Source organism: Mytilus edulis, chromosome 1, assembly GCF_963676685.1.
Source record: "Mytilus edulis chromosome 1, xbMytEdul2.2, whole genome shotgun sequence".
NCBI classification, from domain to species: domain Eukaryota; kingdom Metazoa; phylum Mollusca; class Bivalvia; order Mytilida; family Mytilidae; genus Mytilus; species Mytilus edulis.
Window position 1 is genome coordinate 2,081,846 of NC_092344.1, and position 144,179 is coordinate 2,226,024.

General features: G+C 32.7%; 9 protein-coding genes across 12 annotated transcripts in view; 3 read left to right on the forward strand and 6 right to left on the reverse strand.

The window, feature by feature from the left end:
• Nucleotides 1–4,266: 4,266 nt before the first annotated feature.
• LOC139519036 (uncharacterized) lies at nt 4,267–13,201 on the reverse strand. The gene is made up of 5 exons (XM_071310800.1): nt 12,961–13,201; nt 9,874–11,045; nt 6,803–6,899; nt 6,350–6,464; nt 4,267–5,053 (listed from the first exon to the last, which is right to left on the reverse strand). The coding sequence occupies exons 1-5, from the start codon at nt 12,963–12,965 to the stop codon at nt 4,841–4,843; spliced, it is 1,602 nt and encodes a 533-aa protein (XP_071166901.1). The 5' UTR covers nt 12,966–13,201; the 3' UTR covers nt 4,267–4,840.
• A 12,413-nt stretch (nt 13,202–25,614) lies between these two features.
• Nucleotides 25,615–27,951, reverse strand: LOC139521372 (orexin receptor type 2-like). Its single transcript, XM_071314852.1, has 2 exons — nt 27,840–27,951; nt 25,615–27,068 (listed from the first exon to the last, which is right to left on the reverse strand). Exon 2 carries the CDS (start codon nt 27,058–27,060, stop codon nt 25,798–25,800), a length of 1,263 nt encoding a protein of 420 aa, XP_071170953.1. The 5' UTR covers nt 27,061–27,068; nt 27,840–27,951; the 3' UTR covers nt 25,615–25,797.
• A 15,458-nt stretch (nt 27,952–43,409) lies between these two features.
• LOC139521533 (growth hormone secretagogue receptor type 1-like) lies at nt 43,410–45,280 on the reverse strand. The gene is made up of 2 exons (XM_071315012.1): nt 45,126–45,280; nt 43,410–44,766 (listed from the first exon to the last, which is right to left on the reverse strand). Exons 1-2 carry the CDS (start codon nt 45,135–45,137, stop codon nt 43,486–43,488), a joined length of 1,293 nt encoding a protein of 430 aa, XP_071171113.1. The 5' UTR covers nt 45,138–45,280; the 3' UTR covers nt 43,410–43,485.
• Nucleotides 45,281–54,932: 9,652 nt separating this feature from the next.
• On the reverse strand, nt 54,933–58,827 carry LOC139521541 (nociceptin receptor-like). The gene is made up of 2 exons (XM_071315018.1): nt 58,618–58,827; nt 54,933–56,349 (listed from the first exon to the last, which is right to left on the reverse strand). The coding sequence occupies exons 1-2, from the start codon at nt 58,621–58,623 to the stop codon at nt 55,003–55,005; spliced, it is 1,353 nt and encodes a 450-aa protein (XP_071171119.1). The 5' UTR covers nt 58,624–58,827; the 3' UTR covers nt 54,933–55,002.
• Nucleotides 58,828–74,638: 15,811 nt separating this feature from the next.
• LOC139521381 (mitochondrial intermembrane space import and assembly protein 40-B-like) lies at nt 74,639–79,942 on the reverse strand. 2 transcript variants are annotated; one of them, XM_071314861.1, is made up of 3 exons: nt 79,872–79,942; nt 78,357–78,446; nt 74,639–74,968 (listed from the first exon to the last, which is right to left on the reverse strand). In XM_071314861.1, the coding sequence occupies exons 1-3, from the start codon at nt 79,891–79,893 to the stop codon at nt 74,694–74,696; spliced, it is 387 nt and encodes a 128-aa protein (XP_071170962.1). In that variant the 5' UTR covers nt 79,894–79,942; the 3' UTR covers nt 74,639–74,693. The 2 variants fall into 2 exon arrangements, with proteins under 2 accessions (XP_071170962.1, XP_071170967.1); XM_071314866.1 differs by lacking the exon at nt 79,872–79,942 and adding an exon at nt 79,257–79,287.
• A 14,309-nt stretch (nt 79,943–94,251) lies between these two features.
• On the forward strand, nt 94,252–96,573 carry LOC139521394 (orexin receptor type 2-like). The gene has a single exon (XM_071314875.1). It carries the CDS (start codon nt 94,430–94,432, stop codon nt 95,579–95,581), a length of 1,152 nt encoding a protein of 383 aa, XP_071170976.1. The 5' UTR covers nt 94,252–94,429; the 3' UTR covers nt 95,582–96,573.
• A 1,492-nt stretch (nt 96,574–98,065) lies between these two features.
• On the forward strand, nt 98,066–100,368 carry LOC139521404 (orexin receptor type 2-like). Its single transcript, XM_071314883.1, has one exon. The coding sequence runs from the start codon at nt 98,278–98,280 to the stop codon at nt 99,427–99,429; it is 1,152 nt and encodes a 383-aa protein (XP_071170984.1). The 5' UTR covers nt 98,066–98,277; the 3' UTR covers nt 99,430–100,368.
• An 11,233-nt stretch (nt 100,369–111,601) lies between these two features.
• The window catches only part of LOC139521557 (neuropeptide S receptor-like), a 38,114-nt gene continuing 5,536 nt past the window's right edge, over nt 111,602–144,179 (forward strand). Inside the window, exon 1 of one of the 2 annotated variants that reach the window (XM_071315042.1) lies at nt 111,602–111,734. The gene's annotated coding sequence lies outside the window, so the exon portion shown is untranslated. Of the gene's footprint in view, nt 111,735–135,899; nt 136,127–144,179 lie in introns of those variants that run through there. The other variant, XM_071315035.1, reaches the window with a different exon arrangement.
• LOC139521571 (uncharacterized) overlaps nt 142,214–144,179 on the reverse strand; it is a 4,769-nt gene continuing 2,803 nt past the window's right edge. For both annotated transcript variants that reach the window (XM_071315056.1, XM_071315050.1), the window contains exon 3: nt 142,214–142,507. In XM_071315056.1, coding sequence (XP_071171157.1) covers nt 142,431–142,507 — 77 coding nt within the window. In that variant the 3' untranslated portion in view covers nt 142,214–142,430. The remainder of the gene's footprint in view (nt 142,508–144,179) is intronic.

Sequence of the window (144,179 nt, forward strand, 5' to 3'; positions counted from 1 at the left end):
AACGTTGAAAGTCCAATTTTCAATACAAACATTACTGCCGGATGTACGCTGGTTAAAAATTGCAATTTTGGCAATTTTGGCTTTGAGCGACTAATTTTTGTACATGTTCAACTACTTTGACTATAAGTTAACAAATAAAAAATTACAATAAAAAACAGAAAAAGGATAGCCGATGTCATCTCAAATACCAAAGTATGAAAGTGATTTGTGACGGTTTTTGTCAACGAACTGTACAGCGATTATTTAAAAACGCACAACAAACTTGACACATTTGGAGGAACGAACAATTATACAGTTAGAGAAAACTTATTTAGTATGATATTGCGTTTTTTCTAAGTTCTAGGGAACATTTGAAGGCACGTAGTAATTCAACGTATAGTTTTTTATTATTGCTTAAGGTAATGATACGCAAAGGTGTACCCACGAAAGGATATTCAGCATTGTTTATCGCATAAAACGTATGAAATTGCACCATGTCCGTGCGTTTTGCATCTAGCAGTTTTATCAGACAGATAATTTATGTAGCAATTTTTTTAACCAAAATCAGTCAATATGCAGTACAGAGACACACACACACAGTTTTCCGTACATACAAATTTTCGCTAGTAGCTTGCAAAATAAATGTCAGTTTAAATTTAACAAAACTAAACATTTAGAAGAAAAATGTTAAGGAATCTCTGATTCCGTACCCAGGTTTCGGCTATTTTGCTGGGGTTTTGTTATTATTATTCTGTGTATAAAACACACACTAATTGAATTTTCTGACCATAACTTTAGAAATTAAAACTGTATTTTTTGTGTAAGCGTATGATCATAAAGGGTGTAAACAGAATAGCCAAAAATGCTTTGAGCTCAGATTTGCGTTTGAGAGTTGAAATCTTAATTTCATCACTTTGGACAATTCCACTATATACACTGAAAATTCAAATCGAGCTGTAATATTCTAAACATGTCGGAGCAGAGCTGTTACTATAAATTTGGCTAGCCGCTTCCTTGTTGACTGATAATCATTCTACGGAAGTATCATAATTTATGATACAAGTACTATTTTGGTATTTTTGTCGGTTAAAACACTAAGTGTATTAAAGTTGTTTAATTTGAGAAGAATTTTCAAAAATTGAAATAGAAAATAAATGAAACTGATTTCTTGTAAAATCAATCTCTTAAAGTGTTACTATTTTTCAATTAATATGATAATTTCATTTGCTTAAAAAGGAACTGATGATTAATGAATTCGCTGTAAAAAATAAAAATCCACAGACATACACCTTTTTGTCAATTTGTTATTAATGTAGTTTTAATGTGATCCTGAGTCCGTCATTCGTTGATTTCAAAATAATTTGTCATTAAAATTTTTGATTAATTAATACTACTACGCGAATGGAATAATTTTGTCGTTTGACGTTCAAATTATTATCAAATTTATCATCGAACAATACATAATGACATATAATAGAACAATAACATAATGCCGGGATCTTTAAAAGTACAGCGAAACAATGAACCACAAAAAGTCGCATATATACTAAACACACCAGCAAAAATGAAAGACAATACAAACACATTAATTTTGTATAAGTACCAAGCCACATCAAATGGATATCACATAAAACAGACCATGCTATGCGATATGGGCTTTGCTCATTGTTGAAGGCCGTACGTTGACCTATAGTTGTTAATTTCTGTGTCATTTTGGTCTCTTGTGAAGAGTTGTTTTATTGGCAATCATACCACATCTTCTTTTTTATATATATACAAACAGTAAAAGTAATATTAACAATTGAACAACTTTTAAGACAAATAAAAGAACAATATAACACGTAATTAGATTATAAACAACGTCAGTACGCAGAATCTATACACCAAGACCATCATGTATTATTTGTGAAGTTGATACGCAGTTGATATTTATCAGCAAGGTCTTGGTACCTTCCGATGAACTTTTTTTAGAAAAGGACGAGAAGTTTGGATATGTATATCCCATATACAGGTGAAGTTGGTATATTGCTACTAAGGTCACTGTAGGGGGAAAGCGGTCGTCCGTAAATTCTGTTACGGACCGCCCAATATGGTAGATGGCAGTATCGATCAGATTTTATATTTCTCAATTCCCTTGATCGGAAGAAGAGAAAATTGGTAATTGTCTATGAGATATATAGAACAACACAAATATCAAGTGTTCTGGAGATAAAATAACGATAATGAACATAATGATCACTTGTTCCTCTGTGAAGCATGGTTTACCCTTTTGTTCACTCTTAATAAAATATGCCTTATGATATCCGAAAGTAATAAATTTATAGCGTATGTAACCATTTTTATGTTGAAAGGCATTGTGGATTATTTCTTTCAGGCGATTTTTCTATTCCTGAAGACCCTCTTTCACTGCGGACAGAATTTTAGTCAATCTAATGGACAATTCTCTAGTGGAACATGCAGATGAGCCGACAATGTACCGTTATTTGTACGGAATTTTGTGAAGTTTAGGTATTCAGTACAAACAAGGTAAGTCCTCCGATTTGTTGTTGAATGTAATGTTCATTGAAGCCATGAAGGACTTGTTATTTGCTAAAATCTCACCTTTGTCAAATGATATGTCTTTGTATGTGTGTTCGCAAAACAATATCTTAAAAGCAGATTAACAAGCGTTTTGTTGTTTGATTTGGGTTTTCGATTTAACGGGTGCATTAAATGAAGAAATGAATAGGAATTGCTCTAGAGAAGACCTGTATTCAAAATATGATTTAGGGAGACCCAGATACAGTGAAATATGCTTTGCTCATTGTCGAAGGCTGTACGGTGACTTATATGGCATTTTATTTCAGGTGGGGACTCAGAGTTGTCTCATTGGCAATCATATCACATCCTCGTATGCTTGTATCATTTTGAGTGGGGTCAAGAAATGTTTATATGCCTGGTGAGGTGTCTCATTTGTAATCTTACCACATCTTCTAATTTTAATGTTCAGCGACACATTAAAATAAAAAGACCAAATGAACCAGGGCGTCATGTAAGCACAACATAATTATTCGGCCTTCATTTTTTATGTTGGTTTTTTTTTCAATTGCTGCGTCGTTAGTTTTCTAGGTTTGGTTTTGTATAGTGTTGTTTGTCTTCTCCTTTTTTCTTCCCTCTCTTTATGCCCTGTCGTTGTCAGTTTCTTTTTGACTTATGATCAGTTTGATTGGATATCCATAATAAGCTTGTTGTATCTTATGCCTCTCTTTAATCGTTGTATAGTTTCATATAAATATTTTTGAATGATTCATTTTCGTCCGAACGTGAAATTTCAATTCATGTTCGGCGGTATTTCAGAAGAGGTAGTGATGTTCATCACACAAGAGCCATTTTCCTGCTTTTCATATCAAATTTCTGAAATTACTTCAGATGTTGATCCTTTGAGTGAAACAAATACTTTTTTTAAACATTTTTAATTTAACTGAACTGATCAGAAAAGTCAGTATTTTATTTATTTTATTTTTATTTTAAACATATTAATTTATAGTGTATTAGGAAATAAGTTTTGCAACTTATATTAATCCCTTTCCACTTTGCGGGTGCGAATGCTGCCTTGTAGCGGCATTACCCTGCTCATTTTCGAAATCTACAAGGGTGTCTTTTACGTGCAAGAGATATGGCTCTCTCTTAACATGGGTCAGCCATTTATCGTCCCATTCCGACGGACTATCATAGTTTCCTCAAGACCATACTCGCAAGGAAGAGACTGACCGGGAATCGAACAAGGAACCTTTGTGTTAGACGTCCGATACACTAACCACTACACCAATGTCAGTAGACGCTGCTGAAACATCAACAATCAATATGTCTAGAACAAAAAAATAACAATAACAACGCTTTAAATCAAAATTGAATTACTAATACTGATTTTGCTCTCAAACTACTGACGCTAGAGTAATATAACTATAAGTGTTTTCATTGTTTTCATAAATGATTGTTTATTGATACAAACAATTTGTCGTTTAAACAATAAATAAAACGACATTCGCTTGAAGTAGAACTCGATTGATGAACAGGAAAAAGGATAAGTTAATTTATCAATGCTATACACCCATATTTGACTTTTCAAATATCGACAATTCTAGGGAAGGTCAAGTATCGGAAACTAAATTAACATCAATAGAGTACAATATTTCCTGGATTTCATCGTACAACTTCTTCTTCTGTATATGTTATCTGTGTCTCTAACCCGGTTACGTTAAATGATATTAAACACAAATTACAGCTAGAATTATGATAAAACACACATTTTTTTATGTTTATATCAAAAGTCTTTTACATAAATTACATATCATGATCAGTCAAATTGAATTTATCTAACGAAAAAGACCACTACAAAGTGATTTGGCATAAATAAGCTCCCATATATACATTAGCAGTTCTACATATTTACAATTCATTAAGAAAGTTACATATTTTTAGAACTATTTTTCATTAGGGAGCTACAATGTACCATTTGATTTTAAGGGGATAAGGGAAGTCTAGGATGAAATTTCGGGAAAAAAGGCAGGAAAGGATGACATTTATATAAAATATGTCAGAATAATCTTATAAAAAAATCAAGACCGATTAGAGTAGAAAATAATATGAAGGATACAGATTACAACTAAACAAAATGTAGAAAAACATTTTTCATCCTATCTCTCTCCTCCCTTGCTCGAGACTAAAAATTATAACAATTTGGCACTCTCTCACTAAACGAGACTTTACATATATACAGGCATTCGCTCATCATTTCTGAAATCACACTATAGAATAAATCAAGGAACAACGTCCCATAAGGTCAATAAGCCTAAAATACAGAAACACTTGTAAATCTCAATCATTTAGTACTTGTATTGTTAGGCCGCACATCATTTTTGTGTGGCATCCATTTGTCTGCCGGTGGTTTGGCTGCTTTTTGTTTCGCTTCAATAAATTTCGCGTATCCTGGCGGTTGGTAAGCAGTAGAAAGTTTCTTCTCAGGAACAATACTAGTATTTGTCAATCGTGAATTCTTATTGGATTTAAGATTTCCATGTACAGTTTTTGTTGTCTGAAAAAAAAATCATCAATAGAGTCTCACGTATCACTTAATGTGATGCAAAGCTTTTTTTTCTTTTTTTTTGTCAAGAACATTGATTTTGAAAGTTATCACTTATATGTAAATAGCTTACTTGCCATTTTTTATGATGTTTTTATACTAAATCCGTCGGATGTGTACTGATTAATATTTAAGTTTTGTACAACTTCATTACTTCATTAGTTGTAATCATCTTTGAACTAGCTTACAGGGGATGCGAGGACTCTCAAATCGGTACTGTATGAGGTTTTGATTGTCTTTTTTTAATTGTTTTCATTTTCTCCATGTTAATATAATGAGTTTGGTACTTTCAAATGGATGTTTTACGGTTTGTTATACTGTTTTGCTGTTACTCCACTGTCTAGCTATATATAGGGTTCAGGGGCGGATGCAGGAATTTTCGAAAGGGGGGGGGGTGCTAACCCAGGGCACCCAGGGCAAAGGGGGGGGGGGGTGCAAAACATATGTCCCGATACAAATGCATTGATCGGCAAAAAAAAGGGGGGGTGCGCACCCTCGGAACCCCCCCCCTGGATCCGCCACTGGGGTTATGAGAAAGTTAAACGATCATCAACGCGTTTAGCCCGGCTACACTCGTTATGGACCTGTAATTTAGTGGTTGTCGTTGATTACTGTGTGTCGTGCTTATTAATTAAGCAGAACTCAGATGGTCGATTTGAATTGTTTCACATTTTCTCATGCCGAGCCTTTTTAAACCCAGGAAACGATTTCGGTCTCGGAAAAAAAGTTAATGTTCTTTGGCATTTCAGATGTATAGTTCGTGCTGTAATTACGATTCGTTTGTTATGATTGATTGTTGGTTGTTCAACGTCCAGTGGCAAATATTGAATTCATGTTGCGGAAAGAAAAAAATTAACAATACATGTAATGTTAAATTCCAGTAATAGGGGCGAGAAGGATGAAGGACGGGACATTTTGGCCACCACTGGAAAATGAGGTGTATTGGATAGGGATAGAAAATTGGCAATGCAACAGACGAGAGAAGTTGCATGGGTTCTTACCATGCCTAGAGTGTAGCACTCTCTTACTACACGTGGATTTGCATTAAACGTCCCAATTCTAAGTGGATATTGTTACGAGTTTATACATTCCGCACAATCAAGCACTTTTGCAAGGTCTTTATGCCAAACGATAGAAATAATGACAATTTTTCTATTCCCAGTCACCATTGGGCTTGGTACTATGTGGATGCAAATTGCGTCCAATAGATAAATTCACAAGTCTAGTATTGTTTTAATGAATTGTTACCTTGTTCTTCGCGGTCGCCATATTGTTTGTCCTATTCGAGGGGTCATTATGTATTCGGTTGTCACGTCGACTCCAAAAGCTACCTTTATCTCCATAAGATCTCATATGCCAACACCTGAATTCAATATGTGAAAAAAAAATAAGAAAATAATGTTGACATCTGTATTTGAGGATTGAGCAATTTTTAGGTGATGTTTGTTTTTAAGACTCTCATACACCACCTATCAAACGAATTACTGTATATATATAGTCAACATTTGATAATGGCAAATTACAAAATTACAGAAATTATCAATTTTATCTAACTTGTACTCTAGTATAGGGATGTATAAATTCACAGTGTTCTACATATTAAAGTACACAAAACATTTGTAAATGATCTTCTTTGACATGTTGAAAGATCGGAATGATATTTGAATCTGTAAACCTAATGACAGAATTTGATATAATTACCCCAGACATTTGAGACAACATGCTAACATACAGCACAAAAATAACAAGGCCGCACACACGCCAACTGCTCCAAGAATAATCAACAACCATAAAGGAACTGAAAGATAAATAAATACTTTATATCATGAACAATTAACTTCAACAAAGCATATTTTAATCTAAGAACAAATTAATACCTCTTAAACAAACAATATACCAGTTACTTATAGCATGGTATTGGTTGCAAAAACTTTTCATTTAAACGCAATATGTTTTATTCAACTGGTATATTTCTTCATTTAAACGAGCTTAATAATAATAAATCTTAGTATAACGATTAACTAATTCGTTGTAACGAGGAATTGAATTATATAACTCCACCCTGACATTGATCGGCTTCTTTAAAATCTATCATACATATAAAAAATGAAGAAAATTATTGAGAAGACGATGATTTCGATAGCCAGACAAATGCTATTAGGAGGAAGATGTTATCGGTAGACAGAATAAGTCTGTAAAGAGACTATGTTATCGATAGCCTGGAGAAGTCTATAAAGAGACGATGTTATCGATAGCCAGGAGAAGTCTATTAAGAGGAAGATGTTATCGATAGCCAGGAGAAGTCTATTAAGAGGAAGATGTTATCGATAGCCAGAAGAATTCTATAAAGAGACGATGTTATCGATAGCCAGGAGAAGTCTATTAAGAGGAAGATGTTATCGATTTACCGATAGCCAGAAGTCTATTAAGAGGAAGATGTTATCGATAGCCAGGAGAAGTCTATTAAGAAGAGGATGTTATCGATAGCCAGGAGAAGTCTATTAAGAGGAAGATGTTATCGATAGCCAGGAGAAGTCTATTAAGAGGAAGATGTTATCGATAGCCAGGAGAAGTCTATTAAGAGGAAGATGTTATCGATAGCCAGAAGAAGTCTATTAAGAGGAAGATGTTATCGATAGCCAGGAGAAGTCTATTCAGAGGAAGATGTTATCGATAGCCAGGAGAAGTCTATTAAGAGAAAGATGTTATCGATAGCAAGGAGAATTCTATAAAGAGACGATGTTATCGATAACCAGGAGAAGTCTATTAAGAGGAAGATGTTATCGATAGCCAGAAGAAGTCTATTAAGAGGAAGATGTTATCGATAGCCAGGAGAAGTCTATTAAGAGGAAGATGTTATCGATAGCCAGAAGAAGTCTATTAAGAGGAAGATGTTATCGATAGCCAGGAGAAGTCTATTCAGAGGAAGATGTTATCGATAGCCAGGAGAAGTCTATTAAGAGAAAGATGTTATCGATAGCAAGGAGACTTCTATAAAGAGACGATGTTATCGATAACCAGGAGAAGTCTATTAAAAGGAAGATGTTATCGATAGCCAGGAGAAGTCTATTAAGAGGAAGATGTTATCGATAGCCAGGAGAATTCTATAAAGAGGCGATGTTATCGATAGCCAGGAGAATTCTATAAAGAGACGATGTTATCGATAGCCAGGATAATTCTATAAAGAGACGATGTTATCGATAAACAGATGAAGTCTATAAAAAGGAAGATGTTATCGATAGCCAGTAGAAGTCTATTAAGAGGAAGATGTTATCGATAGCCAGAAGAAGTCTATTAAGAGGAAGATGTTCTTGGTAGACAAAATAAGTCTATTAAGATGTAGATGTTATCGAAAGCCAGGAGAAGTTTATTAAGGGGGAGATGTAATCGATATCCAGGAGAAGTCTATTAAGAGGACGATCGTATCGATATCCAGAAGAAGTCTATAAAGATACGATGTTATCGATAGCCAGGAGAATTCTATAAAGAGACGATGTTATCGATAACCAGGAGAAGTCTATTAAAAGGAAAATGTTATCGATAGCCAGGAAAAATCTATTAAGAGGAAGATTTTATCGATAGTCAAAAATCTATTAAGAGGAAGATGTTATCGATAGTCAGGAGAAGTCTATTAAGAGGAAGATGTAATCGATAGCCAGGAAAAGTCTATTAAGAGGAAGATGTTATCGATTTATCGATAGCCAGAAGTCTATTAAGAAGATGTTATCGAAAGCCAGAAGAATTCTATAAAGAGGAAAATGATATCGATAGCCAGTAGAAGTCTATTAAGAGGAAGATGTTATCGATAGCCAGGACAAGTCTATGAAGAAGAAGATGTTATCGATAGCCAGGAGAAGTCTATTAAGAGGAAGATGTTATCGATAGCAAGAAGAATTATATAAAGAGTCGATGTTATCGATAACCAGGAGAGGTCTATTAAAAGGAAGATGTTATCGATAGCCAGGAGAAGTCTATTAAAAGGAAAATGTTTTCGTTAACCAGGAGAAGTCTATTAAAAGGAAGATGTTATCGATAGCCAGGAGAAGTCTATTAAGAGGAAGATGTTATCGATAGCCAGGAGAATTCTATAAAGAGGCGATGTTATCGATAGCCAGGAGAATTCTATACAGAGACGATGTTATCGATAGCCAGGATAATTCTATAAAGAGACGATTTTATCGATAACCAGATGAAGTCTATTAAAAGGAAGATGTTATCGATAGCCAGTAGAAGTCTATTAAGAGGAAGATGTTATCGATAGCCAGAAGAAGTCTTTTAAGAGGAAGATGTTATCGATAGCCAGTAGAAGTCTATTAAGAGGAAGATGTTATCGATGGCCAGAAGAAGTCTTTTAAGAGGAAGATGTTATCGATAGCCAGAAGTCTATTAAGAAGGAGATGTTATCGAAAGCCAGAAGAATTCTATAAAGAGGAAAATGATATCGATAGCCAGGAGAAGTATATTAAGAGGAAGATGTTATCGATAGCCAGGAGAAGTCTATTAAGAGGAAGATGTTATCGATTGCCCAGAAGAAGTCTATTAAGAGGAAGATGTTATCGATAGACAGATTAAGTCTATTAAGAGGAAGATGTTATCAATAGCCAGAACAATTCTATAAAGAGGCGATGTTATCGATAGCCAGACAAAGTCTATTGTGGACAATGTTATCGATAGAGAAGAAGAGGTCTATAAGCCGGACGGTGATATCGATAAACAGAAGAAGTCTATCAAGAGGAAGATGTTATCGATAGCTAGAAGAATGCATCACTTACCAGACTGAATATGGTTGTTAATTTCCGGTTTGTTGTCAATTGTTATAGGTTTGATGGCAATCCCTATAGGTGTGGTAATAATTATTTTAGGTGTGGTAACAGTTCCTATAGGTTGTATGTTTTGCAATTTGCAGATTGGTAAGTTGCCTCTCCAATCCCCATTGAAACATACAAGGTTATTAAAACGTCCCGCCAAAATATATCCCGTGTAACACTTGTATATCGCTTGATTACGGTTAATTGCAACATTTGCTGCATTAACATAGGGCGCGGCACCGCATGCATTACTGATTTTGCCGAACAGAAGTGTCGTCAAAATTGTGGAAGTCTCGCTTAATGAATACGGCAGGGATTCTGTTGTTGAATCTTGACTACCTGTATCAGGCAGAAAGTCGGTTGTTGAATCCTGACTACCTGTATCAGGTAGAGAGTCGGATGTTGAATCCTGACTACCTGTATCAGGTAGAGAGTCGGTTGTTGAATCCTGACTACCTGTATCAGGCAGAAAGTCGGTTGTTGAATCCTGACTACCTGTATCAGGTATAGAGTCGGATGTTGAATCCTGACTACCTGTATCAGGTATAGAGTCGGTTGTTGAATCCTGACTATCTGTATCAGGTAGAGAGTCGGTTGTTGAATCCTGACTACCTGTTTCAAGTAGAAAGTCGGTTGTTGAATCCTGACTACCTGTATCAGGCAGAAAGTAGGTTGTTGAATCCTGACTACCTGTATCAGGTAGAGAGTCGGTTGTTGAATCCTGACTACCTGTATCCGGCAGAGAGTCGGTTGTTGAATCCTGACTACCTGTATCAGATAGAGAGATGGTTGTTGAATCCTGACTACCTGTATCAGGCTGATAGTTTGATGTGGAATTCTGACTACTTGTATAAGGCAGAAAGTTTGCTTTGGAATTCTGACTTCCTGTATTAGGCAGATAGTCTGTTGTGGAATTCTGACTACCTGTATAAGGCACGGAGTTTGTTGTGGAATTTTGTTTACCTGTGTAAGGTGTTAATTCTGTTGTGGAACTATGTCTACCTGTGTAAGGTGTAAATTCTGTTGTGGAATTCTGACTACCTGTATATGGCTGATAGTTTGATGTTGAATTCTGGCTACCTGAATAAGGCAGATAGATTGTTGTGAAATTGATCAACATTAGCAACGTCGTCATTCTGTTTTAGAAAGAAATAGAGTTCCAGTTAATATACCAATTATGTTTTAGTTTATATAGAAAACACAGTCATCTGATTATGTTTCAAAAGAAGTTTGTGAATTCAATAATAATATTTGGCTCGAGAACACAGTTATTTCGAAGGGCATTTCCAATAGACAATGAATTCAAATTAACAAAATCGCACCTGCTCTATCTCAAAAGAGTTTTATAGTGTAGTGTACTACTATTGGGACAAATAATATTAAATTATAGAAATTTTTATCAGCTCTAACTCAAAATATTAACAATTCTGTGTTAAAGGGGTGTAAAATTCAGTTTGGCAACTTCTGATATACTAATTGTTGACCTTTTTTAACTGCACCAAATCACTACTTAACATAAAGATTTAGCACCCAAATATTTTCAACATGTAATTCCATCCCCTTACTTTATATTGCATGCATTAAGCATTTAGAAATAAATTGGGAAAGTGAATCAAAACAAATGTAATACACTGTTCAACTAGGGAATATATTCGTGTCAACGAAAACCAAAGAACGATAACTGTGTCCTTGAACTACAAATAAACGTCCGACGGTAAAGTAATGACTGAAGTTTGTTTAAACGAAAGAAAGAGTTACCACAGAGGAAAAAACTAACCGAAAGTCACTAATGGGTCTTCAACACAGCGACACAATCCAACAGTACAGTGATTTTGAACGTCATACTAAACATTCAAATGAACTAAAAATCATACAAGACTTACAAAGACCGGTAAAAGCTCCTGACTTGGGACAGACGCAAAAATGCAGCGGGGTTAAACATGTTTTGTGAGATATCAACCCCCCCCTATACTTCTTGCAAATGTAAAAAAAGACAACCACAAACAGCAAAACGTACAGTAAAACTCAGTTGAAAAGGAGTCCGAGTATGATGTCAGAATACGTAACAAAAGAAAGTAGCAAAATGACAATAATACAATAATAACAAAGGACAACTAGCAGAAACTGTAACTAATATGCCAGTTTCAGACCTCAATTAAGCTATTAAACAAGGAAGCTATTAAACCAAGAGTTCCAAATGGTAAAGTTGAAATCATCCCTTCGTTAATTTTACGGACGCCATCACGAGTTGGTTGACCGTTATGGCCACGAGCATCACTGAAGAGACATGTATTGTCGAAATGCGCATAGGGTGCAAGAACATTCAATTTGGTACCGTTAATTTTATTATGGAATAACCGTTTCACAAATGATATCGGATGTGTTCTTTACGTCGTAACTACAATCCCCTTCCCTTTCATGAATGTAACCTACCGAATTAGACTATTTACCGGATTTGTTATCACATAAGCAACACGACGGGTGCCTCGTGTGGAGCAGGATATGCTTACCCTTCCGGAGCACCTGAGATCGCCCCTAGTTTTTTGTGGGTTCGTGTTGCTTATTCTTTAGTTTTGTATGTTGTGTCATGAGTACTATTGTTTGTCTGTTTGTCTTTTTTCATTTTTAGCCATGGCGTTGTCAGTTTATTTGCGATTTATGAGTTTGACTGTCATTCTGGTATCTTTCGTCGCTCTTTTTAGCTGATTGAAAGGTCATATGATCATATGAAGATCAAGCACGGTCTCTCCCTATATTAATAGGGGTCTAGTGAACATGTACTTACATACAGTGTTTAACAACATTACAACACATCATTTGACGGTTAATTAACTTTTTTATAACACCATATATATAATTGTACTTCAATTAAACAACAGCCCAACAACACAAGTTGTTTGTACCGTGAGTTAGTCGTTGTAATTTTGTCTTTTTATTGCTGTTTTTTCGGAGAAGTCTGGCGGTTGATATGGTGTGTTGTACTGTACCGCGTCTTATACGGTTCCTGGTAATACCCTTTTTATGTATAAATATAAGACATTGTATACTTACTTCATTGTCTTCTGTTTCTAGTATATTTATAAAGTTGTATATCCTTATGACTGTAATGCTATAGTTTAAAAGTAAATATCAAAAAAAAGATGTGGTATGATTGCCAATGAGACAACTCTCCTGTTCTCTTATAAAATGGCAATTTGAATGTCAGATACGATAAGTGTTAGTCATGTTTGCAGATAATTGGTTAGTTGTTTCACATTAACTTTGTGCATTTTGAACTATTGGCTATCAAAACATGTTCTCTAAGACTCGGGAACTATAATATAAACTATTATTATGTTTTTGTTGATCGAATGATATTGATACAAAACAATAGAAGTTTTGAGTACGTGATGTTGTTTGGTTTTATCTAGAAAATATATATATATTGATTAGAATTATGAAACAAACCTCGTGTTTGGAATGAGTGTTGTTACTATTCATGTAATGTGAGGCCTACTTACTGTGAGAAAGTTATTAAAAGGATTAACTGAAATAATATAAAATACATGTAGGTCATGAATTAAAAGTAGTTCCAAATACAATAATAATTCCAACTGAAATAAAACAAGAAAAGAATTGACGATGATATTTTATAAAGAAGTTTCGATCGCATCATTTTGCAGCAGGTTAATATGAAAGAATGAATGGAAATGACATCAAACAGAATAATGGTGACCATCTAAACTGGTTAGCCGAAACAAATTTTTTTCTGTAACTCAAAACACGGGACCTGAAATACGTTGAATGCATATAGTACAAGAGGATTTTGTGTCAAATCGCTCGCTTGAAATATCTCCATTTGGAAATCATGCGACTCTCAATCTCTTTAGGGTTTTATTCTTTTATGTTTTTTTGTGTTTGTTCATTCATTAGACGTATAATGAACTTAACAGTTCGACACGGTCTGTTATGGCTTCCTAAATGGTATGTACGGGCTTTGCTCAGCATTAAATGCCCTAAAATTATCCGTTTTTCTTCACAAGAAGGAATGAAAGGAAGGCAGTTCATATATATGTATTATCGAACATAAATTGAAATATAAAAGGCAACAGATACACTTACTTCTGTTGTATCTTAACTTTTAACTTAACTTATCAAAACTTACACAGATAGATTTTTTTTTCAGTTTTTTTTCGATTTTCAAATTGTGAACTTTCAATTTCTATGTACATTACAGGGACAGTACTGCGGAGCATATTAATTATTATATGATATCATTAACTAAGATTTCTTTTGGTAAAGTTAAAAGCATCCCTCAGAAAGTTTCATGGCCTTCGTCATGAGTTGGTTGACAGTTATTAAATGTTCGTGTCACAAATAACCACAGGTATGTTATAATTCTCGGAGTAATTTTTCATTCCTTTTACCCCTTGCATGGCTTCACTGAATGAGATTTATCACCGAAGTTGTATTCCCCATGAACGACACGGCAGGTTTAACATGTGAAGAAGGAACAGTTTACACGTTGTCAGCTACTAGTATTTATACTCATTTTAACTCTTACCAATGCGTGCCCTTCTTTGTGTACACTTTCGAAAGCCATCTCGAAAGGGGTAGGACCGGGTTGATCTTTTTTGGGGTTCATAAACGAATTTGTGCAATAGTAATTTTTAAATCATTTTAAATATGCAAACATACTTTTCAAGCGAAATTATCAATCATTTCTTTCCCCGGATTATCTATCTTTATTTCATTAAAATCCTGAACTTGACAATGCAGCTATGTTACAGTATCATTCACAAAAGATTTTAATCAGGTCATGACTTTACTTTTTTTTTATCTAAATATATCAATACACTATAACTATATCAAATATAAAATTATTTTATTAATATAAAAGATATTATAATATGAGAAAACTGTTTGACCGTTTGCAGGCCAGGAGATGAATTCGTGACTCTTAGTAGGCTAAAGAATTAAAAGTTTGTACAAACATATTCTTTTCTTTAATCTAAATTCAATTTTAACTTTATGACGGTATCATAAAATAGCTTAATTTGAATAGTTTATATGAAAAGTAACGAGAGAATGTTTTTGATGAAAATATATAAAAGTAATCGGACATTAGCGATGAAATACAACACCAAGAACATATGCTGCCCGTGAATGTCAGTGATAACAATATAAAATTGAGAATAGAAACGGGGAATATGCCTAAGAGACAACAATCCGACCAAAAACAGAAAACAACCGAAGGTCATCGAATGGTCTTCAATACAGCGAGAAAATCCCGCACCCGGAGGTGTTGTGCTTCTTCTGTTCGTAAACAAAAATATGTACTAGTTTACTGATAATGAAAGTTTATGACAATAAATACTAGTGGGCAGGATTTTTTTTTTCGCTTTCCGATTTTTTCAAAAATCCGTTGATATTAGTTTTATTTGAAATCAATTATTAGTTCGTTTTTCTGTGGTGTATTTTAAATACAAATATACCATATAAAAAAGAAGATGTGGTATGATTGCCAATGAGACAACTATCCACAAAAGACCAAAATGACACAGACATTAACAACTATAGGTCACCGTACGGCCTTCAACAATGAGCAAAGCCCATACCGCATAGTCAGCCATAAAAGGCCCTGATAAGACAATGTAAAACAATTCAAACGAGAAAACTAACGGCCTTATATATGTAAAAAAATAAATGAACGAAAAACAAATATGTAACACATAAACAAACGACAACCACTGAATTACAGGCTCCTGACTTGGGACAGGCACATACATAAATAATGTATAATGTGGCGGGGTTAAACATGTTAGCGGGATCCCAATCCTCCCCCTAACCTGGGACAGTGGTATAACAGTATTTGTATACTTGAAATTAGTTGTATTTACTATTTACTATCAAAAAACAAAAATAACAGGTTTAAGAAAAGAAAAGGGGAAGTCAGCTAAAACAAAAGGTCCTGTGCACAAGTACCCATGTTTGTTATCTACTAATAGCACACGGGTCTGTTGTCATACGATGAACATGTTCATGTTTACTATGAATAAATCAATTCAGAGTTAAGTGTGTCTTTGTACGATGGTTCGGACAGGTAATTCGCGATAAATATTTACGTTGAAAATCTATTTTCTTATTTTGACCATTCGAGGGTAATTCTTATTGCTTGCAGTACAATTTCCTCACCCATCCATATGAATCTTTTTGTATTATATTTTTAAGGTTCCTAAACCACCCACCGATGTGAAACCTTTTGTATTATTCTTTTTATTTATTGTACAGCATTTAAAATGTTGTCTACATCTCATAAAAGAGGGACGAAAAATACTAGAGGGACAGTCAAACTCATAAATCGAAAATAAACTGACAACGCCATGGCTAAAAATGAAAAAGACAAATAGACAAACAATAGTACACACGACACAACATAGAAACTAAAGACTAAAAAAACAAGAACCCCACCAAAAACTAGGGGTGATCTCAGGTGCTCCGGAAGGGTAAGCAGATCCCGCTCCACATGTGGCACCCGTCGTGTTGCTCATGTTATAACATTCAAACAGTAAATAGTTTAATTCGATAGGTCACATTCATGAAAGAGAAAGGGATTGTAGTTACGACGTAACAAACATATCCGATATCATCTGGGAAATGGTTACTCCATAACGGTCAACCAACTCGTGAAGGCGTCCGTAAAATTTACTAAGGGATGATTTCAATTTTCCCATTTGGAAATCTTTGTTTAATAGCTTCCTTGTAAACAGCAACCCTCTATCAAGAAAATCATGATAGGAAATACAAGCACGGGAATATCGTATCAATTGGGAGATATATACCTAGTATGCAGGTGCTGCTGGAATGTTGCTACTTAGAAATGGAAAGTTCACAATTGGAAAGCTGAAATCATCTTATTTTGTTTTGAACCGATGCTCATTGTCAGTTTCTAGATGTAAGTCAAGATATGAGGCCGACTTAAAATGACAATAGTTTGATATTGTCTTTTTGTTTAAGAGAGAAGTGCACAATTTTTTTTTTCTTTTTTTTTTCTTTGTATATATGTGTGTAATACATAAATGATTAGGGAGCATCCGAGTGTGTTTGCAAAGTGATTTAAAAACAGTTGTTTTTTGTTAGAATACTACAAAACGGTGAGCACTGCACTCGTCTGGCGACCTGTTTCCCATAGATATGCGTTTTAAGTTTTTAGGCCACAAATAGAACATAATGTATTTTAAATACAATTAATAATATAAAAAAGAAGATGTGGTATTATTGCCAATGAGACAACTATCCACAAAAGACCAAAATGACACAGACATTAACAACTATAGTTCACCGTACGGCCTACAACAACAACAGCAAAGCCCATACCGCATAGTCAGCTATAAAAGGCCCCGATAAGAAAATGTAAAACAATTCAAACGAGAAAACTAACGGCCTTATTTATGTAAAAAAAGGAACGAAAAACAAATATGTAGCACATAAACAAACGACAACCACTGAATTACAGGCTCCTGACTTAGGACAGGCACATACATAAATAATATGGCGGGGTTAAACATGTTAGCGGGATCCCAACCCTCCCCTAACCTGGGACAGTCAGGGCCGTAACTAGGGTTTGAATTCAGGGGAGGCAGGGGTTTGGGGGCCACCAAGTGTGGGCCCCCAGAGAGGGGGGTTGGGGCTAAGCCCCCGCCGATGTTTTTCTCACAGTAAAATGGCTAAAAATGACCCGTTTTCCTTCGATGTACTTACTTTAAGAAACATCAGTATTGCTTGAACCTGGGAGCAATTTTTATGCAAAAACAAACTGAGATTGCTGTTCGGGGTGAGCCAAGGCTCCGCCTTGAAGGCCGTACTTTGACCTATAATTATTAACATTAAATACATTGTGACCGCGGATTTTGTTCTCAATAGGGCTAAAAATCACCCGTTTTCCTTCGATTTCCTTACTTTAAGAAACATCAGTATTTCTGGAATTTTATACAAACAATTATTAACTGTATTTAAAGATATTTTTGTTAGAAATCAAACTGGTCAGTTAAAAAAACATATAAAGCAAGATCATAGAAAGCAAGATATTTTTTGTCGAGGACCTTGAATTTCAATATTTTTGAAAGCTGAAGATACATGTATATAACTACAACCAGAGACTTTCTAAACTAGTATATACTTAGTTTAGAAAGTCTCTGCTTCAACGAATGGGAGTGTTTAACTACTAAGGCATTGACCATAATGTTCTCGTACGATCGGCCGGGAGACGTTAAAAAATGACCCAACAGCTGATTCAGCCGGTAACGAATTTCCGATATCATAAAAGATTCACAATACAAAGGGAATTTCCTCTGCTTAATGGAGCCCCTAAATAAATGTAAATAGTTAAGTTTTATTCAAAATTGTCTAAAAGAAAAATTTCATATGTATTCTCGTACGAATACTGAATAACAGACGGACGGCCACACGACAAAAAAAAATTACTCAAACGGTTCACTTTCGGTAAAAAAATCCGGAAGTTGACAGATATATCACGTATCATGATAACACTGTTAAAACTGTAAACTTGTGTTGTTTATAATATAAATACAAGTTTTTCGTGTACATATTGTCAATATTTCATTTTATTACTTAAAAAAAAATGGGTGTAGAAAATTCAGGGGAGGCAGTTGCCTCCCCTGCCTCATAATTAGTTACGGCCCTGACAGTGGTATAACAGCACAACATAAGAACGAACTATAAAAATCAATTGAAAATGGCTTAACTCATCAGATGGACAAATATACAAGTGGACGTGGAATAAGTTTTCTAATTGATGATTAACTCCGATATCATCCATACGAAAAATATAAATCATAATAACACCTCTCACATAGCTTCGGATTCTATAAAATAATACGATAATATTATGTTTTAACGTCCAGTAGGTGATCTTGTGATCACAGATTCCGCAATGTTGAAAAATAAATGATTTTAAAATTTTGAAATTGAAGGTTTTCAACAATGAGAATAAACTGATCGACTCTTCTTGTCACCTTCTTATTTTCATATAAATCGTATTTCCTTAAGACACTTGTCAAAAACAAGAAGATCAAAGAAGCAAGGTCATTTAATTTCACTTTCAGATATATTGATGATGTTCTTTCAATTAACAATCCAAACTTTTCTGATTAGAGGTTCCATTAATATATCACAAAAACTAGAAATTAAAAAAAAAAACAGACACGGCTTCCTACGCCTTATTTTTAGGCTTATGCCTCGAATTTTGGAAAAAAATACACGGTCATGTCAGTAGGGAGTTCAGTATTTTTGTGATTTTAATTTTTTATTAAGTAGCTGCATGTGTTGCCTTTTATCTATTTAATAAATTTAAAAAAGAACTAAAAAAATATCAAAGTAGTTTGATTGGCTGATTGTTAATATCTTCATGTCAATAACCTATACAATCATGTTCTTGCCGTATAACATAACTGACCTAGCTTTAGACAGGAATATTGTCACTTCTTGATTTACTTGCCAGAAAAAGGTTTGATACATTTTCCGACTCTTACTTTTAACTTCCTGGATCTTCTATTCAACATTTTTTTTTACATTAATCGGAAATGGGTTACTATAAATAACAATAAAAGGAGAATGACATATACTATAGAAAACACCTACTTTATGACGGGAACACACATCTCACATGATATAGGGAAATGAATTCCTTAAACAAACGTCAAGTACCGGAAAGACTTCATATAAGTTGTTACTAAAATAAGCTTATGATTAGAAGGCATATTTTATTAGCCTTAAAATGCCATTTATAAAATAAAAAATAGCTTAGTGAAACTCATCAGTAAAAAAATTGAAATCAATTGATTGATATTAAAACTAAATCTAAGATCAGATTTTATTCATCTAATAATTTCCGTTAGTGAATGTAATTCTTTCTCAACTGAAATAGTGAGATTGATATCGAAAGACGATACCATGATATGTTTTAATTTCGAATCTTTATGCAGATGATATCCTACCAATTCATTTGCAAATTTCATTATAGTATAAAGTAAATCAACAGTTGCTTAAATCCCGTATTATTTGGACTCTCGGTGTTTGAGAGTGGTTTCATTAGCAATCATATTATATCTACCTATTTATATAGTCTTATACTAGTATATTTATATATAATTGGATTATATAAGAAAGGACTATAATATTTTTTTCTGTCAATTCGAAACAACATTAAAAAAAACGAAAAAATCATTAAAACGAGATTTGGGTATTTGAGGTATGCATATGTATCTTTGAAATATGACCAATATATCTAACCGTTGTTGATCTATACAAGTGAAGGAATACACCCCACTGCTCAGGGATTTATTTAGTACATTACATGTACAACTAATATTTATGTTGTCCTTGATTAAGTACATGTATGGGTCAAGGAAGCTTATGCAAACTCGTGATTGTGACTTGTGCCCTTTGTAAGAACAACTATGTCATTTCCTTCTTAAGGTCTTCAAATTTATTTTAATTCACTTTAAAGGATGTACTGACTATTATCTGTTATGTAGAAACAGGATTTACTTAAAAGATTGTCAAAAACAAACGTTTGTTTACATTTTAAATTTGAATATTTACCAAAAATGTTTATTTTGTAATCTTAGACTGTTTGGTCAATTTAGTTGTATGCAAAGAAAATGTTTTGTTTTTTAAGGTGAAAAATTAGAACGTTTCATAAATAAGGTTGTTTGATAATTTTAAGTCCATTTTCTAAAACTCGGCTAGAAGTATCTGTCGTATATATATAGTTGTCACTTAATGTAAGTATTTTTGTGACTGTGCTTAAACCTTTGGATCCTTTACGATAGACATTACGCTAATCTGCAATCAATTTAATTATCATGCCTAATATATCATGTACATATATTGTGTTACAGTTGTAGATTCTAACGACGAAGAAATGTAACAACACTAGGCCACCGAAAGCTGTATTATTAGTTCAGTCTAGGTTGCCAAATTGCCTAGAGCGATGGACACAGTGCAGTCCTTTGTTGTCTCCTTTTAGCATGAATTCGAATCCCGATGAGGGAAGAAATACATTTGCTTCTGCATTGTTGTGCTGATATTTAGAGTAGTTATTATATAAAACATGTGTCCATTCCTCAAGACCACTCGACAACCTGGACTGAACTAATAAATCAGCTTTCGGTGGCCTAGTGTTTCTATTCCTGGCAGTAGAATCTAGAGTTGTAACTCAGATATATCAGACACGAAGATGGAATTCATTCCAAATTAGCTCAATGTATATCGTAAAAAATCACAAAAATACTTAGGGACCATGCAATATTATCAGGCAGGTGGGACCAGTGCAAATTCTGGTTACAACAACAAAAAACGTCAATGTCCTATACTGATTTGGGCTACAAAAACTCAATGTCCTATGACTAGAATGCTGAAAATAAGTATGTGTCCTTTATATATATATATATTTTATACTACACTACAAACTGCTCAGAGTCTGAAAATGACCATATTTTTACTGGTCGAGCACAGATTTGATAGAAATGACTCAACGTAATCTCAACAGCACTCTTTGGTCTCATTTTTACTTTAAATAATACGTGATTGAGGACATAATCTTGGTATAATCTGAATATGGTCTCAACAAATTGGTAGCTTGGTTCATTTCTGTCAATTTTAAGGATTTAATTAAAAGATGAAAAAGCTAGAATTTTCAGTTCAGACTAACTTCAGACATTACTTTCATAAAATTCTATAAATTTTCAAATCAACTTAGATTTTCATATTACTCTATAGACATCTCAATTGTATGTTGACCTTACAGAATACCAGGTTGTTTAGTTATTTGATGTATTGCTGTCAAATTTATGGATTTAATTTTAAATAGGTAAAAAAAAAAGTAAAATTTTCAGTTTAGGGTTAATTCAGATAATCACCTTTAATTTATTTTATAACTTTTTTCAAATTAACTTGGATTTTCATATAACTCTACAGCTATCTCATTTATATATTGATCTTACAGAATTCAAGGTTGTTTAGTAGTTTTGTGTATTGCTGTCATTTTTATGAATTTGATAATAGTTTAAAATTCAGATAATCACCTTTAATTTTTTATAACATTTTCATTTCAACTTTGATTTTCATATAACTCTACAGCTATCTCAATTTTATATTAATCTTACAGAATGCCAGGTAATTTGGTAGTTATAGGTTCATTTCTGTCAAATTCTGAGATTTAATAAGAAGGTAAAAAAAAACTGCATCAAAGTGAAAAACATGTCTGCCATTAGCTTTAAAAAGACCATTATTTCTTTCTTGAAAGTAGAATAGATAAAGTAGCATTGTATAATTGAAATATAAAGATGCTCTGTTATCAAGTCAATAATTGGTAATTCACCATATGATAATAGGTTTACTAGTCTAAGAGTTCGTGTCAATAAGTTTATTAGTCTAAGAGTTTGTGTCCATTAATTTAAATTATTTCCTTTATTTTAAATTGATAGAGTGTTTGAAAATTGTATACAAATTGGATATTTATAGTTTATAAATGTGTTTGATTGAATAATTTTGATAAATTTTCATGGTCAAAAAATGGTGAAAAAGTGGTGACCATATGCCTAAAGTGGATAAAAATGTGTTTGTCCTACTATGATTTGCACCGATCCTACCTGCTTGGTAAATATTGCATGGTCCCTTAATTCCAAGGAAAATTCAAAAAGGAAAATCAAATGGTAAATGAAAGGATCGTAAGATACAGTCACAGAATATATGAAAAATTAAGTGATATAGACCCCAGAATAATTGGACCACTTTGAGAATTTAAACATCTGATTAGAACAAATGTAATGGAAATTGACCCTTCCTCCTTTTTTTTTTCTTTTTTTTATTAAAAATCTTAATTTCCGCAAACGACATTCACAAAATAAACTTGATGTCACTGTAACCACAGCACGTGACTGCACGTCATTGTGTAGTGTATGATTAATGTCAGCATTCAGTCTAAATAATACGTCATCAAGTAAGATTGTGTAAGACATTATATTCTACTCACCTGGCCGAACGTGGCATCCGTCGTCCGTCGTCTTCCAACTTTTACAGAAAAATCCTCTCCTCTCAAACGACTTGGCCAAACAGTGGCGGATCCAGAACTTTTCCTAAGGGGGAGCGCTGACTGACCAAAAAGGGGGGGGGCGCTCCAGTCATGCTTCAATGATTCCCTATATAATCAACCAAATTTTTCCCACGAAAGGGGGGGCCGGGCCCCCAAACTGGATCCGCCTATGCCAGTAATATAGTGGATGCGCTTGAGATACGTTTTTATACCACAAATCTTTGCAACTCCCTTTGATATTCGAATTAGGTTTTCTGAATTTTTCTGAATTTTAATAATGTTTTCAATTACCAATAACAACAGTTTAATTTATGAAGCTGCATTTACATATTAAAATGAATATAAGCTAAGAAGAAGGCAAGAAATTAAAATGCGGCTCATTTTTTGCAAGTATCAATAAAAGCGGAATTTTAAGATTATGGCTCGTCATTAGCAGTCAGTTAGGCTCAAAATTTGTCCAAAAACCCAACAATCGAAATCGCTTAACGATATAGGAAGATATGGTATGGGTCCAATGAGACAACTCTCCATCAAAGTCACAATTTATAAAAATAAACCATTATAAGTCAAGGTCTTCAATTATGACTAAATGTCAATAATTTGCCTTCAATTGAATCTGTATTAATGTGATCTAACACTCCTTAGCTAGAAATTGATAATGCATTCACTAGGTGTTTCCGGCGAGTACAAGGAAGAGATTGAAAGTAAGACCAGGGTGAATTCGAACTATTTAGTTGACTGATTAGATCTACTAAAATCATTTTAATAAATGTTACAAATGGTTATTAACATATCTTTTTAACCTTTAACATGAAATCAAACAGATCCTGGTTTGATTCCCGTTCCGGGATGAAAATTTCAGGGAATCAATTTTCGGCGCTCCTTTGACACCATTGCAATTTGCTTTATGGTCTTGAGGAAACGATGATAGTCCGTCGGGAGGGGCCGATAAATGGCTGACCCGTGTTAAGAGAGAGCCATATCTCTTGCACGTTAAAGATAATATTAAGATTAATATAAGTTGCAAAACTTGTTTCCCAATCCACTATAAATAAATATGTTTAAACTAAAACGGTTAATTAAATGGCGTTAAGACTGGATTACACACCAAATGCAGGTGCTAATTCATCGAGACCATTATTTGTTAATTGTTTATTTTAGATCTTTAACTGTTGAATCGGTGTAAATTGAATCGTCAATGTATAAAACGTCTCTTTTCATCCTTCTGCCAATTTTACGTCATTCTTGGGTGCATTTTTTGTCTTATTCTTCAATTGAATTATGGAATTGTTCATTCATTCCTAAGGGTTTGTTATTTAACCTTAAGTAGACATTTATTTAGAATCTGATGTTCAGTAGTCGGCGTTTGTTGATATGTTTCATAAGTGTTTCTCTGATTTAGCACATCTGATATTAAATTTTTGCACTAATGTAGCAAACATAATGTTTAGAATTTGATTTGATTTAGCACATGTGATATTTATATTTTTGTTCTGAATTTTTAAGCCGATGTTGAGATTTCGGTTGTGACCGCTATAGTCGTACTTTGTACCCGCTAGTGAAGCGTTTAGACAATTTAACAGAATAGCAGGCGTGGTCAAAACAAGTTCATATAAACAGAAAAAAAAACTGTCGGAAATCTCTGTATGCAAGGGGTAAATCATGGGTTTAGTAAGTCGTTCTATCTAATTTCAAACAGAGCTTGTGTATACATGTTATAATGATTTCCTTGATAGAGGGTTACTGTTTTCGCAAACGCTATTCGACTAAGGGTTTCTAATGGTGGATTGAAGTCATGATCCATCTGAATATTTTAAAAATGAAAACATCACTTTTTAAATGTCATACGTCCTAAGCAATTTTCTAAGTAAACCTTCACACGGAACGCTCAAACCGAATAAACGAAAGCTAAAAATGTATATGAACCTAAAAAGTTGTAGAGCTAGGAGACCACAAAAGGACTTACAAAATAGCAAATTACCCGGTGTCATCATGATTTCATTGATTGTTATTAAAAATCTGCGTCAAGGTGAATGAATACTGATATGTTCAACTATTGTAGCCACTATCATGTCCTCTTTTATACGGTTTCGGTACTTATACATCCTCGGATTTCAAATGTGCAAGGCTTTGAGCGTTCCTGATGAAAGTAAATCCAGAAAAGCGCTTCAGACTCATTGAAATTATTTAAGGTGTTGTTTTCAATTTTTCATAAGGTTGTATCATATCAAAATGCGATATATCATCAAAGACATAAAAAATTTATAAAAGGGTCAAAAATTGTAAAGCTTGCATGGAATTTCCGGAACTAAAGTAGTTTTTAGGTTAATACACTTCGCTGATTGAAAAACAAAAACAATTTAGCAAATCTATAGTTGTGTTCATATTGAAGTTTCTTAGAGAAACACGTCTTACGATAATAGATAGCCAAGTTATATGATCTGTCATTTGCAAATACACAAGTTAGTACTTATAAAACAAACTGAACCACAAAAGGCTCTTCATACAATAAAGAATTCTTTTTTAAACATTTATTGAAAACTTAATGTGTACTTTCACTATAGAAAACATATGGTTTATAAGAACATGCTTTAACAATAATACATATATTGAATATTGAATATGCACTTTATGTTTAAAATATTCCGTATATACATGTATTACATTATATGACAAGTTAAGTTAAGATAAAGCCGACTTTACTGAAACTTCGTAATTGTATATGATATCATGATAAAGTCCGAGATCTTCCGGAGAACAACCTTTATTTGTCAATGTCAATGCATTGTTTTTTAATATGTATACGATCTAGAATAATCATGTGACGAAATGTCATCTTTATTTTTCATTACGTTCTTACAACACATAGCTATGGAAATAAACACTTTCGAGCACTGCTTCCTAAATCGTGAGTTCAAAAAGCTGTAAATAATAGGATTAATTGCATTGTTAATAAAATAGAATCTTGAAAATAGTTTGACAATCATTTCCTCGATCGGTGATAAATCCTCATAAAAATTAGTCATCACACTCCTTGTGATCATTATGATTAGTCCTGGTAAGTACGTTACAACAAACGCTACCGTGACGGTGAAAAATATAATAGTTGTCCTACTCAGTTTGATTGTTTTCGGTTGCGATAGAACTTTTGGGGAACTTGGAGGAGACTTTTCAGTATCAGGGCAAATGTCATCTGTTATCTTTTTTGGTGATTTTGGCGACATTGGCGTCTTGTCCTTACTTTCACTACTTATACTTCTTGCGAACATAGTGTTTCTAGTGCGTGCAATTTTGACAGCATTTTTTATTCTGGTTGACCCATAAACCGTTCCTACCCCGCAGTCACGACGTTGTCGAATTTCAATCCAAATTTTAATGTAAAATCCTGCCAACAATGAAAAAGTTATAACGAATACCACAGTAAGCATATTATAATATACTTTCGGAAATGCCGTTCCTCGGTACTTTTCGTCTATTGAACAGTCATAACCAAATGTACCGTTTATTGGCGTTGGTTGTTTTGTTACCCCAAATAAAAACAATGCAGGCGATGCAAGAATAAAAGCAGCAATACAAGCAACCATACACATCGTTTTAATCTTTGATGTCATCAAAACCCGTAATGGTCTGCAAATTTTAAAGTATCTGTCAAACGCAATTTCGATAAGAATTATCGCTGATCCATAAATGATGGCGGCCTCTGTGTACTTTACTAATTTACACCCAATTTTATCATTGAAAGTATAGGAATGAATAAGATCATAAACACCAGCAGGCATTGATATGAGACATCCCAGTAAATCAAAGATGGCCATAGCACTGATGAAAAAGTTGGCCGATCTTCGCTTAAATCCCCAGTTATACACATATATTACCATGATATTTCCAAACGTTCCTATGACCATGATCAAAGCGACGAAAATTATAACTGGAATGTATAGAAATGCCTTCTCGTTATTGAGACATTCTAAACATTTCTGTGTATGGTCCGAAAACGATCCATTAAACCTAGAAACGTTAAATGTGCAGCAATTTAATACCTTGATTGTATGCATGTTGAAATCTGAAAAATAAAGAATTTTGAATGTCAAGCTCTTTATATTGGAAACGAATCGTGACAACGTAATATAAAATCAATTACTTAAATTGGTATCATTTATAAAGAATGATATAAAATATTGTAATAATTCACTAATGGACGTATGGTTTTCAGGTGAAATGAATATCAAACGGATTGAGAGCTTGTTTAAATCATTGGTAAAATTAAACAGATTGGCTATGATATATGACAATGACACTTTACTAATTGGTGCGTCCGAAACGCTTTTCTTGATTAACCTTCACCAGGAAATCGTAAGCCCACCACGATCAAAGCCCCGGATGAGAACTACAATAAATAATATTTATAGTTGATCTACTCTTTGATAAAAACTACGCAGTTTTGAAAAAATGTTTTTAATAGAATTGAGAAGCGTAAGGCGTACGAATTATGTTCAATTTATGAAGAAAAGGTTAAAAGACCGATCGAGGAGGTACTAGGAAAGACTTATATAAATTTTTGATTGGTGATTGTTATATGGTATTCCACATCTTTGGCAATGAGTTAGTTGATAATTTCATAAAACAGTACTTGCTAAATTTTCCGTCAGTTTGGTATCTTGTAATAAAGTGTCTCATTGGCAATCATACGATATCTTTTTATATTGTTTTTAGCCTGTGATGCTGAACGGTTCGTATCAACTAAAGAGTTTACAAGCGAAACAGAAAATTATTTAAAAAAAATAGTCAAGGTATTTCTTTGTAAAATCATTATAGTAAAACTTGTGAAACCTACCTTAAAGAGTCCGACCCCTTTACCAGGATCTTTAGTGTTGTAGTATTTTTTCAAACATTAATACTATATTATCAATTATAACAGTCATCTTAAGCTACTTAATGTAAACAAGTATTTCCTTTCCGGTTTAAGGATACATGGGATACATGTAGATCTGACCACAGCAGTATAGACATAATTAATATACATACTTCGTACACATATACTTATACGTTAAGAAGTCATTGGTGTCAAATTGGTTAACTGCGGTTTCTCTCATTTTGACCTAGAATTTGAGAATGTTAAGTAGTTCCCACTGTGTTAAGAGTAGTATGTGTATTTCCATGTCTTACTGTATCCAAATAACCTGTATGTACCCATTGCCATTATTTCATACATGGGAATGAATGTTATATTTTGTATTAAAAAGGGTAAACTCTGTCACGAAGCTGAGTGTATGTGAACTGAAATGATTAAGAAATAAATACAAAATAACAAAAATTGCTTTAAAGACAATGCATACAGTCTTTACTTTATTTACTTCTATCTCAAGGCTCTCTACTTTAGCCTTTAACCTTTAAAAAATCGCATATATATTGATAATTCTAAGGCATAAATATTCGTTTTTTGAAACAAAACAAAGGCAAAAAGTGGCAGTTTATTTAGTTAATGATAGGAAAACACCGCTTCTTACTGAACAGACACTGAAAAGTCAAATAAAAAAATACCGAACTCCGAAGAAAATTCAAAATTGAAAGTCCCTAATCAAATGGCAAAAATGAAAGCTCAAATTCATCAAACAAATGGATACACCTGTCATATTCCTGACTTGGAACAACTTTTTCTGATATAGAATATGGTGCACTTAACCTGGTTTTATAGTTGGCTAAACCTCTCAACTTGTATGTCAGGCGCATAAAATTCCCTTTTATTGACAACGAAATGAGAAAAAAATAAACAGACATGTTAGGTAAAAATGTCAAAAATAGGGGTACAGCAGTCAACGTTCTGTTTTTATTTAATCATCATATAAACAAACAAATATGTAACAAATAACCACAAAAAGGCATATAGACAAAACACACAAGTAAAAACGGAAGACAAGAATACAAACATCTACCTTAGCACAATAAGTACTATAACACAATGACGGGATGTATAAGTACAGAGCCACTAAAAACAGACTAAACAGTAAAAGTAATTTTCATATAGACAAAACAAAAGATTATTATAACATGTTATTAAGATGATAAACAACGTCAGTACCCATAATCTAGTATTCAAGACCAGCATGTACGATTTGTGAAGTTGATACGTAATTTTATCAACAAGGTATTGGTACCTTTCGATGAACTTTTTTTAAGAAAAAAAGACGAAAAGTTCTTTGACATACGATTTTAATTTTAGTAAATTTCCCACACCAAAGTAGCAATATATATCAACTTCACTTGCATATATGAGATATATTTCAAAACTGATTCGTGTTCAAGAGCTTGCAGCAGCTACTCATATTTTGAAATGAGATGACTGTGTATGTCAAATTCGAAGTATAAGTCTAAAAATGAGGCAGAAGAAGCTGTGTCTGTTGTTTCTTTATTTTCTAGTTCTGAGGGATATATTTAGGGAATCCAATCAGAAAAGTTCGGATTGTTAATGGAAAGAACATCATCAATATATCTGAATGCAATATTAAATGATCTGGCTTCTTGGATCTTCTTTTGTTTAACAAGTGTATGAAGGAGCCCCGACTCATATGAAAATAAGAACGGGTCGACAAGAAGAGATGCACAGTTTGTTCCCGCAGGCATGCCGACAGTTTGTTGAAAAATGCTACCTCCCAATTCAACAAATATATTGTTAATTATAAACTTAGCATACTGATCACTTGTTCCTCTGTGTAGCATAAACAGTAAAATCATAAAAATACTGAAAATTCAAAACGGTAAGTCCCAAATAAAATAGCATGTTTTACTCCTTTGTTCACGATTAACATAATACGCCGTAAAGTAATAAATTTATAGCGTATAATATGCTACCATTTTTATGTAACTGACTGAAGTCTCCAACAATACCATTCAGAATGGGGGAGGAAATTTGTAATCAGGGATTCCTCTACATAGACGCTTGCAGTTTCTTACATGTAATTTTTTTTAAATGAATTATATTTTATCTGAGAGTTATTATTTAACCTCATTACTGTGGGTTTTTTTTTAAATATATTTATATCAAAGAAATGGTTGATTAGTGAAAACTGACAAAATATTAAAATGGTCTCTATTTTTTCTCTCAATATTGACACATTATCCACCTTCTTAGATTAACTGGCCCAAAGGTCCCAGTAAAACTTTCTCAATACGAGACGAATTCCTCGACTGCATTACATGTTGTCTACTCATTCCGTAATAATGATTCCCTTTCAAATTTTAACCTCTTTTACCTATCTATTTGTATACTTATCTGTGGTGACGTTTTGAATTTCAAAGAGCGTAATCTATGTATAACTGGTGATTTTTTAGTGAAGGATTTTCGTACAAAAAATTACCTGAAACCATTACTAAATTGTTCCTTGCATACAAAGCTTTGGTTTGGACGTTAAGTTGTACCTTAAGAAAACTTATTTTAAACGGAATAGCACATCCTTATCTTTACGGTCATGTTGTTTAGATATAATTTGGGTACACTTATCAAAATTTTGATTGTTCTCAAATGTAACCAATTCAACACTGTAATAGATCTTTGAATATTGTTTTATTGGTATAAATATAGATTTTGTTATCAGTAAATTCAATAATGTCAACAGTAGTATACCGGTGTTCAAAAGTGTTAAAACAATATTAAATATTATAGTTGTACACATAAGAACATTCGCGGTACTTAAATCGATACCGTATTTTGGCATTACAGCAAGGTCACGTTTTTTTTCTGTGGGTGTTAATTCGGCTTATGAGTATGAATGATCCTTTGGTATTGCTGTCGCCTCTCTTTAAATTCCAAAGATCTTTGAGAGTACATACAATTAACTCTCTTTCATCTTGTAATAGTATTAAAACATTTGACTTTTCTACTCTTTACACAAGTATTCCACATTCCAAACTAAAAGACAAATTGAAAGAGTTGGTATTGCTTTGTTTCATAAAAAAGAATGGCCAACGAAGATACAAGTATCTTGTCTTTGGGAGGGATAAATCCTACTTTGTAAAGGATCACTCTGAATCAAACAAAAACTTCTCTGAAACTGACATTATCAAGATGCTTGATTTATTTGTTATTTATTATTTATGAGGCTGACTTCATGCGGGAACTTCTTAGGAAGAAAGATAAGAAGTTAGCGATATCCTTTAACTCTACTTTCCGCTATATAGATGATGTTCTTTCACTAGATAATTGTGACTATGTGGAACGCATCTATGTCATCGAACTATAGATAAAGGATACTACAGATACAGATAAGTCGGCCTCACATCTTGACTTACATCTAGAAATTGACAATGAGGGTCGGTTGAAAACAAAACTTTACGACAAAAGAGATGATTTCAGCTTTCCAATTGCGAACTTTCCATTTCTCAAAAGCAACATTCCAGCAGCACCTGCATACGGGGTATATATCTCCAAATTGAAACGATATTCCCGTGCTTGCACAAATGATATCGGATATGTTCCTTACGTCGTAACAACAATCCCTTCCCTTTCATGAATGTGACCTACCGAATTAGACTATTTACCGGATTTGTTATCACATAAGCAACACGACGGTTGCCACATGTGGAGCAGGATCTGCTTACCCTTCCGGAGCACCTGAGATCACCCCTAGTTTTTGGTGGGGTTCTTGTTGCTTATTCTTTAGTTTTCTACGTTGTGTCATGAATACTGTTGTCTGTCTGTTTGTCTTTTTCAGTTTTAGCCATGGCGTTGTCAGTTTATTTTCGATTTATGAGTTTGACTGTCCCTTTGGTATCTTTCGTCCCTCTTTTACACTAAATGTATTGGATTTTAGATGTGTACTGATTGATTGTTTTAATCTTAGATACATGTTTTTTTTAATTAGTTGTGATTGGTTTTGAACTAGCTGCTAGTAACTGCTATTACACTCAGATATGTACTTTATGTCTTTTTGTTGTAAGGGATGTATAAATATCCTCCCACGTCCGGTCTGTGTTTTTGGATCCTCAATACTCTTCAACTTTGTACTTGTTTGGCTTTATAAATATTTTGATATGAGCGTCACTGATGAGTTTTATGTAGACGAAACGCGCGTCTGGCGTACTAAACTATAATCCTGGTACATTTAATAAATAGTTAAACCACTGGGTCGATGCCACTGCTGGTGGACGTTTCGTCCCCGAGGGTATCACCAGCCCAGTAGTCAACATTTCGGTGTTGACATGAATATCAATCATGTGGTCATTTTTATAAATTGCCTGTTTACAAAACTTTAAATTTTTCGAAAAACTAAGGATTTTCTTATTCCAGGCATAGATTACCTTAGCCGTATATGGCACAACTTTTTGGAATTTTGGATCCTCAATGCTCTTCAACTTTGTACTTGTCTGGCTTTATAAATATTTTGATATGAGCGTCACTGATGAGTTTTATGTAGACGAAGCGCGCGTCTGGCGTACTAAATTGTAATCCTGGTACCTTTGATAACTATTTACACCACTGGGTCGATGCCACTGCTGGTGGACGTTTCGTCCCCGAGGGTATCACCAGCCCAGTAGTCAACATTTCGGTGTTGACATGAATATCAATCATGTGGTCATTTTTATAAATTGCCTGTTTACAAAACTTAAAATTTTTGTTATAGTTTTTATAGTTTATTCTTATGATGTTCTGTTACACCACGGTCACAGATAATAAAATTGAGAAAGGAAATGGGGAATGTGTCAAAGTGACAACAACCCGACCATAGAGCAGACAACAGCCGAAGGCCACCAATGGGTCTTCAATGTAGCGGGAAACTCCCGCACCCGTAGGCATCCTTCAGCTTGCCCCTTGAAAATATGTATACTAGAACAGTGATAATGGACGTCATACTAAACTCCGAATTATACACAAGAAACTAAATTTAAAAATCATACAAGACTAACAAAGGCCACAGGCTCATGACTTGGGATAGACGCAAAATTGCGACGGGGTAACACATGTTTATAATATCTCAACCCTCCCTCTATACCTCTAGCTAGCCAATGTAGAAAAGTAAACGCATAACAATAGGCACATTAAAATTCAGTTCAAGAGAAGTCCGAGTCCGATGTCAGAAGATGTAACAAAAGAAAATAAATAAACATTTATAACACCCCACAGTCTGTATGTTCCCGTCCAATGACATGCTCCTGAGGTTCAGTAGTTGTCGTTGAATCATATGTTTCATATTTGTATTTCGTAAATTGTTAGGACGTTAGTCTTCTCAGTTGATTTGTTTAATAGTTTTCCTGTCGGGGCCTTTCAAAGCAGAAAATACGGTGTAGGGGTTTTTTTCATTGTTAAAGGTCGTATGGTTGTCTATAATTCTACAATATTTTTTGTCAAAACAACAACGAGGCTTTGTCACAACCACATGAACACCCACGCTGTACCTCAGTTTATGAATAAAGTTGGCAGTAATGCCAGATGTGGATGTTTTGCCAAGTTTGAGTGTTACTGTACATGTATAAACATCCACAGTATTTCCCATTTAATGTCACGTCGAGCCTTTAGTACGTAAAACAATAATTAAAAACACGTCAAAGTTGAAAATTGTTTAGATTGGTCACTCAATAGTTGCTTTATTTACAGCTTATGAAATTTTCATGAACACAGAACCCGTCAAGGGTACCTTTATCCGATGATGGTGATAACAGTTGTAGTATGATTGCCAATTAGACAATTCTCCACCTGCACTAAATGACATTGAAGTTAACACGTATTTGTCAACATTACTATTATCATGCTTTTTAACTTCTCGGTACCAAACATAAATACCTTCTTTTTGTTAAATGTAGATCATCTTCTTTTAATCTATTCGTTTCGTTATTTATCGAAATTTATTTATGCTATAAAATGAATCAAACATAGCAAGATCAGACTTTTGTAAAGGACTGCTATTGAAACTTGAGAAAGACAGATTTTAAAAAAAATATTAAGAAAGTTTTTAGAATTGTATAAAACAATATGTGATTCATGACATTTTTGCCGTATATTTTACACCCTACTTCATTTTTTTGTTTACAGAGCTGTCGGAAAGGAAGCCATTAGGAATTGAGAACGAGGCATTGTCAAAACCACACGAACACCCACGCTTTACTTCAGTTCATAAATAAAGTTGGCAGTAATACCAAGTTAGGGTGTTTAACATTGCAGTTATGCCAAGTTTAGGTGTTATAAACATCCATCATATTTCCTCTTAAATGTCATGTCGATCCTATTGTTACAGTAAGTATCAGTTAAACTGACATATAAATTGTAAATAACATGAAATGATTTAACTTTTTTTCAATATGATTTTGACAAATTCAGTCGGTTTTCTCATTTGAAATGTTTCAAAGAAGGCAACAGTAGTATACTGCTCTTCAAAATTCATAAAATCGATTGAGAAAAAAAAAATCCGGGTTACAAACTGAAATTGAGTGTAACGCACCAAATATAAGAGAACTACGACACAATAGAAACACAACATTAAAATGTAACACACACAGAATCGAACTATAATATAACAAGGGCCATTTTCCTGACTTGGTACAGTACATTTTAAGAAAAAAGCATTTATCATTTCGGGGCCGTTTTTTGGTTTGCTTAGTTGTATGTGTCTTATTTACTCATTATTTGAAGCTGTATTGTACCCTTTAAATGCTGAATTCTGCCTCATTTTGATTTCTGATTCAGAGTTGTAAAATTGGCAATCATACCAGATCTTCTATTTTTATACCTTCGACTTCGTTTTGTGTATTGCTACCTACATAATTACATGAAAACGAACTGGTATGAACCTTCACAATTGGCTCTACAGCGTGAAAGCAGAAATTCGGTAATGTATCCGTGTCATTTGGGTCAGTGTCTTTTGTACATAATGTGCTTTTTTATAGAACATTTGAGCTTTTTAAATATGGACATTTACAGTTTTTGTATAGAACGTTTTTCCGTTTACAACACTTTCTTTATAGTTAAAAGTTAAATAGTCATCATATAGCACATAGGTCAGTTTTCATTAAATATCTGAACCCAAAAGAATAAACAATTTTACACTTGTAATCTATCCTGACTGCCTGACTGGTATTATGCCCTCATTTCAATTACAATGCTATAAAAAAGATGTGGTATGATTGCCAATGAATCGACTTTCCACAAGAGACTAAAAAATTATCAACTATAGGTAACCGTAAGGCCTTCAAAAATGAGCAAAGCCCATACCGCATAGTCGGCTATAAAAGGCCCCGAAATGTAAAACAATTCAAACGAGAAAACTAACGGCCTTATTTAAATTTTAAAAAATGAACGAAAAACAAATATGTAACACATAAACAAACGACAACCACTGAATTACAGGCTCCTGACTTGGGACAGGCACATACATACATAATGTGGCGGGGTTAAACATGCTAGCAGCAGGATCCCAACCCTCCCCTAACCTGGGACTGTGGTATAGCAGTACAACATAAGAACGAACAAAAAAATGAGTTGAAAAAGGCTTAACTCATCAGATGGACAAAAATACAAGTGGACTTGGCCGAGTACTTGTACATCCCAACAACAAAAAGACAATAGGAACAAATCTGAGAGTACTCGCAGTTAAGTGACAGTTCATAGCCACTAACAACTAATAAAAAAAATCATGCATCTAAGACTAAATTATCAATCTGTACACATCCAACATCCATTGGATTTAGTGTAAAGACCATAAACAGTCAGAAAAACATGACCTTATTCAATGCCAAGATACAGGTATCGACATATTGTAGATCAATGAATGTGTATCTGTATATAACATACTAGTAATATTTAATTTGCTTTTAATTAACTGATAACAAAATCGAATATTTATACCAATAAAAACAATATTTAATGATCTTATTACAGTGTTGAATTGGTAACCTTCTAGAATAAGTTTATTTAAAGGACCGATAAGTTTACCAGGATCATTTCTAAATCTCCGGGCACGGTTAACAACATCTCCATAGAAATAAGGATGTGCTATCCCGTTTGAATTAAGTTTTGGTACAACCAAACTTCAAAACCAAATCTTTATATTTATGGAAAAATTAAGTAAAAGTTTCAAGTAAATTATGGAATGATATAAAATTGAGAATGGAAATGGGGAATGTGTCAAAGAGACAACAACCCGACCATAGAAAAACACAACAGCAGAAGGTCACCAACAGGTCTTCAATGTAGCGAGAAATTCCCGCACCCGGAGGCGTCCTTCAACTGGCCCCTAAACAAATATATACTAGTTCAGTGATAATGAACGCCATACTAATTTCCAATTTGTACACAAGAAACTAAAATTAAAATAATACAAGACTAACAAAGACCAGAGGCTCCTGACTTGGGACAGGCGCAAAAATGCGGCGGGGTTAAACATGTTTGTGAGATCTCAACCCTCCCCCTATACCTCTAGCCAATGTAGAAAAGTAAACGCATAACAATACGCACATTAAAATTCAGTTCAAGAGAAGTCCGAGTCTGATGTCAGAAGATGTAACCAAAGAAAAAAAATGACAATAATACATAAATAACAACAGACTACTAGCAGTTAACTGACATGCCAGCTCCAGACTTCAATTAAACTGACTGAAAGATTATGATTTCATCATATGAACATCAGGCACAATCCTTCCCGTTTAATGATTTAACAGTAATACATAAATTAGGGTATTTTGTTTATTTATTTGAGTCAGAATTTGCCGCGCAAACGTTTTATTCCGGTTTTTTTTTCGATGCTGGTAATCAATTTTTTTTTCTTCAACATTTAACACTATAATGTATGGGGAAACTCTTGATTCAGAATATTTTTTATCATCTGTAGGACCAGAATTGTTTTCTTTATCCAATTGGGGTTCGGAATATTTCCATCCTCCCTATTTAGAGTCAAATGGTCGTTCCCTTTACTGCTAGAAAAGTTGTCCGAAAATGTTTCATTCGATTCTACGAAATGAACATTTAAATGACATAGAGTTTACAAATGTGAACAAATCTTATGTACAGGTAATTAAACAAGGTGTATAGATGTGAACAAAGTTAATGTGAAACCAATTTCCAGTTCATTAAACTAATTGCAAACAAGTTTACTGTACATGGAATTTGGTGTGAACACGGCCTGAGTATTGTATGAACCTGCGTGACCTCAGAATGTGTATTGCAATGGCATTCCAATGACGTATTGCAAATTAACGATTACTTTTACACGTTTTGCTTGTTTTCAAACATTTCTTTAGAGCAATAAGAATCACACCATTTTTCTGACATCATACACACATGAATAGCAGTCTTTTCTACGATGACAACTATCGATTTCAAAACTTGGATGTGTATGATTGTGAAACAAACACAACTATGTCAATTTCAGCATGCATGTTTAGTGAATGTCGAGTCTGAAGCGTAGGACAACTCGAACACTCCTGTTTCAAATTGGACAGTGTTTTGTTATTTGTTTTTACTTTTGAAATTAGTTGTTATTTTAAAATAGATAAGTATTCACATTGACCGATGTATTATGCTTGACCATTCGAGATTCTTTTTTGCGAACCCTTATTTAGCTGAATGTGTGATTACTGTATAGTATTACTACACGGGCATCGGGATTTCAAATCGTAAATAAATGCAAAACATGTGTTTTTGTGTCTTTCAAAACACAAATAATTTAGGGAATTAATTGCAGGATAAAGACAATAGCTGTTTAGTGTCTTTTAATATCAGCTTCATTTGTACTCGGCTCGAAACCGGTGTAATAGCTCGCTAAAAGCTCGCATACACCTTGTTTCCTAACCTCGTACAAATACAGCTGATATTTAAAGACACTCAACAGTTATTGTCTATTTATATAAATCAACCGTCGTTGCACGGGACTCGTACCGTTGCCTGGTCTGATTGCATTGATATCTGCATCGTTAGCGAGAGCCTTATCCCCACTGCTACCGGGGTTAACATTATCAATTGGCAAATCAAGCAATTTAAACTGTTCTTTGAAAATGATTGAAATATATGTGTAACCGGAGGCAATCATGTTTGTTGGTTTCAATCTGTGTTTCGATATATGAACTAGCTTTTATGGTTGGTACGTTAATGTCGACGGATTCTTTGAACGACGATGCCTAAGTAATGCCCATATATTTGAAATAAATTCAATATACCAATATAGTAGTACAGATTCGAAGTCAAACCAAGAGATACCAAGACCCCATAACAACAACTACTTCCGGGTTCTAGGACCTGAGTCTCTGTTTCTTAAATCAGTGAGACGATAAAGTTTTCATATTCTAATTTACACTAAAACATATATATTTGCGCAAGTATATCTACACAAAACAACATACAATATTCACAATAAATTATTCCCTTGAATAAATTCCCATAAGTTATATTTGCAAAATTATAATCTTAACCCTTATTTAATTGTAAAGTTACATCCTATTCCTATCTGTATATTAAATCCTACATATTAAATGAACAGGTTTTATTTCCGAGGTGTGGCGAAGCCAAAAAAAGGTAAAAATTAAGTAAGTGGGACAAAATTCTCTCCCTTACATTTAAATGCACCTACCTTAATTGTTAGTCTCTTTTACAGACTGTGGCTCTCTAAATGATTAAGCCATTTGAATGGGTAAAACGTTTGTATATATAGTGCCAGAGCACCTAAATTTAGTAACATAATAGTATCCAATAGGATTTAAGTTTAGAAATCAAACCAATTAAATTTACCTTTACTTATTTGTTATTAAAATGTAAAATGTCGTACTCCTAAAAGTCGAATCAAGCTTAGCCTATGTAAAATTCCGAGATACGACATTCGGAACCGCTCTTAATTTGCAATTTATCTGCAAATAATATTCTATGGCACAATATTCATCCATGTCTTGCAAGTGTTGGTACCTCTGCACAAGATATTAGCCGCCTACAACCAAAATTAAAGCTATTAACAGGAACTATTACCTGCAAAGCAATAAGGCTGCATTTAACCAAAACTCAATAGATCCAACTTGTCTTCTTTGCAATGAAAATCCAGAAACTGTTGAACATTTTATTCTAGATTGTTAACCTCTGAATAACACTCGTATACCGTACTTGCATGAATTAGACTGCTTTCTTCGTAGCATTAAAAACTGTGATAAATGCTTTAACCTAACCAGCTTAGTAATAAATAAACAGCTTATTTTAGACCCAAGTAGATTATTATGCGCATGTGGTTGTAGATGCAAATGTATGGACAACTGCTTCAAAGTAGAGTATATAAATAGAAAACTGTGCTATGCTTTACGTACCAAAAGAAATGAATTTTTGAAAGCTCTACCGTCAAACAAACGAAAGGGCCATTGAATGTAGCCAACATTCATCCCACGGGCGTAGATTTTTGCTTTTTTTGAATACCGAAGACCCCTGTAAATATAGTGCTGTAAATATATATTGTGAACTTTTAATCCAATTCTGAAAAGAAGTGCTCCTTTGAAGGAGGGAATTCCTTACACAGATACAGATACAGATACAGAATAGCAGCCATTTACACACGAGAAGAATTTCTAAATAATTTCATGAAAATGCAGTAAATTATGGCTAATAAGTTATTTAAAAAGTATAACAAAGTGACAAGCAATGTCCGGGTAAATTAATGTTCATAAAAGTGAAACGGGAAATTGACAGGACACAGAGTAAGTTACCTCGGTCTATTTTGAAAAATATTTGGTTTGAAATTCCCGGCAAATACATCGAGATAATTATAAAAAATATATGCGTCTCCGCTACATATGAAATAAGTCATTAAAAATCTTGATAAAACTAAAGGGGGGTCTCAACACTTGCAGGTGCGTGTAGCTCACAGCTTAAGGATATGAGGAAAAGTAAATGTGTTTTATAAATCACAAGTCTACTACCAATAATTATGCACACTTTTTAGAATTTCGTAAAATTTTCGTTTGTGTACCTTTTCTCATGGACTGGCTCATATCAGACTAATACCCTTAATATTGTATAACGTTAGGCATAATATATTAATACGAAAGACACAAAAATATTGAAATGATAAACACAATATAATTAAATGATAAGCACAATATAATTAAATGATAACCAAAATATATATTGAATAATTGATGTTTTGTTTTTAATACTGACTTTTTTAGCAATAATATCAAGTGAGCCCTTTTTGATATTTACTGTATCTGTATTAATGATATCCAGCGAGCCCACAAGGGCGGGTTGATGAAGTTAGTATTAAAATATTAACATGATTAAATGGCATAATTAAATGATAAGCACAATATAATTAAATGATAAGCAAAATATATATTGAATAATTGATGTTTTGTTTTTAATACTGACTTTATCAGCAATAATATCAAGCAAGCCCTTTTTGATATTTACTGTATCAGTATTAATAATATCAAGCGAGCCCACAAGGGCGGGTTGATGAAGTTAGTATTAAAATATTAACATGATTAAATGGCATAATAATTATTTTTTTTATCGTATTGTTTTAGCAATTGTTTTTATGTTGAGATATGAATTAAACTGAAACTGTCATCAAAACTATTTTTACGCGTACAATCTTTTTGATAAATGTCAATTTTATGCACAATATTTTAAAAATAAACATTTTATTTACAAACTAGATTTGGATGGCATCGACTATTACACATTTGTCCTGTTTTTTACATGTATATCTATTAAATTCATATTTGTTTTTACCACAGTATCAACATTTAAAAAACCTTGTCCTCCATATCCAATCATATTTTACGGCACGTCTCAGAGAAATAGAGTTTTCAGCACAAACATCTGAAGGTACCAATGAAGGGAAATCAGCAACCTCAAACTGATTTCTTGTATTAAGGATCCGAGCAGAGGTCCATTGCTATATGGCAAGGATCTCCCTTTCCTGGAACCACTTGTGGAATTGGTTTGAGATATATGTTGCTTTTCCTCTGCAATTTGCATTAACTGTGCCGAGCTTATTTGTTAGTAGCATAATGAGGTCCAACACTTGGATAAAATATAAAGGAAAAAACTCATCACTTAAGAATCAAATAGTAGATCAGGAATGAAAACTGCATGTTTACTTAAACTTTCAAGGAATAAGAAAGAAATGATAATTTGTCTATGCTAATTTGTTTCATCATCTTTGGAGCTTTTAATTATTGATAATCACTGAAATCATATTAGGGAATTTGTAGAATACTAATTAAAATTATCAGTGATTATGTGAAATCACTGGTAATTTTAAGGGAATCTGTATAATCACTAATGATTTAAGTGATTCTACATAATCCCTGAAAAATCAGGGATTCTACATAATCACTGATTATACAAATTCACTGTAACATATATAAGGCGCAAATGTTCATAGTGTTTGGAGAGCAACTATCCTATCGTGTTACAGGCGAAAATAGCGCAAACGTCCTGTTCCAAGACGAAATTCTATCGTAATCCGGATTGTTATTAAATCATGTATACATTTATAAAACAAATTTCAAAATCTGAAATATGTTTTGATTAATTGATTGCTGAAATGATACATGTACCATAAACTTGTACCATTACTCTTCTAATGATATAATGAAATACATCAATTATTGTTCAGATTACACATAAAAGTGTCATTAAAACATTCTTTAAATTGCAACTGTTAATAATTTCACCCAGAGCAGTTTATTGTTCACGATTATTATTTAAAAATTGTAAGAATTTTGTGTTTCGTTTGTATAACCAGATGCTATGACCGTAATATGAACTAAATGACCTTTAAGTGTTTGACCATCATTTATTATTCGTTTAATAGCTTTGCGATTAGTATGTCCATTAATAAGATGACTTAAATCAAAAGTATTTAGCGAGAATATATAAAACTCCCACAGTTTCACACCAATAGATGACAATATGTCCATCCCACGACCTGCCCTCTCTTTAGAATTAAAAAGGTTTAAAACACGTAAATTGCTCAATTATTTTGATGTATATTGTATTTCTCTTTGAACAATGGTCGGATGTTTGCCTTTCAGCAAATTGTTTTTGTGGTCTATTTGACACACATGTTAAATAAGTGTAAATCATAGGTAAACAATTCATTTCGTAAACGAACGAACAATGGTCTTGACTAGATTGAGAATTGATATAAACGGTTGTTTTATTTCAGTGCAAATATTATATAGTTAATCCTCAAAATGTAATGAGACCTGAGATTTCAGTTTTGGATATAGGAAGGTTTAAGATGCTACATTTTTACAAATATTGACCCTGAATCCAACGTTTTACTAACTCTGGGGTCTATTTGGTACTTAAGCAAAACACATTTCTACATTTGTTTAAAATGTTGTTATAATTTCATCTATAGTATAAGGTGTTTTTCTCTTACTCTGTGGGTGTTCACCTATATATGCAAACATTTTTAAAAAAAATGCAAAACTTTTATCAAAACTGTCATCCATAGCGATGTGTTTTCCTGCAATTAGTAATTTTATTTATGTGAACAAATAGTTTTACATCTTTAAAGTATACCCTATAGGGCTGTTGCTAAACTGCTGTATTCCGTTCTATTTTCCGTTTCCATCGTTTAGCAACACCCATCTTATAGGTACTTCAATATTCAAATAGTGCTAACTTTTACTCATTTTCTAAAATGAGTTACGCCAGTTGTCAATCAACAAAAGTGACGTAATGCAAAATAAGTATTACAAGTATCCCGAACTCCGACGGAAATTCATAAAAATGACATACTCAAACGCTATTAATGTATAAATAAAGGCAACAGTAGTATACCGCTGTTCAAAACTCATAAATCCATGGACAAAAAACAAAATCGGGGTAACAAACCAAAACCGAGCGAAACGCATTAAATATAAGAGGAGAACAACGACACAACACCGAAACGCAACACACACAGAAACAGACCAATCATCAGACAAAACACCACGAGAATATAAAACATGTGCAACACAACCACCATGAACTATATACTTTACTGTGACGAAATAATATATGCATTATTCTTTCAGTAATAAACAGGAAATACACGCATACCAGTATTCAAAAGCAACTTATTGGTTGCTGTAGATCGGTAATAACGCGTAAAATATAACCGTCATAAACACTAAGAACAACCAAAGTTGATGTAGAATACACTGAAAAATCACCGAGCTTCCAATTGACAGAAAAAAAGAAGCAGAATATAGGGGAAACACAGTTACTTTCCAGGCCCGTAGCCAGGAATTTTCAAAGGGGAGGGGGTGTGTAGTTGGACTCGCGAACTCAACTTTAACAGTCACATTCAAACAGAACGTTGACTTTACCAGTGCTTAGTTGTTTTTAAGGGGGTGGTACGAACCCTCCAAATCCCCTTGCTACGGGTATGCTTTCGAAGTCTCAGTGATACTCTCGAAATTCAGATATGAAATATAAAAAAAGCAAAACTTTTAATAAGATTTTTTTTTATGGTAGCAGTATATAAAGAATAGTGTGATATGTATAAAGTTTGATCAAATTATTGTCAATGTTTAAGATGTTCTAATTCATATGCATGATCAAATTCACTTTTGTATGATTTCTTCCAACATAAACCAATGCTCTTGGTTAATTTTGAAACCTCGACACGGAAGTGTTTGTTTAGGAAACTGTAAATTATTGGATTGACGGCGTTGTTCAAGTAGTTGCATCTTGAAAATAATTTGAGAAGCACTTGAACGAACCCAGACGAGTCTTTTTCTATCTTTTTGTATACAGTTCTACAAATCATCACACCAACGGAGGGCAAATAGCTCAATATAAACGCAATGGTGACGGCGATGAAAATCTTTGTCGTCCGAGAAGCTTTAATATGAGACAATTTTTCTGATAAGTTCGACACTTTTGATTTTGTCGATAAGTTTGAAAATGTTCTGCGGAATTGTTTCTGGTTATGTCCTACCGATGAGTGGTCATCGCTACTTTCACTCGATAACGTTCTTTGTCGGCCATTTTGTCCACTTGTAACGTTTAATCTTGGAATCTCCCCTATAATCATATCTTTTCTTCTTTTAATTGCTAACCATATCAAAAAGTACAATACCGACAATGTGACTAATGTGATTATAAACACTAACCCTAACATCAGGTAATAAATCATTTGGAAGGTGGAGTCTTTGTATTTTTGATCAACGGAGCAATCAAATCCGCATAGATTCCCGGAAATTCGTTCTCTTTTTGTTCCGAATAGAACAACCGCGGGACTACTCAAAATTAGCGCCAAAATACCAGCTGATATAGACATACATTTTGTTCTATTTCGATTACCAAAACGTAAAGGCTTGCATATTTTAAAGTAGCGATCAAAGGCAATCTGTATTAAAATCACAGCAGATGCATATGTAGTAGCGTTTTCAACTGCTCGGAATATTTTACACGCAATGTTTGAATAGAATGAGTAATGATAGAGTAAATCATATATGTCAATTGGCATTACTACGACACTCGTAATAAAATCAAACAATGCCATGGCAATGATAAAATTGTTCGCTGACCTCTTTTTTGATCGAAAACAGTAAATATACAGAACCAGCGCGTTTCCGAAACACCCAACGATCATCAGTAAAAATTGGAAGATGATAACTGGAAGATACAGAACAGCCTTTCTACGACTCAGTAATAATAACTTTGGGTATATCCAGTCCTCGGTAGAACAATTTGCTGAAATCGGAACAGTCGCTAAAGATGTATTCTCCATGTATCTGTGATAGGAACTGAGTATGTTATGTTCTCTGTCTTCAAACATTGCAGAGGGGACAGTCGGTATCTGTAAAAGAAAAAAATAGTTGTTTACAATAAAGATTTTTAATCAATTGCATGCTATAATGTTTTTCCCATTTTTCTTTTTGTGTGTGTGTTATTTTGTGTGTGTAAAAGTTACAACTTATCTTCATTTGGAATCCTATGTTCTATAATTATTGCCTTCCTTATTTTTCGAGAACAATAAGGTTTCCATAGAAAAATGAGAAAGAAATAATATTCTAGTATTTTGTATATCCGACAACATGGTTTGACATCTTGGTTTTGCGTCTCCCGCAATTATGCTTTACTACTAAACTTTAAACAACTAAAAAGTAAATACAATTAGGTATCCCGCCATTTTAATCGTAGTATTGTTCACCATACCTCAAGTGTCATTCGTCCTATGCTGTCGGAACAGATGATATAAGATGAGAAAGAGGCTAATCACAAATATATGGACACACAAACTTTACTACTGTTGATTAATTTATTTAGTTGGCAGGTAAACTAAGTTTGAACGTTAATGTTGGCAGTAATGCAAAGTTTGGGTGTTATAAACATCCTGCTTCCTCCATATTTCCTCTAAAATGTCAAATGTCATGTCAATCTTAATGTACGTAAAAAGTTAACTAGACATTTTCTCTTTTAAATTATACTATTGTTCAGTTTTGTGGGCGAATTCAGGTATGTGGAGGGTCTAGCAACTATTATGAATAGCATTATGATACTTAAGGGAAAAGGTGTTCACTCCATGTTTTTTGCGATTAAAAATAGCATTATTTTTTTCTTCTTTTTCAAAACCTCACTACAATTTTGTTTTTGTTGCACTTCAGTGTTTCTGTTCGTCCGTTGTATTCCTTTTGCATTGAATATGTTACCCTCGGATTTGGATTGTGGCCCAGATTGGATTATTTCCAACGATTTATAAATTTTGAACAGCGGTATACTATTGTTGCCTTTATTAAGTCTTCGGTATGGATTCTACATGCAAGTCCTGCAAAGCGATTTCTAGCAAATGAATAGCAAACATGCAATAATTTGTTGATTTTGTAGATAATGTCACTGATTCTATTTTCATATCACAGTTTACAAATCAGTGTCTTTTTTATATTTTTTTCGCTGCGATTTTTCTCCCTAACTAAAATTTACCTCGCAAATCTTTTCATCTTTTGTGATGTTTGTATCTATCCATTAAACAGCATTGATCAATCAATACATGTTGTCTGTACCCTTTATTGACCTAATCGCTATTTGGGGATCTGAAACACACGACCCGATAATTTGCAACACTTACACTATTGACTTTAGTTAGCAATTCCATTGTGGAATCATACAGACATTTTCACTTATGACCTCAAATATTTAAGGGAATATCTGTGATGTTCATTAATGGTGTACGGTGTGTTATTATACTTTCTGTGGCAACCACTAATACAACAATTAAGATATTACTGTGCGTTTTTCTTTCCTCCGAGGATAATATCCCCCCGATCCCTTGTAAGATATCGCAACTAATTGGAAATATCTTAGTAGACAAAAAACCTGCTTTCAAATAGGCTGTTTTTCGAGCACATTTGCATGTAAAAATGATAACTAGCCAGTGACGTGTTTATATCTAGAAGATATTGATTACAGGTAGATTATTAGAAATTTGTTAGAACTTTTGTTTTTCATATTTATGTACTCGTTCTTATGATCGTATTGTGAACTAAATTACCATTAAGTGTTTGACCATCGTTCATTCTTGGTTTTATAGTTTTACGATGAGTATTTCCATTAATAAGATGACTTAAATCAGAACTATTTAGCGAGACGATATAAAACACCCACATTTTACACCTATGTCCTCCCCATGACCTGTCATTCTTAAAAACAAAATACTTAAAAGCTCAATTATTTATATATTTAATTTTAATTACTATTTTTTTAAATGGTTTTGGTGTTAGCCTTTCCGCTATAGGCAAAAGGTATGGTTTATTTAAAATTGACACACAGTTCAAATTGTTATGTAATTGTAAATTGCAAATAACAAATTTCATTCCGTCAAATCAATAGTATTTACTTGATCGACAATTAAAGTCATGTTATCCTTCAAATCCTAGAATAAAAAGGAATAAAAATCGACAAAATCTACAAAAAAAGGTAAACGTAGTAACCAAATCCTTTTTTAGGTCATGAATAAAGGCAACAGTAGTACACCGCTGTTAGAAATTCATCAATCGATTGAGAAAAAAAAACCCGGGCCACAAACCAAAACCGAGGGAAACACATCAAATATAAGAGGAGAACCACGACACAACAGAAACACAACACTAAAATGTAACACACACAGAAACGAACTATAATTTAAAATGGCCATTTTCCTGACTTTGTACATAAAATATATGTACCTCAGTGTTTCTGTTGTTGTGTTGATTTCCTCTTAGTGTTGATGCGTTTCCTTTGGAAAAGACTGACGACTCACACGCATGACTCGTTTGAGGGATCTTTGTTTTGACTTTAAAATTCTTTCAACATAATCTTACTTAATTAAGGTAGCTCGGGCCTATTCGAAGTTTCTATCAGAAGTGCCGTATTTTTTGTTATTTTATTCTTTAAAGAAAATTAATCAAATCGGTCGAAAAAAAATAGGGGGTCACGGACCATTTAAGATCAAAATTTTACTTTTAAACAGGTATGTAAATGGGACCATTTTTCAATGAAATGATAGGGAAAATACAGGTGTTGACATATTTTTATCGGAATATCAAAAAAACGTTCTATGACAATTTGTCCAAAACTGTTATATGAAAAGCTGGAATTTAGCTTCAAAGAATGAGCCAATAAAAAACATAGGTCACCGATAAGGAAAAAAAAATATTTTGCCTTAAAATCCAATTTTTGGCGGGAAAATGGTGAAAATGGGTGAAATGTCATTTTGATCCTTTAACAAATACGGATAATAACGAAAATATTCTATAAGTCACATAACTACAATGATTTAACATTTCTAATCAATCAAAATATTTAAAAAAAAATATATCGAATTTACTGCAAATACTTTTGTAATTCATGCGTGAAATTATGCGCAGTCGAATAGTCCCGAGCCACCTTAAGACTGTTTGAACAGCGGTATACTACTGTTGCCTTTATTTAGGACCATTATACTGCATGCAACGACATATGTCAAACTTGAAATTTCATGCGAGATAGGCAGTTCAAAATATAAGTAAACCAGGGTGAAGGAGACAACTCAACTAAATTTGCTACATAAAGACATCAGAATCAAACAATTTTCCCCTTAAGAATCATGCTTAATTAATCCCATCTCATTCCTCCTCTTCCACCTTCAAAACTCAATAATGCAAAAAAAATTACTTCTTTGTAATATATAATCTTAGATGTGTCATGTGTACTATTGTTTGTCTGTTTGTCCTTTTCATTTTTAGCCATGGCGTTGTAAGCTTATTTTCGAAACACCTATGCAGATTTGAAGTCTCGCCACTATAAAAAAAAAAGTACATTTGTTTCCCTCAATTGTTAATTTTTAATCTTTCAATAAACGCACAAACATTTTATCACAATTTGTTTACTTCTAACAAATTTGTGTGGTTTGTACATTTACAAAAATCATTCTTGAATATTCCTGCGTAAAAAAATGTATTATCGTGATTAACATAAACAACATATCAGGCGTAGTGTATTCAAGCTATTTTTCTTTATTTTTAGATATAAAATGCGCGTTTCATTTTCGATATACTTGAATTTAAAAACTATATTTGGAAAAGAATGCCGTTTACTGGATAAAACATAGAATATTAGTGCTAATACATGCTCCCTTTACATTTACCTTCTTCGAAATGTTAGAATTGGTTAATCGATACGATATGTCGGTGTTTCAATTAACTAACGACATTTTTCGTAGTCTTATATCATATAAAAGCAACAGAACTATACGGCTGTTCAATAGTCATAATTCGATTAAGTATCAACAAACCCGGGTAACACACTAAAACTAAGGGAAACACAAAGATACAGGTAGAGTCGTCTAATCTGCAATCTTACCGGTTGTTTGAGCATGTATAGCTGAGATTATTATCCTGTCGATGTACCCAATCGTGCTCCTTTTGGAGTTCTAGTGATTTCCTCAGATTTTGTTTGTTACTTTAATTTGTCTGATTATAATCGTTATACAGGATTACCTGAAACATGTACTTTTTGTTTGTATTTTAGACTGTTTAATTTGTTTTATCCCTATCGTTATCACTTTACCATGGACTTTGAACAACCAATTGCTGTCTTCTGCCTCTTTCATTAACATCAATTAACTACTGACGCTTTAATTTGACTCGTTCGGGTTTTTTCTCTGGGTTTTTCTATTGTTTGCCTTGACACGTGTTTTGCTGGTTTTGTTATGCCCCGTTTGTGCCTTATTTAATGGATTTCTATATGAATGATTGCCCTGACACCTGTCTCGTAGCCTTTGTTATGCTTGCTTGTGTCTTGTTTTCTAGATATCTGTTGTTATGTTTGCCCTGACACCTGTCTTGTTGTTCATGTTTTCCCTGTTCTAGTGTTTTTCTATGGATTTATTTTTGCCCTAACACCTGTTTCGATGCCTTTTTGGTGTTGTTTTGTTTTTTTACCCTGACACCTGTTTCGTTGCCTTTTTGGAGATGTTTCTAAATATAGATTTTTATGTTTGCCCTTAGTCTTGTATAGTTGTCTATGTTTTGCCTTGTTTGTGCCTTGTTTGTGCTTTGTTCGCCGTCTTCCTATTGTTAATGTTTAACACAACACCGTTTGAACCTTGTTTTTTTATATATAAATTTTACCTTTCTAGCACAGATAGTTTTGTACCTTTTGTCTATTAAAAGTAAATAGCCATCACGATTTATCTTTTAGATTGAATTTATCATTGTTTGAACAGGATATAAAAACAAACGGGTTTCCTTAAAACAATCAGTATTGCGTTTCCTGTGTTTGGACATGTTTCCTACATAAAAAAAAAACCCAACTGAAATGACGTTTCCTTGGTCGGTTTTCCTCGTGTTTGCGACCTATGATGATGACAATTGGAATAATTATGATGCATCAAAAGGGGCATGTTTCCGTATGCTGTAATAACTATGTTCATAAATAAGAATACAAAATTTACACACAAAAAACAGCCAATCAGTCAACCCCATCGCACACTTAAAACTGTGAAATAATGTTATATTAAAAATTAATTAGGATAACAAATGATTGAAGTAAAAGTTATAGAATACACATTGACATCTTAAATCCTAAAATCTTTTTCAAGATGCAAACCTATATAGAAGAATGAGATCACTGCAGCCAGCTTTTATTCCCTAGTTATCAGAAGCAGGTATAGATATAGGAAGATGTGGTGTGAGTCCCAATGAGACAACTCTCCATCCAAATAACAATTTTTAAAAAAAATTATGTACGGGCATGCATATACATGCGGACACTTCATTTAAATTTTGATATCTATAAAAGAAAAATAGAACTTCCACTGAATAAAACCATCTCATTTCGCGTTTTTCTCATTTTATCAGTTATATGCATTTAGTTTTAGATGTATGATTGTTTTTCATCAGTTGTTATTGGCATTGAACAGATGGCAGTAACGCTGATATCTGATAGCTTGATAGTTTCCCCAATATAATTGAAAATGAAACATCAGAAATACCGAATCAACAAATCAGTACAGAGGGCTTAATCAAACTACTTGAAGGAGTGAACCCAAACAAAGCAAATGGTCCAGACAACATATCATGTAGAATATTGAGAGTGTGCAGAGTCAATATCACCATATTTACAGCTGTTATTTACCAAAAAATTGTAATATCATAGTGTATTACAGGACTGACTAGTTGCAAATGTCACCGCATTTTTCAAGAAAGGGGAAACGAGTCAACCAGTCAACAATCGCCCAGTATCCTTGATGTCAGTTCCATGTAAATAGAAAAATCACAAAAATACTGAACTCCGAGGGAAATTCAAAACAAAAAACTGGAACATATCATATTCAAGCACATCATGAACCATCTTGACAAACATATGAATATACTTGTGGACTTTCTACATGGCTTCAGGAGAAAAATATATATTACAACTAGTTATAACAGCAGAGGACATAACAGGAAATCTGGACAATAACCAACAGGTAGATATGCTTATATTAGACTTTAGTAAAGCATTCGACACAGTACCACACCATTTGTTGAAAAAACCTGCCTCATATGGTATCAATGGAAACATACTTTCCTGGTTATAAGCATGCTTGACACAAAGAGAACAACAAGTCACACTGGAAGGGAAGGTTTAAGTACTGCTAAGGTAACATCCGGCGTACCACAGTGAACAGTTTAATGAACATTGCTGTTTCTCCTATACACAAACGACATAGGGAATGACATAACATTAAAGATAAACCAATTCGCAGATGATAGCTTACTTTATCTAGCGATATCAACTAAGGACAACTGCAAATATCTACCAGAAGATCTTGACAAAATGGTAAAGTGGGCACAAATTTGGCAAAATGGTTTGTCCTTACAATAAAAAAAAACCAGAGTCATACCATCAACTTCAACTGCAACACCAATGGATTTATCCTGGAATCAGTTGCATCAAATCCATACCTAGGCGCTGAACTTACCAACACAATGTCATGAGACAAACAAGTTAAGAAAGTTGTCACTTAAGGAAACAGATCACTCGGCTTCATACGAAGAAATCTTGGATCCTGTCCAGAGGAAGTCAAGAAACAAGCCTATCTTGCTCTTGTCCGACCTCACCGTGAATACGCTTGCAGCTATAAAAACATATTTATCAGATTGAGATGGTCCAACGCCGTGCAGGACGCTTTATAAAATAAAAACTACCCAAGAGAGCCTGTAACAGTTACAATAGTGAACCTGACACCACTAGAAACCAAAATAGCACGTATAACGTTTTTTTATTCGTTTGATGTGTTTTATCATTTGATTTTGCTATTTGATTAGGGACTTTCAGTTTTGAAACTCCTCGGAGTTCAGTATTTTTGTGATTTTACTTTTTTTTATAAATCCATCAATGAAAAGGTTACTATACCAATTCCATCACACATTTTAAAACCAAGAAGAACTTCGAGACTCCATCAACCGAATACTAAAAGATACGTACAAATCAGGCCAAACAAAGGTATTTACAAGTATAGCTTCTTTCCTCGTACCAGACGACCAACTAGAGATTAAGAGCAGAGAGGAATTCAAGATCAAACTCACCAAGCTTTTCTGTAGTTGCTTACCAACACAAACAAAAGAAGGATGATTTTTTTAACCAGCAACTGTACGTATATTTTGAGCACAATTTTGAACTAATGTTTAGTAAATGTTATGTTGGACGTCAAACTAAAATTTATACTTGAGTGATAATTCAAAGTACCTTTTTCGATTTTAGATGTATATATGTACTGGTCCTCTTTTAAAGTAGGGTATGTATAAGTTTCCTGTCATATCTACTCTGTGTTTTGTTAGATGTATTTCTATTCGGTATCTATCTGCTGAGTAAAGCCATTTTCAACTGATTTATATACATGTAGTTTGTTCTTATGATGTACTGTTACCCCACTGTCACAGATTAGGAGAGGGTTAGCGCCTTCAAACTATTTTAATCACGCCATATTATGGATGTGCCTGTCCTAAGTCAGGAGCTTGTTATTCAGTCCCGCCATATTATGGATGTGCCTGTCCTAAATCAGGAGCTTGATATTCAGTCCCGCCATATTATGGATGTGCCTGTCCTAAGTCAGGAACTTGTTATTCAGTCCCGCCATACTATGGATGTGCCTGTCCTAAATCAGGAGCTTGTTATTCAGTCCCGCCATATTATGGATGTGCCTGTCCTAAATCAGGAGCTTGATATTCAGTTGTTGTCTTTTGTTGCTGCATACATATTTTCGTTCATTATTTAGTACAAAAATCAGAAGGCCGTACAGTGACATCAAGTTGTTAATTTCTGTGTCATTTGGTCTCTCGTTGGTCGCCATACTACACCTTCAATTTTATAGTCGACATCAACAGGAAATACAGTTTTGGATTTATAATTGTTATTGCATTTCCAAGAAAAAATAATCACAATGGAGTATTTTAACAGGAAATATATGTTCTATGAATTCATGCAATTCCTAAAATGATTCATGTCCAAAATATAGAACAATGTGATTTCATTTTAAAACTAATTAAAACATCAGCATAAAACAGTAAACTTTAGTAGTGTCGAATTCAGATTTTCTTCCTAATAATTCATGATCTGTTTGAGCAGTTGTTATTGTTAAAGGACCACGTCCCTCTTAATGAACTATGTTGAGTTTGAACATACAAGAGCGTAACTTATTCACTGAGATACCGGTATGTTAACTCCATACAATGGAGTAGAGAGTATGTTATTATGCGATAGATTCTATTTTGAATTTTGAATTTGTCCATCTTTATCAATTTCGAAAAAAAAGACACTTTATCAGACCTTCCTACTTTTAGTAGTTCCATTTACCTTAAGATGAGTTGGGTCTATGGGATGTAAAAACTCATTGAAATTAGAGTTTGTGCGACGAAACATCACCAATATATCTGAAAGTGAAAATCAAAGAACTTTTTTTTCTTTTTTTAAAGAAAAATCTGTGTGAGTCTGCTTCAAACGAGTGCAAAACAAGTCAACCAGTAGTGGTGGTTCCCAATGCGAAAACCGAATGTTCGCTTAAATATCGACTCATCAAACTAACAAAATATGTAAAACTAGCACTATAAATATTGGCAACAAGTGATACACGTTTAGTAAAGGTGTTTGATTCATTTATTCTGGTTCATTTTAGTTTCTTGTGTACAATTTGGAAATTAGTATGGCGTTCATTATCACTGGACTAGTATATATTTGTTTAGGGGCCAGCTGAAGGACGCCTCCGGGTGCGCGAATTTCTCGCTACATTGAAGACCTGTTGGTGACCCTCTGCTGTTGTTTTTTATTTGGTCGGGTTGTTGTCTCTTTGACACATTCCCCATTTCCATTCTCAATTTTATTCTGCATTTATTCTTATGAACCAACTATTCAGTCATTTATATAACTAGTTTTTTGGTGGGGTTCGTGTTGTTTATTCTTTAGTTTTCTATGTTGTGTCGTGTGTGCTGTTGTTTATTTGTCTTTTTCAGTTTTAGCCATGGCGTTGTCAGTTTGTTTTAGATTTATGAGTTTGACTGTCCCTTTGGTATCTTTCGACCCTCTTTTTCTTTTCTCGTACATGATGTCTACCAATTTAATAATTTGCTGACCACATGCTTCTCTTTGAATGTGTATCAGGTCTTTATAACTAATCCATTAGATATTGTAGTCTTGAATCACATTTGATATTCATAAGTAAAACCTATGCTTGGAAAAAATTATTATCAGAGATATCAGGATTATAATTAGGTGCACCAGAAGTCTACAACTCAAAATAGTTATCAGAGCAAATCAAATACAAATTAAAGAGCACTGTAAACTATAAAATGTTCCAAAACAAACTATGAAGTTCAACTTCAATTCAGTAGCTGTGAGTATCCATAGTTTGGTACTTTTGGGTCTATTGACTTGTATATTTGTTGTGGGAATAATCGATCTCATTTTTTTCAACTGTTGTGCTCTCATAGCATTGTCCCGTGTAAGAGGGTAATGTTGTGCTCTCATATTATTGTCCCGTGTAAGGGGTAATGTTGTGCTTTCATACCTCTGTCCCATGTTAGGGGGAATGTTAACTGCTTACGAAAATGTTTCATCCCGCCATGGAGGGAAATGGTTGGTTAATATGAAGAAGCAAAAAAGGAAGATGTGGTATGATTGCCAAAGAGACAAGTCTCCACAAGTGACCAAATAACATAGAAATTGACAGATATAGGTCATCGTACGGCCTTTAACAATGAGCAATGTCCATACCTCATAGTCAGCTATAAAAGGTCCCAAAATCACAATAGCCCTTTTTACGGGGAACTGATTGGTTGTAGTAAAAAGTTAATGCCCAATAAATAGTTTTTGTAACTATTAACGGTTACAAGTCTTAAATTATTAATGGCGAAATTCACACTATAGTATAATAGCATTATTGTGAAAAACCGGGACCAGACTAGATGAAGACTCGAATATATTTTAAAACTATTCACATAAAACATTAAAAAAAAGATGAACACTATCTAAAGTGTGTTTTAATGCTTTAATAGTAAAGAGCAAAATGTTTGATATGCAATGTTTTATAATATAAACGTCAATGCTTTAAATGTTCCAATTCATATTCATGAGTACGTTCACTTTTGTATGAATTTGATCTGGATGACCGTCCTTTTCGCGATGATCCGGAAGAAGTTGATAATGAGCGGGGTCGAAAACGATGCTTGCAACAGAAACCAATGCTCTTGGTTAATTTTGTAATCTCGTCACGGAAGTGTTTGTTAAAGAAACTATAAATAATTGGATTTGCGGCGTTGTTTAAGTAGTGGCATCTTGAAAACAACTTTAGGAGCACTTGAACAAATTCCGACGAGTCTTTTTCTATCTTTTTATTTACAGATCTGCAAATCATTACACCAACGGAGGGTAAATAACTCAAAACAAACGCAATAGTGACGGCGATGAAAATCTTTGTCGTCCGAGAAGCTTTTATATTGGACAACCTTTCAGATAAGTTTGAGAGTTTAGATTTAGTTGATAAGTTGGACATTGTCCTGCGGAATAGTTTATGATTTTGTACTACTGAAGACGAATCGTCATCACTCACACTTGATAACATTCTTTTGCGGCCATTTTGTATAACACTTTGTCTGGGGTTTTCACCGATAGTTATACCTTTTCTTCTTTTTATTGCTAACCAGATCAAAAAGTATAAAGTTGACAATATAACGAATGTGATTATAAACACTAACCCTAATATTAGATAATACATAGTTTGGAAGGTAGAACCTTTGTATTGTTGATCAACGGAACAATCGAATCCACATAGATTTCCGGAAATTTGTTCTCTTCTTGTTCCGAATAGAACAACAGCTGGACTACACAAAATTAAAGCTAACATGCCAGCTGATATAGACATACACTTTGTTCTTGTACGATTACCAAAATGTAAAGGCTTGCATATTTTAAAGTAACGATCAAAAGCAATCTGTATTAAAATCACAGCAGATGCATATGTAGTAGCGCTTTCAACAGCTCGGAATATTTTACACGCAATGTTTGAATAAAATGAGTAATGATAGAGTAAATCATATATGTCAATTGGCATCACTACGACACTGGTTATAAAATCAAACAATGCCATTGCAATGATAAAATTGTTCGCTGACCTCTTTTTCGACCGGAAACAGTAAATATAGAGAACCAGTGAGTTCCCAAAACATCCGAAGAGCATCAATAAAAATAAGAATATGATAACTGGAAGATACAGAACAGCCTTTCTTTGACTCAGTTGTAATAACTGTGGGTATATCCAGTCCTCGGTAGAACAGTTAGTTATGTTGGTAAACGGAACAGTCGTATTCTCCAAGTACGAGTAATTGTTAAATGAATTATATATGGTATATCCGCTGTCTTTAAACAAGACAGAGGTGACAGTTGACATCTGGAAATAAAAAGATCATTTTGTTTTAACCAAAAAAACATCATTTGCTAATTATCAACATCTTTTAAACAGTTCATTTGTTGTTCTGGTCTTAATGTTCGTGTCTTTGTGTGTTTTAGTGGTTTTTTTTATACATGAGCGAGCAAGGAGATTCAGATGATAATTGTTGTGTCATCTCATTAAGCGATATCATACGCAGCTTCCATCTCATACTCAAAAGACAAAATGGGTTTTTACATAGCATTACACAATATACATTTATCTACAAAGTAGTTTTGTTCTTGTATCCATGTGTCCTTAATGTCAAATCCACTGAATTGATAATCGATGATTTTTATTACTTGATTAATCCAGCAGTTTCTACATAAGGTCATGCCTGTATCAAGTCAGGAATATGACAGTTGTTTTCCCTTTGTTTGATGTGTCTGACGTGTTTGAGATTTTCCTATTTGAATTTTCCTTCACGTTCAGTATTTTTGTTATTTTACTTTTTGCTATTCTGTTTGGGTTTTGCTCTTTGTTAAAGGTCGTACGGTGACAAAAAAAAACTTTTAAGTCATTTTGGTCTCTTGTGCAAAGTTGTATCATGTTCTTATTTGTATACAAGCATGAGCTGTATGTTTTATTATGGGCCGTGAAATTCACAATCGGTCCACCGAACAATATACTGCCAAATATATATATTTGTATTATGGATAGCCTACATTTGTTTTTGCTCAATATAAATAAAGGCCTTGAAATTTAAAGAAGGAATTTTTGGTATTCAAATTATTGTCGCCTTGTATCGATTTCCATTTAGTATATTAGTGTGGGTGTCCATTATTTTGTCAAAACATTTAATTTAGATTAAAGATTAAAAAAAAATAACCGACTTAAATGACTGTATCCTGAAGCTAGTTTTTTTTTATGTAATAATTCAAAAGGATTTTAGTATATACACGATAAAGACACAATTATTTAAATAGTAAAGTTTGCTTCCGTGAAATGTTATTGTCCCTAGTGTTTGTAGTAATCTGACAATATCCTTTGTGTAAATAACAAACATTGTGTGTAAACAATATTGCATTGAAATATTTTGAACTCTTTTTTCAGAAGCGGTCAAAATGATAAACATTCGTTAAGAATTTGTTAAAGTATTTAAAATATGATAAAAAAAAATATTCACACGCACTTCAATGACTTAATTCTCTTTCATTGACTTCGTGGTTATGAAGGAAAACTTCATCTTACTCTACATCTATATTGATATTTTTTAAAATATCGCATTAGATTTAACATTTAGAACGTGTTCTTCGTCAGTTATAAAAACCTCATCAACAATACAAGATACATAATAGTGAGTTTCGTCAACAAAAGGCTCATCAGTGAAACTCGGACCAAAAGGTTATAACTAAAACCAAGAAAGAGTTGAAGAGCGCGTTGAAGACCAAAACACACAAAAAGAGTTTAAGAGCGCCTTGAAGACCAAAACAAAAAACATAGTTGAAGAGCGCTTGAAGACCAAATCAAACAAAAAACAGTTGAAGAGCGCGTTGAAGACCAAATCAAAAAAAAGAGTTGAAGAGTGCGTTGAAGACCAAAACAAAAAATTCCAACAGGGGTTGCAAAAATCCATCCGACATAATATACTTCTACGATAGAAAATCTATAAGTTTTTCGAACAATTCAATGTTTTCTAATCAGATAATTAATCAATATAACAGGTATCAATGATAATTATGTCATCTCAACACCGAAGCGGTTCTGAAATAGGTTTATACCTCCATATAAGTAAACTATGTTTCACTTTAATTCTATATTAAATTGAACAATTTTCCACAAGGTATTTTTAAGTTGTGTTGAAAACTGAATCTTCCGACTGTTATTGTTGTTTGGGGTTTTCCTGAACTAAGATTCGAATATAAGAAATAAATTTTGCGAATTTCAGGAAGGCTTTTCCGGAATGCATTAACACTAACATTAATCTAAGGTATCATAACAAAACGTAATAACATTCAACCTAAAACAGTTATCATTTCTTTTTATTATTTTTCATGTTTAATTATACCATTATAATTATAATTACACAAACTAATGTTTAAAAATATATCTTTAATGAACTTTCGTTCAAAAAAAAAATACAATATTGTATTCAACATTACATGTCATGTGTGAAATGGAAAAAGAATAGCGAAATCTTTATGGGTTTTTTTTCGGTTTTTTTTTTTTATATTTTTGTATGTTCTATTATATAAATATCGAATAATGATATATGAATAATTTTCTTACCTTCATTTTAAAATTAATTTAAAATTCACAATTCACTTAAAATTTAATAACGCACACTCTTCTGTCTAATCGTCTATTAAGCATGGTTACGTAAAACCTATATTTTTCTAGTGGAAATGTTTGCTTTCTCCCACATTTTCATACACTTCCGGTTTTTATTAAAACATTATCTTAGTCGCGTTATACGGAAATGGTTCAATGAGCAAATAGGATTTAATACTTAAAACATCTAAATACCTATAATATAGTTGAGAATTAATATTTTCTGTTGAACAACAAACTATTTTCCAGTAATACAAACATAGTAATTTGATGCTTTTAATTGTTTGAAAACAAAATGTTCCATTCTTGTTGAAAAATGAATTTTCAAGTCTAAAATTGTTATACTTTAATGCTTGTTTCGTCTATCGCCTTTTACACATCAATCATTTGATTGTGAATAAAATAAAACGTGAGGGTAAACATTATCTAGATCGTCCAGAGTCTCAAAAAACTTGAGAATAAATTCAACAGATCATCCATTTCACAGTCAGAAAGTGTTTTGAAAAACGACAAAAACCATAAAGATGACATTAAAAAACTATTGACGAGAGACCACCCTAAGGCACATAAAATGTGCGGTTGAACTTTTATTTTAAACGGATAAGTAGTATGACTGAAAGGAGAAAAGACTCACAAAAAGACCAAATGACATAGGAGCTATCAACTAAAGGTTACCGTACGGCGTTCGACAATGAGCTGAACGCACATCCACATAAAAAGCTACAAAAGGGCCCGAACAATTCCTCATATGTGGGGCCGACTGTGCAATGACTGTATAGCCAGTCAAGGTCGTTAAAAACTTTCATTTTTTTGTTAGTCATATGTGTGGTGTCCTGTTCATTAAAATGGATACCACAAATATGAGGAAAAGTTTTAAATAATATTCTTGTATGTAATGTAGGAAATATAAATGATATCAATTTTCTTAGACGGTTGTGACCTTATTTTAACAGCTAGTATATTTTTTGCTATATCTCACACATGATCAGTACGGCTTCCTCGACTTAGATGCAGTTTCTTCCTGTTAAGTTTACGAGTAATGGTAATTCAAATTTAATAGAAAATATAGCATTCAGTCTTTTACATAAGTATCCCCGGTGACTCAGCATGCACTTATGACGCAATGGAATGAGTGTTGCTGAATCTTAAGTTTCTTGTCTTGTGGTCTGTGGTTTGTCGTCCTATCTTTTTCTTTGTAGTTATTGTACCTTGTTTTTATTCCAAATTTATGGGCATCATGTTTTCTGGTCTGTGCGTCCGTTCGTCTGTCTGTTCGTTCGTTCGTTCGTCTGTCCCGCTTCCGGTTAAAGTTTTTGGTCGAAGTAGTTTTTGATGAAGTTGAAGTCCAATCAACTTGAAAGTTAGTATACATGTTCCCTATGATATGATCTTTCTAATTTTAATGCCAAATTAGAGTTTTACGCCATTTTAAAGGTCCACTGAACATAGAAAATGATAGTGCGGATGGGGCATTCGTGTACTAGGGACATATTCTTATTTTCATATACATTATGGATATGATAGCCCTTTTTATGCTTTCTATTTTTTTTCTATCTGTTATTAAAAATAAACTTCAATAGAGATAATAGTTTGATCGTTATTTTTTATACATACAAAAATCATTTGATTCACTATCTTGACTTTGGTGCATCAGATTTTTCGATTTCGCCGAATGAAGTGATGTGGTTTACGCCTATTCATTATATCGTCTATTCAACAAATTACTATATCAGCTTCATCAAAGATAAACTTACGACAACGAGAACAGACCTTGCATCTATTTATATTTACAAATTTGATTCATCAGTAAATTTGAGTCACCTACAACAATGACGCTGAGGTTGTGGTGTGTGTAACATATACAAGTTTTAAAAGATGCATCGGAACACTTCAATACATGATGCATGTCCTGGTGGCGTATCTCTTGATCTGAACAATACAGGACAAAGTTCAATAACCACCATATGATTCATGTTTTAATGAATGTTTTTATGAATGGAAAATATTGCCTGATTATTTGTTTGATATCATTTAAAGAATAATAGAAGATAGAAATGTCAGTAGGTTTTTAAATGTTAATTAAATAAACTAAACGGCTGAAAAGAATTAAATATAATATATTATGTATAAATTTCTATCTATATATTGGAAATAATTTTCTCTGTAGATATTATTTTTTAGGAAAGAAGGGGGACTTGTTCTTTTAAAAAAAGTATATAACCATTTACTAGTAGTTGATTTTTCTAGCATCAAAAGATAATGAACCTACATGTAAGATGGATTAGACTATGTATGTGTTGGTCGCTGTTGGTCAAATATACATAGGTCCTCGTGTGTTTCGATTGGCTTCCAAACTTTAGACTTTGAGTTTTGCTGGTGGAGGTAAATCAAGAAAAGCGGGAGAACTTTGGCTTTGAGTTTTGCTGGTGGAGGTAAATCAAGAAAAGCGGGAGAACGCTTATATTTATAAAGTGTTGTTTGCAGTCTTTTTTTAAACGATTAATGAATGCAGCTTTATTCCAAACATCATCATGAATTGCACCAAATAGCACTCATCGATAAGGTATAAAAATAATGAACTAATAAATGTTTTCAGAAGCGCTCTCACGAACATATATGGTACATTCTAATTGCACTAAGTGGTGTTTACAAAACACACGGTTCATGTCCTAAGTACATGAGATTCAATCACGCTTATCTTTTTTTCTCAATGACCACAAAAAAATGAAAGATCTTGCTATGCAAAACGAACGTTGTTTATACTACAAAAAAATAAACAAAAATCTGTTGACAAACAGTAAGTATTCTAAGACTTTCCAAAAAGAAAAACAAGAACGCCAGCATTTTGGCGTGTTAACAAAAAACAACGACGGTTGTATAATTTTAAAAAACTTTAGACAACATTTGAACCGCACATAGCTCTAAAAAATATTAGACTTCTGTGCAAGTATCAGCTCTCGTTTTCTCCAAATCAAAAGAAAGTTATTGTCTGAGATTACAGGTCAAAATCACTTTAAATCTTTTACCATTGGCATAGTTTTCTTGTTGTGGACTGTATACGTACCTTTGTAACTTATGTTTTAAATAGTATATCAGAGGGCGCCAAAACCGGTACTTCGTTTATAAATTTGCATCATGTTTGCATATGGCCGTTCTATGATTTACAAATGAAATTATGAAAATGCTTTGCATCTGGTACAATCTAATCAGTAAAATATAGACTCTGTCAGCACACCGCTTAAAGCATGGAGGTACAATATTATCAGCAAAATATAGACCCTGTCAGCTCATCGCTTAAAGCATGGAGGTACAATCTTATCAGTAATATATAGACCCTGTCAGCTCATCGCTTAAAGCATGGAGGTACAATCTTATCAGTAATATATAGACCCTGTCAGCTCATCGCTTAAAGCATGGAGGTACAATATTATCAGCAAAATATAGACCCTGTCAGCTCATCGCTTAAAGCATGGAGGTACAATCTTAATCAGTAAAATATAGACCCTGTCAGCTCATCGCTTAAAGCATGGAGGTACAATCTAATCAGTAAAATATAGACCCTGTCAGCTCATCGCTTAAAGCATGGAGGTACAATATTATCAGTAAAATATATAGACCCTGTCAGCTCACCGCTTAAAGCATGGAGGAACAATCTTATGAACAGATATATCATGTTAAGGAGGGGTATTTGCGAAAAATACCAGTCGAGAGAATGTTAAATTTCACGAGCCGTAAGGCGAAGGAAATTCATTCTCAAGACTGGTATTTTTTGCAAATACCCCTCAATAACATGATATATCTGTTTAATTACACCGAATGTTAATGTACTAAAACGCATTGATGATCGTGACGTTACAAGCGTCCAGTCGGATAGAGTATTTTTTGGCAAATACCACGGCAGAGAGGGTAAAAAAGGCATATCCTTTTAGCAAATACCCCGGCGGCGTTAAAAATGAACGATGTTCATTTGATAACAGTAAATTGGTGAAAAATACACTGGCTATTAACCAATCAAAACCCCGGATTCTTACATAAGGTGTAATTATCAGTAAAATATAGACCCTGTCAGCTCACCGCTTAAAGCATGGAGGTACAATCTTATTAGTAAAATAAAGACCCTGTCAGCTCACCGCTTATAGCATGGAGGCAGGATTGTATTTGATCAAAGGATGATTTTGGAAAAGTGACATTAAAAAAGGTGGTATATATAAAGAGCATAATATGTATGAAATCTCTATATTTCTCGATTCCATTGTCAATCAACTGTGAAGATGAATGTTTACCGGCCCTATTTTGCGATGAGGGTAGTTTGAATACAAAACTTTACGACAAAAGAGATGAGTTTTTAACTTTCTATATCTATTACACAACATTCCAGCAGCGTTTGCATACAGAGTACATATCTCCCAGTTGATACGATATTCCAGATCATGATTTCCTGGATAGAGGGTTGATGTTAACAAGGGAATAATCAAACCAAGAGTTCCAACTGGTGAAGTTAAAATCATCTCTTTTTAAGTTTTACAGACGCCATCACGAGTTGATTGGCCGTTATGGAATATCCGCTTCACAGATGAAAGCCGATTAGAATATTACCGGGTTTGTACCATCATTAGCAACTGGACTGGTGCCTGACGTGGAGCAGTATTTGCTCACCATTCCGGAGCACAACCTGAGATCACTCCCAGTTTGTATTGGGTTTTTATCAGTCTTTAGTTTTCTGCCTAGTGTTTGCGTACTATTGTTTGTCTGTTAGTCTTTTTCTTTTATAGCCATGGCGTTGTCAATTTTCGACTTTTGAGTTTGAATGTCGCTATGGTATTTTTCGCCTTTCTTGATACATTGCATGTTGTTAGCCTGTTATTTCACGTGCATCCACATGTACTCCCTCTAGCTATTTCCTTTCTTCGTCTCTTCCTAAAAATGCTTTCCTGTTAAATAAGGCTATTATATAAAATTGAGAATGGAAATGGGGAATGTGTCAAAGCGACAACCCGACCATAGAGCAGACAACAGCCGAAGGCCACCAATGGGCCTTCAATGTAGCGAGAAACTCCCGCACCCGGAATCGTCCTTCAGTTGGCCCCTAAACAAATATGCATATAAAACATTGATTTATTAGACAGAACACGTTGTCTTACAATGCCTATTGGGAACTTCACAAAATCTTACCTTGTATACCTACAATTTTATTGTAAGCAATATGTCTGCAGTATCAGTGAGAGTCTATCTGCTATAGGAAACTATTTGCGTCGGTCTAAACTTTCGACGAACAAATGCTTTCTTAGTGAAGATAAACACAGAAAAAGCGCTTTGGACGCGCCTTATTTTTGATGTATTAATTTCACTTTCAAATGTCGATAATGCTGTCCATAAGAAGAGCTACAATTTCTTTAACAAACCAAGAGTGAAAGGAATTCTATTACGATTGGAATACAATAAAATTAACGGTTTTAATAGTGTCATCCGGAAATAAAACTTTGACAAAGATGAAAAACGGACTCGTAAAATCGGATTTACGTGAGAAATTTAAGGCAATCATTTATTTGTATCAAATAATTAATAACTGAATACTTAGTAATACTAAATAATTCAAATTTGCCTATTTCTATGAAATAATATAAAAGAAGGCGATATCGTAAGTTTATATTTCGCCAAGAAATCTATAAGCATAAGTTTGTGACTCATTTACTAATGTAAAAATAAGAAGATGATGTGTTATAATTAACAATGAGATGACACTCCACCAGAGACAAAATGACATAGAAGTTAAAAACGATAATTCACCGGACAGCCTACAACAATGAGAAAAACCCATACCGCATATACAGTCAGTATAGAGATGCCCCGTGAAGATAACGTGAATCAATTATATCGACAAAACCAACGGCCTGATTTGTGAACCAAACAATAATTGAAAAATAAATATGCTATACAGCGACAAACAATAATCACTGAACTACATGTTATTTCTTCACTGCATCACATGTTTTGTGTTCAATGTTTGGTTCATTTACAATTTATGCCATAAAGTATTAACATTTGTTCAATATTGTCGTCTTAAAAAGCAGCTGTTTTTCAAAGTGTATATATCTATACTGCTAAAAACATCTCTGTTTAATAATTTTATATCAATATTTTAAACGCCTAGATAATAGTTAAAATAATGTATTTTATAAGTGGTTATAAAAATTATAGAACCACCCTCTGTTTTAGTGTTTGTACATATTTAAGTTCCCTAAGTGCATCCAGTGTGAGTGCATCGATCACTTTAAGAGGTTGTACATTGTCGGTGCCAGCTGCTGCTTAGAGGTATTTAGAACAATATGAATCACCTTTAAACACCCTATAACCGGTCATAGGTACTGCAACTCAAATGAAAATCTGCTCTAAACAATTAAAAAATCCATTGAACTGTAATGGCAATTGAGAAACTGCAGACAAAAATATGACGTCTACACGATTGCAATATTTATTGTACTGGTTTTTTTTTTTTTGACAAAGTGTCTCATCCTGACTTCTTTTTACTCAACTTGCACTCCTGTCCTCCCCCTATTTTTTCAAATTACATCCTAGCTTCCCCTCACCCTACCCCCCCCCCCCCCCCCCCCCCACCCTTTCCGTAAAAACCGAATGGTAGATCCCTGTATCTTCCGCAATAAATGACTACTGTTTTGTGTGATCCATCACAGATGCAGCCTAAAAATTAAACGATCCATCAGTTGGTGCAGTTTGTCCTTTAATTGCAGTTTGCTTTAATTGCAGTTTGGTACATGTTTATCAATTTAAATGATCTATAGATTTTATCTTAAGTGAGTTGCAGTTATATTAAATGTAGTACTTCCGTCTAAAATTGTATTAAGATTTCTTCAATTATATCAAATAGAATCTATTATTATGATTGGATACAATACTTCCGTCTAACAGTATCATATTTCTACTATTTTGTTGAAGGTGATCAAATAATATGCGTATAAGGTCTATCGGGTATATGTTTATGGGACACGTACACAAAATTCAAAACAATAACAAGGATTCGCCGGTATGCGGTAATAGATCCATTTAAAAACTGCCAATCAATAGAGTTGAAGTCGCGGTTCACAAAAAAAAAAAAAGATTAACAAAACGAATAAGCTCCATCAGAGACAAAATTATAATATATATGCCATACTAATGTATTATATGTCTCTGGTTCTATTATAGGGAAACAGGCAGGGAAAACTCATTAAAAGAAAGAGAAGAAAAAAACATCGTTTGAGGCATTTTATGGAATAACTAAATAGTTGCCTGTACGATTCAGACTTGTGATTCACATAATTCTGGTATCATACAACCCCCTAACACACATACTGTATTTGTACTTCAATTATTTACTTCTGTCGAATGAGAATTCATTATGTAACGGTTATTAATCAGTTTGTCTGTAAACCAATCTACCAACAAAAGTTTAACAGATATATACCATATAGTGGAACAGCAACCACAAGCTGTCAAAACTACTAGTAGTTCAAGCTTGCAAAGTTTTGAATGTTGTTGGTTTTTTTTAAATAAAACTAATAAGATACTACACTACTATAATTATGAGAGTTCGTGTGTTGGTCAAGTTGAGATTTGTGTCAGCTTTAATAATATATTATTTTCAGTACTAGATCTGTTTATGAGGTGATACTTTACAATTTATCGAACTACATCAGATTTAATTTACACCATTCACGCCAAATGGTTGTTTCTAATTATTCCTCCGCTCCCAAGTAGGGGTATCATGTTTTATTCGTTATGATTGAAGCAATTAAGAATGGTCCGGTTGTAAATAGGAACATAATCCCAGCAAACATATTCACTCCCGACGATAAATTAAATTAAACTACGCGCAGCAATAAGTATAGTTTATTTTAACATATCACTTACATTTTTTCTCAGATACTACAGATCAGACACAGAGTTCCTTTAACTTCTGTTTCAGGCTGTAAGTGATCGTGTTGCTGTGTACTCTGTTTATTACTGCTAGTCAAATTCCTGTTTACCGAATAGTTTACTAACATATAACAGCCGTCTAAAATTTTCGTCAGATTTTTTCAAATCAGAATTTCTTAAAAAACAAATGAGGAATGTGTCCATGGGACACAGATGATGCATCCCCTTGCATATAACGTTATAAATAGTTATCAAAGGTACAAGGATCAGAGGAGGATTTAGGGGGGTGGGCCTTTTTGAGAAAACATTTGGTTGCTTATAATAGGGAATCACTGAAGCGAGACTGGAGCGGGCCCCCTCTTAAGGCAGTCAGTGGGCCCCCACTTATGAAAATTTCTAGATCCGCCAGTGAGGATTATAATTTTAAAAGACGTCAGGCGCGCGTTTCGTCTACACAAGACTCAAAGAGACATAACTCAAGAACTGTATAAGTGATGCTACCCAAATTCAAACATAAATTGTTTTTTTGTGGTAATGACCATTGTGTATAAGTTTCATATCATTTGGTTGAGGCAAATTAAAATAAGAGAATGGAATTAAAAAAAATAACAATTTTTCTATTTGCACAGGTGCATAACGCTAGAATGGAGAATATGACGCCACCAAAATTCAAACTTGATCTGTGTATTGTAGTAATAATTAAGCATTGTGCACAAGTGTCATTACATTTGATTGAGACGTACTAAAGTTAGAGATCGGAAACCAATTTTGGAACGGACGGACGTACAGACAGACGTCTTAGATGATTACCGGACATATTCTTACACATTATCACCATAGTTCATTGTTGTTTATATTGGCTCCGTATTCGTGGTTTTTCAGATAAGTCGTGTATAGGTGAATAATGTGGACTGTTGTACTGTGTGATATTCTTGGCAATTCTTGGCAATTCCTGTTATTCTTTTTTATGTATGGTAATCCAAATGTAATTCGTTATTGTAGTTATATAAAGTGGATCATACTAGTAGAAAGGAGGCAACAGAAAATCAAATTGACAAAATAGTGGATCATACTAGTAGAAAGGAGGCAACAGAAAATCAAATTGACAAAATAGTGGATCAAAAGGAGGCAACAGAAAATCAAATTGACAAAATAGTGGATCATACTAGTAGAAGGGAGGCAACAGAAAATCAAATTGGCAAAATAGTGGATCATACTAGTAGAAAGGAGGCAACAGAAAATCAAATTGACAAAATAGTGGATCATACTAGTAGAAAGGAGGCAACAGAAAATCAAATTGACAAAATAGTGGATCATACTAGTAGAAAGGAGGCAACAGAAAATCAAATTGACAAAATAGTGGATCATACTAGTAGAAAGGAGGCAACAGAAAATCAAATTAACAAAATAGTGGATCATACTAGTAGAAAGGAGGCAACAGAAAATCAAATTGACAAAATAGTGGATCAAAAGGAGGCAACAGAAAATCAAATTGACAAAATAGTGGATCATTCTAGTAGAAAGGAGGCAACAGAAAATCAAATTAACAAAAAAGTGGATCATACTAGTAGAAAGGAGGCAACAGAAAATCAAATTAACAAAATAGTGGATCATACTAGTAGAAAGGAGGCAACAGAAAATCAAATTGACAAAATAGTGGATCATACTAGTAGAAAGGAGGCAACAGAAAATCAAATTGACAAAATAGTGGATCATTCTAGTAGAAAGGAGGCAACAGAAAATCAAATTGACAAAATAGTGGATCATACTAGTAGAAAGGAGGCAACAGAAAATCAAATTGACAAAATAGTGGATCATACTAGTAGAAAGGAGGCAACAGAAAATCAAATTGACAAAATAGTGGATCATACTAGTAGAAAGGAGGCAACAGAAAATCAAATTGACAAAATAGTGGATCATACTAGTAGAAAGGAGGCAACAGAAAATCAAATTGACAAAATAGTGGATCATACTAGTAGAAAGGAGGCAACAGAAAATCAAATTAACAAAATAGTGGATCATACTAGTAGAAAGGAGGCAACAGAAAATCAAATTAACAAAATAGTGGATCATACTAGTAGAAAGGAGGCAACAGAAAATCAAATTGACAAAATAGTGGATCATACTAGTAGAAAGGAGGCAACAGAAAATCAAATTGACAAAATAGTGGATCATACTAGTAGAAAGGAGGCAACAGAAAATCAAATTAACAAAATAGTGGATCATACTAGTAGAAAGGAGGCAACAGAAAATCAAATTGACAAAATAGTGGATCATACTAGTAGAAAGGAGGCAACAGAAAATCAAATTGACAAAATAGTGGATCATACTAGTAGAAAGGAGGCAACAGAAAATCAAATTGACAAAATAGTGGATCATACTAGTAGAAAGGAGGCAACAGAAAATCAAATTGGCAAAATAGTGGATCATACTAGTAGAAAGGAGGCAACAGAAAATCAAATTGACAAAATAGTGGATCATACTAGTAGAAAGGAGGCAACAGAAAATCAAATTGACAAAATAGTGGATCATACTATAGAAAGGAGGCAACAGAAAATCAAATTGACAAAATAGTGGATCATTCTAGTAGAAAGGAGGCAACAGAAAATCAAATTGACAAAATAGTGGATCATACTAGTAGAAAGGAGGCAACAGAAAATCAAATTGACAAAATAGTGGATCATACTAGTAGAAAGGAGGCAACAGAAAATCAAATTGACAAAATAGTGGATCATACTAGTAGAAAGGAGGCAACAGAAAATCAAATTGACAAAATAGTGGATCATACTAGTAGAAAGGAGGCAACAGAAAATCAAATTAACAAAATAGTGGATCATACTAGTAGAAAGGAGGCAACAGAAAATCAAATTGACAAAATAGTGGATCATACTAGTAGAAAGGAGGCAACAGAAAATCAAATTGACAAAATAGTGGATCATTCTAGTAGAAAGGAGGCAACAGAAAATCAAATTAACAAAATAGTGGATCATACTAGTAGAAAGGAGGCAACAGAAAATCAAATTGACAAAATAGTGGATCATACTAGTAGAAAGGAGGCAACAGAAAATCAAATTAACAAAATAGTGGATCATACTAGTAGAAAGGAGGCAACAGAAAATCAAATTGACAAAATAGTGGATCAAAAGGAGGCAACAGAAAATCAAATTGACAAAATAGTGGATCATTCTAGTAGAAAGGAGGCAACAGAAAATCAAATTAACAAAATAGTGGATCATACTAGTAGAAAGGAGGCAACAGAAAATCAAATTAACAAAATAGTGGATCATACTAGTAGAAAGGAGGCAACAGAAAATCAAATTAACAAAATAGTGGATCATACTAGTAGAAAGGAGGCAACAGAAAATCAAATTGACAAAAAAGTGGATCATTCTAGTAGAAAGGAGGCAACAGAAAATCAAATTGACAAAATAGTGGATCATACTAGTAGAAAGGAGGCAACAGAAAATCAAATTGACAAAATAGTGGATCATACTAGTAGAAAGGAGGCAACAGAAAATCAAATTGACAAAATAGTGGATCATACTAGTAGAAAGGAGGCAACAGAAAATCAAATTGACAAAATAGTGGATCATACTAGTAGAAAGGAGGCAACAGAAAATCAAATTGACAAAATAGTGGATCATACTAGTAGAAAGGAGGCAACAGAAAATCAAATTAACAAAATAGTGGATCATACTAGTAGAAAGGAGGCAACAGAAAATCAAATTGACAAAATAGTGGATCATACTAGTAGAAAGGAGGCAACAGAAAATCAAATTGACAAAATAGTGGATCATACTAGTAGAAAGGAGGCAACAGAAAATCAAATTGACAAAATAGTGGATCATACTAGTAGAAAGGAGGCAACAGAAAATCAAATTGACAAAATAGTGGATCATTCTAGTAGAAAGGAGGCAACAGAAAATCAAATTGACAAAATAGTGGATCATTCTAGTAGAAAGGAGGCAACAGAAAATCAAATTGACAAAATAGTGGATCATACTAGTAGAAAGGAGGCAACAGAAAATCAAATTGACAAAATAGTGGATCATTCTAGTAGAAAGGAGGCAACAGAAAATCAAATTGACAAAATAGTGGATCATACTAGTAGAAAGGAGGCAACAGAAAATCAAATTTACAAAATAGTGGATCATACTAGTAGAAAGGAGGCAACAGAAAATCAAATTGACAAAATAGTGGATCATACTAGTAGAAAGGAGGCAACAGAAAATCAAATTGACAAAATAGTGGATCATACTAGTAGAAAGGAGGCAACAGAAAATCAAATTGACAAAATAGTGGATCATTCTAGTAGAAAGGAGGCAACAGAAAATCAAATTGACAAAATAGTGGATCATACTAGTAGAAAGGAGGCAACAGAAAATCAAATTGACAAAATAGTGGATCATTCTAGTAGAAAGGAGGCAACAGAAAATCAAATTGACAAAATAGTGGATCATTCTAGTAGAAAGGAGGCAACAGAAAATCAAATTGACAAAATAGTGGATCATACTAGTAGAAAGGAGGCAACAGAAAATCAAATTGACAAAATAGTGGATCATTCTAGTAGAAAGGAGGCAACAGAAAATCAAATTGACAAAATAGTGGATCATACTAGTAGAAAGGAGGCAACAGAAAATCAAATTAACAAAATAGTGGATCATACTAGTAGAAAGGAGGCAACAGAAAATCAAATTGACAAAATAGTGGATCATACTAGTAGAAAGGAGGCAACAGAAAATCAAATTGACAAAATAGTGGATCATTCTAGTAGAAAGGAGGCAACAGAAAATCAAATTGACAAAATAGTGGATCATACTAGTAGAAAGGAGGCAACAGAAAATCAAATTGACAAAATAGTGGATCATACTAGTAGAAAGGAGGCAACAGAAAATCAAATTGACAAAATAGTGGATCAAATTGACAAAATAGTGGATCATACTAGTAGAAAGGAGGCAACAGAAAATCAAATTGACAAAATAGTGGATCATTCTAGTAGAAAGGAGGCAACAGAAAATCAAATTGACAAAATAGTGGATCATTCTAGTAGAAAGGAGGCAACAGAAAATCAAATTGACAAAATAGTGGATCATTCTAGTAGAAAGGAGGCAACAGAAAATCAAATTGACAAAATAGTGGATCATTCTAGTAGAAAGGAGGCAACAGAAAATCAAATTGACAAAATAGTGGATCATTCTAGTAGAAAGGAGGCAACAGAAAATCAAATTGACAAAATAGTGGATCATTCTAGTAGAAAGGAGGCAACAGAAAATCAAATTGACAAAATAGTGCATCATACTAGTAGAAAGGAGGCAACAGAAAATCAAATTGACAAAATAGTGGATCATTCTAGTAGAAAGGAGGCAACAGAAAATCAAATTGACAAAATAGTGGATCATTCTAGTAGAAAGGAGGCAACAGAAAATCAAATTGACAAAATAGTGGATCATACTAGTAGAAAGGAGGCAACAGAAAATCAAATTGACAAAATAGTGGATCAAATTGACAAAATAGTGGATCATACTAGTAGAAAGGAGGCAACAGAAAATCAAATTGACAAAATAGTGGATCATTCTAGTAGAAAGGAGGCAACAGAAAATCAAATTGACAAAATAGTGGATCATTCTAGTAGAAAGGAGGCAACAGAAAATCAAATTGACAAAATAGTGGATCATTCTAGTAGAAAGGAGGCAACAGAAAATCAAATTGACAAAATAGTGGATCATTCTAGTAGAAAGGAGGCAACAGAAAATCAAATTGACAAAATAGTGGATCATTCTAGTAGAAAGGAGGCAACAGAAAATCAAATTGACAAAATAGTGGATCATACTAGTAGAAAGGAGGCAACAGAAAATCAAATTGACAAAATAGTGGATCATTCTAGTAGAAAGGAGGCAACAGAAAATCAAATTGACAAAATAGTGGATCATTCTAGTAGAAAGGAGGCAACAGAAAATCAAATTGACAAAATAGTGGATCATTCTAGTAGAAAGGAGGCAACAGAAAATCAAATTGACAAAATAGTGGATCATACTAGTAGAAAGGAGGCAACAGAAAATCAAATTGACAAAATAGTGGATCATTCTAGTAGAAAGGAGGCAACAGAAAATCAAATTGACAAAATAGTGGATCATACTAGTAGAAAGGAGGCAACAGAAAATCAAATTAACAAAATAGTGGATCATACTAGTAGAAAGGAGGCAACAGAAAATCAAATTGACAAAATAGTGGATCATACTAGTAGAAAGGCGGCAACAGAAAATCAAATTGACAAAATAGTGGATCATACTAGTAGAAAGGAGGCAACAGAAAATCAAATTGACAAAATAGTGGATCATTCTAGTAGAAAGGAGGCAACAGAAAATCAAATTGACAAAATAGTGGATCATACTAGTAGAAAGGAGGCAACAGAAAATCAAATTGACAAAATAGTGGAAACAGACAAAAGTGACACATGTTAGCGTCTCATCTGCTTTACTGGTTCTACCTGATCTTTGTAGGAAACTTTGCCGCATGTTTTTACTGAGGTTTCAACAACATTTATTATGATCAGTTATGTTCCATAGAAATGAGGTCAGAGTAAGATAACCGGATGATAATATACGACATAAAATGATTCTATACAGCAAACATTGATAGCCAATAATTTATGGAAACTGATGCAATCACGAAAATATTAACTATTATAATATATATGTGAATCATTGAATGAGGTCAAGTGACGCTTATCGAACAGAAATTAACTCCTTACAATTATCTTTAACCATATATATGCAGTTGACCAATTACATACACTGGTGAAAACTTAAAAAATAAGTTATATAAGCACAAAAAGCTAAGGTTAAAGTCAAAATACCTTTCACCAGATGACAACATACAATTATGCTATAGATCAAGCAGTATTTGCATATCTATAATAGTGACCTAGAAACTTGACCTGAAAACAATGACCAATTAACCTTTAAATTGAAGTAAAGGTCAGTTGCTACACTTCATAATCCTTCTATGGACTAAGGACATTCAATCATTTACTCATGAGTAATGGAGAGACGGACATGGTCACAAAAACTTTGTTAATCAAAGATCCATGAAATAGGTCAAGGTCAATTAATCCTGTAAGACAGACAGGAAAATATTTCAATCATTGTATATCAAAAACAGAAATAAATTTACTCAAGAGGAACTGTCAAACGGTCCTGATCACGAAAACTGTGTTAATCAATGCACCATGAAATAAGGTCAAGGACAAATGAATCATACTTAGGATTTTCTTATCCCAGGCATAGATAACCTAAGCCGTATTTGGCACAACATTTTAGAATTTTGGGTCATCAATGGTCCTCAACTTTGTACTAGTTTGAATTTCTAACTATTTTGATCTTGGCGTCACTGATGAGTCTTGTGTAGACGAAACGCACTCACTTCTGGCATATTTTTAAATTATAAGCCTGGTAAATTTGATAACTATATAAGACAAACAGAAACATCTTAAAATCATTTCATAAAAAAACACAGTAAAACTTTTACATTATTAAGAGTAACTGAGAAACGGACATTTCCAGACCACATTAAAACTACTTTATTGATGAATCATGAAAATTGATTTCAAATTCACACAACATTCCTACAATGTTGACACAAAGATGTTTACATATACATGATTTAGATTCTTGGTTTTCTTGTTTGAATTGTTTCACATTTGTCATTTCAAGGCTTTTTTTAGTTTGATATGTGATATCATCGGTATGGGTTTTCTCATTGTTGAAGCTGACCTATAGTTGCTATCTTCTAAATCATTTGATCATTAGGGGAGAGTCGTCTCAATGTCAATCATATAGTACCACATTCTTTTATTTTTATATTGTCTGACATAAATATAAAATGATTTGTCAGGGCTGCAGCAATACTGAATGTTTGAACAGGTGATGTTTTTCAATCTTTACTGTCTGTGAACCTGTAGTGTTTTATGGAATGTTGGATGCCTATTTATTTTTTCCCATGGTGATTTTCTTTGAACTTTTAAATTCAATTGCCTTTCTTTGTATCACACAAATAAAACATTAGATATGGCAATTGACTTTTATAATACAAGAATAAAAAAAAATAATACAGTTTTTTCGTCAGGATTTCTTTTCCGCCTCACTTATCATATCCTCTGCCCTTCTGACTGCCTCCTTTTCTACACTCCCGTCTTCATCATTCACCCATGGGTATAACCCTGCATGACTTTGTAAACAGTCTTGTAGTTCTAAATGTTTCTCCCGACACTCTGGAGATGCGGCCCCTTCAGTGTAACATGCTAATGCCTGTCTCATCTGGTAACCACAAGGTCCAGTTAAATCTCGTGCAATACATGGACAATCCCAGTTTATAGAACCATCTGGTAATATAGCTCCTGAAAATAATATAGGTTTGTTAGAATTTAAAGTCAAAATAATAATTAAATTGGAACATATTGAAAGTAGTATAAGAATGAAGATAACTATATTGTTATTCAACATGTTTTTGATTGAGTTACGCCTTCCAATTGATATTTTATAGTGTGTCTTTCTATGCTGTGATGTTATACTATTGTTTCAGAAATGGGAGAAGGTTTGGTACCATTAAAACGTTTAATCGTGCTGTAAATGTTTGCAACTGTCATAAGTTATGAATCTGATGTACAGTAGTTGTCGTCTGTTTATGTAGTTCATACGTGTTTCTTGTTTCTCATTTTTATATAGATTAGACAGTTGGTTTTCCCGTTTGAATGGTTTTACACCAGCAATTTTTGGGGCTCTTTATAGCTTGCTGTTCAGTGTGAGCCAAGGCATTTTGACCTATAATGGTTTACTTTTAAAAATTGTTACTTGGATGGAGAGTTGTCTCATTGGCACTCATACCACATCTTCCTATATCTATTAAGTTACAAATGTAGTCATCAATATGTAAATTCCATTTGCAAAGAGTAAAACCTACATTTTACATAGGCTATGGTCAAAATACATTAAAATACAATACAGAAATATTCTTATTTGTGAAGACTTCATTTGGATGAATGTTACCACAAAAGAGCTACAAATATATAAATATTGAAATTTTTTTAGAGATACTTATTAAAATTATATTTAAACTTCTAGATCTTTGATATGAAATAAATTACAGATTTTAATTCTTCTTCTTCTTTTTCAAGGTAAGGAACCGGATTTAATGCTGAATGTTAATGGTTCCGCGCGAAAACTTTCCACAGTGTCGGGCAACACAGAAAGCTTTCTCTTGGCTATTTACAAATATGTTTAAAACGTTTGCAAAAATATACAATTAAAATTATTTACAACTGGGTTTTCCTACTTCCTTTCAGAGCATGCCTTCAGGGCAGCTCTGAATCCCTCAACGGTTATGAATTTTTAATTTGAATGATGACGTACATGTCTTGATAGAAGTTAATGAAAACAGTCCAATTTTGCCATTGGAAACTCTTGAAACAAGTGTCAGTTAATTATGAAACTGTAAATGAAATACATAATTAGTTTAAGTTAAACAAGTAAAAGTAGTGGTAAGGAAATCAAAATTATTAAAATCATCTATTTTAATTAAAAGCTGAATAATAGAAATGTAACTTTTTTCATTTGTAATTTGTAATAATGCATACTAGTATATATACATATATAAAAATGCAGGTCTTTTTCTAATTAATATAATATAACCAACATGGCACTTTTAAGTAAATGTAACATTACAACGCAAACCCAAAAAGGTGAATCAATTTAATATTGTGTGCTAACCACATCATTATAGAAAACAAATTCTGGGTAGAACACTGTAGTATTCCTACACTTGCTATTTACCATTTTTAAATTTGTTTTCTAGTGAAGGCATATTTAAATTGAAATTGGGGTAGCCATCTATAGATATGATGAATGCAATTTTAGAATTTTGCGTAAAAATTTCCAAGCACAGAATTTTGAAGATATATTTGAAACCCACCAATATTTGAAATTTATTTGAAATTATAAAGTGCCTTTATGGATCTTATTATCATGATGTTATCGTTATGGAACATGAAGTAATGTAATCTAGCAAAGAAATACATTTGCAGAAAAGATTTGATGTTCAATAAAGTATTCTAATGCAATTAGTTTGTATCAATGGTTCTGATTGGATGACAGTTAGCGTAAAATTCTCTATCTCCTTGTCTGTAACTAAGGTAGCCGACATTTTGAATTGCTGAATGTATTGACATGTAATTTCTACAATAATAAGCCATAAAACTGACATGTTGCACCTAAAAATCCTCTTTTTATCAAATTTTTTTATATTCTGAAGCGGCACAGAAGCCAGAAAACGCCCGGTGTTTATGTTTGACGCAGGAAGCATACCTATGAGGCTATGACGTCATCTAGTGTTGGGACCAAAGAAGATAACATCTTTTCACAGAATTTTCTTTATTGAAGAATTTACACTAAAATAATGATTGAAATTTAATTATGAACTTGTTTTGCATTAGAATAGAGATAACTGTATTGTATTTGAAGCTTTTCGGACGTCTATTGGTAGTTTTACTGTCGCAAATACCCATTTACCTGTCTCCCCTACGTGTCACCAGGTAAACTAAATTTGCGACAGTAAAACTACCGATGGACGTCCTTAAAGCATCAACTACAATATAGTTATCTCTTAAATATATCTCTGTACAAAGGGAGATAACACAAAATATAATTCATGAATTTAACTCTTGAAAAGTGACAGATATATTTGTTCATTCTTTGGACTTTGTTTATCATGTTTATAAGCATATTTACACTAATAAATTCATTAACTCTGTAATTTTACACAGCTACTTTTGCATAGGTACTATTTCTGTACTACACACTGTACTAAAAATCTGTAGTACTGGAAATTTACTTTTAAGATTCAGTACTATTTTGTTACTTTAAAATTATTGTAATATTTAGGTACATGTACCTGTATTTTACAGTAATTAATTTGTACTTGAAATTTATGTACTACAGATTTTTGGTTACCACTGTTACATTTTCAGCATTTTGAAAGTTTTTCTATTTCAAATCTCTTAAAACTATGATTTTCAAACATGGAATATTGTATTATTTCTGTACCAAAATATTAAGTACAATTCAAGTACTGTATTAAAATACAAGTACCTAAATATTACAATAATTTTATAAAGTAAAAGAAATAGTACTAAATATTAAAAGTAAATTTCCAGTACTACATATTTTTAGTACAGAAATAGCATCTATGCAAAAGTAGCTGTGTAGTACAAGCAAAGATAAAGTATATCAACATGTATTAAGTAAGTATCAAAGTTAGACGACAACTTATAATTAAACAAGAATGTGCCCCATCAACATTATCATTTTCTATGTTCAGTAGACCTTGAAATTGGGGGAAAATCTCTAATTTGGCATTACAATTAGAAAGCATAGGGAACATGTGTACTAAGTTTCAAGTTCATTGGACTTCAACTTCATCAAAAACTACCTCGACCAAAAACTTAAACCTGAAGTGGGACAGACAAACGGACAAACGAACGAACGGACGCACAGACCAAAAAACATAATGCCCACAAATGAAGCATAAAAACAGTGCCCTTATATAAATCGTGAATTCATTGATATGCTTTCAATGGTTGGAAGGTTGTTCACAGTTACATTTTTAACTATTTATAACAAAAGAACTCTGAGACTTAGTTCCATTTGAAGGCATTGCTACAAAATATAGGTTCTACTTCTAGAACATGTATCAAGTTTATCCCAAGGGATGTGCCAGTGTTGTAATCTTACCTGGTTCTTCTTTGGGTTTTTCTATAACAATATTGGCTTTGCAAGGCTGGTTCAAGTCCTCTACAGTTGCTATTACAACTTTGTCTTTCCCTGAAATTAAAATTTGCATACAAAATTATTCATCACACAATGACTAGTATAATTACACCACATCAGGGACAGTCCTACATGTCATAATTTTAAATTTGCATTATCAATTATATTTAATCAAAAGTTGTACAGTGAAACCTGACAACAAATACCAGAATCTTGTTTCAGTGATCACCTGTCTGTAATTTTCAATCACTCCCCCTCCCCAAAGGAAGTTTACTCTATATAAATGAACTCTTTTCAACATGTTCAATGGTCATCTAAGTTTTGCACAAAAACATTTTAACTTTTAACAAAAGCCATTCTAATTGTTGAGCTACATGTACAGTGTACCAATATAAGCATGACTGAAAATATAAGGTCATAACAAAATGTCGAAATTAAGTTTTGAATTGAAAACCGTATCACTATATCAGTATATTATAATTCCCCCTTGAAGAATAACATACATGTACATGTATTTCAAATGTTTTCTTCAAACTGCAATGTAGAAACCTGCCATTGCTTATTTTATTGCTCACAAGAAGGGAAACTCTACATGTACCTACATGTAAATAAACACTAAAACAATTTTCCTCTATACCAGCCGCAGGTCATATCAGAATAAGACTATTTCTGAACATCGTTTGAAAGGTCACCTTTCTCATAAGCAGTCACTTTGCATACTTACCATGAGTGACTGCTAATAGACTGTATTTTAATTACGCTTTTAATAAGCAAAATAGGTCAGATTAACATTTATCACTATTTTTCCAATAATAAAATGACATTAAAAGAAGGCGTCACAACATAAAATTAAAATATCCTTACAGGATATCATTAATTACTTGGACTAGACATGCTACAAACAAATCTAGACGACCCCTAATTGAACTTTGACGTAAACAGTCATTAGAATCAGAATGTAACCCTTGGCTTGAAAGGGGGTCTCATTGGGGGGTTCTGATCCCGGATCCCGCTTAAATTTTGTCAGATTCCTGTATCCTGCTTACACTATGTACGTAAGAAATTCTCATTTTTTTGTAATTACCCATGTCCCGCTAGACTTCATTTCCCGTTTTCACAGCACAATAATTTGACATTCACGCGTCACGCTTACCAAAAAATCAGCAATCACGCGTGACGCTTAGACTCCAATGAGACCCATTTGAAAGAGAAGCGTGGCAGTGCAGGATACAATATACTTGTACTATTATTATTTCACCATCGTTTATCATGATTAGTATCATTACCTGTCTTTGTACAGTATAGTAAAAAGATCGATTGCATAAGAAATCCTAATGTATATACCCCAGTTGAATTTGTAAGGAAACAGACCGGAATGGAGAATGTTCGTCCGATTTTTGACTTTGTGCACAGGTTTTGAATTGCTTAAAGTAACTAGAGTTAACTGTTTGAACGATTTACACTTGTGAATAACCTTACCTTCTTCAACACAGTAAGACATGTTGCAGGGAAATATAAGAATGGGGAGAGAAACTTACGGTCAATGTTTCTGTACGCTGTTACCTTCCTCCTATCTGAGGAGCACTTCTTAAAATGATTTTTTTTTAATATTTTAAAAATTAGTGTTTGACAGAAAAGAGAAAATATAAAGTGATATTTGCGATATTGAAGATGTCTGTAGGACATCAGCTATTTTCTCTTTTCTGTCAAACACTAATGACTGGTTGAAACTTTCCCAAAATCACGGTCTTGAAAAATAAATATTAAGAGTCTCCTTATTCATAACAAAGACATAAGGGATAAAGCATAAAGCATAACAGATTTATTTAAAGTCGGTTATGTAGAACTTATGTTGTATTGTTATATGTATAACCGACTTTAAATAAATCTTTTATGCTTTATGCTTTATGTCTCTGTTATGAATAAGGAGACTCTTAATATTTATTTTTCAAGACATTTTGGGAAAGTGATATATATACACATATGTGTAATATGTCTCTGCTCATAAGACGCTGATAGCACTTAATTAGAACATGAAAATAGGAAGGTAATGTTTAGTTTTGTTTATAATACTTATTAGGTGTATAAAAATATGCTTGATACATACTTAAATGAATACTTTATTGCAAAAAGCATAATATATGCTATAGCAACGAAACAGCAGAGATAAGTAAACATAAATCATTAAAGAAAACAAATAACATTAAGTAACAATTAATATGATCTGATTGACCACGCAGATTTTATGTAATTTCACATTTTTTTTTAATATGTAAAATATTCTATGTAGTATTGCTGCATCATTACAGTTTAATTTACTCAAGATATTTGTATACTAGTTGTATGAGCCGTTGCCAATTATTGTAATTGAGTTTGTGCCAATAAAATATTTGTATTTGAATTGTAAAGCAGACATTATACTTATATATCAAAATGGTCATTGAGTGTTAATATTTATTTAATTAAAATTAAATTTGCAGTATTTAGAAAAGGTGTTTCTTTTTAGCTAAGAACCTAAATGTCAAACTAATGTTTAGTATTACTACAACACCTTCTGCTATTCTGTCGCATAGTTTGTGTTTATGTATGTATTAAATGTATCTATTGATGCTGATGTTATTCAAATTTGTACCTATAGTTTTGTAGACTTTGGTAATAAAGATTATGATCTATCAAAATAAAGCTCTAGACTAATATGGCAGTCATCTCCGCACTTGGTAGATTCCCTTTATAAATTGACATACCGGTAAAACTTACTTTATGTTCATGTACTGATTTATACTTGAACGCTTTCCAAGTGGCTTTTTCAAAGTGAATTTAAGAAATGATATTCTTGGTTCTTGAAATTAATGTTCAGTAATGAATACCCTCTGCTGTTAAAATATCTGCTGTCAATTATACCTAGATTTGTCTCTCTTTATTCACAAAGTTAGGTCCAATATAAAAAAGAATATGTCGTATGATTGCCAATGAAACAACTCTACACAAGAGACCAAATGACACAGACATTAACAACTATGGGTCACCGTACGGCTTTCACCAATGAGCAAAGCCCATACCGCATAGTCAACTATAAAAGGCCTCGAAATCACAAATATAAAACGTTTCAAACGAGAAAACTAACGGCCTATAGTTAATGTACAAAAAGACGAACGAAAAACAAAAACAGCAACAAACAACAACCACTGTCGAAAGGTTTCGGGAGAGAGTTCTCACTGATATCTACATGTATGTCAGAAACTATATTAGATTTGTTATAAGTTAGGGAGAGAGTTCTCACTGATATCTATAGCAGAAACTATATTAGATTTGTTATACGTTAGGGAGAGAGTTCTCACTGATATCTATATCAGAAACTATATTAGATTTGTTATAGTTTGTATAGTTGAAGAGTTACAAATCTGTTATCAACAAAGTCGACAATTTTATCGTAGGTGCTCTAGATATTTTATAGGCGGATTTATTATCATTAAAAAGATTAATTTCAAAATCTGAGTCCTAACCAATGAGCAATATCGACAATCGCATGGATATTCAAAGATTATTACAGAATTTATATATCAGCTTCACCTTTAAAACATCAAAAGACTTTCACCAAATTCCGTACAAGGTACTCACTTTTCTTCTCAGCTGCATATATATATATATATATATCAATAGGAAATTCCTACTTGTGTTTAAATTAGGGACCTTTAAATAGTTAAAGAACTCACTCCTCATTTAAACTGTATCATCAAATACATATTACACCATTTCAATTCAAATGAAACAGGATTTACTTATTCCAACTAACTCATCTTTGATAAAGATAACATGACCTTTAACCTAGGTACTACAAAATCGATTAATGAAGACACGAAATAAATCAGGAAGTTCAACTCGTACGTCGGTAAACTATAAATGGACAATCATAAGACAAAATCAATTTGACTTCTCAATTTTAGACTATTACCATTAAATCATAGTTGTTTTTATATCCTTAAGTTGAACTTCCTTATTTGCCTAATGGGTCTTTACTGTATATAAATATATATAATTCATAGATTTGAATAAATACTGAAGTCACCGGCTTGTTTAACCTCGATCATTCATCCATGCTCTTTTCCTTACCACATTGTTTAACCTCGATCATTATATCCATGCTCTTTTCCTTACCACATTTTTTACTAAAATGATCAAATTCATTAATAAATATCTACAATATACAATATTCGTCCATTATAGTAAGGTTGAAGGTTGGTACATTTAAACATTTAAACATTTAAACCCGCTGCATTTGTTTGCACCTTTCCTAAATAAGAACCTGTTATTTAGTAGTTGGCGTTTGTTGATGTGGTTCATAATTGTTTCTCGTTTATAGGTTGGTTTTCCCATTTGGATGGTTTTACAGTAGTAGTTTTTTAGGCCCAATATAGCTTGCTGTTCGGTGTGAGCCAATGCTCCGTGTTTAAGACCGAATTTTAAATAGTTTTTCTTTTTACAAATTGTGACTTGGATGGAGAGTTGTCTCCTTGGCACTCGTACCAATTCTTCTTAAATCTGTTATAGGAAAATATATAGGAACATGTATATAAAGATAAGGAAATATGGATTGAATGCCAACGAAACAGCTCTTTATCAAAGTTCAAATGAAGTAGTTGTAAGCAATGATAGACAACCGTACGGCCTTCAAAAACAATTATCTGACGAATTCTGAAAACAGATAGTACACGAAACTCGCGAACCCCGTTTCGTAACAATTACACATAAATGATACATTTTCTACATTGCACGAATATGGGTTTTATCTTGCAATTCAACATATTGAGCTTTAAGGTATAGTTTAGATTTGTTTCTTCATCTTAACCGTTGTTGAATGAAATAGACATGATTTAGACTCGGTCCGCAATGTCAAAGTCTTCTGAATCTACTTAATATCGCTTTCTGAGAGTTTTGATGACCTTTGTTCGTTTACACCTTCATCACCCGCTATGGTTTCATTACGTTAGAATATTCTTTTTGCACTGCGTTTGTAATTTCTCAAATGTTTGAGAGATTATGCACTTGGCAAAGGATGTACAAATACATTTTCTCAAGCATACATTATTTCTTGGGATCCAAACATATTTCAGCATGAACAATTTCGAAAGGTAATATTTCATTGTCCTAAGTTTATAAAACCCTAACACATCAGTTGGAGCTATAACTTCAAAATAATTATGGATTCCATTAGGTACTACGCTCGAACATAGGCTAAACGAAGAGGAGTTGAACTGGACGCTTTGTCATAATAGGTCAAAACAATCAGGTCTCATAATTGGAAAAACTGTGTGAATGATCGAGTACATTTTCAGAGAAACTGTAAAAAGTCTAATATCTCTTCATGATAAATGTGTTGTTATTCCTGCGGATAAACAGCTTTCAAATAATGTTGTTTTCTGTATATAAATCGTACTAATACGAGAGTCTTGTAAAATAATTAGGAATAATTCGGTTAATTCCCCATACAAAAACATATCATTTGACCAGGATGATATTTTGACGAGTCATAATTCGATCGTGGCTATAATGAAAATTATATTAAACAGCAATTCGGAGGAATTTCCGTGTTTGTGTTGGATACACAAGCATCAGACAATTTCGTACAAAGACCGTTTTATTGCACGCTCATCTGCATTTTTTAAAAAGGAATTGTCAATTTTAATAAAAAAAAAATTCTGTTCACAGTTAAAAGGAAAAAAAAAAATATCATCTCCGGGGAAAGTCTTCAATCAAATGGCAAAATCAAAAGCTCAAACACCTAAAACGAATGATAACAACTGTCATATTCTTGTTTTGATACAGGTATTTTCTTATGAAGAAAATGACGGACTGAATCTGGACTTATAGCTTTTACTTGTATGACATTCGCATACAATTCCAATAAATTTACAACAATGTGTGAACAAAACAAACAGACAGTGAAACTGTTTCATCGCGTAGTTGTATTAACCGTACATGGATTCTAACAAATTTTAAAGAACTTGTGAGTGGATTTAATATTCGATATTTCTCTAAAAGTAAAATCTATCAAAGCTTCTGATTTTAAACCCTGTATACCACCATTCCCCATGGATGTAAAATTGAAAATTCGTTTATAAAAAATAATCCAAAATGCTTTTCAAATAAAAATGGTAGCTAACGCTGTACATATATTGCTTTGGAATACCAAACTCATTCTATTACACCAATATACCAACTTCATCTGAATAGGCCAATTAAAATTAATTGCTAGATTTTCATCCCCGCCCGCCCCTCTGAAATCGTCCCGCCCCGATTTTTTTTATTTATTAAAAATACGATTTCCGGATTTTGTTCATGTCCATTACCGGGAACCATCGATAATTTCGTTTCATTCAAAACTTCCTGTTTCAAATTTCGTTTTTGTATTTCTTCGAGTAATCTAACGAAAATGATTAAGTCAACACATTCTGCTGCTCTATGATGACAATATCATCTACAGAGAGTAGAGATTGATAACGAGAAGGGCATGAAATATTCGAGTTACGAGTAAACGCCTTGTCATTGAACGCTAATTGCGGTAGTCACAAGTGAATCGAAAACCGTGTTTTTTTCTTTATTTATTATTTACACAATGACTTTGTGGCAGGAAATTTGGACTGTGAATGATACGCAGAGCGCAAGAATCGTAGAACAAATTGGTACAAAACACATGACTGGATTAAAGAAATTGACATAAGCACGAACTTGTTTGATTTATGACCTTATATTGAGGAAAAAGTCGACAAACACGCCGATATTTTAATTATAACAAGCCCTTATATTTACCCATGGCTGTTGGTTTTGTTGACAAACAGCAAACACTCACTGTAACTGTCCAATACCCTCAATTTAGCCATTAAACAACTACTACTTTTTGGTTAAGGTCATGTTTTGCATCATATTAATTACTTTCAACACTGGGTTTACATTTTATTCTGTACTCATAATACTTGTGTTGCATACAATTGTACCAATACATTTTATTGGTTATATGGGGACTACAAATCATTGCTTAGAAAGCAAAATAAATTTGGTGTAGGTATAGTCCAATTAAGGAGAGCATTTCTCTTCTTTTTGATGTATACTATAAATAGGTTTCTAAAGCGGCAATTACATGTATAACAGTGGTTGTCAATCAGGGATTTTTATTTAAAAGTTTAAAAAATAGTGTAGGATTCCTTATACAGCCTGTATACACATTAGACAAGCTGGTTTTGCACTAGCATATACACCGCGGTATGAAGAACTCGTGACAAGGGTTTCATATGAAATAAAATTTTAAAAATAAAATCCTCCCACCCGCCCCATGTTTTTCAAAAATTTGGATGAAAATCTACTAATTAATTTTAGTTGGCCATATGGGATATACATTTCAAACTCATGAGTTCAAGAGCTGGCAGCTGTTACTCAGACTTAATATTACGTCATCAGTGTCTGAGCAGAAAGTTGATGAATAAAGACAACTGTTTACTGTAGTATATCGTTGTTCAATAGTCATAATCGAATTAAGTAAAATCTGAGTAACAAACTAAAACTGACGAAAACACATCAATTCTGAGAGAAAAACAACAGAATAACAGAAACACTGAACTACAACAAAAGCAAACGCAAGCTTACATAGAGAACCAGGATTATGTCAAGGAATGCTCGTCCTCTATCTCAAAAAGTTCATTTCATGATACCAAGACCTTGTTGATAAATATTTAGCTTCGTAGATGATTGAATTCCCTCTGTGATCTTTCTTCTTTCTCTTGTCTATCTGAATGAAAAGGAAAAGTATTATACAGGTTCTGATACCCTTTCTCTCAGTGTCTTTTGTCTATCTGAATAAAAAGGAGAAGTATTATACAGGTTCTGATACCCTTTCTCTCAGTGTCTTTTGCAGTTGACTTCTGAAATAACTTTTGAAAGTTATTTATAACGGTATGAATCTTGAATGATAACTATGTTGATCTGAACCCGAGCTCGACCTAACAATCCATACAATGTAATCGAACTTATATTGCATTTTATTTGTATATTTTGCAATATCTGTCATTTTATATTATATTGTGTGATGCATAAAGTGTGTTGCTTAAATTGGGTATGTATATACATTGTAATTATAACTGTTGCTTGTAAATGTCACCTGTTGGACCTTGATTGGGAGTACGAAGATTTGATCTGATTTGATTTATATATAAAAAAAAATCAGTGGGAGAAAACGTTTCGGTTTTACAAAGGAAAAATGCACTTATGAACAATCTGATAGTAACCAAACTTTACATTTGTGCTATACCTCCATGTGTCAGCTGCTTAATATACTTTTTTCAATATGTTATGGTTGCAGATGAATAACAGTGAAATAAGCAGTACCAATTCTCCTACAAACATTACAAATTCAGAAGAACTGTTTACGGACATTGAACGATAAGCTTGCCTTGAGATATCTACCGTCAGAAGAACTGTTACGGACATTAAACGACAAGCTTGCCTTGAGATATCTACCGTCAGAAGAAATGTTACGGACATTGAACGACAAGCTTGCCTTGAGATATCTACCGTCAGAAGAACTGTTACGGACATTGAACGACAAGCTTGCCTTGAGATATCTACCGTCAGAAGAACTGTTACGGACATTGAACGACAAGCTTGCCTTGAGAGATCTACCGTCAGAAGAACTGTTACGGACATTGAACGATAAGCTTGCCTTGTGATATCTACCGTCAGAAGAACTGTTACGACCATTGAACGATAAGCTTGCCTTGTGATATCTACCGTCAGAAGAACTGTTACGGACATTGGACGATAAGCTTGCCTTGTGATATCTACCGTCAGAAGAACTGTTACGGACATTGGACGGTAAGCTTGCCTTGTGATATCTACCGTCAGAAGAACTGTTACGGACATTGGACGGTAAGCTTGCCTTGAGATATATACCGGTTATCATCTACATGTTCGTACTTATTCTACTGGATTATTTGGGAATATTCTCGTTATTATTGTGTATGTTCGAAAGAAAACGAAATCTTCGGTCGACTTCTTTATTATTAATCTAGCCGCGTTGGATCTATTGACGGTTGTTATCGGTATGCCGACGGAAATTTCCGATCTTCGGTATCCTATTATGTTTAAGCACATATTGCTTGCAAGACACTACGAACAGTAGAATCGATGTCTATAAATAGTTCAATAGTTACGTTAACGGTAGTAGCTATTGATAGACACAACCGGATATGTAGATGATATGGTAAACAAATGACAATACAAAATACGAAACGAATTTGCATTATAGCTATTGCAGTGGGAATTGTAACTTGTTGGCCGGCATCTATTGTTCTTGTGACGAAAACTAAAGATATTGGAATTCCTGGTATTTCGGGGGTGGATTGTTCTACGGACAATTCAATGAAGGGTACAATATATCCCCTTCTTTACTATGGATTATAGTTTCTTTATTGTGTTGTCTGTATTGTATTTTTCACAGTTATTTACACTAAAATCATTCTGTTTATCAGAAACCAAAGGAAGAAAGGAAATATATCAAAACCTAGCTCGTAGAAAATAAATGAACCAAAGTATTCGTCGGGCGAAACATCTTTTACAGATATCGGAAATGATCACGATTGTGACAAGGAAAAACAAAGACATAAAGTTCTAACAGACCGTGGTCATCAAAAGTTAGAAGAGAAGAAATCTACACATACTATTCGTGCTAAAACTACTTTAGTGCTAAGGATAGTAACCGTTGTTTTAGTTCTCAGATTTCTTCCTTTTCTTACTGTGATGGTGTGGTGTGATATATCATTATAAATTTTGAGGATATTTTGTCTGAACCAGCAGACGTATTTTATCAGTTCTGTTTAAAATCCTATTTCACCAATAATTATGTGAATCCTATCATCTATAGTTTTTTTAATGTTCAGTTCAGAAGAGACATTATAAAATTATTTTCAAAAATAACCAGATGTTGTAGAACACAATCTTGATATCCAGCAATAAGTATACGTACATAGCTCTAAAAGGTACGCTTCGAACTATTTGCCAGTAAGAGAATTACCTGATGTATATAAATAATTTACCTGGAACTAATATCTTACTTCAGTCAAGAAGTTGTGATTATCAGAAAAAAAAAATCGGAAAAAGCTGCTTGTGGATTATAAAACTAGATTCATAAAAATGATTTTGAATAGTGATGTGAATGGTATTGTAACTCAAAATAATCAAATGTTTTATAAAAAAAAAGCTTGACAAAAATTTAAATCGGTTTAATTTAATTGAAAAATTTAACAACACTTACCGTTATCTTGATGATATTTTTCGTTAAATAATAAAGAATTTTCTGAATGTAATGCCCAAAGGAACCTACTTTAAACAAAAATTTGTTAACGGTAATAACTGTCCTTTCCTAGATTTAGATATGTGGGATTTACACGGGAAACTCCATACTAAAATTTACGACAAAATAGACGATTTACGTTCCCTATTGTTAATTTTTCCTTTTTGGCTGTGATGTTCCTTTGATACCATCTTACGGAGTTAATATTTCGCTAGTTCGCTATGTCCGTGTCTGTTGTGACGCTTTTAGTTAAACGAACGGAAACTAGGAAATACTGGTATATTGTTAAGCCAGGAATTTCGTTATAACAACAAATTTTAAAATTTTTTACTAAATTCTTACATTGATATAAAGATTTGGTTTTGAAGTTTATTTGTACCCGTAGAAAACTTATTTCAAACGGAATAGCACATCCTCATTTTTACGGAAATGTTGTTTACCGTGCCAAGAAATTAAGAAACAATCCTGGTAAACTTATCGATCCTTTATTTAAACTTATTATATTCTAAAAGGTTATCAATTCAACACTGTAATTAGATCAATGAATATTGTTTTATTGATAATAATATTAATTTTGTTATCCGTAAATTAAAAGCAAACTAAATACTATTGTTATATACATATACACATTCATGGATCTACAATATGTCGGTACATGTATCTTGGCATTGCACAATGTCATGTTTTCTCTGACTGTATATGACGTCTTTACACTAAATCCATTGGATATTGGATGTGTACTGATTGACAATTTAGGCTTAGATGCATGAAATTTATTATCACTTGTTAGTTTGAACTAGCTGTCAGTAACTTCGAGTACGCTCAGATCAGTGTCTTTTCGTTGTTGGGATATACAAGTACCCGGCAACGTCCACTCAGTGTTTTTCTATTTGTATCAATCTAATAAGTTAAGACTTTTTCAACTAATTTTTAGATCGTTCTTATGTTGTACTGTTAAACCTGTTGAAGTTTTCTCGTTTGAATTGTTTGACATTTGTCATTTCGGGACCTCTTATAGCTAACTATGCGGTATGGGATTGGCTAATTGTTGAAGACCGAACGGTGACCTATAGTTGTTAAATTCTGTGTCATTTAGTCTCTTGTGGAGAGTTGTTTCATTTGCAATCATACTACATATTCTTTTTATATCAAATAAGTTATATGATCTTTTTTTGATTTTGTAATAACAATGCTTATATTTGTCATTTATCCTCGCCTGGTTGCCTTATTTTTAACGTACACAAGTTTTTAAATCCTCGTCCGGTAGGCTTGTGTACAGCGTACAAAGGTATTACAAATCCTCGTCTGGTTGTCGTGTTTAAGCGTACAAAAGTATTATTAAATGCCTTGCTTTGATGTCTTTTAAATTGCGTATTAAAAAATAAAGTCTGTTTTTTTGCGTTTTAGCGTATAAAAGTTTTTAAAATTCTGGTTTAGTTGCCTTCAGTTAAGTGTGCAAAAGTTTTCAAAATCTTGTCTAGTTGTGGTGGTGTATTAGTGTACACACTGACACGTACAAACGTAATACAAAAGACTTGTCTGGTTGCCTTGTGTTTATTGTACAAAAGTATTAAAATTCCCGTTTGATGGCCTCGTCATTAGCGTACTTGAATATTAAAAACTCTTGGCTGATTGCCGTGAATTAGTGAACAAAAGTTTTTTTTTTAAATCACACTAAACTGATTTTACAAACATGATAATTTTCTTCAGATTATGTGCTAAAACTTGTAATTTCATTTTGAAAAGTCGCTGAGAGGTTTTGATTTGTAATATCATGATGCATATTTATTTTATATCTTATCTTAACCTTAAATGTATATACAAGCTATGGTCTCTCATAAAAAGTAAAATCAGAAAAATACTGAAAAATCAAAACGGAAAGTCAGTAATCAAAAGTCAAAATCAAAAGCTCAATTAAACACATCAAACGATTGGCTAACAACCGTCATATATATATTCCTGACTTAATACAGGCATTTTTCTTATGTAGAAAATGGTGGATAACATCTGGTTTTATAAACCTGTATACATGTAGATTTGCTCATGCGTTTTAAAGTGTTACGTTACGAATGCATTTTTATTCGTTCATTGATATTTCAGAGTTCAATCTATTTATGTTATATCTTTGTAACTTTCTTACGGATTTCTATGTTATGGCCCGACCTGTTTGTTAATTTCATAAAACACTTCAAATTTTCTTTGTTTTGTTCATGTGGTTTATCAGGAATCGTTAGCTGATAACACATTTTAAAAACTATAAAGGCGAAATTTTGATTCGATTGCGTTAATCTTTTCTTTTCTTTTTTTTGTATTAAAAATGTTTATCAAAGATCAAACATGCTACATTAATCTGTACATTACATCTATTGGTTAATAAAACGTCTTATCCATAGAAAGGTACCTAGTCAATACATGTAGTTGCTAATATAAAGTTTTTAACAAGTGCCTATACAATACAACAAGTGGTGAACACAAAGTATTCTTCAATTAACAGGTTTCTATATAATATGTCAAGCTCTAACCATTCTGAGTTGAAGATGTATTGAATAAGACAGAGACAACCAAATTCGCTATCTTCACAAATTTCTTTAAGAAAAATATCAAGCATCCACAATAAATATCTATATTTGTAATACATTTGTCAAGAATAATATAGGAAAAAGAAGACAACACTTTATTAAATACATACGTCCAAAGCTCTTTTCTGGATTTACTTTCATCAGGAACGCTCGTAACCGAATATATAAAAGCCAATTGTAAATTTAAAAAAATGATCTCTGAATGTACAAGTCGATATGTTTTGAAGACTGAAATTTATGTGTTGGAGAACGTATACAAACACTCCTATATATTTTGCTGATCAGAAGTTAGATAGACGGCGATGTTGACACATAGGTTTCATTTTGCGACTTAATCTCTCAAAATTGTTAGCCATGTATATTTACAATCTTACTACGTACAACATGCAATAATGCAGATGTTTTCTACAAAAAGCTCTCAATGAGATTAACTTAAAATGTAACCACCAAATCATTAATTAAGAGTCCTAAAATAAATGTTCAATTTCATTTTCATCTCACTTAATTCTATATTCATCTCTTAAATTGTTAGGCATGTATGTTTTCATAGTAACACCACGCAGAACATGCAATACTGTGGATTCATTTATTTTCATGGATGAATGAAAATTGCATGTTCGTGGAAATTTAATTTCGTGGTTTTTCGAAGTCTTTATACAAGCCTTTGGAAAATTTGTAATTAGTTGAACATTTAAGTTTGTGGTTCACCTGTACCCACGAAATCCATGAAAATTGGTATCCAATGAATAATTAAGAAATAATTCATGGAAGCCATAGATTTGTTGGAAATTTACACATGGCCTGGGCCGTGATATTCGAATTTTATCCTGAGCGTTAGCGAGGGATAAAATTAATGAATATCACGGCCCAGGCCATGTGTAAATTTACAACAAATCTATGGTTTCCATGAATTATTTCGATTCTAATAGGACAAATACGATCATTAAAAAACTGAAGCGATGATGGGTATACCGTGTGTGTGGCTGTTCTATTTTACCCACTGTTCGATAAATGTAAAACAAATCTAATAAACCTGCATGAATGATTTCTTAACTAACCGCTAGAAAAAAAAATGTGATTACTTTTTTTTACTTCTCAGTAAACCCAACATTTGCAATTTTAAATTAACATTTTTTATCGTAAGCTACCGTTAAATTCACTGTTGAAATGTTGTAACCAAGGAGCCGCCATGTTGACTTGCTGAAATTAGTAAATGTGCGAATAATGCAATAGAACAGAAAACAAGCAACACCTACCTCAAAACTTTATTTTAATGCAATTGTATCCGACTTAGAAGGTAAACGCAATAGAAAAACCTTCAGTTTTGACGTTTTCATTCATATGACGTCATGTTTTGATATGACGTTAATGCGCCAAAATCATTACTGGAATTTCGCGGAATTTAAATATATTTTGTTTTTGTCCATTTTTCCCTTCTCTAATGTTTAAGTTCTTTTAGTTATGCGTCAGAATCAGAATACATGTTCTGTAGGGTTTTATTCAATTGTAATTGTTAACACAGCGAAATCCACAACCGTTTACACATAGGTTACAATACATGTGGATTTACGTGGGAGGCATATTTAAACAGCCATTTGTGTACATCTTGGAGTCTGCGCTAAGTATAGATATATCGAGAATTTTATCACGGTGTTGTTTACAAAGCGAAAGAAGCTCGTCATATTAGAATAATGAATATACAGTAATGTAGATAATGTTTTCTACAAAAAGCTCCCAATGATATTTTTTTTTTAAATGTAACCACAAAATCATAAAAAGAGTTCTAATGTTCATTATCATCTTACATGAAATATATATTAGTTTATATATATAAATAAGTATCACTGTAAAGTATTGATTCTAATCCGATTTGGTATGTAGTTCGTCTAGGACAGTCATAGGTTTTCTATGCAATGTTTGTGTACTCTTTTTAACACTACATTATGCTGCTTTCAAAGTTTATGTTTATGTGCTTAACTCTCCAATATTATATCGCTAAGAACGAATGTCATTAAAAAACTTTGCATGATCATTATATATGATTTGAATTAAGTATATTCAACCTGGATTGTAAATCTGTTATTCTTTTTTCTCTTCCTTTTGTCGTCGACTTGCTGTCTTATTGACGTATATCAAAGTTTCATATAATTCATATATAACTATAACAGTGACTTTTCGTCAATTTTTCTAAATCAATGAAATGTATATTCTACTTCCTGATATATAAAAAATGTAACCACCAAATCATAAAAAAAGCCTTTCATGAAAATATGTTAATTTACAAGTAACTTTAAGGTAGTGATCCAAAATTCTTTTTTATTCACCCTCCGATTTGTGATGGAGCTCGTTTAGCAGAGTCATTGGTTTTTTTATGCAATTTTTGATGAACTGTCGCCTCTCTTTAACACTATAATATGCTTCATTCAAAGTTTATGTTCATGTCCCATTACTATATTGCTAGGAATAACATTTATATATATGTTGTGTAATGTGTTCTACTGTTTGTCTGTCTGTTTGGTTTTTTTACATTTTTTACCAGGCGTTGTCAGTTTATTTTCGATTTATGCGTATGACTGTCCCTCTGGTATCTTTCGTCCCTCTTTTATAAACTTCGCTTGATTATTATATATGATTTGAATAAAGTACATTTAACCTTGATTATAAATCTGTTCTTGATTTTTTTCTCTTCTTTATGTCGTAGACTTGTTGTCTTCTTGACGTATATCAAAGTTTCATATATAACTGTAACAGTTACTTTTCGTCAATTTTTCTAAATCAATAAAATGTATATTAAGATATTTACTTCCTGATAAATGAAAAATAAGGTTATTTCATATCATAAACGAAAAAAGATTTTTTATGGGAAACGATATGAAAACAAAAATGAAGGAAGCGACTCAACAACCACTGATATGCAATCACACGTATCAATGTTTATCAGGATGAATTGAAGTTGGTGTATAATAATTAAGTCAGTGGAAGGAAACGTTTCGGTCTAACAACGGAAAGATGCACTTATGGTCTATCTGATATGTTATGTAACTTTACATGTAGAAGAACTTGTTGTAAAGGTGATATCATTACATGTATCCGTGGTTAATAGTTAGACATTATTCAATATGGCATGGTCGCAGGTAAATAGTAGTGAAATAAGCAGTACCAATTCTACAACAAACATTACAAATTCAGAAGAACTGTTACGGACATTGAACGATAAGCTTGCTTTACGATATCTACCGGTGATTATCTACATGTTCTTACTGATTTTTACTGGATTATTTGGGAATCTTCTCGTTATTATTGTGTATGTTCGAAAGAAAATGAAATCTTCACTCCATTACTTTATAATTAACCTAGCAGTGCTCGATCTTTTGACGGTGGTTATCGGAATGCCGACGGAGATTGCCGATCTTCGGTACTCGGTTATGTTTTACGCACCAGCCGCTTGCAAGACACTACGAACAGTAGAATCGTTGTCAACAATGGGTTCAATAGTTACGTTAATGGCAGTAGCTATAGATAGATATAATCGGATATGTAAATATGGTAAACAAATGACAACAGAAAAGGCAAAACGAATTTGCATTATAGCTATTTTAATAGGAATTATAACATGTTGGCCGGCAGCCATTGTTTTTGGAAAGAAAACTAAAGATGTTGGCATTCCTGGTATTTCTGGGATGGATTGTTCTACAGACGATTCCATGAAGGGTACAAAGTATCCTCTTGTTTACTATGGATTATTGTTTCTTTATTTCGTTGTCTGTGTTGTATTTTTTACAATAATATACACTAAAATCGTTTTATTTATTAGAAAGCAAAAGAAGAAAGGAAATATATCAGCTAATCTCTACCGAAAGAAAACAAAGGAACCAACGTCTCTCTCAGTGGAAACTTCTTTCTCGGATATCGAAAAGGACCCAACTAATGGCAAAAACAAACAAAAACATAAACATCCAGTAGACTGTGTTCATCAAAAGTTAGAAGAGAAGAATTCTACACACAAAATTCAGGCATCTAAAACTACTTTGATGCTAGGGATTGTAACCGTGGTATTTGTTCTCAGCTTCCTTCCATTTCTTACAGTTATGGTTATTAGAAATATAGTTAAAAATTTCGAGGATATGTTATCTGAATCTGCAGAAGTGTTCTACAAATTCTGTTTAAAATCCTATTTTATCAATAACTCTGTAAATCCGATCATTTATAGTTTTATGAATATTCAGTTCAGAAGAGACGTCAGGAAACTATTTTCTAAACAAACTCGATAATGTGAAAATAAATCAAATAGTATTCAATAAAAGGTACACAGCTAATGAACGTAGAGCCTCCGAGGTATTTACCTGCAAGAGATTGTTTTGCTTATGAGTTCATTTATCACTAACCATTATTTTACTTCATCACCAAAAATGTGATTTTTTTAAAAACCAAACATTATAAGCCATATATTGCAATGATAAAATAGGAGATTCATAAAACTGACTACAGAACAGTGCTGTACAGTTATTGTTTCAAATGAAATATGGAAGGGGAAAAAATCTAAAAACAATTTTTGAAGCTTGACGACATTTTTACTTTTATTTCCCCAATAAATTGAAATATGTTGCCTGGTTGCCGTGTTCTTTTAGCATACAAAAGTATAAAGAAAAATAATATCCAGTCCACACTGTACTGGTTTTGATTCCAATTTGGATGAATAGAGAAGTAGTAATAACTCTTCTAGTCGGGCTGTTTTAGGTAGAAACTTATTGTAAACTGTTGACGCCTTTTAATGATATAAGTGTTCTTGCTCAATTTAGATGTAGGTTGCAACCTATTAGGCTGAAATGGCGAAAGACGAAATTTTCTTTGGAAGAGAGATGGTGTTTAAATGTGTAAATAATGATGGCTATCACGTAATCTTTAATTGTCTTGTATATGATTTTCTCTCTAAAAAAAAGGCCTTCATACAGAATCGTAATACAATTGCATGGTCAGAAAAGATGTACCGGTAATCTATTATTATTATTTTCAACAATTAAAGTTTTATTTTACACATGCGCATGTTACAATTTATTATCATTCAACAAGAACACAGAGTTATATTTAGTGTCACTGAAATGGGGTGCAGTGAAGAAAAAATATTTAATTATAACGAATTTAAAAAAATTTTATTATATTATTTAATTATTATGTAAATGAGAATTGTTAATTCAAAAATTGTTATGTATTAGATATTGTTCTTGATATCATATGGGATAATAAATAATAAATGAATAAGCTTGATTTAGAGTCGGCAAGGTATACAAACAAGACAAACATAAGCTCTAATGAGCTTTTAACCGACAATGGGATTATGATAACATAAAACAAAATCAGCAATTCTAAATGTTTGACGGTCGGATGCAATGATTAAGACATATCAACTACGACATTGAATTTAATTTCGAGGTTTTTCGAAGTCTTTATACAAGCCTTTGGAAAATTTGTAATTAGTTGAACATTTAAGTTTGTGGTTCACCTGTACCCACGAAATCCATGAAAATTGGTATCCAATGAATAATGATGAATATACAGTAATGTAGATAATGTTTTCTACAAAAAGCTCCCAATGATATTTTTTTTTAAATGTAACCACCAAATCATAAAAAGAGTTATAATGTTCATTATCATCTTACATGACATATATATTAGTTTATATATATAAATAAGTATCACTGTAAAGTATTGATTCTAATCCGATTTGGTATTTAGTTCGTCTAGGACAGTCATAGGTTTTCTATGCAATGTTTGTGTACTCTTTTTAACACTACATTATGCTGCTTTCAAAGTTTATGTTTATGTGCTTAACTCTCCAAATATTACATCGCTAAGAACGAATGTCATTAAAAAACTTTTCATGATCATTATATATGATTTGAATTAAGTATATTCAACCTGGATTGTAAATCTGTTATTCTTTTTTCTCTTCCTTTTGTCGTCGACTTGCTGTCTTATTGACGTATATCAAAGTTTCATATAATTCATATATAACTATAACAGTGACTTTTCGTCAATTTTTCTAAATCAATGAAATGTATATTCTACTTCCTGATATATAAAAAATGTAACCACCAAATCATAAAAAAAGCCTTTCATGAAAATATGTTAATTTACAAGTAACTTTAAGGTAGTGATCCAAAATTCTTTTTTATTCACCCTCCGATTTGTGATGGAGCTCGTTTAGCAGAGTCATTGGTTTTTTTATGCAATTTTTGATGTACTGTCGCCTCTCTTTAACACTATAATATGCTTCATTCAAAGTTTATGTTCATGTCCCATTACTATATTGCTAGGAATAACATTTATATACGTGTTTTGTCATGTGTTCTATTGTTTGTCTGTTTGTTTTTTTCATTTTTACCTTGCGTTGTCAGTTTATTTTCGATTTATGAGTTTGACTGTCCCTCTGGTATCTTTCGTCCCTCTTTTTTAAACTTTGCTTGATTATTATATATGATTTGAATTAAGTACATTTAACTTTGATTATGAATCTGTTCTTGATTTTTTCTCTTCTTTATGTCGTAGACTTGTTGTCTTCTTGACGTATATCAAAGTTTCATATATAACTGTAACAGTTACTTTTCGTCAATTTTTCTAAATCAATAAAATGTATATTTAGATATTTACTTCCTGATAAATGAAAAATAAGGTTATTTCATATCATAAACGAAAAAAGATATTTTATGGGAAACGATTTAAAAACAAAAAAGAAGGAAGCGACTTAACAACCACTGATATGCAATCACACGTATCCATGTTTATCAGGATGAATTGAAGTTGGTGTATAATAATTATTAAGTCAGTGGAAGGAAACGTTTCGGTCTAACAACGGAAAGATGCACTTATGGTGTATCTGATATGTTATGTAACTTTACATGTAGACGCACTTGTGGTAAAGGTGATATCATTACATGTATCCGTGGTTAATAGTTAGACATTATTCAATATGGCATGGTCGCAGGTAAATAGTAGTGAAATAAGCAGTACCAATTCTACAACAAACATTACAAATTCAGAAGAACTGTTACGGACTTTGAACGACAAGCTTGCTTTACGATATCTACCGGTTATCATCTACATGTTCGTACTGATTTTTACCGGATTATTTGGAAATGTTCTCGTTATTATTGTGTATGTTCGAAAGAAAATGAAATCGTCACTCCATTACTTTATAATTAACCTAGCAGTGCTCGATCTTTTGACGGTGGTTATCGGAATGCCGACGGAGATTGCCGATCTTCGATACTCTGTTATGTTCTACGCACCAGCCGCTTGCAAGGCACTACGAACAGTAGAATCGTTGTCAACAATGGGTTCAATAGTTACGTTAATGGCAGTCGCTTTAGATAGATATAATCGGATATGTAAATATGGTAAACAAATGACAACAGAAAAGGCAAAACGAATTTGCATTGTAGCTATTGTAATAGGAAGTGTGACATGTTGGCCGGCAGCCATTGTTTTTGGAAAGAAAACTAAAGATGTTGGCATTCCTGGTATATCTGGGGTGGATTGTTCTACAGACGATTCCATGAAGGGTACAAAGTATCCTCTTGTTTACTATGGATTATTGTTTCTTTATTTCGTTGTCTGTGTTGTATTCTTTACAATAATATACACTAAAATCGTTTTATTTATTAGAAAGCAAAAGAAGAAAGGAAATATATCAGCTAATCTCTACCGAAAGAAAACAAAGGAATCAACGTCTCTCTCAGTGGAAACTTCTTTCTCGGATATCGAAAAGGACCCAACTAATGGCAAAAACAAACAAAAACATAAACATCCAGTAGACTGTGTTCATCAAAAGTTAGAAAAGAAGAATTCTACACACAAAATTCAGGCATCTAAAACTACTTTCATGCTAGGGATTGTAACCGTGGTTTTTGTTCTCAGCTTTCTTCCATTTCTTACAGTTATGGTTATTAGAAACATAGTTAAAAATTTCGAGGATATGTTATCTGAATCTGCAGAAGTGTTCTACAAATTCTGTTTAAAATCCTATTTTATCAATAACTCTGTAAATCCGATCATTTATAGTTTTATGAATATTCAGTTCAGAAGAGACGTCAGGAAACTATTTTCTAAACAAACTCGATAATATGAGAATAAATCAAATAGTATTCAATAAAAGGTACACAGCTAATGAACGTAGAGCCTCCGAGGTATTTACCTGCAAGAGATTGTTTTGCTTGTGAGTTCATTTACATTGTATCACTAACCATTATTCTACTTTATTACCAAAAATGTGATTTTTTAAAAACCAAACATTATAAGCCATATATTGCAATGATAAAAAAGGAGATTCATAAAACTGACTACAGAACAGTGCCGTACAGTTATTGTTTCAAATGAAATATGGAAGGGAAAAAAATCTAAAAACAATTTTTGAAGCTTGACGACATTTTAACTTTTATTTCCCCAATAAATTGAAATATGTTGCCTGGTTGCCGTGTTCTTTTAGCGTACAAAAGTATAAATACAAATCATATCCAGTCAACACTGTACTGGTTTTGATTCCAATTTGGATGAATATAAAAGTAGTTTTAACTCTTCTAGTCGGGGTGTTTTAGGTAGAAACTTATTGTAAACTTTTGACGCCTTTTAATGATATAAGTGTTCTTGCTAAATTTAGATGTAGGGTGCAACCTATTAGGCTGAAATGGCGAAAGACGAAATTTAATTTAGAAGAGAGATGGTGTTTAAATGTGTAAATAATGATGGCTATCACGTGATCCTTAATTGTCTTGTATATGATTTTCTCTATAAAAAAAGGGGGGCTTCATACAGAATTGTAATACAATTGCATGGTCAGAAAAGATGTACCGGTATCTATTATTATTATTTTCAACAATTAAAGTTTTATTTCTCACATGCGCATGTTACAATTTATTATCATTCAACAAGAACACAGTGTTATATTTAGTGTCACTGGAATGGGGTGCACTGAAGAAAAAATATTTAATTATAACGAATTTAAAAAGAATTTAGTTCAAAATTTTATTATATTATTTAATTATTATGTTAATAAAAATTGTTATGTATTAGATATTGTTCTTGATATCATATGGGATAATAAATAATAAATGAATAAGCTTTATTTAGAGTCGGCAAGGTATACAAACAAGCTAAACATAAGCTCTAATGAGCTTTTAACCGACAATGGAATTATGATAACATAAAACAAAATAAGCAATTCTAAATGTTTGACCGTCGGATGCAATGATTAAGACATATCCATTACGATTGTAAACTTCTGAAATGTTGTAGTGATATTGCCATGATATTAGGCAGAAATCTAAATTTTGATATGATACTACTTAGAAGTTGTATCTGACACATAACAACGGTAACTCTTTGAAAAATCAGAATCCTAAATGCAAAGGGAGTTATTTATTAGGTCTTTCCACTTTTCCGTGGAAAGACCTATTGGTTTTCTTCTGATTAGGTCTTTCCACCTTTCGTGTGGAAAGACCTATTGATTTTGTTCTGATTATTTTTTTTTTCTTCCGCCTAATTTTTTTCTTGCGGTGTAAAAATGTTTCAAAAGATGTCGCTTAGTTTTTTTGTATATGCGATCATACAGTCTATACGCTTTTGAAACTCACCGGTTTAACCGAACACTTTTCTTTGTAAGAGTTATCTCCCCAAACACTGTTTTTCTTGTTATCAGATCTCCTCCGCAACCGTAAAAGAAAGCGACAAATTTATTTTTCCAAATTGCTCGTTATATCCTCAGGATGTTACGTTTTATTTTGACCGAAGCTTTACGAAGACCCCATATGAGAGTAATTTCCCCTTTTGTATTGAAATAAGTGAAATAAATTTGTAACTGGAAAACCATAAGTGATAGAGGCCTAGGGTCTTTTGATTTGAGGCCCTTGCTCAAAAAGTATGAAAATGAGGTCAAGGTCAAAGGTCAAGGTCATGTTCAATTATTTTGGCTTGTTATCTCTTATTTTCAGAAATCATACAAGATATCGACAAAATATTTTCACACAATTGTTAGTTGCGACATGTCGTAACATGTAAATTTTACTTAAAAGGGTACGTAACATTTAATGCGAGTTTTGCCCCCTTTTATATCTAATACTAGTTGTATGGTAATATAACTCATTAACAATATAAAGTAGAGGCCTACAGTCTTTTGATTTGAGGTCCTTGGTTGATGACCTTGAAATTGAGCTCAAGGTCATAGGTAAATTTAACGTTCTAGATTTTGACCTTTGCTTTTTCCTCTTATATATACATGATAAAGCCATGGGAATTTTGGCAAAAGGTTACAAGCAATGTGACCTTGAAAAAACCAACCGGAAGTGACCTTTTGTAAACCGGAAGTAGCCATTTTTTGTAGTAATTTAATGTAAAAGTATATAGAACCATCTATTTTTGGAATCAGTGTCACGTAAACTATCAAAACATACCGGAAATAACATTTTTTAAACCGGAAGTAAAAAATGATATCCTTTATGTATATCTTTTTGTATAGAAACCATATATTTTTGGAATCAGCGTCCAATAAGCTGTCATTTGACGCTTAAATTGACATGTTTCAGTCTCATGTGTTTAATATAGGGTCCAAGATCTTTGTTTCTTTTTCGCTGTTTCAATTGACCCTATCCAACGTGTTTAACCATTTAACCAACCAACCAACCAACTAATCAATCAATCAATCAATCAATCAATCAATCATGATCATGATCAATCAATCATGTTTCAGTCTCATGTGTTTAATATAGGGTCCAAGATCTTTGTTTCTTTTTCGCTGTTTCAATTGACCCTATACAACGTGTTTAACCGTTTAACCAACCAACCAACTAATCAATCAATCAATCAATCAATCAATCAATCAATCAATCAATCAATCATGATTAATCAATCATGTTTCATGAAACATTGAAATTTAATATTGTTCTTGCGTCACTTTTGAAAAAAAATCCACATGTACTCTGAAACTACAAGTACAATCGACCTCAAAATTTGCCGTCAGCAGGGCATACATGTAATAAAGGTTCATAAAAAAACTTGGTGCAGATATCTCTCAAGACTTTTCCTAGAGAAAAGAAATGGCAATGCCGTAAAAATCGCTTGCTAGGTCCGTAAATCTCAGTAAAAACCTAAAATAAAATGTCCGCTCCGAGATTGAAAAACTAATCTGTGTTACAAACAGGTGCTGAAAAATGTACATTATCAGAAAATAATCATTAAATGTGTTTTAAAGTTACACCGGATCGATTAAATCCAAAACATGCACTGCCCGTGACCTGTGATCAAAATGTCAATTTCCTACAATGACAAAAGAAATTACATTGTGTACATTCCATCTCTATAGATGTTGTCTGTTTAACGTCCCCACCTAAAAAGAAATAAAAAGACTAAGTTTTCGTTATTATATACCCGCGTCACGTGATGTCTCCTCAATCTGGCGCGCGCGCTGGACCTAAAATAAAAGAAAAACTTTCCAAACTAAACATGAAACTTCTCCGGTAACACAATACTATAGACCCCTAACAGAAAGAAAGAAAGAAACAAACAAACAAACAAACAAACAAACAAACAAACAAACAAACAAAACAAACCCCCCCCCCCCCCCCCGCCCCCAAATCAATCTATGTTTCAAAGGGGGAAGACCGTTTACAATTGCTTTTTAAAAGCAATTGATTTATATTGTAAAACGGCAATTTTAACCATTCTGTTCCGTTTATATAAAAAAAAAAAAATCTCCCTGGGACCCCCTTTTGCCCCCCCCTTTTTTTTACCCTCCACTTACAAATGAATGTAGCTTGTGTGCTATCTATCCTGTCAACGGATAAGAACGACAGCTCCAGTTTTTTCCCTATTATTAGGTCTTTCACCTTTCGGATGAAAGACCTATTGTTTTTGTTCTGATTATTATTAGGTCTTTCCACTTTTCCGTGGAAAGACCTATTGGTTTTCTTCTGATTATTATTAGGTATTTCCACTTTTCCGTGGAAAGACCTATTGGATTTCTTCTGATTATTATTTTTTTTTTTTTTTTCTTCCGCCTAATTTTTTTCCTTTGCTGTTTTTTTGTTTCGCAAGATGTCGCTTAGATTTTTGGAATATGATATCGAACAGTTTATACGCTTTTGAAACCAACTCGTTTTAACCGAATACTTTCCCAAATAAGAGTTATCTCCCCGAACACTGTTTTTCTTGTTATCTCTAAGGCTTCGCAACCGTATAAGAAACCGACAAATTTATTTTCCAAATTGCTCGTTATATCCTCAGGATGTTCTGTTTTATTTTGACCGAAGCCGTATATAGATTCCATATGACAGTTATCCCCCCCTTTTATGTTTGATATAAGAATTTGCATTTCTAACTGGTAAACCATAAGTGATAGAGACCTAGGGTCTTTTGATTTGAGGTCCTTGGTCCAAAAAAATGAAAATAAGGTCAAGGTCAAAGGTCAAGGTCATATTATAAATTTTGATTTTGGCTTATTAGGTCTTTCCACTTTTCTGTGGAAAGACCTATTGTTTTTCTTCTGATTATTTTTTTTTTCTTCCGCCTAATTTTGTTCTTGCGATAAACATTTGTTTCGCAATATGTCCCTTAGATATTTGGTATATGATATCGAACAGTTTATGCGCTTTTGAAATTTACCCTGCATAAACGAATACTTTTCTTTGTAGGAGTTATCTCCTCAAACACTGTTTTCCTTGTTAGCGCATCTCCTTCGCAACCGGAAAAGATTATGACAAATTTGTTTTACAAAATTGCTCGTTATATCCTTCGCATGATTTGTCCTATTTTGACCGAAGCGATATGACCGCTCCATATGAGAGTTATTTCCCCTTATGCATCTGATATAAGTGATATAAATTTCTAACTTATAAAGCATAAGTGATAGAGACCTAGGATCTTTTGATTTGAGGTCCTTGGTCCCAAAAAATGAAAATTAGGTCAAGGTCAAAGGTCAAGGTCATATTCTAATATTTGAATTTGGCTTCTTTTCGCTTATATCCAAAGACTGTATAAGATATCAACAAATTATTTTTACTAAATTGTTAGTTGCGACATGTCGTAAGATGTAAATTTTGATTGCAAGCGTATGTTGAATGTAAAAGGGAGTTTTCTCCCCTCTTGTATTTAAAAATACCCGTTTGGTGATATAACTCATTAACTAAATATCATAAAGACCTATGGTCTTTTGATTTGAGGTCCTTGGTTTATGACCTTGAAATTGATCTCAAGGTCATAGCTTAATTTGACGTTCTAGATTTTGACCTTTGCTTTTATTCTATATGTATACATGACAAAGATATACAACTTTTAGAAAAAGGTATCAAACCATTTAACCTTGTAAAAAACAACCGGAAGTGACCTTTTGTAAACCGGAAATAGCTATTTTTTTGTACTTTATTAATATAAAAGTATATAGAACCAGATATTTTTGGAATCAGTGTCAAGTAAATATTCAAATATAATCGGAATTAACATTTTTCAAACCGGAAGTAACAAATTATCTCCCTTATTTAAAAAAAATGTATGGAAACAATATATTTTTGGAATCAGCTTACTAGGAGCTATCATTTGACGATTGAAATGACATTTTAAACTTAGTTTCACAACTTTTCATATCAAAATACATTGTTTTGATGGAAAGACCTTCAATTGTTCTCTGAACAATTGGTTTTTAATTTTCACTTATTTTCAAAAGCCGTAAAACTTATCGACAAATTATTTTTACTAAATTGTTAGTATCGACATGTCGTAACTCATAAATTTTGGTTGAAAGGGTGCTAAGACAATAAATGGGAGTTTTCGCCCTTCTTATGTTTAGAATTATGCGTAAAGTGATATTACTCATAAACCATACATATTAAGGAAGTAGTCTTAAGGTTTGAGATCCTTAGTCTATGACCTTGAAGTTGAGGTCAAGGTCATAGGTTAATTGCACGTTCTAGATTTTGACCTTTGCTCCAAATTCATATTTAGACATCTTAAAGTCATAGGAACTGACATATCAACTGAATTTTTAATATTTTCACATCAAAATATGTTGAAAGTGGTGGAAAGACCATCAATGGTTCTCTGAACAATTGGTTTTTAATTAGGTCTTTCCACTTTTCCGTGGAAAGACCTATTGGATTTCTTCTGATTATTATTATTTTTTTTTTTTTTTTTCTTCCGCCTAATTTTTTTCCTTCGCTGTTTTTTTGTTTCGCAAGATGTCGCTTAGATTTTTGGAATATGATATCGAACAGTTTATACGCTTTTGAAACCAACTCTGCTTAACCGAATACTTTCCCAAATAAGAGTTATCTCCCCAAACACTGTTTTCCTTGTTATCTCTAAGGCTTCACAACCGTATAAGAAACCGACAAATTTATTTTTCCAAATTGCTCATTATATCCTCAGGATGTTCTGTTTTATTTTGACCGAAGCCGTATATAGATTCCATATGAGAGTTATCCCCCCTTTTATGTTTGATATAAGAATATGCATTTCTAACTGGTAAACCATAAGTGATAGAGACCTAGGGTCTTTTGATTTGAGATCCTTGGTCCAAAAAAATGAAAATAAGGTCAAGGTCAAAGGTCAAGGTCATATTATAAATTTTGATTTTGGCTTATTTTCACTTATTTTCAAAAGCCGTATAACTTATCGACAAATTATTTTTACTAAATTGTTAGTTGCGACATGTCGTAACTTATAAATTTTGGTTGAAAGGGTGCGTAGACAAAAAATGGGAGTTTTCGCCCCTCTTATGTTTAGAATTATGCGTAAAGTGATATTACTCATGAACCATACATATTAAGGAACTAGTGTCTTTAGGTTTGAGATCCTTAGTCTATGACCTTGAAATTGAGGTCAAGGTCATAGGTTAATTGGACGTTCTAGATTTTGACCTTTGCTCCAATTTCATATTTAGACATCATAAAGTCATAGGAACTGACATATCAACTGAATTTTTAATGTTTTCACATCAAAATATGTTGTTAGTGGTGGAAAGACCATCAATGGTTCTCTGAACAATTGGTTTTTAATTTTTTTTTTTTTTCTTCCGCCAAATTTTTTTCCTTCGCTGTTTTTTTGTTTCGCAAGATGTCGCTTAGATTTTTGGAATATGATATCGAACAGTTTATACGCTTTTGAAACCAACTCTGCTTAACCGAATACTTTCCCAAATAAGAGTTATCTCCCCGAACACTGTTTTCCTTGTTATCTCTAAGGCTTCGCAACCGTATAAGAAACCGACAAATTTATTTTTCCAAATTGCTCGTTATATCCTCAGGATGTTCTGTTTTATTTTGACCGAAGCCGTATATAGATTCCATATGAGAGTTATCCCCCCTTTTATGTTTGATATAAGAATATGCATTTCTAACTGGTAAACCAGTAAGTGATAGAGACCTAGGGTCTTTTGATTTGAGATCCTTGGTCCAAAAAAATGAAAATAAGGTCAAGGTCAAAGGTCAAGGTCATATTATAAATTTTGATTTTGGCTTATTTTCACTTATTTCCAAAAGCCGTATAACTTATCGACAAATTATTTTTACTAAATTGTTAGTTGCGACATGTCGTAACTTATAAATTTTGGTTGAAAGGGTGCGTTGAAAATAAATGGGAGTTTTCGCCCCTCTTATGTTTAGAATTATGCATAAAGTGATATTACTCATGAACCATACATATTAAGGAACTAGTGTCTTTAGGTTTGAGATCCTTAGTCTATGACCTTGAAATTGAGGTCAAGGTCATAGGTTAATTGGACGTTCTAGATTTTGACCTTTGCTCCAAATTCGTATTTAGACATCATAAAGTCATAGGAACTGACATATCAACTGAATTTTTAATATTTTCACATCAAAATATGTTGTAAGTGGTGGAAAGACCATCAATGGTTCTCTGAACAATTGGTTTTTAATTATTATTATTATTATTTTTTTTTTCTTCCACCTAATTTTTTTCCTTCGCTGTTTTTTTGTTTCGCAAGATGTCGCTTAGATTTTTGGAATATGATATCGAACAGTTTATACGCTTTTGAAACCAACTCGTTTTAACCGAATACTTTCCCAAATAAGAGTTATCTCCCCGAACACTGTTTTTCTGGTTATCTCTAAGGCTTCGCAACCGTATAAGAAACCGACAAATTTATTTTTCCAAATTGCTTGTTATATCCTCAGGATGTTCTGTTTTATTTTGACTGAAGCCGTATGTAGATTCCATATGACAGTTATCCCCCCTTTTATGTTTGATATAAGAATTTGCATTTCTAACTGGTAAACCATAAGTGATAGAGACCTAGGGTCTTTTGATTTGAGGTCCTTGGTCCAAAAAAATGAAAATAAGGTAAAGGTCAAAGGTCAAGGTCATATTATAAATTTTGATTTTGGCTTATTTTCACTCATTTTCAAAAGCCGTATAACTTTTCGACAAATTATTTTTATTAAATTGTTAGTTGCGACATGTGGTAACACGTAGATTTTAGTCGAAATAGTACGTAGACATTTGATGCCAGTTTTGCCCCCTTTTATATCTAATATTAGTTGTAAGGTAATACAACTCATTAACTATATATAGTAGAGGCCTAGAGTCTTTTGATTTGAGGTCCTTGGTTGATGACCTCGAAATTGAGCTCAAGGTCATAGGTAAATGTAACGTTCTAGATTTTGACCTTTGCTTTTACCTCATATGTTTACATGATCAAGACTTGGGACTTTTTAAATTAGGTTGCAAGCAATGTGATCTAGAAAAAGACAACCGGAAGTGACCTTTTGTAAACCGGAAGTAGCTATATTTTGTACTTCATTAATGAAAAAGTATATAGAACCATATATTTTTGGAATCAGTGTCACTTAAACTATCAAACTATACCGGAAATAACATCGTTTGAACCGGAAGTAAACAATTATCTCCCTTATCTATATCTTTTTCCATAGAAACCATACATTTTTGGAATAAGCGTTCAATAAGCTGTCATTTGACGGTACAATTGACATTTAAAACCAAATTTTAATATTTTCGTATAAAAAATGGTCTTAACTGGTGGAAAGACCATCAATGGTTCTCTGAACAATTGGTTTTTAATTATTATTTTTTTTTTCTTCCGCCTAATTTTTTTCCTTCGCTGTTTTTTTGTTTCGCAAGATGTCGCTTAGATAAATGAAATATGATATCGAACAGTTTATGCGCTTTTGAAACTGACCCTGCTAAACCGAATACTTTCTCATATAAGAGTTATCTCCCCGAACACTGTTTTTCTTGTTATCGCTTAATCTTCGCAACCGTATAAGAAACCGACAAATTTATTTTACCAAATTGCTCGTTATATCCTCCGGATGATTTGATTCATTTTGACCGAAGCTATCCGGAGACTCCATATGAGAGTTATTTCCCCTTTTATATTTGATATAAGTGATATGCATTTTTAACTGGAAAACCATAAGTGGTAGAGGCCTAGGGTCTTTTCATAAGAGGTCCTTGGTCCAAAAAAATGAAAATGAGGTCAAGGTCATGATTAAAATTTTGATTTTGGCTTGTTATCTATTATTTTCAGTAATCATACAAGATATCGACAAAATATTTTCACACAATTGTTAGTTACGACATGTCGTAACACATAAATTTTAGTCGAAAGGGTACGTAGACATTTGATGCGAGTTTTCCCCCTTTTTATATCTAATATCATATGTATGGTAATATAACTCATTAAGTAGAGGACTAGAGTCTTTTGATTTGAGGTCCTTGGTTTATAACCTTGAAATTGAGCTCAAGGTCATATGCTAATTAAAAGTTCTAAATTTTGACCTTTGCTTTTACCTCATATGTACACATGATAAAGCCATGGGACTTTTTGCATTAAGTTGTAAGCAATGTGACCTTAAAAAACACAACCGGAAGTGACCTTTTGTAAACCGGAAGTAGCTATTTTTTGTACTAAATCAATGTAAAAGTATATAGAACCATATCTTTTTGGAATCAGTGTCAAGTAAACTATCAAACAATACCGGAATTAAAATTCTTAAACCGGAAGTAAAAAATTATCTCCCTTTTCGATATATTTTTTTATAGAAACCATATATTTTTTGAATAAGCGTTCAATAAGCTGTCATTTGGCGCTAAAATTGACATTTTAAACCAAATTTTTATATTTTTATATAAAAAAGGTCTTAACTGGTGGAAAGACCATCAATGGTTCTCTGAACAATTGGTTTTTAATTATTGTTTTTATTATTCCCTTCAATACTGTTGCTAAAGGCACCGCGAGTAATATTAGGTTGTTTGTAAGGGAATTTTGCCATTTTGATAAGGGACTTTCCGTTTTGAATTTCCTCGGAGTTCAGTATTTTTGTGATTTTACTTTATACTCTGCTAGAGCACCTTATTTTTCTACTGTGTCTTGTATTTTGTCGTTCGGTCCTTTTTATCGCCATGAATTTGTCAGGTTTTTTTTACATATGAGTTTGAAATTTTTTCTTAAGTAATGATGGCACAGATGGCGGTTATAGATGTAAATAAGATCCATACAAACTTTATGGGAAATTATTGTAACACTTTTCTCTGAAAGTTTAAGTCGAAATGTCTTTTATAACAACATAATTTGATTATTATTTCAATTATTGGCTTGTTACAATATCCGCCAGGAGTCCAAGCTCCCCCTGATGGTTAGTAATTAATTGTACAATTCATATTACATCTAATATATATTAAATTATGTCGCTTACAATGATTGTTCATATATTTTCTAGTGGTTGTTAAAGCATTACTTTTAGACAATAACAATCAAAACCAAGCAGTAAACAAGGACTCACAAAACAAAAAGACATTTACATCAACAGTTATAAATAATAAATAAGAAACAACACGAACTTCACTAAAAACCGGGAGTGAAATTATTTTAATTGAAAAACCAACAATTGTTAAAAAATAGTTAAATTCATAATATTGTTCGTCAAAAATTTAATATGCAAATACCAAATGTCTTAATTTCATCTTAAAATTTATTTTACTCTTTTTTAAAACTTCGAAAGTCAAAGTCGCAATGGATTTAAAACCCTTCAGAACTATTGATTGGTACACAAGAAAGTGAAATCACTACAATACTGAACTCCGAGGACAATTCGAAAAGGAAAGTCTCTATTGAAATTGCAAAAATCAAAAGCTCAAGCACATCAAACGAATGGATAACAACTGTCATATTCCTGACTTGGTACGGGCATTTTTTATGCAGAATATGGTGGTTTGAAACCTGGTTTTAAAGCTAGCTTAACCTCTCACTTGTATGGCAGTCGCATCAAATTCCATTAAATTGACAACGTGTGTGCTAGATAAAAATGTCAAAATTGAATTATAATCGTAATCACTATAAAACAAACAAATATGTAACAAAGCAGCACAGCATGGCATATAGTCCGAGCATATTAGCAAAAATTGAAATCAAGATTACAAAAATTGACCATAGTACAATAACACAATGACGAGATGTATAAGTACTGAACCACCTCATATATGTATCAAAGAAACATAAAAAGGCATATAGACAATGCACATTTGTCAAAATGAAAGACAAGAATACAAAAATGTTTTACAATAACGCGATGTATAAGTATAACGCCACGTCATAGGTATAAAAGAAACAACAAAATGATCAGCCCTTAATGTTGATAAAGTGGCATATAGTACTTGCTGCAATAATGTAAAGAATGTCTTAACAATGAATCTGATAAGTATTGTACCAGCCAAAGGCATACATAGATTCTTCAACTGTACAATTGTAATAATCATCTTATAGATAAATAAAGTCAAATGTGCAAAGGTACCAGATGAGCGATACAGGCTAACCGGAGCTTCTAGTAACGATTTTGTTCGTTTATTAATTTTTTTACAAAGCATCGTACTTCTTTAAAACAAAAAAGGCAAAAGTGAAATAAATACTTACAAATCGAACAGAAAACGACAATATCAATGCAGAAAAAAAGCGATGAAAGGATACCAACACTCTTCACTATATTACATAAAGGGTTTTTTTCCCAGCTTATCATTGTAATAATTATATTACTGTCAAAGCACTTAACAAATTAGGTTGATCAATATGTATGATGTAAATTAATTACATTAATACTTTGATTGCAAATTGGTTAAATTTTTATCTTCCCATCATTGGATATATGTTTTCACAATTTTGCCACATTACAAGCAAATATTGATTCAATCATTAAGGAACAATCCCATATATGGCTATGGCTTTCAAATATAATGGCTGAGTGTATAAAAGTTCTGTTAATATTTCAATATACCATTCAAACAAGCCTGTGTCACATAGAACTGTCAAAAACAGATGTTATAACGAATGTTATCTCATTACCATGATTGAGACTGAAGAGAAGCTCGGGCAATACGACACGATTAACCAATTAACGATACACACTAAATAAGGTAAGTTCTAACTTTTTAATGCTGATCAAATATTGTTCGTTGCATTATTGCTTTTACCATTTTATTTTTCAATTTTTCATCTTTGTGTCATACGTCAAAAGTATTTATGTTTATATTGTGCTAAGGAATTATTAACAAAAAAAAAAAATCTGCTGATTTTTAATTGGTTTATTAATATCCAATCTGATTTTGAACGATTATTCTTATCCGATGTATGTGTATAATTGAGCAAACATGGTTTTCGAATTCGAAACCTGATTTTCCATAAAGGTTACACTGGTAAACTGGTCAATGCATGTTGCCCAGTAAGAACATATCAAAATAATGTTTAATACGCCAGTATCGCAACCGCGATTGAAATTTAATGTAAAAAGATAAAAACAAATATTGAAAACAAATTTCCGGACTGAAAGAATCAAGATGCGTATTTAATGTCATGCACAATTGGTTACATATATAAATCGAAAATACTTTATTGACTGTTGTACCCCTATTTTTGACATTTTTACTCTTTGAGTATGTTTGTTTTGTTCATGCATCGTTGACAATGTAATGGAATTTGATGCGACTGTCATACAAGTGAGAGGTTTAGCTAGCTATAAAACCAGGTTCAATCCACCATTTTCTACATTAGAAAATGCCTGTACCAAGTCAGGAATATGACAGTTGTTATCCATTCGTTTGATGTGTTTGGACTTTTGACTTTGCCTTTTGATTTTTGATTTTCCTTTTTGAATTTTCCTCGGAGTTCAGTATTTTTGTGTTTTTACTTTTAACCTTCTTTCTTAAATTTCTTTGATGAGTTTGTTCGTTGATTACATATTAATGTCACATAAACTGATATTGTATACCCGACTCCACTTGTTTTACCACAAAAGTAAAATCACAAAAATACTGAACTCAGAGGAAAATCTAATCGGAAAGTCCATAATCACATGGCAAAATCAAATGACAAAACACATCAAAAACGAATGGAACTAATGTTTAATAATGTAAAATTAACGTTAACTCTTGCATCAACAACAAACAATAATATCAACAAGATTGGTCAAAAAAAGTGCCCTCGAAGCATATAAAAACGACGCTATAATAAATCACTAACAAAGAATAACAAATCTATTTTGAAAGAGTTCATAGTTTGTTGAGGATATTCCTTAGGAATATATTACTTTAGATGTATTTACACTTTAGGAATTTTGGGTTCTCAATGCTCTTCAACTCCGCCTATTTAACATTTTTTAGATTCGACAGTCATTGATTAGTCTTTTGCAGACAAAACGCGCGTCTGACGCAAATAAAAAAAAATAATCCTGGGATCTATGATGAAAATTATTAAATAACAAGAATTAATTTAGTGTCATGTCGTGTATGGCCAAAAACATGACTAATCTGTTAAGGTATACTGAAAGATTGGATTTCTATCTTCAATGTATAAATAAAATGCATCACAAATCTAAATATGTGTGCTTTTATTATAAAAAGAAGATGTGGTATGATTGGCAATAAGTTTGGATTACCATCTACAATGTATAAATACAATGAATGACAAATTATACCCTTTGGAATATATAGTATAGTACTCAGCTTTTGAGTTGTTTAATTTCTCCGCTGCATTTGCTTTACGTTTCCTTCCTTTTATTCGGTTGAGAACCCTGAATCTTTAAAGCGCGGTATTATAGTGTAAAGATAGATCAAGTCAAAACAAAACCTTGAACTAATCGTATTTTTTGCTAGCAATCATAAAGAACTATACATCTCCCTAATGTCGCAACAATATAGTAATTGGGAAATACAATCTTGCAGATTACTTTAACATAGTTAAAATAACTTGGGTCAGCTTTCATTATACGATCATATGTCTAGCTTTAGCACTCAGGAGATGGTTCAGCTGCATAATTACAATTGCTTTGGCATTGATTATTCCGTCTTTTTCTTGTACTGAAAAAATATGAGGTGACTAACGCATAAAAGAGGGACGAAAGATACCAAAGGGACAGTCAAACGCATAAAGTATCCATTTAATTTTAACGTTTACCTATTCTGTTTTTCTTTGTTTAACTATAATATAGAAATAAATTTCTGTCCAATCCATACTCAGGTATGCACACCAAATCGAAAATAATATAAATTGAAACTTTTATAAAGGAACGAAGGAAGATAACTTGGACCATTGTTTGGTTTTTATGTGTGTTCACTCTTTAAAAAAACCTAAACATATATAATTGTTATAAATGGTTCCAATCTTCTTACGTTTAATGCTAACTGACAAAACTGTCAAAATAGCCTCAATTTCAAATGTCTTAAACAACGATTTTAACATGGGGTTCGTGTTGTTTATTCTTTAGTTTTCTATGTTGTATCATATGTACTATTGTTTTTCTGTTTGTCTTTTTCATTTTTAGCCATGGCGTTGTCAGTTTGTTTATAGATTTATGAGTTTGACTGTCCCTTTGGTATCTTTCGTTCTTCTTTTCTTTTACAAGTCTGTGAACCATATCAAATTTGTTTCTATTTTTTAGATATTCATTTTAGGTTCTAAATTCAGTTCAATATCTTGATGGTCACCATTTACATTTATACACATAAATATATTCATATATTAAACATAATGTTGCCATAATTACGGAATTTTTCAACTTTTTTATAATATGATTTTGGAATTCTGAAATTATGTTTGATCTTTTAAAAACTGAAAAATGACACAATGACTTAGCAAGAGCTTGCAACGGCATTTTAACTTTTGTAATGCATTACATTCATTAAACATGTTTTAAGACATCGAATTTTAATAACCTAAATGTATGTATAAAACTACATTTCCTCTTATTATCATTATTATAACGAGTTAAGTGTATCATACATGTCATAAATATCAACGAGATTAAGGCCGTACTTATAAAAATACCATAAAAGGGAAATGCTACGGAATATAGAAAAAGATGTTTCCTTTCAACAATTATATATTGTTTATTATTAGTAGATCTGACAAGATACGTCGTCCAGGGTAGTAATAATTCATCCAATAGATAAAAGTAAAATTTTCTGTTTAATTAAGGTCGAATGATGTCTCGTGTAAAATCTCTAGAGATCACATATTCTCTAGACTTAAACTATAAGAACAATTTGTTTTAACCTATTTTCATATTGATAAACAAAATATTCATATCTTTCCTTGAGTAGTAGGAATATCAAATTAAAAACAACATAATTAGTTTTGTCCGGGAGTAATGTCCTTACTGTTCGTTCGTCTAGGGGTTATATCCTTACTTTAGATCGTCCATCTGGATGTATACCGTGTAGTCATATCTGGTCTGATTAGAGAATTCAACTCAGGTCATGCTTTGACCATTCCATGCCCATTGCACGTCGTAAGAACATTTACATTTTTTTGTACAAAATATTCGTTTATAACAACCAATACAGCTGTTCAAGAAAAATAAGCATCAGTTGGTGACTTGTACTAGTATCATAAAGTAATAAAGAGTAATGTTATGTCTATTTGACAAGACAATTGGTGTCATGGGAATAAATAACTTAAAACAACATATATTTTACATCAAAAGGCGTAAAATGCTCCTGGTTTTGACTACATTTTGTCTGATGACCTTGTTCCCTAAAATTGCTTTAGTTATGTAACATTGCAGAATTAAGATTGTATTCATTGATTTGAATTAAGTTTCTGTATTTCTAACAGAAAAGTAATTGATACAAAAGCTTAGTTGTATAAACAAATGGTTTCACTGATTAAATGTATGTTTTTATCATTTTGCTTTTCATGTTTCGAATAATAAGATGCTGTTCACAGTTTTACTTTTATTATCTGTCCTCAAGAGAATATTGTGTTCATGACAGATGTTTTTGTAGTCGCTGTTAAATTTACTCAGATATTTTATAGAAGGATAGCAATCCAGAGCGTGACATATTTAATCGACGCTTGTCTGTTGTTGAATAACATACGTATCTGTTGGCCACTTTAGATCATAATTGTATGCTGTTGTTTGATGGTTGTCTCAATGAAGTATTTTCAACATGTCATTTTATTCATCTTTAGATTACAGGCGATTCCTTAGTTAACACGGATATACCTTATTTAGGAAGGAGATTCGTTTGTTCGAAAGGAGATTTCTTTGGTAGCAATGCGATTGATTAGTTAGGAGGGCCATTCTTTGGTTAGAAAGGATATTCCGATCTTTGGATGTAACTTATCATTATAAGATAAACGAACTTGGCATCTCATTTTACGGTCCATTTTTGTCTGGCTTTCAAAACTTTTAGCTTTAAGAGTTCCTGATGATTTTAATTCAGAAACACTCTCACGTAGCAAGACCTTTATAAAGTGGTATTTTCAATGCAGAAAGTGAAATGAACATATTTAACCATTCTTTTTAGCAATTAACTAACTCCCCTGCATTTTTTTTTCTTATAACGTAAATAGAACATTTTCAGAAAAAAATATTCCAGAAAAAACACAAAACTCTACTTTTTCATCTAATCAATGTCATTGACCAAAGAACACAAACACAAATAAATTCTGAAATGTTAGAAAGATAAACAAAATCTTTCCCGACTGATATTTATATCCTTACAATATGTACTTGGAGACATATTACAAGCAGCAAACGCATTAATGTTGGAGCAGGAAATGACGATCTGGAGCAAGGATTAAGGAAAATGTATCCATGATTTCAGTATTTCATTATAAAACAAATCGAAGACACATGGTAATCTTGTTTCTAACAATGTATAAGCGATATATTTCCTATCAAGCGAAGACAGATATATCAAAAGTTTAGAATGAAGACGGAACATACCAAAGGGAAGTTCAAACTCATAAATGTGTCAAGGAGACCAAAGAGCAGAAAACAGCCCAATGCCACTTATGGGTTTTCAACACAGCGAACCACTGGACGTTAAGCATCAAAATTCAACACATCGAGAAAATACCTCAACCGGCGAAGGGCTTAAGCTGGCCCCTTTACAAAAATATCTACTAGTTTAGCGAAAATGGACGTCACACTAAACTGAAACTTATAAATGTACCAAATGTGTTTCGTTGAATTAATCATACTTCTACAATAAATCTCCGAATTTGTGAGAAAATTAGATTAAAGGTTTTTCACTTATTTATGCTATTGTTATTGTAATTGTATAAAATTAACTCTCGTGACTTATGATAAGTCCCTGCAGACACAGACGAACCGTTGTACCAACGCGACATTACCATTAAGGAAAAGACAATTAACAATGCCGGTTTTTATTGGAAATTAAAGTCAACAGTTTGACAATGTAATGAATAGAATTAGCATAATAAACAGAAGAGGCAACCATAGAGTAATGTTATCTGCAGTTTATACATCATCTACAATTATTTTTTGGTACTAATATGTGTTTGTTAGTACCGAAGGTAATATACAATTCATGCTTCATTTATATAATACACAGATAGCCAACCTTGAAGTTGATTTAATATGTATTCATCAGCTAATTAAGACAAATCACACTTCATGTTCCATTCATCTTAATGTCCTTAGAATTAATCATGAATAGAAACGAATTATTCAGTCATTGCAAAAATGTGTTTTTTTCTTATTTTCATTTTTTTTTTTTATTTGCTTTTATTTCGAAAAACATAATTGCTGTTGCCCTTTCATATTCATACGAAAGGCTTCAAACTACGGTTTTGAAACCACTCTTAGTAATATGCTATGATCTGCATTATCATGATAAATGTACAGGACTCTAGTCTATTTATTCAAGGCAGTTGTGAGAGGAAGTGTGATTGTCGTTTGTTGCTGTATATTGGTTTTTCGGGGTTTTTTTGTACACAATATCATGTAGTTAGTTTTCTCGTTTGAAGTGTTCAATATGTGTCGTTTCTGGACCTTTCATAGCTGACTATGCAGTGCAGGTTTTGCTCATTGTTAAAGAAAGACTGTACGGTATGATCGCTTGTGAATAGTTGGTCTCATTGCCGTTGATACCACATCTCCTAATAAACTCATCATAGATACCAGGATTGAAATTTTATATTAACGCCAGACGCGTTCCGTCTACAAAAGACTTACCATCGAGCTCGAATCAAACAATGTTAAAAAAAGGCCAAATAAAGTGCGAAGTGGAAGAGCATTGAGGACTAAAAATTCCTAAAAGTTCTGCCAAATACAGCTAAGGTTCCTGATGTAGAAAAGCATGAGTATTTCAAAAATTCAAATTTTTGTTGACAAATTATTTATAATTATGAACATATCAATGATAACTCATTTCAACAAAGAAGTGCTGACTACTGGGCTGGTGATACCCTCGGGGAATTAAAACTCAACCAACAGTGGCATCGACCCAGTGGTTGTAAATAACCTCATCATAGATACCAGGATTGAAATTTTATATTTACGCCAGTCTACAAATTTAAGACTCATCAGTGACGATAGAATCCAAAAAGGTTAAAAAGGGCCAAATAAAGTACGAAATTGAAGAGCATTGATGACCAAAATTCCTAAAAGTTTAGCCAAATACTGCAAAGGTAATCTATGCCTGAGGTAGAAAAGCCTTAATGTTTCAAAATTTCAAAGTTTTGTTAACAGTTAATTTATAATTTTGAACATATCATGTCAACACAAAAGTGCTGACTACTTGGCTCATGATACTCTCAGGCAAGACCATTTTGGAAGTGGTTTAAAATACGCACTAGTATGGTTCAACTGTAAATATATTGACTAAGACTGGTTGTGTTTCCCGAAATTGCGATTAGTTTTTGGAAAAACAAAGGCATTCAGTTATTTAATTCGATTTCTTTCATTGAACAATTACTAAGAAGAAGAAGAAGAATTTAGATGGAAATAGATTGTAATCCCGGACGTCTCAGCAGCTATCTATTAAGATGAATGATCTTTAAAATAAATTGATTTGCGCAGACTTTTCAAGATATTGATATACAAGCCTTTGACAAATTTCAGTAATGTCAAATGAAAAGTTAATATTAACCTTTCACATTCATTTGAATATAGACGCAAGAGCCTTTTTAATGTAAATTTGTTTTCAATCCAATTAACATTTCTAACGACAAAAGTAAAATAAAATCTCATTTGCGCTGATTTTTAACATATTCAAACAGGTCATAAATATTGCTGATGACAATCTTTCAATAAAATAAATTCTCCTCAGATGAACCTCCTGAAACGCCGGTGAATCTAACAACCTTTCTTGACATTCACAATTGTCAAGGCGTCACCATCAGTTGAACATACCCTTGGGTAGATATGTAGAATTTAGATATAAATATTATAATTATAAGAAAAAGGGCGTTATGATGTATGCTTCATATCCTCAAAAACTACAAAACCTTTACCTCAGCATACACCCACTGCAAAACCTGTTATGGAATCTGTTGAACGGTTTGCGATATCTATCATGCACCTCCTCCAAAAAATATCAAGTCAAAAAAACAAAGACAAAAATAAGCAGCTTTTTTTTATGCACAACAATTACGCAGACCTGGCTTAGTCGACGACATGGTGAAATCATAACCATAGAATGGACTTTAAGAACAAGGAATTCAAAAAAAAAATTATGAAGGCTATACAAGATCGAACATGAACTCAAAGAAATAATTCCTCGTAGGTATTATGTTGCTTTAGCTCTAATGGGTAATGGAACAGCATCTGAAATGCTCAACCGCGTAATTTATTTAGACTCCCTTAACAAATTTTGTCGAGCATCACTGGCGAGTCGTTTGTAAACAAACCAAGCGTCTAGCGTAAACAAATGTAATCATGATTTATCATTGGCGCCATGTTTTTTTATCTTTCGAAAAGTGCGGTATTAATGGAGTCTTTAAATCTTTCTAGGACAGATGATATTTGTAAATGTATTCAATTTTCTATTTAAAAGAACGCATTTTTGAATGTAATGCCTTTATGTCAAAATTAAGTAAAGTAATAACAATTTTTTTTTTATTAATCATTTCAAAGAACTTAATCCTCGTTTTAAAGCAAACAAAGTTAACTTGAACATTTTATGATTTATATTACTTTATAAACTGAAATAACGATCCCGTCCTTGATTGCATGAAATCACCAGTTCATGTGGATCTCATGGTGTATAAATAATCATTTGTGTCTTTTGCCTCTCTAAATTGCATAATATATTGACAGTTAATTTGTTTAGATCAAGAATTTGCAATGCCATTAAATTTTTATATGCCAATCCTTTGAAAATACTTATAATCTTCTATACTATAAAGGTAATAAATATCACATCATAGTACAAACGATCTGACAAATATTATTCCCTATAGAACTTCTTGTCTTTCTTGTTGAAAACATTTAAAACAATCTTGACAACTGTTTCTAAGGAGTAAGTGTGATGAATGGTTGATCCTACTTACAGAAAATGTGGCAATTTACGACATTAAAGTTGTGTTTTTTCGTAAAACTAGGTTTCTCGTTTATAAATAATGTAATGGTAGTTTCATATGAGAGCTTAAATGCATTTATATTTGAAAACAATTGGAACATTTATTTACTAGCTGTTAAATAATTATCTTGGAATAATCAGTTTTCAAAATAAAAGCAGACATTTGAGCCAGCTGAAACTGGGTGTAAAGATTGAACAGTATCATAACTATAACCCTGTTATTTATAAAGACATATCAGTAATAACATTAACGGTACCAATTCCGGAACCAGATGCGCATTTCGGCAATACATGTCTCCTCAGTGATGCTCGTGGCCAAAATATTTAAAATCCAAAGCTTATATAAAAGATGAAGAGCTATAATGCAAAAGGTCCAAAACTATAGACAAATCCGTGAGAGGAATCAGAGCTTTGCATGAGGGAGATACATTCCTTAATTTATATAACTTATAACATTTTGTAACAGCAAATTTTAATAACATAAAAAACTAGAGGCTCTAAAGAGCCTGTGTCGCTCACCTTGGTCTATGTGAATATTAAACAAAGGAAGCAGATTGAAAATTGACTACAAAGGTCAATTACTCCTACAGGGGTCAATTGACCATTTTGTTCATGTTGACTTATTTGTAGATCTTACTTTGCTGAACATTATTGCTGTTTACAGTTTACCTATATCTATAATAATATTCAATATAATAACCAAAAACAGCAAAATTTCCTTAAAATTACCAATTCAGGGGCCGCAACCCAAAAACAGGTTGTCCAATTCATCTGAAAATTTCAGGGCAGATAGATCTTGACCTGATTAACAATTTTACTTCATGTCAGATTTTCTCTAAATTATTTGGTTTTTGAGTTATAAGCCAAAAACTGCATTTTACCCCTATGTTCTATTTTTAGCCGTGGCGGCCATCTTGGTTTGATGGCCAGGTCACCAGACACATTTTTTAAACAAGAAACCCCAAAGATGATTGTGGCCAAGTTTGGATCAATTTGGCACAGCAGTTTCAGAGAAGAAGATTTTAGTAAAAGATATATAAAATTTACGAAAAATGGTTAAAAATTAACTTTAAAGGGCAATAACTCCTAAAGAGGTCAACTGACCATTTTGGTCATGTTGACTTATTTGTAAATCTGACCTTGCTGAACATTATTGCTGTTTACAGTTTACCTATATCTATAATAATATTCAATATAATAACCAAAAACAGCAAAATTTCCTTAAAATTACCAATTCAGGGGCCGCAACCCAAAAACAGGTTGTCCAATTCATCTGAAAATTTCAGGGCAGATAGATCTTCACCTGATTAACAATTTTATCCACGTCAGATTTGCTCTAAATGCTTTGGTTTTTGAGTTATAAGCCAAAAACTGCATTTTACCCCTATGTTCTATTTATAGCCATGGCGGTCATCTTGGTTAGTTGGCGGGGTCACCGGACACAATTTTTAAACTAGATACCCCAATGATGATTGTGGCTAAGTTTCAAATAATTTGGCCCAGCAGTTTCAGAGGAGAAGATTTTTCTAAAAGATTACTAAGATTTACGAAAAATGGTTAAAAATTGACTATAAAGGGCAATAACTCCTAAAGTGGTCAACTGATCATTTTGGTCATGTTGACTTATTTGTAGATCTTACTTTGCTGAACATTATTGCTTTTTACAGTTTATCTCTATCTAAAATAATATTCAAGATAATAACCAAAAACAACAAAATTTCCTTAAAATTACCAATTCAGGGGCAGCAACCTAACAACGGAATGTCAGATTCATCTGAAAATTTCAGGGCAGATAGATCTTAACCTGATTAACAATATTACCCCATGTCAGATTTTCCCTAAATGCTTTGGTTTTTGAGTTATAAGCCAAAAACTGCATTTTACCACTATGTTCTATTTATAGCCATGGCGGCCATCTTGGTTAGTTGGCGGGGTCACCGGACACAATTTTTATACTAGATACCCCAATGATGATTGTGGCCAAGTTTGGTTTAATTTGGCCTAGTAGTTTCAGAGGAGAAGATTTTTGTAAAAGTTAACGCCGGACGCAGGACGACGACGACGGACGACGACGACGACGGACGCCGGACGCCAAGTGATGAGAAAAGCTCACTTGGCCCTTCGGGCCAGGTGAGCTAAAAAGTGTTTTCATGCCAGTAAGACAGACTTACAATTTTATTTATAATTGTAGTTTAACAATTACGTACCTATACTTCCTTTTTTTGCACATAACCCTGAATGTTCATATATTTTATGTACTTCCTGCGTATCAGTAACCTTAAAGGTTTCCCTAGCTGTATAAGCAAATGTCCATATCATAATTATATCCGTAGTCTATTGGTTTTATCAATTTCACGACAATTCTGTCATAAATAGGTTAATTCCAATATTGTCCAAATAATGATAACGTAGAGAGTAAACATTGACATAAATCTCTAGTTTTCTAATATACCGGGGTATAATATCACTTTAGTAAACATATCGACTTTTGTTACTATGTGAATCAGTCAACAAGGTATGTTATTTGACTTACTATTATATTAAGTAATTATATCCTTGAAGTATTTTGTAATTAACGTTATTTGCATTCATTCATTATTCAACATTTTTATCTATTTTGGACAGACTTTGATTTGATTCCAGACTTTTGTTGTTGGTTCATTATTGAAGCTATTTTCATGTTAAAATACGATGTTTTAGGTAGTTTTTCAGAATAATGAACAAGACCTATTTTTTTTTTATTTCTCATCCATTAAGCCAAGATAAATGTTACGATAGCTGTATTTTCAGAGATATATGAAACCCTATAAGGTATTATCATATAAGCCTATTGTATAAAACTAGATTGTTCACTAAACAAGAAAGTATCGTCAAGATTTGGTTATAAATATACGATGTTTTCCATTGTGTTTTCGTTATTACTTACAAATTAAGAAATTTAAAATCAATCACAGATAAGTTGGCTTATTCAGATTATAATTTTATGAATTTATGAACAGTTTTGTCAACGTACTGAAATAACTGAATGTCACAAACAATTGTACGGTCGATCATAGATTTTATGACCCCACAAATATTTTCCACACAAAGACTAGACATGGACTAAAATAATCACATGTCATTCAGTTCACCAATATTATGCAAGACATTTTAATGTGTTTGTTTGATTGTTGGATTTTTTTTTGTGTGCGTGGTTTTTTTTTATAATTCTACTTTGTTCTTCTAGACTAAATCCATTAATGGGAGAACATATTCTTCGTTTGCAGACAGGGGATATGTACTTTCCCGTTATGTACCTAGTCCTTGACGGCTTTATTAGACTGTAGATACATTTTGACGACTTTTGTTTATTGTTGCAGTCTAACCTTTATCTCCATTTATGCATGCTTCAAAACATCTTCGCTAGTCAAAGATTCCGATCAACTTCCCTCCTCTCCACGAGGAGAGGATTGAAGTGAAATATAACCTTGGCCAGCGAAAATGGCTTCAAAGGCGGTCCTTACAAAATTGTCACCGGTAATGGAAAAGGATAATACTTGTATAAACAGCATATGTTCTTCATAATAGCAATTTTAAAAGAAAGAAAATATCCTCCAGAATATAACCAAAAAAAATTATGAACTATATGGACGATTTTCACAGCGTTTATCACCTGATTGATGCAATATTTTCTACTTGCAAAACTTTGACACTGCTGAATGGAATATTTACTTGATTTCTTGAATCGAATTAGTTTGAAATTGCAGCCTTAAATCTATATATTATATGAGTACTTTATACGACTAGACCTACGACAAAGAAATGTTTTCAAATATTACATTTCCTATGAGGATTTTAAATTACACAAGTTTAACGATATTCATTCCAGGATTATAAATATTTAATGTGTAGAAGATTTACAATGTTTCAAGCTAATGGTGATGTAATAAAACTGTCAATAAGACGATAAATTGTTGTACCAGGTATATAACTTATCATGCTTATTACGTTGAAGAATATTTTTTTTAAAAGTCTGTTATCTTTCAAAACAAATTTAGTTGTCTTTCAAACACACGACTGGTTAAAAGCATTAGGTGCAAATTTAATAGATTAAAAGAGATCGAAATATTGACTAGTGCAAATGAGAAATAATCAAACACAATACTGACACATTGTTTCTTTACATTAATTCTATTCAAACCACGTCTGTGTGTTAAGGTTTCATCTCCGGGGTATCATCAGTCCAGTAGTCAGCAGTTCTGTATTGACATGCATAATTTTTGTTGTGGTAATAATCATGAAAAAAGTTAAATAACAAAAAAACGAACTGCAAGGAAATTTCAAAACGCAAAGTCAGTAATCTAATACCAAAATCAAACGCTAGTAAAAATCAAACGAATGGATTACAACTGTCATATTGCTGACTAACTTTAGCTGCATAAAACCTTGCAAAAAACTAAGAATGATCCGTTAAATTTGGTTACAGTTTTGCTACAAACGCAAACTAACAGAAAACTATTGGGTTTTGCATTTTTCTCCACTATAGTACTTTAATCGTTGCAAATCAGCAATATAGGCACGATATATTAATAAGTTTGTGAGTGCAAAACAAATGTCATCAACTATCTAGGATAATAGTGTTGTAAAGCAGACGTGTTTTCGTCTAAAAGCAAAATCCATTTGAAACATCAAAAGGATTTTTTATCCTTCAAAAATATTTAATTCCACTATTCCAATATGCTTTATTACAAAAGGTAATTGTAGTTCTATGATATTTGTAGTAGTAAAACACTTACCAGAGGCAAAGATGACACGTGATTTCTAATTCACTTTTGATATATTCATAAGATATGAAAAAAACATCAATACCTTTCAGAGGATTACTTCATGATTTCTGATCTAAAATATTTTTAATTTCAAATCTTTGTACTTGTTATAATGATCGTGAGACGATTTTAAAAAAAACTGCACTAAATCTATGGACGCTATCTTGATTTGGCAAAACATCACAGCTGATATATAGCAGAATATTATATTGTTGATTGAAAAATCTAGATTGTATTTATTTTGAAACATGTAAAGTACATGCGTTCTTGAATTACATTTGAAATAGATTAACCGCTTATAATACTTTGAACGTTTCGAAAAACTAAGCAATTTCTATTCCTCGGAAAGCAGTAGCTCAGCTTTTTCAACAAAAACTTTCGGATTTATTTTATATCCGTGTTCCACATGTGTAGCAGGATCTGCTTACCCTTTCGGAGTACCTGAGATCACCCCCAGATTTTGGTGAGGTTCGTGTTGCTTACTCTTTAGTTTTCTATGTTTTATCTTCTGACCTATTATAAGTATGTTTGTCTTTTTATTTTTAGCCATGGCGTTGTCAGTTTATTTTCAATCTATGAGTTTGACTGTCCCTCTGGTATCTTTCGTCCCTCTTTTATCTTCAATTTGTACTTTATTTAGCCTTTACAATTATTGATTCGAGCGTCACTCATGAATCATTTGTAGGCGAAACGCACGTCTTCTGTGCACAATAGTTTGCCTAGAAAGTCACTATGTCGTGCCTTAGCTGTTTGTTTACATGAAAAAAAAAATATTGTAAAAGAATAAAATGCTAACCGCAACATTTTTTAATTGGTCCAAAAAGCACGCGTTTTAGAAATTTGTCAACCGAATAAAAAGGACCACCAAAAGCACATTATGTATGTAACACATCCGAAGAATGTTATACACCGAAACAAAAGCAGATATTTTTATTGTTTTCATATGTTTTATTACAACATTTTATGATACTAGTAGTAGTTACGGAACTAATTGAAGCACTGACATATTAGTTCTAGTATTCTTATTTGAGGCCGAGTTGACACGTGATTTCTAATTTACTTTGATGTATTTTTTAGAAAATTAAATCAATACATAATAGACGATTACTAGTATTCTTATTTGAGGCCGAGTTGACACGTGATTTCTAATTTACTTTGATGTATTTTTTAGAAAATTAAATCAATACATAATAGACGATTACTAGTATTACATGGCTGATCTGAAAAATCGTTTAAAAGCAAATCTTTGTACTTTGTACAATATTTTTTTTTATAAAATTGAACTAAAAATATAGACGCTATTTTAATATCAAGGTTGTGCTTTTGTTTGTCAGAACCTGACATCTGTTGTCATGGTTGTAGTAGAAGATAACGTATATTCTTTCTTTTGATTATTAAAAGAAAAAATCTGTCAAGATAAATTATATTCTGAAACATTTAAAGAACATGTGCTTGTACTAAGTTTTTAAACACTTAACATACATTTAAAAAATAACAGTTCATTTATATCGACAAAGTGATAAATTTGCATTTTATGTCTTTTAGGTTAAAATCTTATACACAAGCATCAACAATTTGTGGAACGATAAAAGATAATAATGTTCGCAAAATGAGAAAAACCCAATGTTTTAACAAATACTTTCCACATCAATCGATCTTTTTTCCAATGCAATTTATAATAGTACACTTTGATAATCATAAATATGTTATCGTAACAATATATACACAGGGAACTCGGACTTTCACTCCGTTACCGTTGAAGCACTCGTAACAAACAAAGCTCATTACTGAAGGCGTTATTGTGCACTGTAATATACTATATTGTTACCCTTTCAGTTTTATTTTGTGTAGATTTAATATCGTGATTTTCGAATTTATTAAATGTATACTTCCAAAGTTAACATAATCGCGACGATTCATGATGGTGACCGTTTCGTCCGCGAGGTATCACCAGCCGAATTATCACCCCTTCGGTGCTACCAAAAGTATGAAATACTCGAAATACTAAGGATTTTCTTATCCCAGGCATAAATTACGTTAGCCGTATTAGGCACAACTTTTTTGAATTTTTGGTTCTCAATGCTCTTTAACTTTATACTTGTTTGGCTTCCAACAATTTTGATCTGAGCGTAACTGATGAGTCTTATGTAGAAGAGACGCGGGTCTGGCGTATCAAATTATAAGCATGGTACCTGATAACTATTGACATAAATTAATGAACTAAATGTTTGCAAAAGTATGAATTATTTGAAAAACTAAGGATTTTTTTTATCTCAGGCATAGATTTCCTTAGCAGTATTTGGCAAAAGTTTTCGGAATTTTGGATCCTCAACGCTCTTCACAAATCGGGTAAAATGTAAAATCACAAAAATACTGAACTTAGAGGAAAATCAATTCGGAAAGTCCATAATTGCATGGCAAAATCAAATAACAAAACTCATCAAATATTGCTTCTTTATGTTATCGCTAAGGCGGTGGTCTAATTGCTGCTTTGATTTACAAATATATTAGAGGTAACCGACAAAATATTCTTGAATATGAATAACAATTGAACTTTAGCAGAACACATTGATTGCACCATACTTCGGTTTGTAGAATTTGAAACAGTTGTCACCAAAACGATAGGACTTTCCTGCAGCAATATTGGGTTTTGTTTTTCAGTCCTTACCAGCAGAATTTAAAGGCTATTCCGCTGCCGTAATCATAGAGATTAGGGAAAGGTTTCTGGATATTTTGTGGTTTTCAACTTTATTTCAATGCACCAGCATCACAACGAAGATATTGTTCGCGCTGATTGATAGTAAGAAATAACAAATTAAGTCCTGGAATAGTTTTTTTTTATCTTCGTATTTTAAAATTTTGCTACTCTTGTTTAATTCCGCTTTCTGAAACTTTTCTTTATAGTTGGTGCATGTTCACCGTTAAACATTTTCAAGTTGACTCAGTCGGATCTAATTTTTTTTTGATACTTGAACATTTTCCCTTAACTTTGATTGAATTACTAAGTAGGATGATCTTAGTGATGTGATCAGGATGGCTTGTTGGAATCGATATAATATTTGTTGGTGTCAGTAGACTCGAAATACAGGAGTGTGGATATTATGTCGTCTTTGTGTAAGTTGGATGTTTATATATATAATGAGATACATATATTGATACATAGCTGGATGATATTTGCATATGTGGAAGAGTCGTATACACCTCTTATGTTTTATTCCATTTCATATCCTTATAAATGTAAATAAGAAAACCAATTGTCGATTGAATTTTCAAGTAGTCGCCATTTTGTATTTGTTTGCATAAAATGATGTATTATATTTCGATTGCTGTTCAATTAAGTAGTGATCCCCGTTTTTTTACCTTGATTTGTTAAAGTCCATCAGCTGGTAGGGTAACATTTCAGTTCTGTGTTACATCCCAGGGTACCGCAATTTTTTTATATACATCTCAAGAGTAATGTCTGAGGAATATTTTAAGAGGTGTTATACTTTTGAAAAAGTGTCCAAAGGGGGTCAAAAGGGGACTTATTTAAGAGTATATCAAACATTTTGTTTTACACATATAAACAGAAATATGAAAAATTTACAAATATTTGGTGTTATTCTTTTTATTAAGTTGAACAAATCATATCTTATTAAAACAGAGGCTATTTTTTATTAAAATTTTATATCGTAGAGGACCAAGAAAAAAAGGGGGAGGGTAATTTCCAAAATTCATGATTTTGAATGAAAAAAAGCATTAGTACTAGTGTTCTTGATAAAAAAAAAATATATTCTTGACATTGAAACATAGATCATCAAGTTACTAAAGGCTGTTGAAAAACCATTCAAAGGTAAGAAGGAAAAAAAACACCATAGAATCAACGGCAAACATAAACAGCAGCAGCCAGATATGCACGATTCTGACACGTATTTGTACATCACATTCATATTACTAAACAAAATAAAAGAACTTTCAGGGTTTATAGATCTATATTAAAGGGGTTTATAACAACAGATTCACCACATTTTAAGGTCACGAAAAGGGTCAATCCATAGAATCATCATCCGTTTCTTCACCTGCATATGCCGAATTATCATCATCATCATCTCTATCATCTGGTCGTCATCGTTAGCAATATCAACGGTTTGATAATCCTTATTGCTACTAGCATTCGAACATTTACAGCCATCTGTACAGGTTTAACCTTGTCGAACACGTGAACATATTTTTTGTTAGCACAACCAGCTTAAGATGAACAGCTTATCAAAAATAATAAAGCATCTCACACTGGCGGTTGGTCAAGTCGTTCTTATCGATGCAACCATGGTTGCTTGGCGACAAACAGTGTTGTGTTCAAGAGCAGATTTCCAAATCTTTGCCTGAAAGTTTGCTCATTTCATGTGCTTTAACATTGCATCTTTTGTTGGGGCAGTAGATGACAACGATATTTGTTTGCAATGCACACAATTCTGAATCTTAAATCATGATGTTATTAATTCCGTAGCCATATATAGCACACAAAAACCTCTCTTCGCCTACCTCTTCAAAGGTTTAACCAAGACGGGATAGACCTTCAGAAAACTCCACAGAACGGGTCAAAACGCCGAATGCTTTGCGTTTTCCTTACCAGACAAAGCACTTACTGAATCACAACCAGTGAAGGCACATTGATTGCACATTTGATAATCTGCACTTGGAAGGTCTACATGTCAGAATAATAATATTAGAACTGGTGCAATTCTGAAAATAGCAGGCTAATACTTCCACATCAGTGTCAAAAGATTTTATAACAATGGAATCGTAACCTTTGTCAGCTGCGCGTTTTGCATGAAGAAACATTTTTGTGTCGTCTTCTTCCTGTTTGCTTAGAAGCTCAGTGCATTCTACACTTGTCATTTCATTTTCAACAGATATTTTGGGGCACATACTTCCATGTGTTACAAATAAATCAATACCTTCAAGTGTTAATTTATGGGATTGTTTACTCCATCCCGACACAAAAAGTTCAACAAGAACAAATTTGTTTCTACCAACTGACAAAAATTTCTTCCATTGCCGAGGACACGATTGTGATAGTCTAGAATTAATCGTAATAATTTGCCATCCCAAGCAGCTGGATTGAATGACTGCTATGCCATCAAATATCCACATGCTTTCCTCGGGAATTGCTTGAATTTGTTCAATGCCCTTTTCTAAAAGACCACCCAGGACAAATTTATTTGTCTTTCCAGGTGAACCATCGACGTTTGAAGAAACCATTGAAGAGGACCTACTTCAATCTGGAGTACCTCTCGCATATATAACTGTTTTGTATGGGCTCTAACAAGTAGGCGACCAAAAAGATTTCTATCTGCTTTCAATGTGTTGTTGTTCTTATCAGCCATTAACTGCTTACCTTTTATTTCCTTTGTTGAAAATGTAAGCAATGATTTTCTTTTGATTTGTTTGAAGATATCGGTTGACTCTTGAATAAGCCGTTCTTTAATGAAATATTCCAACTTCCAACAAGAAGCAACAATACCCGAGGACAAGCCAGATAACTGCTCAGATGTTTCAAATGGATTTGTCCAGCTTTGCAGTTTCTGGACCAATTTAAAACGTCAGTTTCAGCTCGCTTCATTCGAGTTTTCCTATGTTCATTTTATGCGGATGTTTCAGGGTAAATCATTCCAGGCAAATCTCGACATTTTGACGATATTGAAGCTCTTTCATGTGCATTTAACAAACCAACCTTTAACAGTGTGCCTGTCCCAAGTCAAGAGCCTGTAATTCAGTGGTTGTCGTTTGTTTATGTGTTACATATTTGTTTTTCGTTCATTTTTTTACATAAATAAGGCCGTTAGTTTTCTCGTTTGAATTGTTTTACATTGTCCTATCGGGGCCTATTATAGCTGACTATGCGGTATGGGCTTTGCTCATTGTTGAAGGCCGTACGGTGACCTATAGTTGTTAATGTCTGTGTCATTTTGGTCTTTCGTGGATAGTTGTCTCATTGGCAATCATACCACATCTTCTGTTTTATACTTTAACAGAACCTTTATTTAAACTGAAACCAACAATGCCACCTCTTGTTTTTGGTTTCTCTGTACAACGTTTGCTCGATTGTTTGGTCAACGGAAGATCTAGAAAATCCATGAGAGCTTCTCTGAACAAAAAACCACCAGATGAAAGATATACGTTGGCATCAGGATGGGTATTTGGCAGATTTTACATATGAAGCAAATGCTAGACTGACAAGTATCGGGAAGAGTTTTGACGGTCAAATGCAAAAAAAACATGGTAACATTTTTACAGCACATACCTAATGAAGATCCCAATTACCTTCCCTTGTTGCTCTTGTAAACAACAATACAAATTCCACCATTTCTATGTAAGAATTCAAGAATTTGGCGATATTTACATATGAAGCAAATGCACTGACATGTACACCGTGTCAAAAAATGCACAGATAGAGATTAATAAACTGAATGCAAACAAAGCTACAAAATTAGTTGACTCTATGTACAAGATTTATAAAACAAGAGTAAATTCATTGAATAGTGAAGCAATATATACAAGTAAAACGGAAAGAAACATAATAAAAAACACTATCAAATGAGGAACAATGTATACATTACGAAAAGCAAATAAATAGTAACCAGATGGCATGTCAAATTGACATAATGTTGTGCTAAAGAAATTAAAACGTCTGAACAAATACCCCAACTGACTATTTGACCTTCGTTCAAAGCGATGTTTTTCGATTGAATAACGTAACAATCTTAACTCAATCACCACCTAGCTAAAACACAAAATGTAACTCATCATAGATATAGGATTAAATTTTGTATTTTCGCCAGACGCGCGTTTCGTCTACAAAAACTCATCAGTGACGCTCGAATCCAAAAAAGTAAAAAAAAAATGCCCAAGAAGTACGATGTTGAAGAGCAAACCTTTATTGAGTTCGATAGAGTGCACCCTTTTCAGAACCCAAAAAAATACCATATTTTGTCATTTTTTCATAAATATGTCGTAAAACATTTACTTTATAAAATAACATAAATCGACAATTTAATGTTTGTTTTCAGTTGCAAATTCATAGGCTTAAAGTGATTATGTGTGCACTTAGGTATGAACATATTGTAGACTAAATCGAAGACAGTAATGTGATGATTTCTGGTATTTCACGAGTATTTGAACGTACATATGTTTTGTTAAATAATTCATATTTAAGACGATATATAAATATTGAAAAAAAAAGATTGAATACTGATCAATTCAAAAGTTTAATTCACAAAAATGGGTAATTGTATTACGAATTTCTTTATGAATTGGGAAAATATGCCTTGATTTTAACCCAAAAAATCGGATTGTTTGTAATGTAAATAAACATTTTTTTAAACAAAATATCTTCAGTGTTACATTAAATATGATAGTTTTATATCTGTTTTGGTTGTTAATACCTATACACTTATTTTTTTTAATCGCTTTATACTAAATGGTTTAGATAAAAACTACTTAGTCGAAATACACAATGAGGGGACCATTGAAATGGACGTTTTGAAACCTCTTTTGGACACTTTTTTTTAGTATAACACCATGTATTTTATCAAAAAGATAATGAAGTTATTTTCTATCAAACAAATCGCGGTACCCTGTGTATGTAACACAAACTCCTTAACAAGAGCGTTTCTGAAAACTAGCCGATAGACTATTACGTCTTTATCGTATAATATTGTTTGAATCGATAAACTATTGTTGACTACTCATTTACAAAGTTGTACTTCAGTTTTTAATTTGGTCTACCTGCGGTCCTTTTTGGGGGGTTTTATCAGACATTTGTATTATACTTTTGTCAAATATGTTTTCAAAATAATAAAATTAAGATAGTAAAATGTGTGCTATTAATATTGTCAAAAAATCTTGAGATATCCAAATCAAGTTTTTTTTCCAGTTGCATTACTATATATTTTTTTTATACTTTTTCATGTATTGATTTCTATTCTATCTGTTATTCAGCGGATGACAGTAGTGTTTATTAGTTTTTCCTACAACAGATTCAATAAATACACGTCTGACGATATGGTAATTATTTGCTTTTCTATCTATTAATTTCTATCTAATTAAGTTGATGAAACAGGGGTATGTCAAAGAACGTCTCGTTCTTTTTCTAAAAAAGTTCATCGGAAGGTACCAAGACCTTGTTGATAAATATTCCGTATCAACTTCTCAAATAATACACGATGGTCTTGATGTATAGATTCTTCGTACTGATGTTGTTTATCATCTTAACAACGTGTTTTATAGTTCTTTCATTTGCCTTTGTTCTATTATTAATATTACTTTTGCTGTTGAATGCATATGGTTTCATGTGATATCCGTTTAACGTGGCTCGGTACTTATACATCTCGTCAATGTGTTTGTATTGGCTTTCATTTTTCTGTGGTTTGTTTTGTATTTGCGACTTTTTGTATTTCTTATGTTCTTATAACGTGACTCTGTACTTTAAAAGATCCCGTCAGTACGATATTGATATATTTCTATTATGAATTACAATATACGTTGAACCACAAACGTCAAAATCATTCAATCGCGTAGTGGAATTAACTATTTTTGGATTCTTATAAATTTTATATATAACTTTTGGACTAGTTTAAATCTCGGTCTATTTCTTAAATTTATTCTTACATACTTTTGATTTTTTAACCCTGTATGCTAACATTCCCATGAAAATTTTAAAATTGTTTGTACGCACATTGAACGACAAATTTATGTGACGTATAAAATTTTCTGACGTCAGACACTCAAATCAATAAATGTGTTCGTAGATAGTAGATGATTTTGTGTTCTGTTAAATTGTTCCTTTTAAAATTGTTAAACGATGATGACTGATGTACCCATATTTTGACTATTATATTTATTGTCTGTTTATTTAACGCATCAATGTAAAAATATCGGAAATTGATGAGACTGTCATTAAAGTGAGAGGGTTAGCGCTATAGAACCAAGTTTAATCCACCATTTTCTACATTTGAAAATGCCTGTACCAAGTCAGGAATATGACAGTTTTTGTCCATTCGTTTTTGATGCGTTTTGTTATTTGATTTTGCCATGTGATTATGGACTTTCCCAATTGATCTTCCTCTAAGTTCAGTATTTTTGTGATTTTACTTTTTAAAGGAAGTCGAATGTTTTCCTTTTCTCAGTTCTTCGCACATCAGAAATGACATTTCAGGATGTAAAGTATATATACCCCTCTTGATTTAACAGAAGACTATGAATATAGATTGTAGATTTTATTGACGCCTAAGTTACTTACATAATTATCAATAATGAGATGTTTATGACTTATAGTTTGTTTTATCTCTTTATAAAAGAAAGCAGTTAACCGTGTCAAAGAACACATGAAGCTGCATGTAAATATACGCAAAGACTCAAGTCTGGACATACAGATCGACGAGTTAGTGTACTTGCTCATTCAAATGAATTTCAATCCAAGAAATAAATTTTAAAAACATCAACGTCCGTTTGTATTTGGAACCATTATTCTTAGCCTCATATGTTGCTTTAAAATTTATTTTCTGATTTGTTTTTTTGACGTGTAAATAACGATAACAAATTCATCTAAAATTTTGCACAAATAAATGGTTCGATTAAAGTATGCCAGTTTAACATACTTCAGTTGCATACACATTTTGTTAGAATAGTGAACAAAGGTTAATTGTTCTATCCATGAGTATGACTCTCCCTCTGGTATCTTTCGTCCCTTTTTTTGAGTCCTCAATGCTCTTCAACTTTCTGTTTGTTTGATTTTATAAATATTTTGATATGAGCGTCAATATTGTGTCTTATGTAGATAGGAAGAAAACATAAAATTACATGAATCACAACACATAAATTACTTGATGTACGAACGAATAAGACAAAATCGACGTAATGAAATAAAATAAGACATCAACAATGCCATGACATACAAGTCATATGCGATCTGTAACATGTAATTTACAGTCTTTTATCATAAATCAAATGGAATAATTGATTAACACAGCGACAAAAACATGTTTTGAACCTTTTCGACATTTAAGATTATAATTATGACTGATAAAATAACGTTACATAAAGATATCGAAGATAATTGATGAATTGCACGATTTACTGCCAATCAATAACACAACATATTAAAAACAATGCTTTTTCTACGACAGACAGAGGTGGTTTTTAATGGAGCTATTAATTCCGATTGCCTAGTATTCGACATTGCTTATTTTACAAGATGAATGCAAATAATTAGAATGATATTCAGCGCTATGAATAGACTCCCCATAGATACAATGATTTAAAAATTATCATATGTCGTATATCTTCAAAACCCTTCACAAGTATGGGCTGTCCTTAATCTTGAAAGTTAGATGGTGTGGATACTATGATGAGATAGTTACCCAATGATCAAAATCAATACATCTAGAAGACATCTATGAGTCTTCAACAAAAGACAGATTTCTTTATATACTGTGAAATGTATCCGTCTGAAGTCTGTACAAGTTGTGATTGAAAACACAGAAACAACAATATGACATTAACAGAAAAATCCTGTCAACATATTGCATACACCGACGAGGTCCATTACTTTTGATATAATATGTTTATGTGGAGACATTTATTAACGGTTTTTTTGTTTAAGGTGTCACTAGCACAATGTTTATATAAGAACTCGATAACATTAGTTCAGGAAAAACACTCAGAAATAGTAACTATTTATGTTCATATGTCCGTATCCCAAAACCACTTTGTAAAGTGAATGTATAAATCATAATCATTTAATGAATTCTACAAAATTGATATGAGGCCTATTCAATTGAGTTACTTTCTGGTTTTTACTTATATTACAACTGTTAAATCTGCTATGCAAAGCAGAATTACATAATATTTACTATTGATAGACTGCATTGTCAAGTAAAAGGGTATCACTTAAAAAAGTTTTAAGAGCTAGGAGTTACAATAAACCCATACATTTATTTCTATTTGAAATGAATTCTATAATTCGTATTGCAGATTTGCTTGTGGCAATGCAAAACTAATATATAAATCCCAGAAGTTCGATCTAACATGTTTAATCATAACAACCAGTAATTTATGAAACTGCGTCTATGCATTGTTTCAGTGTATTTGTTATAGTGAGGCTTCTAGGAAACTGGTACTGTTATGAATACGAAGGTATGTCATTTATTTACGTAAAGAAACTTTTGGTATTGTGCTTCTCTGAATTTGTATTGTAAATGTTGCTGTATGATTTTATGTACTGCTATTTGTTTTTGGAATTTGTTGCGGGTCAAGTTTGCTGAACGGGTGAACGTTAACGACTAAAATAGCTGCCAACGGCCATAACTTATTTTAGTCAAAAATATTATATTCTCCTCCATTGCGGGATTGGGTGAACATCATTCCCTCTCCCATTGAATTGGCCACTGTAAAGTACATTCTCCACTTCACTTTATCATGTTAATTCTTATGGAAACTAAGAACAAACAAATTCAAAGGTCTTCTTTTTGTTAACTAAACTAATCTATTGATCGCGGTTTTAATCAAGGTAACGGCTGCTTTACATACAGTCTGTTATGTTTTGGGGAGATAAACAAAATAGTTCGAGGAGATATTTGACTCATCTTCATTCAATTTCCTTTTTGTGTAGCCTCATTATTAAGACAAAACAACATTTGATATTTTTGGCTCCCAAACTTTTTATTTTGATGACGAAGGTTGTTTATGAAGCATGTATTGTGGGCAAGTAACATCATTAGCCTTTTTTAAGACTATATCTTTCTTTAATAGTGTTTCTCTGTTCTGCATTTAAACGCTGTATGTATTTACGTTTGTAATTGCATTATATGTTGTTGCCCTGTACTTAGACTGTTTGAACATGCAACAGTATAATTACACTGAGGCAAAACAGAATGTATCATCTTTGGACAGAAACCAAAACAAAAACAAGCAACACATTATGAGGTAAATTTTAACACTTATATAATAAGGTCGTAACATAAACTAATTTAAATATTGAGGAATACATATTGGGAGCTCCCAGTTAACATCATCATTTTAAAAGTCAATACTTAACTTAAATGTATGTAACGTACTTAAGGAAACAGAAACACGAAATACGGTGAAAATGTATATATTTCAATTACCTTAACAAAACTATCAAATTCATTAAAAAATAAACTCCAAGAACACCGTTGGCAAACTAAACCTATTAAGCCTCCGTTTTTTGAACATTGAAGCAAGTATTGCGGCTTGTTTTAGTCGCCCTTAATTATAATGAAAAACTATGATAAGGAATCTTTCTCTCTGAAAAATCTCGTACACAAAATCCCCAGAATATATGAAAGATAAATCAGAAAGAAATTTTCCTTAACATTTTTTTTTATTGTAATTTGTGAATTTATAATTAAGTTATAAGGAATGACTGTCGTTTCGAAATAACATTGAAAAAAATGTGGTGCTCTCTAACAAATATCCAGCTTCGCGGGTTATTCAGTGTGCATCACATTTTTTGATGTTATATCTTCATAGACAGAAAACATATTACAGTCATTCATTAAATAATTGACTATTATTCTTTTAGATCATTCTTTGGCTGGTAATTAAGGGTAAGATAGCAAATTACCAATCTCATTCCGTCATAATTGATAAAGCTACATTATCATAACTGACCTAGTAATAGTTAAATGTAACATGACATGTAATTATAATACTAATCAAATTTATTGTCTATTTTACTTAATTGTTTTATATTTGCTATCATTAAATATAAATGTTTTTGTCTAAAGGCCATTTCACATGTATACATAGGAACCACAAGACTAGGAGCCACACTAAAAAGATACTCTGTTTGAATTTTATTATTAAAACTTCATTTGTACTGGGTTGAAAATATTTTGACATATAATAATGTGTTACCTCAAAGTCGACAAAAACGCTTTGAATTAAAGAAAATAAAAGTAAAAACTTAAAAAATACTCCACACAACTTTCTTAAACTTTGCAAAAATTAAGATTTCACTATACTTTTTTCAAAAAAATGATAAAAAGTATTGTCACCGCGCTATATTTCTTGCTTAGATTGTGCATGAAAAAAACACATTAGTGTGCATGAAAGAAATCTATGAGTTTGGAGTTAGACTTTTCCAACAAATTGTCGGCATTCCTATGGGAACAAACTGTGCGCCTCTTCTTGCCGACCTCTTCTTATTTTCTTATGAATAGGAGTTCCTCCAGACACTTGTCAAAAACAAGAGGACCAAAGAAGCCAGATTATTTAATTTCACTTTCAGATATATTGATGATGTTTTTTCCATAAACAAATCCGAAACTTTTCTGATTGGGTTCCATTAATATATCCCCCAGAACTAGAGATTAGAGAAACAACAGACACGGCTTCCTCCGCATCATTTTTAGACTTATATCTCTAATTTGACTTACACAGTCATCTCAGTACCAGAATCTATGACAAACGAGACGATTCTAATTTTGAAATTGTAAATTTACCCCTCCTCAGTAGCAATATACCAACTTCACCTTCATATGGGATATATATTTCCCAACTTATTCGATATTCAAGAGCTTGCAGCTGATGAACCAGGGGTATGTCAAAGAACGTCTCGTCCTTTTTCTAAAAAAGTTCATCGGAAGGTACCAAGACCTTGTTGATAAATATTCCGTTTCAACTTCACAAATAATACACGATGGTCTTGATGTATAGATTCTGCGTACTGATGTTGTTTATCATCTTAACAACGTGTTTTATAGTTCTTTCATTTGTCTTTGTTCTATTATTAATATTACTTTTACTGTTGGATGGTTTTATGTGATATCCGTTTGACGTGGCTCGGTACTTAATCATCTCTTCAATGTGTTTGTATTGTTTTTCATTTTTTGGTGGCGTGTTTTGTATATGCGACTTTTTGTATTTCTTTGGTTCTTATAACGTGACTCTGTACTTTAAAGATCCCGTCAGCATGGTATTTTTTTCTATTTTATGTCATTATGATATATTTCTATTATGAATTACAAAAGAAGTTGAACCATAAACGTCAAAATCATTCAATCGCGTAGTGGAATTAACTATTTGTGGATTCTTATAAATTCTATATCTAACTTTTGGACTATTTTCAATCTCGGTCTATTTCTGAAATTTATTCTTACATACTTTTGATTTTTTAACCCTATATGCTCACATTGCCTATGTAATTTTCAAATTATTTGTATGCACATTGAACGACAAATCCATGTGACGTATAAAATTTTCTGACGTCAGACACACAAATTAATGAATGTGTTTGTAGATAGATGTGTTTGTGTTCTGTTAAATTGTTCCTTTTAAAATTGTTATACGATGATGACTGATGTACCCATATTTTGACTATTTTATGTATTGTGTCTGTTTAGTTAACGCATCAATGTAAATATAACGTATTTGATGAGACTGTCATCAAAGTGAGAGGGTTGGCGCTATAAAACCAGGTTTAATCCACCATTTTCTACATTTGAAAATGCCTGTACCAAGTCAGGAATATGGCAGTTCTTGTCCATTCGTTTTTGATGCGTTTTGTTATTTGATTTTGCCATGTGATTATGGACTTTCCGAATTGATTTTCCTCTAATTTCAGTATTTTTGTGATTTTACTTTTTTGGTATTTGTTACAACATTTTCGATAATGCAATGAATAAATAAGTTTTCTTTATATTAATAGACATTATAACCTATAAATTGAAAATCTGTCTCCAAATTTGCAGGTTTTGGCAATGAACTTAACCGATTATTTACTGTCATGTACAATTCACGATTACGGTATACCCCTTCACTACCTTAAGAGGGTTAAAGTGAAAATACGACAGCAAATGGTTTTCAGCTTTCATAGCAAAATGATTTCTTTAATAGATTGATGAAGTGTACTTCTAATCAGACTACATTCATGTCAAAAGCAAAGATTTCACTCGCGCCTGATTTTTTACTTCCGATTATCGCCAGATCCCATAGTGCATTGTAGTAATTATATATTTAATGTCTTTGTGATCAAATGTAAAGATTGACTATTAGATTGAATGATACGCGGGAACTATGTAACGATTAGTTTCCGTTATTATTCACCGCACTTGGGTGATATTTCACACGGGATGTACTGGTCGTACAATCGTTAACGTTGACACAGAATAGACATCAATCGATTGTCAATGGTAAAACATTTTTAGAAATAAACAGTTGTGAAATTACTGTGACTGTATTAAACACAATAAAAGTAAGTTATTTTAATCAAAATTTCAATCCGCAGTTATTCTATGAATTTATTATATATATTCGGGTTTTTTTTATTTGTACTTTTATTTTCTATTTGGTTACAAAAACACTATTGTATGGTTACCAATAAAACAATAATACAATAATACAATAATTCAATTCAATAATAAATCACCACAGAGCTTTGAACAATGAGAAACACACATCTCTTATATTAATATATAATAAGCAACGTGAATAAAACCACAATCAAAGGGAAAATAAATTGTGATTCAAGCTAATAACATAAAAAGAAAACAAATAACGATTATGATGCACAGCAGCCAGCGACTCCAACTAGACACCAGACTTTTAGTTTGACATGTCTGATTATCTCATAAAGAATGTAGCGGGATTCAACATGCTGACGAACTAATTCTCAATACTCCCCTAACCTTGGACAGCGGTATTACACATTCTAGTAGAACAAAATGACAATCAATTTGTGAAGATGTTGTGTAATTGTTTTTAAGGTAGCACAATACAAAGATTTTTTACATCAAATCTCCAACCTTTAGAATGCTATTACTTTCTTATGACTGCATATAAATTAATAAAAGAGGTATACATTGATAGATAAAAGATTAATCTTTTAAATGATTGCAATATCTTTGTTATGCAATCATTATGTAATCAATTATTATACAATTAATGACAAAATCTTGGTCAGTTCACTTGAATGAATTTAGCTCTGACATCTCTATAACTACACAAGTAATTTTAACATTATCTTAATCAACACAGCAGGAGCTACAAAAAAGTCTCAAATTATCGCTAGCGTATTCCATTCTCTCATAAATCTGTAATTAGTGTAAACATCCTTACCACATAAAAGGAGAGATTGTTTGATTAGGTGTAAAATTTGATCTATACATTCTATCCAAAATCCTGGACATCCTTTTGATGATAATGGGTCTAGGAACAACATATCATAAAATCAACCCTTCTCCCATGAAGAAGCTAATTTTAATTGAAAGTGGACACTTCTGGTAAATGTTGTAGTCACAGTTAAAATTATAATTGATTACATTATTGTTGTATAATACGAATTTGCATTAATTTGAAAGAGTAAACTGTTAGCTATCCATAGATACCACTTTTATAAATTTTCAAGTATTATAAAGAAAGTTACAGCATTTTCCAACTGAGGAACTTGAGGTATACAATCTTTGTATCGTGCTACTTTAAATGTTCTTATCTTATAATTGTCGTAAGTGGTGTGTTCACTATATCGGATGTTTATAAGTTGTCTCTCAATGATCTAAGAATTATATTAGTGACCGTGCTATTGGTCATTTATATCCTTTCATTTATTTTTAGAAGTTCCTGATAAAAGTACATCCGTACAAGTGCTTCGGAAGTATCTAATTAATGTTGATTGTATTACTAGTGTGCTATATAATTACTCACATACTTCTATCTGGTCATTTATTACATTCTATTAATAACATCGCCTAGAACACTCACAAAAGAAATAAAACTACAGACGCTTTCTCTAAAAAAGCCTTGCGATATATCGGTAATTAAATAAATATCGCTTTTTTAACTACTAGCCAAACACATCATACAGAGATGTTTTCGATATAAACTCCGGGATAAATGATGGCCAGTTCAGTGCAATGTCATGAACCTTTACATTGATTCACGATCCTAGTATTGTAACATAATAAAAACGTCTATTAGTAAACATACGCTTCCTCACCACAGTAATCGGGTCAACATTTTTAATTAATTCTCCATAGGCGACAATGGTAACGTTTTCCTCCATTGCTCAGTCCATATCGTTTACTTGAACATGTAGGATGGCTCATATCGAAGCTGATACATTTATACATGTTTGGTTAAATTTTCGGGGTGGCAAGTGAGATTACTTTTTTCGTAAATTGCTGGACCCCGGAAGATGGTGAAAAATGTCACTCTCCACATGAAATAATCCCAAAATTCTGATCATAAAACTCAATAAAAAAATTGTCCTTTCTAATAATTTATTTCAGGTCAAATCTACATATTTCTTTTCTCATCACATCAGCTCTATAAAACAGTTCTTATTGTTCATTTATGTCCATTTTTAAAATCACAGCATCCACAATTCTATCGCGGACTAATATTGTTTTTTAATTACGTCATCTGAGTTCCTCATCTCAAGGTCTATTAGGGACCCTGACCCATATTAGATCAGCAAATGTCAGATTCCACTTGTATTGCAGAATGAATTTCTTCGGTACACCTTTTCGAACAATTCTGTGAAGTTTTTTTCCGCATCTGAAATAAAATAAGTTAATTTTTAGTATTTTTAAGTAAGCATGCTTATTACTGTTCCTTATATCTTTTAGTAGAAAAAAAGCACAAAATCCATATGTTATCAATTCACAATTTAGACATTGATTAAGACTCTTCATAGCTTAAAGTGCCATTTAACAAACCTTCATTACCTAACTGACTTTATAAAAATCATCATGTTTAGATGATGAATCATGAAAATATTGTGTTTTTTACTGTAAATAAGGTAGATTTAAGGATTTTTTCACTCAGAAAATAATGTTTTTGATATTTATTTCTTTCATAGAAGGAATAGAACATTTTTATTTTTTAATAACTGTTAAGATCATTCACAGACAATTCTAAAACAGGTTTTAGTTTTAAAATCCATCAAGTAATAACCATTTTAGAGTTCTTTTTGTGTGAGTGTTCAAATAGGGAAAAATGGTGCTTTTCTTTAGTGAAGATAACATTGTGACGTCATCGCTTTTGTGACGTCATGACTTTATGATGTCATAATTTAGAATTATACAAACATAACAGAGTGTGTATTTATTCAATAATGAAAGGGAAAAGGAAAAGAAACCAATATAAGGTTGGTAACCAAGCCCATCTATTGCGTTGTGTATCCCTAACAACAGATCAAGGTTGTAGTGTTATTAATGGTGTTGCTCCATCTACAGCTCCATCTACACAGGTTTTAAAAAATTTATCTATGCAAGTTTTACCTGCACCACCTAAACTTAAATTTTCTAATTCCACTACAGATTTGACTCCTAAAAACACCACAGAATCTGTCTGGTTACCCCGCCTTACAGAAAAGGAATTTAAGCTGTACTCAAAAGAGAGTTACGATAAAAAATCTTATGTAGCTCCCCAAACTGAAAAATGTGCGACTACAGTCAAACTACTCAGACCGCATAAATTGTCAGATGATTATTTAGATGAATATTTAGAGGAGAAAAGTACTGAAAATAGAACAGTAGATAGAGATCTTAATATTTTAATGATCAATAGTCTTATAATATGTCATTTAAATAAAAGTCCAAAGTGTGTTGTTCCACATTTTGAACTGGTACAAGAGACTCAATGGGGTCTTGGTTGGATTTGGAAAATGAAGTGTACCAAGTGTAAATTTATTTCAGAAAAATATAAACTATTTAGAGAAATTGACACAGGACGTGCTGGTCGCAAGAGTGCTACAATTAACTATGGGTTTCAGACTGGCGTGATAAACTGTAATATTGGTAATGATAGCGCGCGACTACTTTTAACTAGTTCATGTATTCCTCCTATGTCAAAAGGAACAATGCAGAGAATAACAAATACTGTTTGTGACAAGGTTGTAAAACTTGCGGAAAATGAAACCGAACAAGTGGTTGAGAGTTTCAGAAAGAGAAATGAAACCTTAGGGTTAAATAAAAATAGTCCTGTAAAATTACAAATGGATGGTACCTATCAGAGTGTGCATATAAAAAGTAGGCATAAAATGGGACAAAATGCATCACAAGTCATTGGTATTGCCTGTGAAAATGAAACTGACAATCATGATATCATTGGTTTTCACCTTGTAAACAAACTTTGCTGGGTTGGTGCATGGTTACGCGGTAAAGGTTATGACATTGAATGTCCTAATCACGAGTACTGCACATCAAATACAAATAGGTATGATCCT

Coding starts and splice junctions, on each gene's coding strand:
- LOC139519036 (XM_071310800.1), bottom strand. Junction 6,465..6,802: donor TGTTGTCTCAAATGTCTGGG/GTAATTATATCA, acceptor TATTGAATTCAG/GTGTTGGCATATGAGATCTT. Junction 5,054..6,349: donor TGGCGACCGCGAAGAACAAG/GTAACAATTCAT, acceptor TTTTTTTTTCAG/ACAACAAAAACTGTACATGG.
- LOC139521372 (XM_071314852.1), bottom strand. CDS start 27,060: ATGCATACAATCAAGGTATTAAATTGCTGCACATTTAACGTTTCTAGG.
- LOC139521381 (XM_071314861.1), bottom strand. CDS start 79,893: ATGTCTTACTGTGTTGAAGAAG. Junction 78,447..79,871: donor GTCTTACTGTGTTGAAGAAG/GTAAGGTTATTC, acceptor TTTTAATTTCAG/GGAAAGACAAAGTTGTAATA. Junction 74,969..78,356: donor AAAACCCAAAGAAGAACCAG/GTAAGATTACAA, acceptor TATTATTTTCAG/GAGCTATATTACCAGATGGT.
- LOC139521394 (XM_071314875.1), top strand. CDS start 94,430: ATGGCATGGTCGCAGGTAAATAGTAGTGAAATAAGCAGTACCAATTCT.
- LOC139521404 (XM_071314883.1), top strand. CDS start 98,278: ATGGCATGGTCGCAGGTAAATAGTAGTGAAATAAGCAGTACCAATTCT.